The following is a 144,179-nucleotide window of genomic DNA, read 5'->3' as shown; positions in this document are numbered from 1 at the left end:
GTGTTTTGGAGTCCTTTTATAAATTTCGCTTGATTTTCTACTATTATTTAAAGATAAGAAGAAAAAAAAAGATTTCATTAATAATCAGAACAATTTACGTAAAAATCCATGAAGAGCTTTTTAAAAATGTTATGTTAAATGTTCTTTTGTTAAACTTACGTGAAATCTAGAAAGAGCTTAAGAGGTCTTTCTAGAAGAGCTCTGAAGCTCTTCTAGAAAGCGTAAGTTTAAAGCTAAGAAAACAAGATTCCATTAATAATTAGGACAATTTACGATAAAATCCAAAAAGAGCTTTTGTTAAAAATGTTGTTAAATTTATGTGAAATCCAGAAAGAGCTTTAGCTTCTTTAAGCTAAAAAGAAAGAAAAAAAAAGATTCCATTAATAATTAGAACAATTTACGAAAAAATCCAGAAAGAGAAGTCATATTACCGCCAAAGAACAGATTAATCGCGCAATTAAATTTTTAATGTTAGTATGTGAAATCGCCAAATATACCTAACCGTATTCTATGGTTGGCGAGTCTTCTACGGCTTGGCCCAATTCGCCAACGTTCGCGAAAATTCTATATTCAAAATTTTGCTTTTACAAGTTATTGCAAAACTGTTTTACAAATTACAAATTTAGCATTCTACTATTTTGTAATGATAGCATTTAATACAGCTTATAAAACACAATATATAGCAGAATGATCGCAACAGAACAGAATTGTTAGAATTTAAAGAATTTAGTATCTCAATTCGCCAAATTCGCCAACGTTCGCGAAAATTCTATATTCTAAATTTTGCTTTTACAAGTTATTGCAAAACTGTTTTACAAATTACAAATTTAGCATTCTAATGCTAATTTAGCATTTGTAATGATAGCATTTAATACAGCTTATAAAACACGATATATAGCAGAATGATCGCAACAGAACAGAATTGTTAGAATTTAAAGAATTTAGTATCTCAAAAGAGAAAGCTGATTGGAAATAGAAAAATTAATATTGAAAATAAACAGACAATTACTTTTCACTAAAAAAAACATATTTTGTGCATTTAAAGGTAAAGATATACTAAAATAAGTCATTAAGTTTTATTTATATTGCAATTATAAACACCTATATATGCCTTAAAAAATTTAGTTAAGTTAAATATAATTTTAGTTATAATTGAATAATAAAATACTACAATTATCAGAGTCCTCATTAATTGACATTAATAAGGAGATAAGTAAAAATAATATTTTATAGAAAAAACGAAAACGAATCATTTATTCCAAATAGTAAGAAATTCTTCTAACCAATCGTATCTTGAAAGCTGCCCCCTTGTTGTAAACCCTTATGACCTTTAAACTTGACCAATAAGAAGAAAGGTCAGTGTTTATGGGGGGGGGCTTCCCCAATTTGTATATAAGTGTCTAGTTTTTAACTTACCAACGCCATTTCGACATCACAGCAGCATATTTCGTCGTAGTAGTCCGACATGTCGCAAGAAGAACCGACCGTTACCTTTTCGGCTCACCATGGAAATAGCGTGCGTTTCGCACGATATGGCCAATGTGTGATGGAGTTGATGGATGACGAAAGGTTAGTTTTATTTTAAAACTTAAATAACTTTTTTATTCATTTAAAAGTATCTTTATTTTTATATTAATCATTTAATATAAAATTTATTAATATTAATTCTTTATTTTTAATTAATTTTTTTATTTATCTTTATAAAACTTATCCTGAATTCTATTAATTCCTATATTTTATATTTTCATCTTTAATTTGTGGCATCATTTTCTGTATTGTATTTTTGCGAAGCTCTCGGAAACTTCATCAAATATTAAAATACTAATCTTCCGACACAATTATTATTTTGAAATAGATTTGGCGAATTATCGTTTGAAGAGAATTGTAATTAAACGATCGTACTGAAATCTTAAATCTAACTGTGTTGATGTGTATTTGATTTTTTTTTTCGTAATTTTGTGTTTTAATTAATTTTTTCGATTTCTTATTTCTGGTCTGATTTTATATGTATGATTTGTGACATGGCCATCATTTGCATCTTAATTATTTTAATCTTTCACTTATTATAGTGTTTATCCAGTTTTTAGCTGCCATCAAGTTATTTTACATTTTAATTTAGCTTGATATGTTTAATATCTGTGAAAAGAATTTTTTAAATTAATTTTTCAATCTTTATTTGGTGTGCTAAAATTTTGAAATTTTAATACTTGTATGATCTTTGTGGGCGTGTATCTCTTTATTATTTTCATAATTTTATAAGCAGCTAATGGAATAATTTAATCAAATTTTGATTTCATATGAGATTTCATTTAGGCGTAGATCTGAGATGCCAAGCGGAATTTCTTAATATATTTCCAAAAACCTCAAATGGAGAGACGGAAACTTTTATAATTGTTATGAAATTCGGAACCATTTCAAGCTCAAACGTTTAGTGAAAATTTTCGAATAACTATTTAACTCAATGAGCCGGGCTAGCATGAGATATCGAGTGACCCAGGGTCCTGAACCGTTTTCCGAGGGCGAAAGCAGAATGGAATCAATCGTCTTTTACTTCAGAGAGATAACAAGAGGGGGACACCTACTGAGCTATAATTGAAACGCGGTGTCAGTTTTTACTCCCAGGTGGTTGTCGTTTGCGGTTTTGAAGGAAGGGTTCTTTTTTTGAGAAGCGTCTAGGGGCTGCTCCAAAAATTCTGCTCCGAGGGAAAAAGAAGGGGAAAATTTTCAGACTATTAGCTTATTATGCCTATCCTCAATGGTCGATATGGTTGTGTCCATTATTTATCGGCAGTTGAAAGATTCTTTTGAACGTATTTAAAATACTTTTATTTATAAATAAATGAAATTATAGTGTGCATATGAAAAAGTATTATCTTTCAATCATTTACGAATGTAATTATTTTGTGAAATAATGTTTAATATGGATGTAAGAATTGCAAGCTGTACACGATACAAATATTTTGAATCATGTACAACTCATCACACATTTCTGTTTCTGTACCTATTCATGTGAATTAAGAAGTTATAGGATTAGATGTTAGTTCTAGATATTTATCTTTGTTAAGAAAATAACTTTTTATGAAATCCTCTAAGTCATTTTTTTTTCAGATTATTAAGCATGTAAATTACGTTTAGAAAGTCATACTTTATTTACCTGAAACATTTTCTCCATATATTTTTACAAAGTTTACATATGTTGATAATAAATCTTCCTTTCAAGTCAAGAAAAAATATCTCTGCCCTTTCTGCCAGTGAATCTAAAGCAATAGCTTTAAATCTTTTAAGTCAGAATATTAATTCAGCAAGTCAGTAACAAAAGTAGTGCAATTATCCAGCATAATTTTATATTAATATTTTGTTAATGCATTAAACCCAGCATCATAAGCCATACTAAGCCATAATAAATAACTGATTGATTATTTATATAAATATTTTATCAGTTATTTATAAATAAAATTAGTGTGTTATTGAAAAACTATTATCTGTTTTCAGTCATTTACAAATGTAATTATTGTGTGAATTGAAAAAATTATGAACCTGTTTTCAATTATTTATAACCATTATTGTAGTACATACTCAAAATAATCTTAACTTATTTTTTAATTAATTTTAGATGTGATTGTAGTATGTATTTCAAATTTACTTTGGATTATTTCTAAATATAATAGTAGTGTGAATATATATATATATATATATATGATTAATATAAAATGTTTTTAACCTTAATTGTTTTAATAATCTTTCCAAATCTTAATTTTAGTTGCATTCCAGAATTAAATAAATATATATGTATGTTACAATTAAACTTCCAATTGTGTTCAACTTGTTACACAATTCTATTTTTGTAATTGCTCATGTCTAGTAAACAGGTATTAGATTAGATGCTAATTATAACTAATATTTATCTTTATTTACAAAACTTTCAATGAATTCCCCCATGTCACTAATTTTTTCAGATTATTAAGCATGCAAATCGCTTTCAAAAAGTTCACTTTATTTACTTGAAATATTTTATCCATATATCTTCAGAAGTTTATATATGTTGATAATACATCTAATGTATAGTAATTTTTATAATATAGATGAATATTTCATTGACAATTGATACAATAATAAATTATTTGTAGTTTTTTAAGCAGTTGGTAATCATGACATTGAATAGGAGCAAAAGATTATCTTCAAATGTAAATTTAAATCCTATATCAAACTGGGAATGAAATGCATGTCTTGCATTTAGTTATGTAAAAACATTTATTAAAATACAAAATCTTGTTTTTTTAAATTATTAAATTGTATTTTGTAATGAGATATGAAAATAATTCAATATTTTTATTATTACTGAAGACTAATACGATGTTTTGATCTAAAACAAGATTTTTTGTACATAAAAATGTTCATTTTCAATCAAATCTTTATAAAAATATGTTATGGTGAATGAGAATACATATTTAAAATTACATTTCTTTGTATTCTGAAAAAGAAATGATTTCATTGTATGCTGAAAAGAAGAGCACTGAAAACATTTTTATATTATAACATCTCAGCAAAAAAGAAAATATATATAATGATAAAATATCCTTTTAATTTGCATTATATCTAAGAATTTTTTTAAAACATAATTCTTACTTCTTAATGTCTTTTAAGGTGTATGTACACACTTGAAACTACGAAAATTGTTCAAAATATCGAATATTTTTTTTATTGCTTAATAATGTTGTCTGATCCTTTAGCTTTCAAACGATACCAAGATGTTGTCAATATTCGAAATATTTCTCGAGTTATAATTATTTTTCTTGAGGAGCTTTCATTAAAAACTCTAGTTACGGTGTTTTTAAAACTCATTTTATGAAGAATGGCATTTTTCCACTTTGTTGCTTCCTTCAAACAATCATAACTCAACAAGAAATGAACCAAATACAGTTATTTATATATCAAAATAATTTGTATGAAATAGCGGATGTTTTGTGCCTCAATCAAAGTTCTACTTATAGAAATACATTTTTTATAGCTATTTAAAAGTTAAAATGACAAAAAATCTCGCTTTTTCTATTCATTGTTGATAAAAAAATTGTTTAAAAAAAACTATACATTTTTATAACTTGATTGAGGCAGACAACATGAAGACTAATATTAGGCATCATTTCCAACTAGAATTATGTGTCTGCAAATTAGAATTTAAGATATCATGTTTCAAAAAATAGGCTAATTAGCTCATTAAATATTATTTAATTAATTAATAATTAGTATAATATGGTTTTTTTCTCACTGAAATGAGTTTACACATATATTAATGACCTACTGTAAAAAAACTGGACTTTTAAAGTCAAAATTAAAAAAAATCTTCAAGTGTGTACGTACACCTTAATATAGTATCATCATTTCATGTCATGAAGTCTTATTTGTATATATGCATAGTTAGTCATTTTCCAATAATAAAATTCCATTTCATTTTTTTATGTTTGATTGATTTGATTTTTAATTCAAATACCAGCTATTCTTGTACAGTGAAATTATTAAAAAGACCAGTTAAATATTCCTAATGTAATCATGTAATTCCTAATGTAATGCGCATGCACATAAAATGTTTAAATACAATTCTGTAGCTTAACACTTAACCCTTTCAGAATCAACTCTGCCATAAATAATAGTACTACCTTCAAGAATCAGAGGGTTGAATTTATTAAACTATTTACTTTCTTTACATTATATATTTATACTTTATTTACAATAGTGATATATATATAATAGTGATATATATTTTATTACAATATAAATATATATAGTGATATATATATAATAGTGATATATATTTTATTACAATATAAATATATATAGTGATATATAATAGTGACATATATTTTATTACAATATAAATATATATAGTGATATATATAAAATAGTGATATATATTTTATTACAATATAAATATATATAGTGATATATATATAATAGTGATATATATTTTATTGCAATATAAATATATATAGTGATATATATATAATAGTGATGTATATTTTATTACAATATAAATATATATAGTGATATATATATAATAGTGATATATATTTTATTACAATATAAATATATATAGTGATATATAATAGTGATATATATTTTATTGCAATATAAATATATATAGTGATATATAATAGTGATATATATATAATAGTGATATATATTTTATTACAATATAAATATATATAGTGAAGTTAATGTCCTACTTTATGTACCTGAAATATTTTCCCATATATTTTTAGAAAGTTTACATATGTTTACAATAAATTTAATACGCAATTATTTCTGTGATTTATAAAAAAGCATTTCATTTACAATTGATATAAAAGATTATCCTCAGTTGTGAAAATAAATTCTACATCAAACTGGCAATTGAATGTATGCCTTGCATTCAGTGAGTAAAAATCTTACTTTTGAGTTCTTAAGATTTTAAAACTGTATATGATTATGAAATATTATTATGGAACTTATCCAAGGATATTTGTTCTTGCTGAAGCCTAATACAATGCTTTTTATTATAGAATTTTTCCCTTCTAAAATTTTTTAAGAACATACTTTTTTTTTCATTTGAAAATAAAAATGTTTATTAAATAATCATTTATATTGAATGGCAATGCATGTTTAAAATTATGGATCTTTTCTGTAACAGTTATGATTTCTTAATATGCTGAAAACAAAAGCACTGAAAATGTTTTTATACATTCAGAAAAATATTCAGAGGATAAAATACCTTGTGTATTTCATTATATCTTACCGAGAATTTTAACATCTATAATATTCAGATACTTTAACATCTATAATATTCAGATACTTTAACATCTATAATATTCAGATACTTTAACATCTATAATATTCAGATACTTAAAAATGTTTTGTTATGGACATTAAGCATTATGTTATTATGCATTTTTTATTGGCTATATTTCTATACTAAACTTTAATGAAGAAAATCACAGCTTTGGGCCTTTATATTTTCTACTAACACTGGTTATTCAGATGTGCTTGATTTTACAATGATAAAATTCTAATAATATCTTAATATTTTAGAGTTTTAAAACATCATCATAAGATCCTGTGATTTACAAATGTTGTCAGCAAATAAAAAATATTAAAAATTAAAAACTAACATTTCAAATCATAAAATCTCAGTTATATATATTTCAATTATTAAATATTAATAAGTAAAAAAAAAAGCAAACCTCAAAAGGCATGGAGCTGACAATAACAAAAGTCTAGTAAAATATTATTGAAGAAAAAGGATAATTATTTGATCATGAATAATAAATGTTATCATTTCAAATTGTTAGTTTTTCACAATTTTTTTAAATATAGGTACATTTAACATTTTCAATAAGCTATTACATATATAGCATTTCCAATGGTTAAATCGTGCAAATTTAGATTACAATGTATAACATTTCCAATAGTTAAATCGTGCAAATTTAGATTATAATGCAATTATTAACTTTTGTTCTCATTGAGACATGAGTAAGGCTCTCAATTTAGTTTATTAAAAAACAAAATTCAAAACTTAAAATTAAAACGGGAAGGTAAAAAGGACCAACAAATTATGTTTGAACTAAAATACACTCTCTTAGCAGAATAAGCAGTTAACTCCTTCATAATCATCAGTTTATAATAACTGATTTAACACTAATTTAATAATTTGGTAGTCAAATGAAACATCAAATATTTCAATGACACAGATATCAAGGTTAAGTATGCGTGTACTCAAAACTGTAATATTAATTTACAGCAAAATAATAATATAAATAACTTTTAAAAATTTAAATGTCATTTCAATATAGTTTAATAATATTCACTTGAATTGTGAAACTGAAATGTATGCACTTTAACACATAAATTTATTTTTCATTTATGGGATCAAAATATTAGACTTGTATATATCCATATTTCTTCATAATTACATTTTCAGATCTATGTATTTAATACATATAACTATATGTGTTTGAAAATATTCCTTAAAAATGCATATTGGCGCTGAAATATATATATAACAGTAAATTGATCAAATCATAATTTTCTCAAATAAATACAAAAGCTTTCAATAGTTACTAATTGATAATATAAAACAAAAAAATACTTGTCTGTTGTCACAATAACTCCACCTAAACAAATAATATGACATTGCGTTTGGTATTCCGAAATACGTTTATAAGTAAACTAAGCTACTTTCAAATGAATTAAAGTATTTAAAAAGTAAAGGAATAAAAAATAAATCAATGATTTGGGTGTCATGGATGAGAAATCTGTAATGTATTCTTTATTTGAACAATAATTTCTTGCAGCATCTTACTTTTCATATAATGTCATAACTTCTATATAAAAAAAGCGTCGTTATATTTAGTTCAATAACACTATTCTAAAATCAAAGGCATCTATCTACATTTCAGAATTCCGAAGACAAATTTCGAAACATTTTTGAACATACAGAATTATACAGTTCAAGAATCTGACGGAGAAATCACGTGGGCTGAAAAACTCCGTTTTCCCTAAACATCAGAAAATCTCTGTTTTTCCCTAAGAGCAAAATTTTGGTGCTGTCCCTAGAGTTTAGTCTTTTTTCGTGTGCATTTTTGTGCTTTATTTTTTACTAGCCGCCTTTGGAGACCAGCCGATTCGCCAATCTTGATGTTCGTTTAAATTTTAGTAATTAAATAATAGTAATTAATAAGTTGAACCGGAGTTTAACCCCCTTCTTCGCCAAGTTGTGATAACGCGCCAAAGCTGGCAATCTTTATTATACACTATAATTAGACATCTTCTGTAATTAATATAATATTTTTTACTGAAACAAAGCATTTTTTTAATAATATGATTACTGATAACAGAGTCACTGAGCGTTTAAACTTTATGGGCACTAAAGAATATCTTTCTTAATTTATGTAATATCTCAAGAATTTGTCAACAAAATTTTCTCAGATTCATCATAAACAGATCGATGAACTAACAATGTTTAATTTTAAATGCATCTAACACTAAGAAAATAAAATGAATCGCTTAAAATAATCGGTCGAAAACAGGTTTAAAACAACTACTTAAAAAACAATGTACTTAAAACTATAAGCATATACAATATATATATATATATATATATATATATATATATATATATATATATATATATATATATATATATACATACCATAAATACAATTTAATTACAAAAGCATTCAACTAACCTAAAAATAATTTAAATCAAGAATCATCCATTGATAATACTGTCAACAATCAGAACACAATGCGCATGCGTGAATTTTCATCGCCAGTTACGGTAACGCAAATGCGTGAATTTTTCGACGCCAGTTGGGGTAACGCTATGCATATTAGACATTTTTAATTTCCTTTATTTTGTGTTATTTTAATTCAAAAGTACTTCAGAATGAATCTGAAACATGTTTAATTTTAAATGCATAAAACATTAAGAAAATAAACAGAATCGTTTGAAATAATCGGCCGAAAAATGTTAAGCCTAAGCCTCATTAGCGTGGGAAAAAAATGCTGAAGCCTTACTCATTTGGCGATGGGGAAATAAAGATTTTTTTTGGCGGGAAAGTTAGTTTTTAATTAATAGTTAAAATTCTAATTAAAAATTCAAAAAAAAGGGACCCCAGGTGCACATTCCCGACCTCTAAGGTATACATGTACCAAATTTGGTAGCTGTATGTCAAATGACCTGACCTGTAGAGCGCCAACACACTCACACACACATTGAGCTTTATTTATAGGTATAGATTTATTTATTTTATTTTATTTTGCATTTTATCGTTGTTACAGAATTAAAAGTAAATTTTGAAAATAAAACAAAGATAAATGAATTAAACATAAAACATTATTATCTTCGAATTTCCTTCAGATTTTTGTGTGTATTTTCTTACTTATGAAGTATGAAAACATATGATGATAAAAATGAAGCTGGGATTTTAAGTTTGTATTTTAGAATCAGTGTTTTTTAAATATTAGTGTGTATTTTAGAATGAGTGTGAATATTATTTTTTTAAACCTTTAAAAAGCATATGAAAATTATCATGAAGTCTTCAAAGAATAAGAAACTATTTTAGCAACAAAAATCTTGAAAATTCAAGCTTTTTTTTATTTTGTAATTATTAATAAAATAATTTAAATTTATTTATTAAAGTAAAACTAGGCATTCGTTTATTTGCTTTTTAACTTACCCAAAATATTTTTACAAACTTTGTAGATTTAGGAAGGTTAGAAAAAAATGTATCTTTAAAATTTGTTATTTTGCCACTATAAAATTTAAAACATCTCTAATTACCAAATATCAGCAGTAATATAGAATGCAATTTACAAAAATCTCTTCCTTTCTGCATTGTATATTTAATTCCCTGAAAAACTAATTCAGTAAAAATGGTCGCGAGGAGCAACTTAACACAATTCTACCTTCTTTTGCTTCTTCTTAAATATATATATATATATATTCATATTGATACATAAAAGTACATAATTGGTCAGGTGTGTGTGTGCTGACGATATTTCACAGAAGAAAAAACTTATCGTTTTCGGTTCCTCAAATGATCATTTTATTTAATCAATTGGGTGTTTCAAATATTTTGCTTGGTTTTAATTAAGTATTTAATTCGTTAATCAACTGAATGCTTTTAATATTTTGCTTGGTTTTAATTAAGTACTTAATTTGTTAATCAACTGAGTGCATTTAATATTTTGCCTGGTTTTAATTAAATACTTAATTCGTTAATCAACAGAAATTTTTTCATATTATGCTTGGTTTTAATTAAATACTTAATTTGTTAATCAACAGAATATTTTTCATATTATGCTTGGTTTTAATTAAATACTTAATTCGTTAATCAACAAAATACTTTTAATATTATGCTTGGTTTTAATTAAATAAGTTTGTTAATCAACTAAGTGCTTCTAATATTAATTTAATTTATTAAAAATATTTAAAGAAACATTACAATTTTTTATGAATAATAATAAAAAATTTAGAAATAATTTAAATTTAATTAACACCCTTTAAATTTATTAATTCAAAATTTGGAGTTCAATGATTTTAAAATTAATTACTGAAACAAAAGAAATTTCAATTTTTACGGAAGATAATCTCTTTGTGTCAATATGTCACAAAAGATAATTTTAATAGATAATAAAAATAAAAAAAATTATGGTTGTAGACCTAAATGCATAGTGAACTACAGAAAGAAAGAACATCGCGCTAACTAACACACACGTGCTGGTTTGCAGTCGTTAAGCTATCTCGCCCAAGTTCGTTAGGGCATGACGCAAGACTTTTAAGACGGCACAGTTACCACTGAGCTTCGCTTCACTAGTTTTCTAAAGTCGACCCGGACTTGACTATTAACCGACATTCGCAATGTCTGGTTTGTGTTGATTCGCTTATTTTGCCAACTCTTGTATACTCGTTTCTCAGGTTTGAGCTTACATTGTGTTTCTTTGGAATTAGTTAGATCGGTTTTTTCAAAAGACAATGAAAAGTGATTTAAATAAATTGATAAAATTTTTCTTTGTTTTCCATTGTGGTCTATATCAGAGATTCGATGACCTTAATAAGCATTAACTCGTTGTCAATAAGTATAGAATTTTACATTTGATATTATGAAAGATTCTCTTTTTTTTATTATTTACTTTGTTTAGTAAATAATAAATAAAGTGGTATTCATATGGAAATTGCGTCTAGTTAAAATAATTATACCTATTCATAACCATATCTATCTATCATACTTAAATCTTTTTTTTTTCTTTTTTTTTTTGCTGTCTCTTCCGCTTTTCAATTGCTAGATGAGAGATCATATCATAATTTAATTAAACTTAGATTAACGCAGTAATATAAAAATAAAATTAAAATTTTCAGTTAAAATATGAAAAAATATTAGTATTATTTATTTGAAATATTAATCAAAGATTTTTCTTTCGTAAATGTAGCTTTTTGGGGTTCAAATCTTGGCTGATTTTTTTAAAATGTATGCATTCATTTAATTAAAGGCAAATAGACAGTAAAAAGGGCCCTAGTAAGTATTTTTATAAATATCAAAATCCTACTTTTTTTATTTATACACTTTTATTGACTTATTTTATGTTTATAAAGATATAATTGAGTTGTGACTTGCCTTCTGATGCATTGAAGTTTAGAATCTTGATACACTTGTGTATTCTCGATGAAAATACACTTTAATTAGTACCTTTTTATCATCATTGAATAAATTAATTTAATTAAAAAATTTTATTAAGCAAATAAAGCCCTTAGTTTATTAGAAATTAATTTAATTTTCATAACAATAATATATATAATATCAATAATTGATATACTTGTGTATTCTTGATGAAAATACACTTTTACTATTTTACCGTCATTGAATAAATTAATTTAATTAAAAAAATTTTACTAAGCAAATGAAGCGATTTGGTAGCGAGCTTGTTAGAAATTAATTTAATTCCCATGACAATAATAATTAATTATAAATCAGATTAAAAGTCAAAATATATTAATATAAAAATTATTAATTACATAATAAAAATGCTAGAACAATTTTATTAAATATATTAGAATTTTATATTAGAAATGTTAGAATTTTATTAAATATATTAGAATTTTATATTAGAAATGTTAGAATTTTATTAAATATATTAGAATTTTATATTAGAAATGTTAGAATTTTATTAAATATATTAGAATTTTATATTAGAAATGTTAGAATTTTATTAAATATATTAGAATTTTAGATTAGAAATGTTAGAATTTTATTAAATATATTAGAATTTTATATTAGAAATGCTAGAATTTTTTTTAATATATTAGAATTTTACATTACTAATCTTAGAATTTTATTAAATATATTAATTTAGCATTTTTTAAAAATAGTTCTGCCATTTGAACTTTAGTACTGGCAAATGATTTATTTTTAGGGTATAGAAAATAAACCAGCTTGATTAAGTTAGCAGTGCTTATTTTATGCTTATAACAAGTCGCCTTTGAAGACTAGCTGGTTCTACGAAGATATTGGTAATATATAATAAGTAGTTAAATCGTTTAATGTATCTCTTGTTGCATGATTCCTTCAAATTGTCAGATTTAAAAGCCCTGTTATTTCATTAGTCTTACATAAGTTCTGCCCATTGTCTATATGAACTTTTATAAAGGAGACCATTTCTATAACATCATTACGCTATTATGTCTAATTCACCTAATTTATAAATTTAGAGATATTATAATGGTATCTTTCTTTAGTCTTGTAAATTAAAATATAATCTTTGTAGGTTAATTTTTCATTTTGTAAGTTAAATAGCTTTCAACAATAGAAGAAATTCACACAATCAAATATTTGATGAAATAAGGAAAATGGCTTTCAGTCACAACATTGAAAATATTGCTTTAAAAAATATTTTTAGAAATATGTTTAGTAAGACATGTTTAAATTTGTAATATATATATTTGAAAATATGTTATATGCTATCTTAAATCTAGACTAAAGCAATTGTACAGCAATTAAACTGGAACAGTTGAAAAACTAATTTTTTGAATTTTAAAAGGGAATAAAAATTATTTTTGTATAGGAATATTTTCGGAAGTTAGTTTGGAAATTATCACGGAAAAACATCAAAATTTAGCTTTATTAAAGTTTTAATTAAGTAAAATTTCAATTAAAATTTTTTTAAATTGCTCCGAGGTGAACATTTCCAACTTTCAAAACATACCTGAGTTAAATTTGGTAGTTCTATGTAGATTATCTGGCCTATAAAGCGATAATACACATAAACACATTTATCTTCACTATGTCTTAAAAATAATTGTTGAAAAGAAAACAAATTACTATTCTAAACTGTTCAATTCGACAAGTATTTTATATGCTGAATAAACATGATAATTGAGTGAATATAATAAATACTTTGCAACAGAATACACTAAAGTATATTGCCAATAGAAGGTATAAAATTAACTCACTTTACTGGCTTTGTTTATTACAGAAACCATGGAAAAAAAATAGATCCATCAAATTATTATTTTTCAGCCATATTACATAACATATAATTTACTTAAAAATTATTTAAAATCCCTTTTTTTTTCTCCTGTTTATAATAGATTTATGTTTTGGCAACAAAATTCGCAAAATGAATAATAATAAATTGTAAACAACCTATCGTCCTTTAATTTATTTTTTTATTTTCTTCGTATCAAGTAAAACAGAAATTACAATTAATGAACATTCAGATTGAATAGTATGAGGAAAAATATGTGACTTATCATCCCGCCTAGCTAAAAAGAAATTCTGAATTTAAAAATAATATTTAATAGTAATTTTTATATTTGCTGGAAATTTAATTTTAAATTTGTCTAATGAAATCTATATAATGTTTTGAACTTCATTTCATCTGATTGCTTTATTTACCTTCATATTACTTCCAATTCATTTGAAGCTTCCTAAAACGGTGTAACATGTATGATGCCATTTTGCGTCATGCGAACATTTTTATGAAATGTCATTTCGAATGGAGACAGTTTATATCAAAGTTATTTTCAGATACTTAACAGAAATTGCTTCAATATTAATCGAATGGCAATATGGGTGTTTTAAATAATCAAGGTATTTTCAAGGTCTAAAAACTAATTCATCGTAATGATGTAGATCTTTTTTTTTTTTCTAATACTTTATCGAAAAATAACAAAGCAAATCATTGATGGTGAAACTGCCGATTTGTGTAAAAATAATGTTGAACAAATCGAGATTTCACTTTAAAATAATATAAACCTAGTCTTTGTTAGCATAACATCTGCCCAAAATAAATGTTGACGAGACTATTATAAACATTTAGGAGACTTTTTTTTTTTTTACAAAGCTTATGTGAAAGATAAACTTTTCTCCTCTAAAAACCTCCTTCCATAGTGCAATATAGAAAGAAGCAAATGACGAAAAGTTTAAACGTAAACCACCTGTGTTTTCTAGCAGCTAGTTAAAGTGATGGAAAAGACAGTGATGTTCTTTTTTAGCCTCACTTCCGTCTTCATTTTCTCGAGTTGAGGTGAAAGAAAATGAAAATAAAAGGTGCTTCTGTCGTCATTTTGTACTTGATATATTCTTCATCGCTGGCCCACTTTTCTGTTCGTTGACAGAAACCAGTAGAATGAGAGACACTTAAAACATTCTTATGTTGTTCATAAAAGGTATGACAGTATTGTGTGACTTTGGAAAATTTTTCCAAGCATTCTGCATGTCGTTTAAAATCCTTACTGTTTCAGCGTTCTATTGTTTGTTGAATAGTAATTACAGAAATCAAATCTTAAAGCGGAAACGAATAATGCTAGACTTGCCTATGAATGAAAGATTTATCTTTGATTATATTCTAGAGAAAAAAAAAATAAAATGGTTGAGGTATTTTAATAAATCCCTTGAACTTATTAAATGGAATGTGAAAATGTCATATAAATCGTTGTGTTTGCATAGTGGTATCTACCCGTTTTAATTATCACTGACTTAGTTCTTATGTTGATGCTTGCTGTTATAGCCATTGTTATTTAGATATAAATATATTTTGATAATTAATCTTGGCATGATAACGCACAAAATTTTATTATCATTTGTTATTTTGCTTTCAATAAAAATGAAAATGATAGTTGCCCCAAGCAATTCTTTAATCTCTCTAAATTCTTTAAAAAATTATAGATGTACCAAACGATTTTTAAAAATTGCCATTTTAATTCTTAATATTTTTAAAGAAAGATACAAACTTTAAATAAGCATTGCAAGTGGTTATTAAATCAAACACTTTCATACATATTCAAGTCTCATCTGATTTCACTGTATGAATTTTCCATGATTGTTGTCTTATATATATATATATATATATATATATATATATATATATATATATAATCTTTTTTTGTTTATATGGTTGCTCTGAAAAATAAAGCGTTTGTAAAATCTGAAAATGCATTTTTTTTTATTTGACTAAAAATGTTTAATATTAATTTTATAATTTTTTTACTTCGATGGTTTAATTTCACCGAATTCATTCTTTCAAATCAAAAATTATCTTAGAGCACATTTAGGGAGAAAAAAAAAGTGCAAAATATCGGGAGAAAAAAAAAAAAGATAGACAAAAGAAAGAATGAAGAAAAAAAAGTGTAATTTTTTAAAAAACGTACTTTTTATTTCATCTATATCTACTAACAATTAATTTTTTTTGTTTTATTTGCATACCGTTTCGAACTGACACGTGGTTTGTTTTGGATTCTTACCGAATAATTTTGAATTACTTTAGGATGGCAACGTATCAAGTCATATGGCTTGATACTAATATTATATTAATATTCACAGAATTTGCATTAAAATAATTTAATAAATTTCTTTTATTTAAACTTGAGTAAAACATTCTGAATAAAAGTGTGTAGTAAAATAAGAGACCTCCCCTCGCCTCTTAAAAAAAAGCCTAGTGTAGAAAAATAAATAAATAAAAAACATTTGAGAAAAATTTTGAGTGACGTAAGCAAACTGTTAGAACAGAAAACGAAAACCCTCGTTCTAGAGCAGTATCCATACTTAGCAATGCCGAATTAGCAATAAAAATGCTTTTACACGACGAATAACGATTGTTTGAAAAACTGGACAGAGGTCAGTTACCCCCGACCTAATTTCGTACCGTCACTCTCTCTCCTCAGCCGTAAATCCGTCTGCTTTTCCCTTTTTCTCACTTTCCTCTTAAAAACAATACAGAGAGAAACAGAAGAAACGGATCCCAAGAAATGGAACAAAACCATTTGATATGTTTAAAATTGAGCTGGTGTCGTAGCTTCGGAGTCGAATTTACTTTCAGTTTCCTTTTCCATTGAGTAAAAATAATCTGGGATTTTTAAACAAAAGATATGCAGATTTTAATGAAATAATCCATTTTATATGCAATTTCATGACTTATTGTTTCTTTTTTAATGTTGTTATTTTTTTAGGAAGTTAATTAGAAATAATTTCTTCTTAACAGCGAATAAAGTAACATGTTATGAATATCCAGTACAATAATATGGTATTTTTAAACAAACAACTAACGGATTTAGAAGTCATGAATGTCTTTTAGGTCATAATGATTAATTTTATATGCAAATTCATGACTTATTGTTATTTTTGTGGGAGCTGTGATTCTTACCTTTTTTAGAGCAGAAATATGATATTTTTAAACAAACAGATAATGGATTTAGAAGTCATGAGTGTCATTTAGATCATAATGATTAATTTTATATGCAAATACATGACCTATTGTTATTTTTGTTGGGTGCTGTGATTCTTACCTTTTTTAGAGCAGAAATATGATATTTTTAAACAAACAGCTAAAGGATTTAGAAGTCATGAATGTCTTTTAGATCATAATGATTAATTTTATATGCAAATTCATGACTTATTGTTATTTTGTGGGGAGCTGTGATTCTTACCTTTTTTAGAGCAGAAATATGATATTTTTAAACAAACAGCTAATGGATTTAGAAGTCATGAATGTCATTTAGATCATAATGATTAATTTTATATGCAAATTCATGACTTATTGTTATTTTTGTGGGAGCTGTGATTCTTACCTTCTTTTAAAGTTAATAAGATAGAAATAATTTCTTCTTAACAGTGAATAAAGTAAGGAATTTAGAAATCATGAATGTCTTTCAAATCAAATGAGTTAATTTTATATGCAAATACATGACCTATTGTTATTTTTGTTGGGTGCTGTGATTCTTACCTTTTTTAGAGCAGAAATATGATATTTTTAAACAAACAGCTAAAGGATTTAGAAGTCATGAATGTCTTTTAGATCATAATGATTAATTTTATATGAAAATTCATGACTTATTGTTATTTTGTGGGGAGCTGTGATTCTTAGCTTTTTTTAGAGTAAATAAAATAGAAATAATTTCTTCTCGATTGTGAAAAAAGTAACATATATTATGGCTATCCAATACAAAAAAATATGATATTTTTAAACAAAAATGTTAGAAGATTGAGAAATTATGAATGCAAATACAAAATGAAATTCATTATTTTGCAAATATGAGATTGATCATTATTTTACACTATATATTTATTTTGTCCTCATGTTTATATTTGCAAATATATTAATAAAATTATTTTTGTTAATAGATAAGAAATAGCAAAATACTTAACACCTAAAAAATAATACTTGTTTTGTTTTCCCTCAGTTATTATTTTAGCATGTTATTAGAGAATTCATTTTTTTGACTATAATTAAAGAAATAATATTGAGCTAATGCTGTAATTTAGAACTGTATTAATTAATTGCTCTTCGATTTAAAAAATCAGAGACATTAAAGCATCTAACAGTCGTATTTAAATTTTTAATGAGACTAGTGATTTTATATGGAAATTTTTGATCAGGATAAGAGTAAGTTGATTCAACCTTTGATAAGAATATTATCTTTTCAACTTATGGTATTTTTAAACAAAAATACTGACTGATTTGAGAAGTCATGAATGCAAATATAAAATGGAATTTATTGTTTTGCAAACATGGAATTTATTACTATTTTATTTAACTATATATTTTTATCTTCATTTGTTTATATTTACAAATATATTGATAAGATTATTTTTGTTAAGAAGCAGCAAAATATTCTAAAAATAAAAATAATACCTGCTGTTTTTTCCTCAGTTACTCTTTTAGCATGTTAATAGAGATTTTATTTTTCGACTATAAATAAACAAATAATATCAAACAAATGTAGTGATTAAGAATTGTATAAGCAAATTATTCTTTGATTTAAAAAAAGGAGATTTTTATACTGATAGTCGAAATTAAATTTTCAATGAAACTATTGATTTTATATGCAAATCCTTGATCAAGATAAGGGCATGGTAAGGTGATTCAATGTTTGATAAGAATTATTATCTTTAGTACAGTATGGCTACGTGCATACATATTTTACTGGCTTTGATTTCTGAATGATCAATTAGAGAGAAAATTGGCATTTGGTAAGTACTTTTTTATTTTTCCTCTTAAAACATATCCTTTTTTTTAACCCTAAGACAAATACTTAATTATTTTGAAAGCTTCTCTTTTCGATCCAAGTTGGTTTTCAGTATGATTGTATTAAATTAACATTTTGAATAAGCCTCCTAATTTTGAACAGGGGTCAGTTGATGAGGACGGCAGCTAAGCTGGCTAAAATGAAAATAAGTTCATTGAACCCATACTTTCACAATTTTGGCGTAGTTTTATTAAGAATTTCTTTTATTTACTTTTCTATATATATAATCCTTTTATTTTTAAGCTATATCATATTCGATTTGCTATTAAAAATAATTTTATGCTGCTTTAGATTGAAAACAGCTCATTCTAAGTTTATTGTTATTATTGAACCTATATTTGCACATTTTGATAATTTTGATGTAGTATTATAAAGAATTCTTTTTATTCGCTTTTCTATTTATTCAATCTTTTTATTTTTAAGCTATATCATATTCGCTATTAAAAATAATTATATGCTGCTTTAGACTGAATACAGTTCATTCTAAGTTTATTTTTATTGTTGAATCTATACTTGCAATTTATGATAATTTTGAAGTAGTTTTATAAAGAATTCTTTTTATTCACTTTTCTATTTATTTATTCTTTTTAATTTTTAAGACCTATTTATGTTCGATTTGCTAATAAAAAATAATTTTATTCTGCCTTAGAATGAAAACGACTCAATCTAAGTTCATTGTTATTATTGAACCCATACTTATACATTATGTTAATTTTGGCGTAGTTTTATTAAGAATTCTTTTTATTCACTTTTCTATGTATATAATCTTTTTATTTTTAAGCTATATCATATTCGATTTGCTATTAAAAATAATTTTATGCTGATTTAGATTGAAAACAGCTCATTCTAAGTTTATTGTTATTATTGAACCTATATTTGCACATTTTGATAATTTTGATGTAGTATTATAAAGAATTCTTTTTATTCGCTTTTCTATTTATTTAATCTTTTTATTTTTAAGCTATATCATATTCGATTTGCTATTAAAAATAATTTTATGCTGATTTAGATTGAAAGCAGCTCATTCTAAGTTCATTGTTTTTATTGAACCCATACTTATACATTATGATAATTTTGACTTAGTTTTATAAAGAATTATTTTCATTCACTTTTTTTATTTATTTATTCTTTTTATTTTAAAACCTTATTCTATGTTCGATTTGCTATTAAAGAATAATTTTATGCTGCCTTAGAATGAAAACGACTCAATTTAAGTTCATTGTTATTATTGAACTCATACTTGATCAATTAGAGAGAAAATTGGCAGTTGGTAAGTACTTTTTTATTTTTCCTCTTAAGACATATCCTTTTTTTTTTTAACCCTAAGACAAATACTTAATTATTTTGAAAGCTTCTCTTTTCGATCCAAGTTGGTTTTCAGTATGATTGTATTAAATTAACATTTTGAATAAGCCTCCTAATTTTGAACAGGGGTCAGTTGATGAGGACGGCAGCTAAGCTGGCTAAAATGAATATAAGTTCATTGAACCTATGCTTTCACAATTTTGGCGTAGTTTTATTAAGAATTCTTTTTATTCACTTTTCTATTTATTTAATATTTTTATTTTTAAGTTATATCATATTCGATTTTTGATGTAGTTTTATAAAGAGTTCTTTTTATTCACTTTTCTATTTATTTATTCCTTTTACTTTTAAGCCTTATTCCAAGTTCTATTTCCTATTAAAAATAATTTTATGCTGTTTTCGATTGAAAACGGCTCATTCTAAGTTCATTGTTATTATTAAATCCATACTTACACATTATGATAATTTTGAGTTAGTCTTATAAAGAATTCTTTTCATTCACTTTTTTATTTTTATTTTTAAACCTTATTCCATGCTTGATTTGCTATTAAAACCTAATTTTATACTACTTTGGAATGAAAACGGCCCATTCTTTCTATATATACTAAATTTAATGTTGCATAGAATATATAATTGGAAAAAAAATTACTTACTGTTTAAGCTTCATCTGTTGTTTTTGTCGAGTTCTTCCCAATTTTCTTAGTTAAAACTAAATAAAAATAAAAAATAAAAATTAATTTCTTAGCAATAAAACCAATTCTTTTTATAACTACTCTTCAACTGAGGACTAATACTGCACAATATGGAAATTCTCCCTGACCCAGTTAAACGCCAAAGCGGCTGTTCTACGAATTCGATCTACAATACAAAGCAACGGTCAAACTATGAATCACGCCATCTCTCATCCGCTTCCTGCACATGGGGGGTCCTTCTGTACCCCTCCCCCCCTTCCATCACTTCGCTTCCTAGTCGTTGTTTGACAACAATGTTGAAGAAGCTAAGTAAACCTTCACTCGCACTTCCGGATTGGAGGGTTCGAAGAGTTGAGTGAAGGACTTGGTGGTTACCTAATTGTCAAGGAATATGATTTGCTTTGTACAAGGTGATTGGGGGACAAAGATTTTGAGTAATACAATCCATAGAAATTTTAATCTTGCAGTAAATTTTTACAGTACAATTTTTACCCTTTATTTACTGACGGTACTTAAAAGTACCATTTAAATTTGGCTTATATCTTCGTAATATGACTATTTTTGCTGAAGGTATTCAAAAGAACACGGTGAATGTAACCCAGATAGCAAGTAGTTAATATAAGCTGAAAGTAGAAATTAATAATGTTTAATTATTAATGAAATTAATCAAGATATTTCGATTAATTAAAATTTTTTCTTAGATTCCCTGGAATTATTCTGCAAGGAAACTTAACTACTGGTTCAAAAATAAAATTGAAAAAATGATGGTAAAATAATTCGGTAAATAAAGGGTTAAATTATCACAAAGTAAAGTAATTTTAGAATTCAATGGGAAAACTATATTACAAATGTGAACGATATTGAAAAGTGAATAATTGTGTGTTAACTTTCTGAGATATAGCTGCATCACAGTAATTAATCTAGAGATATCAATAAAATCCATCAGAGTATTTAAAAATCCGAACAACTAACTCAAGCACCACCTACAATAATTGTGACTACGTTCGGGATGAATTTTCAGAAAAACGTCCGGAAATTGACATATTTTTGAATATTTGCATAAAAAAAAGATTGATAAAACATCTAAGAAACCAAAATACACCAATGCCTAAAATAAAAAAAAAAAAAAAAAAAAAAAGGATGGGGGGCTTTTTGGGGGGGGGTGGCTGAAAAATTGTCATATTCTATATTTGAAAAATAGCGTTTAAAGATGTAAAATAGCATTAAAACATATGTAAATGAAATTATAAAACTCAGTGCAACCTCCCCCAAATAGACTAAGAAACAAAATTATGACAGTTTTATAAAGAAGCCTGTTCAAACATTTAAAATATTAAATATAAAAAAAATCACAGTTTCTCGAAGAATATACTTTTTACCTATCTATTTTTACTATTACATAGGGAACTTTCATCCTCTAATCACCTACCTTAAAGCGATATTTTCAAATTTCTTTCGAAATTCCTGCTTGGTAACGACATTTTTGTAATATTATCTTTATTTTTAAAAAAGTATAAGAAAGTATTAAGAAAGAAATAGGATGAAATATTAATTGGAGACTAAATATATTAATTGGATTTACGAGTATAAAAAATTTTAAAAATAAACTCAAGTGATAATAAAAGGTGAACTCTTGCATGGCGACCTTCTGAGATTCTTGCTAGAAATAATTAATCATCCAATATTTAATCAAAATTCTAGACAATACTTAAATATTTTTGATACAGGAATCCTCTCTTTTACATAGGGAAAATATTTGTAACCTATTTTGATATGAAAAAAAACCCCAAAAGTCAAAAACTGATAAGAAAATTAAACATTATTTAAATGCAGTTCTATCCGGATTTTTTGAATTACAATATACAAAAAGATTATAATCGTCAAAAATTTTGATCTCAAGTTTTTGACAAATTTCCATATTTCAGGTCCGAACAATATATTTTAAAATTAAATCTCCTTCCCTGTCTGTAAACAAGCGTAAACTCAAAAATTCTTTGAGCTAAACGGATGAAATTTGGTGAATGATTTTTGCACTAAATTTTTAAAATTTTGAACGAAATTCAATTGGAGAAGGTTTGTCTGCCCGGATATTTTCACTCAATCTTAAGAAACAGTTTGATTTAAGTAAATACGGACAAATTACGAAATTTTACATAGTTAATGTAACATGTTCAGGCATGATTATATATATATATATATATATATATATATATATATATATATATATATATATAATCGTTTTAGCATTTGAACTATTTTACTACTATCTTTTTTCTTTTATTTTAATACGTCTTTTGACAGAGTGTGTGATCATGATTTGAAATATTCATTTAACCACGCTTAAAAGTAAACTTTAGGTAATTACTCAAACGAAAAAGAATCCTAAAATATCATACTTCAATGTTTGTGAACAAAATTTACAGCTGCAATATTAATATAACAAATATTGATAAATTATAGTGAAAATTATCTGTCGATAGTTTTTTAAAAATCGTCTGGTTCAGCTGATATTTTCATTTTAATTGAAAGCAAGCGATAAATATTTTAGACGATAAAAGAATTTTGTTTATTTTGATATTTTATATAAAAATTGTTTTTATGTTATGCAAGAAAAGGTTTTTAATCCGATGCAATGTAAAGTATATCAACTAGAAAATCAAATCATAAAAGTGAAAATTTATATTCCTTAATAAATGTTACGAGCCATTAATTGCATATGCATCCGGGAAACGGATATTGACTTTCAGGTCATTGACTCGAGCATCTTAACTAGAAACTATCACAACCTAAGCAAGAAAACATCATATCATTTATCATTTCATTAGAGTTCTATTAGATTTTAACATTATCGTGGCATTCATTTTGAGATAAAATTACTTAGGATTTCCTAATGCCCTTCATGTCCAATCGGGGCAACTTCTTTAGAATGCGATTCCGTGCTTTGTTGATGACAAAAGCTTTCATTTTGTTCCGTTGGAATATAAATTGATTTCAGTGTCAGCACATTTTAATGATAATCTTACAAATCACAAAAAGTGCTGATGCTGTTTGCTATTGCAACACGCGTACATGTATACTGCAATCCTCATGTCTAGCATTGTTTCTAGAAAAGGAAAATGCCAATCAATGTAAGGCGTGGTGAATCTAAGCATTTTACGATTTGAAGAAGCGTATATTTTTAATAAATTTAAACAGAATTACAATTTTTTTAGCTCCTTTGCATTACAATGACGAGTCTGACTCGCGCATCTAATTACAGAATTTTTAATTTTTAATCTGCAATGAAGTAAAAATATTACGTAATTTAAAATGCAAAAATCACTTGAAAACGCATTATTATTTCAAGTGCTTTTATATTATTATAGAAATTTATATTATATATATTATTATAGAAAGTAATAATAATTCCCAAATAAGGTGTGTCATCTATTTAGAAAGTAAATTCATATGTCAAGGGGTTAATTCGATATTATGTTAATGATTCATTTAGGTTTGTACGCAGTGTTATTTAAACAGACCGGTACTTATAAATGTTTTAATGAATAATTGAATGTAATGAATCAGGTAGGAATCTGACAAATTATCCTTAATAAATTATTAATATTATTCCAATGTTTTATGATTCATAGAATTCATCTTTTTTTACAAATTTATTTATTTGACAACATTCCTCCTTCTTCAGCTTAACGGCATTTATATTCTTAATCAAAAATCAATTGCATTGAATGTGAGGATAAATTATGCTGCTAAAAGCGACTAAAAAGTATATACTGTAGCAGGAGACAACTTAGAGTTGCCGATGATTAAAAAAAATTAAGGTTAAGTGTTTTCTTCATATTTTTTTTTCACTGCAACTGTAAAAAGCTAATCTGCCCCTCTCGACGGCATTTGAAAAAATATGATTGATCCGAACGCCGTAATCGCATTGAGGGAGATATTGTTGAATCTTAAATGAGTAATCACCGGCCACGGTTCAACCCTTCCCATAAGAAGTAAGTCCTGTCATCGATGGGGAATAGCTAACCCTCCATCATTTCTGTACCCACCAGGGCTGTGATATCTAACCGCCTTCGCAATTTTGAGCGATGGATCAAAGCATGGGATTAATATCTTGATGAGAAATCGAAAATTTGTATAAAACTGAAGGAAACGCGATCTAATTTCCGAAAAATTTCCTCCCCCCTACTTTGATAAGCAAATTTTCAAGAAATGTGATCTGATTTCCGAAATTCCTTCATCCCCCCCCCTTCCACATTGATGAGAAATAAAAATAATATATTTTTATAAAACTGCAAAAAATATGCTCTAATTTCTCATTTTTTAAGGAAAAAAAACTTTCGAAGAAGGGCAAATTTTTGACATTGATGTCAGTACATTTTGAATGTAAAAAGATTTATTCCCTTCCCCAGAAAACAAAATAGTTAATGAATATTATTCATCAAGTTATGTACTAATTAAAATGATTAAATTTCAGTTATAATACATATATAAACTGTTATTTCCCTTCTACTCTCCTTCAACTATTCGTCGTTCATTTAACATGTAATTAAGCGTCAAAAGACCAGTTAAAGGGTTAACTGCAGGAATCGTATATTATATGATTTTAATAGCAGTTTTAAAATGCCTTTACAGCACAAATATTGATATGTGCAATTTTTGATTTTATGGGAATGATATTTTTCAATAACTTAAAGGCATCAACTCATTTTTTTTAACTTTTTGACTCTCCCTCTTCTAATAGTAAAGCAATAATTAATACCCCCCCCCCGATACCGACCGTTTCCGGAAGCAGGATAATCGGATTTTCCCAGATAATTGTGATCTGCGCAATAAAGACATCAGCTGTTCATGCGTAAAACACTTCACATGGAGGTGCTTCCCGTCATCGTCAATGTACTAGTTAACCAGGCATCATTTACTATTACTCCCTTTTAGTAATAACCAATGGCATTTTCAACTACAAATAAAATACATGAAAAAAAAACTTCTTTAAATACTCCAGAAAAAGATTCGCATGCAGATCTAAATACTATCCCTTATCAGTTGATGTATGCATATAGACTCTACAATTTTTTTTTTATCTGAGACATCTATCAACTTGTAGAAGAATTATTTACCAATATTTTTTACAAGCTAGGCACTCAAGAATATTTTTTATCAATTTTTTGCTGATATTACTTTCTTTTACCTATTCCTCATTGTTAACATTTTTATTTCTAGAAATTATTAAAAATTATTACCTATTCCTCATGGTTAGTAACTTTATTTAAAGAAATTATTCAAAATTATTACCTATCCTCATGGTTAATAACTTTATTTATAGAAATTATTAAAAATGATTACCTGTTCCTCATGGTTAATAACTTTATTTATAGAAATTATTAAAAATTATTACCTATTCCTCATGGTTAATATCTTTATTTCTTGAAATTATTAAAAATTATTATCTATTCCTCATGTTTAATACTTTTATTTCCTCAAATTATTAAAAATCGACACATTTTTACACTTTTGGATTGACCTGTTTCGGAAATTTTTTTTTTGCCCTATTTTCTAAGTTACTACTAAATTTAGTTCTTGCTGGATAAACTATAAGAAAAAGAGAACTGCCTGTTTAAATCAGAGCAAATGAATTAGTTTGCTGCTGTTTGGTAGTTTTAACTGCGTAACATTGCTATTTTGATCACTGTAAATCAGTCATATTCTTATTGCTTTCAAATGTCAGGAATAATTTATGTATGTCAAGAATAATACCAAAGAATACTTGACACTATAAAAAGATTTTTCAGGAAATGGGGATAGAAATACTCCAAAGTCACATTGTATCCTATCCTTTTGTTGTTATAATTGATTTAATTCAATTATTTCAATACTGCATGCTTGTTTTTTAATGTGTCAAACTTTTTTAACTAACTTTTTTTCAACAAAAGTTCCCTAAATTGAAATAAATGAATGTAAGGAATGCCGGGAAATTTGACCTTAATTTTAATTTTGTTTGTTTGTTTAGACAATTTTCGTCTTGAAGTTAAATGCTTTAAATAAATAATTTTATTTATAATTAATGACTAATAATTTTAATAATCACAACGAAAGATTAGAAGAAAGGTTAATTAACATGAATCACTGCAATGTTTAGGGTTATTTAGCGATTGATTATGGTTCACCGATTTTAGTCAATCGATGATTTGAAAAAGAACAAAAGTGCTTTTAACGGCAGAAATTGGGCCATGTCAAAATTTGTGCTTTTATTATTAACACATTGCTGTCCGCACGTCTGATCGGAATTCTTTTGGTTGGCGCCGGTAGGATTGTCCTGGTGGATTTTTTCCCCCTTTTCAGGAGATTACAGTTTTTATTTTTATAAAATAAAATAAGTAATTAGTTAAAATAATAATTTTTATAATACAATATAATAATTAATTAAAATAAATACGATAGTTTCCACATGACACCAACATACGGCATGGTGTTATTAATATTATTTCTTATTAAGTACATTTGTAGCTAACTCGCTTCTTTTCTTGGAAGTTTTTCAGATATCTTCAGGTTTAGTTTAGTTATATTAAAGCAACCGTTTTTATTTAGCCGTTTTAAAGGAACACTAGGTCTATTTTAGGACAGAACTCGTAATTTTGAACTGCGCTCAGATGACGAGGATACACATGAGCTGACAACCTCCACTCCAAACTTCCATCCCACACCAGCGGGAGGGCGTTTGGCTCTGACAGATTTGGCGTGTACCAGTCCCGCAACGAAGATTTTTCGGTGGAATCTGGTCATGAACCTGAAACCCTCTGGTTCTGAAGCCGAGGCCGTACCTCCAGGCCACTGCGACCCCAGATATCTTCAATATTTCTCATTAGGATACATATATGCTCATGTGATATACGTCAATTGTGCTTCCCCTATCAGTGGCATAATGATAAGTGAAAAAGGGCAAGATGCAGAAATTGGGTGGGTAATGCCATAAAGATGTTTATTTGGTTTTTAAAGAGAAATATGACAAAGGGTTTGAAAAAAGAACACGCCCTCTTGGGTAAAATTTATGATTCTCCATAGGTTCCAGCTAAGATGTGGAATCCACAATTAATCTTTCGGACATTGATCAATTAAATGTAAGATAATATGCAGAATTACATTTGTCTGTCATTTGTGAGTGCTAGGATGACCTCGTGGTCTGCTTCAAATCCTGATTCTATGAAAGAAAACTGGAATGTATAAACATTAGGACACCAGGACATAAAATCTGCATTTTGAATGTCCTTTTTCCCGGCCGATTGAAAATTATCATATGACATAGATTTTTCTGGATTCTATGAAGATACACATTAAGCTAGAGCTAGCTAGATAGACATTTATCAAATTTGGAATTAAATTTTTTTAAGGGGTTGATCGTCTTTCTGTCTGTACTTTTACAAGCATATAAAAAAGACAACTTAAAAAGCGCGATAATTTAAAATATATAAAATTTGGTTTTTGATTTTATGACAAAGGATAAAAATCTATGTCATATGATAATTTTCAATCGGCTGGAAAAAAGGACATCCAAAATACAGATTTTGTGTCCTGGTGCTTGTTTATACATGCCAGCGATTAATCGCCAAAGAAATACTCAAAAATCGCAGATAGGCTCTTTCGTAACTATTGATCATTAAAAGTATGCCGCTAATTGGCCATGCTCTGACAAATTAATGTCAATAATGAGTAGCAATTTGGAAATTTGGGAATTGAAAACAGGATTTTTGTCATAAATCCAGTTACGCTTCTTTTAATTCAAAAAATAAATTTGATATAGGTGGCCCGTCCAAAATTATTTTCGTAATAATTACAGAAATTGACACGACACCGTCTTGAAATGATTTCTTGGGCTCCACTTTGGTAGATGGAGGGTTCATTTGATTTCGCATTAATATTATAAAGATATATGGAATTATTGAATGCTAGAACATGTGATTGCAGTTTAGGATAATAAATTAACGTTGTACAGTTCCTAAATAAGATTTGTATCCATTAACGTTGGCTTGCAAAGTCTTGATTTGTAACCCTGATTCCATTAAAGACTCAAGGAATAGGTGGATCAACATTTAATTATGTTTATGCCTCGTTTCAAAGGAAGACGAGGGCTGTTTTGGATGTATTTCTTGCTTTTTAGCCGAGGTCATATCATTTCAGCTGGTAGCACCTCTTCAAAATACCGTATTATTTATTGAATATCCAATTTGAAGAAAGTTACCAGGGAGTAAAAATTTGGCTTCGAAGGATTTAACATCCTTCGTACACCAGATCCGCTAATACAACAGTTATTTGAAGGCATCGAGTTTCGAATCTATGAACCCTCCGTTTCTTGCAGATGAAACCTTATCGTTAGGCCAGTGAGGGTTTGAAGATAACTTAATCCATCGGAGCCGAATGCTTTATTTCTGGTGAGGTGTGAAAATTTCGAGAGGAAAGTGTTCTGGATTCTTCCTCATCCCTTGACAATGGTTCTAATCATAAGATTTATCCCAAAATAGTTGTGTTAAATGTACAATGATTTAACATGCCGTGTGCCCGAAAAATAAAATCTCTTTTTATGATTTTGGATTGGCATGCAGCAAGAAACAAATTTGGCCATGTTGCGCCAAATATAAATTTCAGTCATTTAGTAGACTGAGTGAGTTCTAATTTTGTAGTGCCGAAATGAGTGGTTTGATTTTATCCGTTTGTTTCGATTTTACCAATTTATTGTGTAATTTTTTTCGTTTTGATTTTATCAATTTATTGTTTAATTTTATCCGTTTTATTTGAGAAATTAATCTCAATTACTAAAACTAGAAAGACGTCTTTTGTATTTGAGACATGGCATATTATGCTGCAAAAGAAGAATATGTTAAAACAAGGTAAAAATCTTGATTATAATTTTAAGGAATTTTCTATAATTCCAATTTCTTGTAAATTATGTAAATTGGCATGACTTTTACTTCAATAATTTTTTTTTTCAAATGATCTTATTCTAACAAAAACAAGAACTTATTGAAATCATTGGTATAATTTGAAGAAAAATTGCATCCGATCTTGTTCATTCTTTTTAATCCTGCTTAAAACGGTAACTATGTGATGTATTTATTTGTTTAGAAATTTAATATTTTGAATTTAATTTTTTTAGATATTTGTAGATTTTCTGAAAAATAATTTTAGTGTGATCAAATTATATTCCTAATCATCCTGATGATTCGTTCTTTTAAATTATTATTAATTTGATTCTTAACAATTATTATATTAGATTAAATATTATTAATTTTATTCTTATTAATTTGAATATTTGAACCTGTTACGAGTTGAGGATTAATCAAGTAGTCAGCGTTAAAATGAGAATTAACTCGAATCTGCACTTAAATGAGACTATCGCAACATGTTTGTTCCTATATTTGCACAAATGTGATGTAAGGATTACACATTCAAAGAAATTCAAACTTTTTCACTCGCATAATTATTATTTATCAGAATATAAGAATTTTACAGTTAAAATTTTTTATTATAAATTAATAACTAATACGTTCAGAATAAGTTTTCTACGATTTAATGTTCCGTTTCATGAAAATATTGCTTGAAAAATTAAACCCGATTGAAAACAAAATGCACGATTTGAAATATTTCAAAAATTGGCATTTTTTTTAAAAACTTATCTAACGTTTATTATTTTACTGAAAAAGACTATCGCAACACGTTTGCTCCAATATTTTCACAAGTGTCATGTAGGCGTCACACATTCAAAGATGTTCAAACTTTTTCACTCGCTTAATTATTATTCATCATAATAAGAGAATTTTACAGTTAAATTTTTTTATCATCAATTTATAGCAACTAGTATATTGAATAAGTTTTTCGCAATTTTAATCTAATGTTCATTCTTTGAAAATATTGCTTGAAAAATTTGTCTGCTTAAAAATAAAATTCGCAGTTTGTAATATTTCAAAAACAGGCAGTAATTTTTAAGAACTATTTTAAATAGTTATTAAACTATTAACTATTTAATTATACTTCTTGTAACTATTTTATTAAACTACTTTAACTAATGATTTCACTAAGACGCCAAACTTCCAACTCAGCTGCTAAAGTTAAGACAACTTTAGCAAAATATCCTCCGCCATAATAAAATCAATCATTTTTTTACTGTGGGGATACTCCCCTTGTTACCACCAACCTAGGGCATTTGTCCATTTTTATTTTCCCTCCCCCTTTACAGTGATGTGAAGCTCATTTAAAATTACGAAAAAATTCGTGTCCCCCTCCAATCGGCCGGCCCGAAATAACACCCGCCCTTTGGGTATAGCCACTCTCTACTTGGAGAGGGGACTTTTTTCCTATCGGAACAGCATTGGTCAGCAGAGGAGAAGGCTTGCCATCGCAGGATAGGGTAACTAAAGGGTTATCAGAGGAAGGGGTGAAAAGTATGTCCGTCGGACCAGCTGTGCAATACCCCAAAGTCGCTTTTAGGTAAGGCGTATAGCAATGATTCTATGTCAAAATCGCTTTTGATTCGATTAAATGTCACAAGGTGGTGTTCATATCCCTTACTTGAAACTTTGTTTTATGTGACTTATTTATTTTAGCCTTCTAGTATAATAATTCTAAATCTGAAAAATTAACTTTTAAAATTAGTAAGCTATCATTTTTTTATTTGTATTTAAATCTTTAAATGGTTTGCTTTTTTTGATAATCTAATTTATTAGGTGCTTAGTAATTAATCTAGGTGCTTAGCCCGCGATTTCCGTGGACTTGGCAATCAGTCTATTTTCTACTGCGTCCCGCGTTTTTCAAAGTTTAGAGTGTTTATTTTTACGAATAAATATTTTTATTACATCATATTATCGTGTATCAGTTCACTTTGTTTGAAAAACATTTGAATTTATCTGCAAACGTCGCATCTAAATACCGATTTTTAAAAAATTACGCAGTCAGAGGGTTCAATGACTCTTTCAATAAGGTGTTTGAATGATTAAAAATCCATTGAATATTTAATCCTCTGAACTCCCACTGCTCCTCTCGAGCAACATTCAAGACGGTACATCATTTTCTTTTGTGTATTTATTTAAAATTTTGATTGTCAGTAATGCCTACAGGGTGGTAAAAAGATGTACATTTATTTTTTTGGAAGAATACCACTTAAAACAATTATATATATATTTATTTTTCGAAACGATGAACAAGTCTTTATATTAGTCGAATAATTATGCATCGAATTGCTTTTCGGAGTGCTAAGGTTTAAAATGATTGTGGATCGTATGATTTTTGTATCGAGTTATAGTGGAGTTTTATAGTTTGGAGGGGATTTTTCAAAGATTATAGTTTATTTGATGTTTTTAAATTAATATAAACTTAAAATGGTGGATGAAAGTGTAATTATTTAAATATGTATGTAGTTTTTCAAGAAAAAGCATATTTTAATGCAAATTTTTGTATTTACGAAAATTAAAATTGCTCCAGAGAAAGAAAAATTGTTAGTTTTTCATTTTTCTTTGTATCATTACATGTGTAACATAGTTTAGAATGTAACTAACTGATATCTAAAAATTATATTCAAAAAATATCTGTGTATTATAGGAAATTTTTTTCAATAATATTTGCATTAAACAATCATAAATCCACTTCTAGTGTATTCGACATGAAATCGACAGTTCATTACATTCTTACCACAATGAGCACTAATTACGAAATTTCAATAAGATGGCTTGATTATTTTTGAGATGGCGATACTAATACAGTAAAATTATGAAAAAACTCGTTCTTCAGAAAGTGCATTCCAAGTTTTTTAATGCTTGTAAATACTAAGTCTCACTTACATGGCAATAATTCGCTATAACTTAGCTTCTAATAATTGACATAAAGAAAAAATAAAGATATCACTGGACATAGAAACCATCTCTCTCTCTCTCTCTCTGTGTGTGTGCGTGTGTGTGTGTGCTTTCGCTTTAATCCATCCCAGGAAGGCAAAAGGATTTATTTACAAGAGGAGGTGCGGACAAGGCACGTCCGCTCACAGCAACAGATTAGGCAAGAAGTGAGGGAAGAGAAATTAACTATCCCTCGTCTTATAAATATTTTTCACAGTGCTAATATTAAGATTCTGATAGGGATTTTGATAAGGGAAACACAGGAATCTTTTTAAAAGAATGTGTTTGCTGGACAATTTTCTGACCCTTCACTCGGAGCGTGGGAACCACTGGCGAAAGTATTTTCACACAACTTTTGTTGTATTAATTAAATAGAAAAGTGGAACGGGATCAGGAAATAAGAGAATATTTTAGAATGACTTTGATATGGGCTAAATTACGATGAAGCTTTGGGAATTAATTTGGAATAGAAAGAGTTTTAAAATATCATTACATATATAAATTGTTTTAAACTTTCATTTTCAATTTTTCTAGCTGACAAAGTTTTGGTGATTGATTGATTTTGAGATGGGAAAAAACCCCCCAAAAAACACATCGTTTTTATAAATATCGACGAATGCGTGATCTGATAGCCCCGTTATTGTTCCAATCCGGTTTAAATTGGTAAATGAATTAAATTATTTGAGAATTCGTAAGAATTCAGAGAATGAATAATTTGGAAATCGAGTTGCAACTTTAATTGGCGATAAATTGTCAAATGGGACAACTTTCTGCATTATTTTCTAATAACCCTAAAAGCGAAAGTTGATGCCTCAAAATCGATAAATCGCCATTTTGTTGCCTATGCATTTTGAGGCTTCAAAAACCTCAAAGCAAAACAACATCATGTTCTCACATGATAAATTTTTTTCCAAATTCATGTTCAGAACACTGAATTTAATGTCATTTTCAAGTCAACAGAAATTAAAAATCGCTCTTGGAAATTAAGAGAATAAATCTTTTAAACTAAGGACATTAATAAGGATTATGACGAGATTTTAATTAAGATGTAAACTGTAAGTCTATAAATTATCAACGGATGCAAAGAAATTGCTTCTATTTACTTTAAATTAAAAAGGTTTCATCGTTTTAAATGTTAATAGTGGGAAACTATAGCACTATTAAAAGGATTTTACTGTTTTGAATATATATTGTAAAGCGAACTTCGTTTCTAAATTTACAATTGTAATAAATGATGAAACGATTTTTCTCCTTGTTTTTTATATATATAAAGCTCAATATTTTCTGTTCTTCATTAGCAGAAATAAATTAAAATTGAACATCTGTAAGTCATACAGATGTAAAACCAGTTACTTTCGGAAATGACAATATTCAAAATACTTGGATATTTCATGAATATATTACTCTGAAATTGACAAAATATTGATATAAAATATATTTCAATAATATATTAGCAGAATAAAATTGTAATTTAACTTCCTTTTTTTATAGGATCGACGAGGAGTCACTTGGCGATTATACCTCATTTAATTTGCCAGTTACGGTGTCCTTCAAAGACATCCATGTATCCAGCATTCTAAATGGGGTATTTGGGAGTGCAGGGCCTGGCGAGCTGCTATCTATTATGGGACCAAGTGGTAAGCTTAATATATATATTTACAAAAAGGGGGGGGGGTGACATATATGGCGTCTTCAGAATTTTTGGACGCATTACAAAATTATATCAAAGAATAATTTGTAGTAATGCCATGTATTATTAAAATGACTTATTAATTTCACAATATTTTTCTCAGAATTCGATAGATGGCACTGTGTATTGTCTGATGATGATTTAATGAGAAAATTTCACTTACTAATTATATCGTATGATTTTCAAAATTAATTCAATATTTTTTTGTGTCTGAGTTATGAAAATACTATGTACATCAGGTGTTTAGCAATATTTAAAACTACGTATCACAGATGATATTCAATTATAACTTTTCAAATACTTGCAAATGTATAGTGTGTAAATGAGTATTGCCTGGGTATATTGCGCCCAAATAAAGGATCTCAAAGGCGATTTATTAACTTCAGTAATCTTGATATAAATAATTAAAGACACTTTGTTTCTAAACCTTATAATTTTCACAATCCATCCAAGATTTCATGCAACCAATTAAATCATTGCTGCTAAATTTTTGCTTATTACATGCTTTTACTTATCAAGTAAAGAAATTCTGCACAGCTGTGCGTTACAATCAGAATTTGATTAGCAACTGATTGCTTTATTTTAATTGAATTTCGAATTCATACGAGTGGCTCCGTCTGGTTATGACATTGAGAAAATGATTGATTGCGTCATTCCATAACATTCATCTTACAACTTTAAACGAGCAATTCTTGCATATATAAAAATTATTTATCTCGTGCATCTCGGAAACATTTCTAACGATTTGAATAAAATTTTGCATTTAGAAAAAAGTTTTGCTTTTTAAATTTATCGAAACTGAAATCTTTTAAATTTTTGTAATTAAATATTTCAAATATATATTTGTATTTATCTTATTTCTTCAGTGTTGAAGAAGTATCCCCCATATTTCTTGTAAATTGTTGTTTTCAGAAAAATTTAAATTTTTTTTGGCCACTGTAAAACTAGAAAGTGTAATGTGGCGATTTCACATATTTCTCAATTCAAAAACAAGCTCCCCCACTGTACTAAAGTTGCGAGTTTATGTATCTGTGCGTGAAGTGAAAAGATTTAAAAAAATGAATTATACCATGTCGTTAAATAATAATTCCCTCACAGTTTATCTGGTAGTTTAGTTAAGAAAAAGAAATTAATAATATCCAGGCTTAAAAGCAATATTTTTAACTAAGTACAAACAAAATAACTATCGCATGATGGAGATGTTAGACCCCAGAGTCCAGGTGCTCCGTCCGAAACATTCATCACTAGCGCATACACTAAGAAAATTCAGTTATATTCATGCATAAATTAAAATGAGTAAAAGAATAAGTAAAGTGTACCAATCTAAAATGCCGGAATTATGAATTCTAGCCTTGATCGATGGATTCATATATTCACTTCGTCCTCAATAAAAAGCTCTACGATGATACTATGAAGAAGCTAAATATGGGCAAAACCGTTATAGTCTGGTTTTAAGAAATTACAATTCAATGGATGTCAAACCAGAGGATTTCCAGATGAGTGTTTTAAAAAAAAATCGTATTTTAATAATAAATTCTATATTTATATATTTAGTAAAACAAGCATTCAGGGTCACGATGGTTTGACGGGAAAATCTCGTTTTCGAGAGCGGAAGGTTCTAGATTCAAGACCCGCTTCCACCGGTGCTGAATCTTGGAAAGGGGGTGTCAGCTCAGGTGCCATCTTCGTCATCTGACCGCTGTGCAAAATTACGAGGTCCGTCCCAAAATAACTCTAGTGTGTTGCTTTAAAACGGGACGTTAATATCCTCCATTGATGTGGTATAGAAATTTGAAAAAGGAACGTTGATGACAAAAGCACATGATGCATTTATCGTCTTTTTTGTAACTTCAGTATTCATCAAACTAAAAGTTCCCGAATTCCTTGGGCCTCCGTGCCCCGGTGGTAAGGTCTTGGCTTAGGAATCGGAGGGTTTCAGGCTCGAGGCCCGTCGTGTAAGCGGGTCTGGTGCACTCTAAATCTGTCGGGGCCAAACGTCCTCCAGCTGTTGTGGTGTGGAAGTTTGCAGAGAGGGGTGCTAACTTAGATTTCGTCCTCGTCTTCTAAACCGTAGTTCAAAATGATGAGGTCCGTCCCAAAACAGTCCTAGTGTTGCTTTAAAAACGGGACATTCTAATAACTAAATAAAACATTCACTTCCTTAATTTTTTTTCTGCCATGTTTTTTGTATCATTTAAGGCAAAAATCTTTTTTAAAATCTTTCAGGTTCTGGAAAAACGACTCTACTCAATTGCCTTTTTGGGGCTCAGAAAACCGACAGCGGGGTGATTACCTTGAACGGTGAAGTTCTGAATAAGGATTTGAGACGCCGTATAGCTTACGTTCGGCAAGATGAATTGTTTTGTTCGGGTCTGACCGTCAGAGGCCTATTGGAGGTATTTTACTTTTAAAAGGATGTTTAAATACAATATTCTTGTTTTCCAAAGCATTCATTTCATGTTTAATACTTAATAACCATTCAATATAAAAGCATGAAGTAAATGTTGGGAATAAAATCGGGAAAAGAATGATTTATTATAGAGCCCAGTATAGAATTGTGTTTAATTGTGTATTATTTGAAATTACCAAAAATGAAATCTAATGAGAAATTATCTGAAGAAAAAAATGTGGATGTTGTCATCCAGTTGAATGGTTCTTGAGAATTTGCTAATATCATTAAAGAGCAACTCCAGTAATGGACAAAAATGTTTATTTGTCAGTAAATAAAAATAAGCCAGATGGATATTTTGCACTTGTATTAAAATGCGTTTGAAATGACGTTTAACCCCTTAACGGGCACAGCAGTTTTCTTTCAAAATTTACATTTTACGCTATAATTAGAGAAAATTGTGACCAAAAAATGACTCATTTATAATCAAGTAAGGTATATTTTTAATGTTTATAACAGGGGTGGTAACATATTTTCCACCTCCCAATCCAAGCAATGACATTTCAATGATTTATATTGAATAGAAAAAATTTGAAATACAAGTAACTTCACAAATAAATATGCATTTTTGTAAAACTATTTACTTATTTCAAAATTTAAAGTATATTAATTACACATGAAATAAGTGGTAAGAAAACATAACGCAATGTAAATTACCAAATGAAGTATTTTGAATTATTCTGGGGAAAAAAACATAAAACAAGGAACTGAACACAATGGAACATTACATGCTGAACATGATAAATTTGTCTGTTTCTTATTAATTTTAGTGCTACAATGTTTGCAAGATATTTTAAGACGGTGGTAAGATATTTATCGCCCCTTAAAAAAGGGTTAAGGGGCATTTCCATGCATATATTACAAGTAACATATCATTTTTTATTTAAAAAAAGCAAAATAAATAAATAAAATTAAAAATTAAAAAAAATCTATAAAAGCTCACCCCTCAATTTAAAAAATTTTATTAACGGTTTTAATTATTTTTCCGTGAAGAAAACCCTTTTGATCTTTTTTCTTATTGAAGATCTTTTATAACGATTTAAAGTTATAAAGTAGGTCGTGAGGCAGATGGTGGTTTATGGGACATGGGAATGTTCTGGAAAACTTATTGATAGAGTAGGCATTTATACTAACTGACATCTCTTTACTGTGAGATGTTTCGACATTACGCTGAAAATGCATTGGAAAAATCCAGCGATCCATGCACCTGGAAGTAAGTTTTATAATTCTGAAAGTATTTTTGTAATTTAAATTTATTTTTATATGCATGAATATTTCCATATTCTGCTGTGTATTAGAACAGCAAGATATTACATTATGCGTTTTGAACAACTGATGTAATTTAATTGGAAAGTATTTAATTAAAACCTTAGGCTACTGATTTACCATTTGATTAATAAGATCCCATTAGTATTTAAGCATTGTAGAGTGCATGACATTTTATCGTTCATTATTGTAATATTATCTAAAATTATACAAATAATTTATGATTAGTAATTAAAATAATTAGTAATCATAAAATAAGCTTAAATCTTACCAAAATACTACGATAATTAAATTTTGGCTGAAGCTTCTAATACAGAAAAAAATCAATATCAACTTTTATTCAATAGGCAATTCGAATTTTTTGTTGATAATATGAATTTAATATTTAAATGTATTCTATAAAATTATTTTGATTAATTTGAGACCAAAGCTTCTCTTGGTGAAAATTTTTTCGTTTGTTAAATCTACATTACTTGCGTTACTAATCATAGAAATAGAATTTCCTGTATAATACAATATTTTAATTATTATATTCCTGTATAATACAGGGGTGTTTGTGCTCCGAGGAAACCCCGGAATTCCGGGGATTTTGAACTTCGATACCCGGAAATTCCGGGGATCGTCGTTCAAAAGGAAGTAGGAATAATAATGAATTATTTATTTTGATCTGGGTAATTTTGTTTGCTTTGAAAGCAGAAAACGCAAGGTCAGTGTGTGTGGTGAAAACTTTTCCTTTCTTTCCCCAAAGTCAGTGATAATGCGTGAAAAGGGGGAAAAAACTTCTTTTTTGTTCTTTCCTTATTGCGAGTTATGACTCATTCCCCCGGTTCTCGGACATTCTCTTCTGGATTCTTTTCGGCAAGTAGGCGCGGTAGAAAAAAAAAAGGAGAGACTTCGTTCGACCAGATGTGCGATCACGTGACCTGGGTTCAAAGGTCTTAATTTTGCAAAAAAAGTAATTCATTGAACTTTTATAATTAGGTCATTCAATACTTCATAATCGTAATTTTTTATTTCCCCCCCCCCTTCTCGAAACTCCAAAATGTCGGTAGTAAGTCCGTAAAAGTTTCAGGGGATTTTTTGGGGTCCCACAAACACCCCTGAATAATATAATATTTAAATCTAATCTACAAAAATTATTTTAATTTTAAAAAAAGTTAATTTTGTTTTTGATTTTTTTCTATTAATTAAATCTGTATCTTGCATTACCAATAATAGAAATAGATTAGTTTTTTCCTGTACAATATAATATTTAAATTATTATAACTACTAGAATCATGTATAATATAATATTTAAATGTAATCTATAAAAAGATCACATTTGATTTAAAACAAGTAAATTTAAGTTTTTTTTCTATTAGTTAAATAAGCTGTACCTTGTATTACCAATAAAATAGACTAATTTTTTTTCTATATGACATAATATTTAAATTACCGTAGTCCTGTATAATATAATATTTTAAATATTATAAATCTATAATTATAAAATTATTTAAGTCTATAAAATTATTTTGATTTTTAAAAATTGAATTGTTTCTAATTTTTTCTAATTAGTTAAATAATCTGTACTTTGTATTACCAAAGATAGCAAAATTCCAAATTTAGCAAAAATTTGCATGTCTATTAAATTGATACAATTAAAAAGGCAATCGTATTAAATTTTAAAACGGTAAAAAAATTTTGTGCAATAGTATGGGAAAACACCGAAATCTGGCTTAACTTTTTTTATTTAACAAAATTTCAAAACAAATGGCGCTGAAGTGCATATTCCCACCCTCCAATGTACATATATGCCAAGTTTGAAGGTTCTACGACAAGCAATCGAGCTTGTAGAATGTCAGCAAACACACATATATCATCTTTATTATTAGTAGAAATAATCATTTTTAAAGTTTTTAGCAAATCAATTGTGATAATTATCACCACTCAAACCACAAAAATCACTATAAATATCAAATTTCTGTTGCCGTTTTTAATTCTAAAAATTATTTTATCATGTTCAAGCCCAATTTCTTCCCCGAATTTTTCAAAAAATAGAATAGACATGCTTTATTATACTGTGATCAAAATAAACAAACGCTTAAATGGCTCTGTTTAGGCATAAGCAAATAAAAAAGCAATCTTTTTTCGGAACACATTTGACATAACATATTGCGATAGTTATATTTGCTGTTGATAAAACCCATCTCTCGAACAATCCGATCAAGACGTGAGCAATCATTTTTTATTAAAGTGTCTTTATGCTGACAGGGGAGAATGTTTACTCATTTATCATGTTTTACGCTGAAAATAAACATTTATAAGAATTGTAAGGTTACTGACCTAGGCATATGATAGATATAAGATCGAAGGTTAACTATTGCATTTCATCTGAACGATGTAAGAAGCGATATTTATCACATAAACAGTATTTTTTTAATTTCTTAAATTATCTTAAAAGAATTTATTGTATATAAAATTGATAATAACATGAGTTTAGGCAAATAATATTGAATTCAAAATCAAGATATAGCATATTATCTTTATTTATTTTACTCGTGTATTGTGCTTTTTATTTCGACAAGAATTACTTAACTTAATATAAAATTACAAGTAAAGGGCTTAAGCAATTGACGTTGAAATTATTTTAAAAAATATTGTTTTGAATTAAATTTGCTTGTAAAATATGGTGAAAGAAAATAAATTGTTAAATGATTAAGATGCATAAAATGAATAGCAAATTAATTTATATCAAAAACGCCAATTATGTCCCACAGGCCATGTTAAATTCGGTTCTTTTTTGCAAGTATGTTAAATAAGAACTGAAAATAAACTGATCTGTTTGTTCTCAATATTTTTAAAAAAACACTCCATATTTAGTCCATATTATTTATAAATTTCTAAATATTCGGGTATCTTTAAAGGAATAAAATAAAGGCATTTTCAAATCTATGTTACTTAAGTTCTAAGAATTTAATTTCATAAGCTGTAAATTTTAACAAAGGATAAATTTTAAAAATAATAGTGTGATATTTTTTTCAGTTAAAATTAAATTCAATATTTTTCATTTAAAACATCAATATTTTTAAGATTATATGATTACATATTAATCAAGAGTAATATTTTTTACATATTTAAACTATACAAATAGTTCTTTAAAGTTGGTTGTAATATTTATAATCAAAGCCTTAAATTTATATACTTAATTTTATCTATCTAGCTCTCTTCGTTTTGTATTATCGTGTTAACTTATATTCAGACAGCCAAATTTCTTCTAAATATATTTAGTTAAAAATCCGTTAAAAATTTACAAGTGTTGCGTAAAAACCATATACTAAATTTAATCTGTATTGTATTACTTTGCATATTACCAATACAAGAAAGTAAAAAAAGCTACCTAACATATTTCTTAATCATGCTCTAAAGTTCACTTTCTATGTGATTAATAAATATTGAAACTTCAAAGTAGTTCCAATTTCCGATGAATGTTCATATAAATCAGTTGAAACCGGGTCAAGCTTTTGTTTGCCACAATGGCGAAAAATTATGGGCATGTTTTTAACAATTAAAAAAAATAATAAACCATTCATTTAGAAAACAAAGTATATCCAATTTGTTACCACGCCTTTTCATTATATTTGTTTCAACGGAGGACTGTTTATTTATGCGACACTATTAATAGACATTTCAGCTGATGTTGAAAGCCTTCCGTTTGTAATTTCATTCTTCGATAAGAATGGATTGTAGAGGAAATAATTTTAGAGTAACTCAGTACTTTAGTACTTTTTTTCCTGAACTTTGACCTGATTTGCTATAAAATTTGTTATCAAATTCTTGATTCAGATTTTTATCCTTTATTTTTATTCTTTAATATTCTTCAAAATTCTTTATTTTGAGGATTCAGCAGATTTTTTTCCTATTAGTTCCGAACGAGTGCGATAATTAGCTCTAGATATAACAAAATAACCAATAATTAAGGTTATTTTGTTATATTTAATATTATGGTTATTTTGTTATAATTAATAATATTATTAACGCTGAATTATAGATAGTGCGATCTCCTTATAATTACCGTGTATTTCGTAGATTATCATATATTGCTCAACGATGCCTGCCCTTCGGTGTATCTTAAATTATTTATTGAATAAGGCAAATCAAAATTTAATTATTAGTAAATAAAAAATAGATACTTTTGTGACGTAACGTTTTTATCGAAGAAATTTTTAAATTCATTTTAATTAAATTTTCTTTTTTTTTTTTCATTCTTTGCTCAAGTTTAAATAGATTTTTTCAACTGGCAGTTTCATATTTTTCTTGATCTGCAAGTTTAATATAAAAACACATGTTGGGATGTCATTTGTTTGTTTTATGTTTTGAAAAAAAAAATTATCTTTATATTGTTTGACAACGGATTCTGAAACCCTCCGCGCTTTTCGTATGCGTTAGGATGGATTTAATTAGTCAAAATAGGGGTGAAAGGAAAGATGAAATGAGATGCTTACATTTAACGATAAAATAAACTCGGATTACTAGAGGACTGAATTAAAATAATACAATTAGAAACGACGCGATATTGATATACACGCGAAAAAAAATTGAACAGAAAAGTATCTATAAAGTATATATACCTATTGAAAAAAGGAATGTACTAACAATCCAACTTTAAAGTATTAATTGCGAAAATGTTAAACCTCCATGAAAGAACTTGGTTTGTAAGAAAATTACGAATTAAAAAGCTTCGGTTAATAAAACTCTCTTCCTCTTCCTCCTTCATTTTTTTAAAAACTATGCTAAATTATCATCTAAAGTTAGAATTTCTTTTTAATTCTGTTTAATTTGGACTAAAAATTTTATTAATTTGCCAGGTTTTTTTAAATATATATTCTCATTGGTGAATTTCAGTCCCTTAATTCACTTGAGGTTATATAATGCACTCAATTAAACCTGCAAATTTTTTCTTAACTTTGAAAAGCGCATTACATGCAAGTTAGCACTTTAGTTTGAAATTTTATTGTATAACCAGCCACTTTTAGATGGCCAGGCTGATCCACCAGTATTAATGTTGGCCAAAATTTTCAATTAAATATTCCATGTAACTTGGACTCTTTTAATAGCTCCTTCAGCACAATATTTTTAAGCTTCAAATTTATGATTTCAAATTCCAGTGTGTGTGTGTGTATGATGTAGAACCACAAAACCTTATATATAGAACTTTATACTACGTGTCTTTCTAATTTTCTATCAGGTCCTGTAAATTTTGAACTTTTTAGTTTAAGCTGACGTGATAAAACTTCCAATTAATATTTGCTGAAATCAAAATTTAATAAGCGATTCAAAGTAATAAAATGTCGCTGCTTGGCCAAATATGGCTCTTTCGCCAAAAAAACCTCACAAATCAAAGTAATAAAATAAGTGAATTATGTAAGAGATTCTAAGTGATATAATAAGTGAATCATGTCAATGATTCAAAGTGGTTTGATGTTCATTTAAAATTTCTCTAAAATTACATTTTGAAATTATCTTTCCAATAATTTAAAAATTTTTTACTTTTAGGAGAGTATGTATTCAAATAATATAATACATCCAAAATAACTAATATATTTAAATTATTTTATGTATTATCCATTAAAATTTTTAATTATTAAAATATTTACTACCATTATTGTCACTTTTTTCTTCCCTATTCTCATGTGCAGAATCATTTTTCTTAACTTGAATTTAAAACTATACCCTCATTTCAAACAAGCCAAGTTATATATTAGTTATTATTGTTATAATAGTAATGAATTGTTGAATAATATCACGAATATATAATATCACTCCTGTTAATTTATATGTCCATTTCAGTTTCATGCTAATTTAAGACTACCAAGCAGGATGACGCATCAAGAAAAAATGAAATATGTGGATTTTATTGTGGAAAGTTTTAATATGAATAATCCGAAACTTTTAAAAACAAGTAAGTTTTTTTTTTTCTTTTTTTTTTGTCTGACGATTATATGGCTAAGTAGCAAAATAGAAGACACTTCTTTAAAAATATGCCCAGGTGTTTATTTTACTGCATATTTTTGCTAAATGCTTATTTCAAAAATTTATCAGTAATATACCCAGATGCTTTTTAACATCTACGTATACTACTGATACTAGGCATACTGAACATGGTCAATGAAATCATTTTTTAAGTAAATATTCGCACAAAAAATGAGTTATCTGACTTTGAGAATAGGAAGTTAGCTCTCGACATCTTAGAAGGTGTTAAAATCAGTTAATCTATTTTGCGACTGCAGAGAACACTTTTTTTTTTCTTTTAGGGAAAATTCGTTTCTTATCTGGAATGAAAATTTTAAAAATGAATTAATAAGTTCAGTTTTATTCATTTAAAAAAATTAACTTTCTAGATTCTTTATTTACATTGTTTTATGATAAAAATAATGAATTTTTATTGCCACCTTGATTGGGCTAAAGTTAAGTATTATATCATGATCTTGTCATTATAAGAGTGAAATTGGAAAAGCAAAAATGTCTCATCCCTGTACTTAAGTAAATAATAATAATAAAAAAAAATTCTGAGTACTCTAACTCAGTATACGACAGCCCATGTGGGCCAAGGCCTACAGTGCCCATATCTGCTTTCTTGACCGAGGGTCCTGGGGTGCAAGGCATACTGTCCCGGTTAGGTGGTAAGCATTCTTATTGTAATGGTCATGAGATATATATAGATAAATGTTTTAAAATCTTCTGATAAGTTAAAAAAATTATTGGGAAGTTGTAGTTTAAGAATCAATTACCTGAAAGTTTTACCATATACCATTATATATATGGTATAGCCTTTATATTATATGCTATTTTATAGAACCTCAGATATTGCATGTGTATAATTGGGTACTTACTCTAATATATTTTTTTTTCTAATTATAAAGGTCACTCCCTAGCTTCTAAATACATGTTAACGATTAAACCATTTAAAATATTTAATAGTAATAATAATTTTCAAACGCGTGCAATTAAGAAATTAGTTTAGTAACTTTCTTCGCTATAATTATGATGAGTGCTTATGTTAATAATATTTTCCCATTAATTTTTACTAATTTAATAACATAATTTCCGTTTCTTTATATTTACTTTTTTACACAACTACCACATCGCATCAATGCAATTAAAATTGATACATGAAAAAAATTTAAGTTATTCGCAATTTCACTTTACCTTAAACCTAATTAGATGCCACTTTTTGCATATGGACAGACTTAATTTCCTGATGGACAGAAATATATATAAAAGCAGGAGCAAATTAAATTCGTTTCATCTGCCACATGACGAGTTTCAGCTGTCAAATGTCTACGGGATTAAGTTTAAGAGTCGACATAAATTATTAAACAAAGTATTAATTGTTTGAGGATACAAAAAAATCATCACCTCCCTTAAAATTGGCACTTACAGCCAAAGCCACCAAAGTAGACCGCTGTCTTTTAAAGCGCCTGTTTACATTCGCTGAACTCGCATAGCTAGCTGAAGAGACAATTGCATCTTTTGCACTGGAATCGCATGTCGAATGTCAAACGTCGCTAAACAGCTGTTTTCTTGGATCAATGGCCTCCAAGATCCATGGAGTGTTGCCAAGAGCTTGTTTATGAGATCCATTATAGATCGAGGAAGTCGCCAGGCATATCTCTTTACCGCGGATTTTTTTCTTCTCTTGTTTGTGATCAATCATTCGCATTTTAGAAAGTGCGGTAGTTTCCCGAGTGTTTCTAACTCGGGAGTTAATTCCCGATATCACCTGTTCGCTGTCAGAGAAATGGCAACTAAGTTGCTGAATAGTAATAGATGCCGGAGGCTCCCTACATTCTTCAGCTGGTAGTGTGGTCTAATTATAATGCATACTTTCCAAGGTTGCTTATAAGCAGTGCTTTTCTTCCGATTTAAAATATATTCAATGTTTTTTAAGAAGTATTCTTCCAGCTGTTATTATGCTTAGAGTGGTGCAAGTGTCTGTATTAATATGAAGGATGAATGAAGGGTTGAATGAAATATAAAATGCGATATAATAAATAATACCTTATAGCTTAGTTAAAAATTCTTGGTTTAATTATAAAGTATACTTTCCAAGGTTGTTTATAAGCAATGCTTTTAGTTCGCTAAATAAGTGTCGATTAACACTTGTGAAAAGGATAATTTGATACTTCCGCTTAAAAAAAAAAAATTCAACTTTCTTTAAATAGTAAATTTCCAACTGTTACTATGATTATATTGACACTTGCGTTCACTCTAAATATGAATGAAGGGTTTAATGAAATATAAGATGTTATAATTAATAAATAACAAGCGATAGATTACAGCTTGGTTAATAATACTCAAACATTAATATCTGTATACTTTTAGCGAAGGCCAAGTTGTATTAATTATCAGGTCTTGGAGACTCTGTTGCCAATTTGGTGGATTAAAGTTGGGTTGGGTTGACAGGACGCCTAGCCCCTGCAGGGGCTTATCTCCGATAAGGAGAGACTTCACGGAGCTTTACTGTCAAGACTTTGCCGTGGCCGTCTTCGACGAGATTAGTTTTTCAAAATTATTTCTGTTTCGGCCTTAAATAGCTACAATGAGCTACACGCGTGAAATTTTCTGCATTTTTTTTCCAAACTAATCAAAACAGCTAATTAAATCAGTTCCCATAGTAAAAGGCGCATAATGCAATGCAATTCCATTCAAGTTCTCTATTTCCCCCATAAATAAACAAAACATTTTTATTAATAATATCATATCAATTAATTTAATAATTTATCAAATTTCCTGACTTTAGAGCTTTATGCGCTCATCTAAACTAATTTCAATTAATTTTAATATTTCCCTAAACTTACAAATTATAATTGCTATTTCAAATTATGATGTGGAGGTGCTCGTGTCCACTTTGTCACACCGTGGAATTATGTTGTTGCCGTGAGCAATTTTCAACCTTTTTTCTGTGAGTTATTTTGGGGTGAATTATTTAAATTTTTGATATAATTCTCACACAGACAGCATGTTGAATTTGTGAGTTTCAGATGTATCATTTAGATTAACAAGTTAAAAAGTTAATAAAAGCTGGACATTTTAAAATTATTTAAAAATTAGTTATAAATTTGAAAAAATATAGGGTAGATTTGTGTTTTGTCATATGATTAATAAAAAATATTTTTTGAAAGAGGTATTAGAGTCTTTATAGATTTTTTAACAAATAGAGAAAAAATACTCCAAAAATAATGCATCATTTTATTATAAAAAAATTAATTTACCAACAATTTTTGCTTATTTAGCAAGGAAAAAAAAAGAATTGGTATTTAACAAAGTATAAAAATTTAAAGGTACACGATTTCCCAAATCTGACATATTAACTTTAATCCTTTCTAAAAATTGATATGAATATTAAGGGTTACCTGACGAAATAAATTATTAATCTGAAATATTTTTTATTCATTAAACAATCATTCTTCCCAAGATGTTTTTCAATTTGTTTATTTAAACTTATTTAAAACATAATGGAAGGGAAAAACTTATTATCCCCTAAATCCCACCTTTTTATTCATTTAATTCATTTCATAGAGTAAATGACCATGTTGATATTATCAAGAATTTCGCCCTCTTGTTTCATTTTACTATATCATAAGAGCATTTTCTTGTAAATGTCATTCTTTTCGGTTTGTTCTTAAAATATATTTCGCGTCTCCCACGACACTATTTGTATATTTGATTTCCAAAAGCAGTTGGTGTCGACAAGTTCTTAAAAATTAAATCGGCTATTCTTCGAACTTGGAAGTGCGAGAATTGGAAAGGAGCTAGACTACTAGCCTTGACATTCTTTTTAAGAGATATATAAAATATCTACAAAAAATGTTTTGCTTTAGACTTTCTGGTTTATTGAAAGACATTTGATTATTTATACTTCATATGCAACTAAAATGTTCCGATTGGCATTCCTGGAAATCGGATAAAAATATTTAACATTGTCTTTTCTATTATCAGATTTTTCAATTTCATAATTTTGTAGTTAACCACCGATAGCTTTGGAACCCAATATTAGAAGAAATAAATTCTTATGTGACCCTTAAGTTAAAAAATAAATAATAAAATTCACCTATGCAGTGATGCGAATTTAATAACCGATTAATTTTACGGAAGTTCATTTTCAATTATTGTCACGAAATAATTGTATTTTATACCTCATCCGTTGAGTATGGTAATCTGTGTGTGGATAAACAAAACAGGCAAAAAAAAAAAAAAAATGTTACATGATTTTTATCTTTTGGACGTGACCGTCAACGAGCTGGAAAATATATGCACCGATTAAGGATATAAAAAAATACACTGTATCCAAATAAATGGCAGCGGTTCAAGTTAAAATAATCTTTTTGACGAAACAGCTGTTTTCTTTGTATATTGAGGGAAAATCAATTGAATAAAAATGCCTCTTTATTTAGATAGGAAAAAAAAAAAAAAATCATAACCTACAAATTGGGCAACATAAACATCTTCATTGAGCTTTTTTATTTAAATTTGTTATATGAACATTCATATAGACTTAATTCTAATAAGCAGGAGTTTTCTTGCGCAGTTCCAAAATATTGCACGTTTGTTGTTTAGTTTTGTCTCACTGTAGAGAAAGTCCAATTTGAATTTTGGAACAACCCTTTAAATGCGGATAGAAATATACAATTTTGATTCAACGACAAATAATGAATTTATATTCATTTAGCTTGGCTCTATTTTAAATTATTGTTCCCATGTGGACGGAATGAGATAAAAACCGATATTCAGTCCTTTAACTAATTTGATTTTAGTGATAAAAACATTAGCTAAAATATTAGAATTATTATTATAAGTATTTAACATAAAAATCTAAATTACGTCCATCTAATTCATTTTGTTTTTAAATTATCATATTTATACAGAAAAAAGATGGACCAACAGAAATTTATTGATGCATACCGATAATTTCGCCCAATGCTGCCAAAAGTAACGTTATACAGTACACTCCCGATTATCCGCGGATAACAAAAATCGCGGATAATCCGAAAAAAGCTAAAAACGGGTATAGCAAAAGAGAAAACAGGCATTCCAACTTTGAAAAATCGTTTTATGTACATTAAAACGTAAAATAAACAGCAGGAAATGTTTAATTAACGCTTAATATTTTAGTATATCACTCAAAACTAACTTAAAATGCATTTTGTTAATGAAAACAGAAAAGTGCTTTGGAGGCGTCAAGGATACACAGAAAAATTAATACATATGTACTATTTAATACTGTAATGTATTATGTAATTGCAAAAGCATAACTGTAAAACTGCACCTTTTTGAAGAAATCAAAGGAAAAAAGAAAACAACAGGCGCGGATAATCGGGAGTCTACTGTACTATTAGAACAGTAACAAAATCTAATCATCAAAAATATATGCAAGACCCCTTATTATTTCTCAAACCGAAACATATAAATCAATAGGCTCTCTCTCCTAAGTAACGGTTGAATAATTTCAATAAACTTAGGTTATAATACTTTTTGATTGATTTAATCATCAGTAAGGGTATGACATTGATTTGCCGCTTACTTTCCTTTTCAATGATGTGCAATATTAAATAAATTATATAAATGTTATGCTGCAATGTTTTCAGCGTTTATATTGCATATTGAAAAACTGTTACATTTTTGTATTAATAATCAGTCCTGAATTTTTGTAATGTTGCTCTATTTTACACTCTTGCATAATAATTTTAATTTTTTTTTTTTTTTTTTTTTAGGAGTAAAACCTGAGTGTGGATTATCCGGCGGTGAGAAAAAAAGAATCAACATAATGTGCGAGTTGATGAGTGATGCACCGATTCTGCTGATTGATGTAACTTGATTTTTAAGTTCTTTTAAAGTTATAAGGTTTTACGATGTTTAGCATCAATCGAAAACTTGGTAGCAATTCGGAATTTATTCAATATACCAGCCGTATATCATCCCTTCGGCTATGTATTCAGTAGTGGAAAAAGTACCAGATGCGCTAGTCAATAATTCTTAATATTTCTTGGGAGAAAAATAACATACTTTTTGAAAGTACACTCCGTATATAGTTATATTATAGTTAAATTTTTAATAAAATACATCTGCAATGAGAAAAATTGCATATATTTCACTCTGGGGGCTTGGGCATTATAAATTTAAACAAAAAAATTAAAAAGGCAGATATGAATTCGTTCGTTTAATTTACTTAAAATAGCGTACAATTTATTGTACAATTGCTGAATACAAAATGGTATTACCATGCATTTATTAAAACTAATTTTTATTGAAATTATATTTATTTTATTCAATAAAATTACAGATTCCAGTATTAATTATATATTCCTGTTCTTAATCATCCTAAATAAATTAAAATGTGGTGAAAAAATTATAATTAACATTTTAGTTTAAAAATTGTTTTTAAATGCTTTTACTTGATCTGAAATGTTTCATGAAATGTTTTTGTTTAACTTGAAATGTAGCATGAAATCTCGTTTCTCGCCCATTTCTAAATATCATAGAATTTTGAAATTTTGTATCATTATTTACTCTAGATTATATTACAATATTTTTAAAATGGAGCTTTTAATTTTCGATTAATTTAATTAAATTTACATTTAATACGTGTGGTGCCATCTATTAGTTACTTTGTGAAGTATTTAGATTTCACTAATATTTATTAGCATAGATTATAAGACTTAGAATATCAGATTATCACTTTTAGTGCAGTAGTAAAAAGTAATAAATATTTATAAGCCTAATATTTTATACTTGATCAGAAATCATGGTAATGAAATTAAAATACTATTAAAGCATGCACAAATAATACTTATGGGTAACGTTAAAAATTTACACGTCTCTTTGAAATTTCCTTTTACATAAAATATGCCTATTAGAAATGGTTCTGTTTTGATACTTATATTTTTGATGAATTAAGGTTAGGGATCTAAATTTCATCTGTCTACCTTTAAGACGTTTTTGAGCAATCGCGTTCACGGGAAATGTTACCTTTCAAAAATGTTACTTTGTTCAGTAACTGACAAAAGACAGACATAAGACCAAAACAAATCTGTTTTACGAACTCTTGTTAGTCCTGAAATCTCGGGTTCAAAACTTTTGGTGATTCGCTTTGTGTAAGAAAAATTAAGTAGTGATTAGTGCATGGCATACGTATTGTTATACATATTATTTATATTGCATATTGTTCTTACCACGCTTATAAGCTAAATAAATTATAAATGGCACGCGATTTCAGTCTTATTATCCGATTTTTCTTTTCAGGAGCCAACTACCGGCTTGGATTCTCATAATGCCTTAAACTTAATCAAATGTCTGAAAAGGATAGCTGTGAAGCATCATAAAACTATAATACTTACAGTGCACCAACCGTCTTCCCAGATTATGAAACATTTTGATAAGTTGCTTCTTGTGAGTGACGGAGAGGTAATTACATTAAAGATATTTTTTTTATTATTATATAGTCGCCTTTGGCGATTAGCTGTTTCATCGGGAATATTAGTTATATTTCCTTACAGTTAAATAGTTGATATATTTTCATATCTAGGATTCTGTCAAATTGTCCGCTTTTGTTTTTATTCTGCGCATGCTCTGTTCATTGAGTACAAGAACATTTTTAATGGAGATCAATTCATAGCTTCATAACTATTATTAAAAATGTAAATGTCCGCTTCAACCATCTTTTAACTTCCGCTTTCATTCATTTGGAAAACTGCACAGTTTATTAACAGAATCCTTCTTCTTCAGAGCAACAATGTAATCTTTAAAAATTTACATGACTATCAAATTCTTAATTATCATTAAAGAAACTTTTTTTTAGCATTTTAAGGGGATGTAAAAAATCATATTTGTGCTGTAATATTTTTGAAATTTATCGCTGAAAAACGGCTTGAATTTGACTTTTATTTTTTATTAACCAAAATTTCAAAAAAATGCAAGGTGCACATTTTCACCTTTACTAATTTGATTTACTTCTAAATGTCATTCATCAGGGATGCGATCAGCATTCAATAGAGCTGATAGTAAAACTTTCCTACGATGGAATTAACTGTGCTGGAAAGTAATATCACAGACTCGCAACACAATTTACCAACTCTACAATGTTGGTTTAATTTATAATCCAATTTAATGTGTAAATCTCTCCAAATTAAATACCGTCTGCTTGTTGGCTAACGTAATTACAATGGCATTTTGGGAATAAAATTAAGCAATTAAATAAATGAATAAGACAGCAAATACTGACTGAATCATTATCATACAAGGTAATCCTTGAACTAAATTTTTTTTAGGAAAAATAATGCTGTTATTTTTTTACGATAATGGAGACAATAATAATTACACCTCAAACGAATGAATTATTTATTTTATCTTAAAATGCTGAATATATCCCAATTTTCCTGTTGAATATTGGATGAATTTAAAAGTTAAATAACTGTATCAAATTTTGACTGTAATATTCTCATAGATTTATTACAATAAACTAGATGCACGCTTGTTAAAAAGCTGTTTTATTCACCTTTTTTATTTATTTTATTAGTGTATGAATGCATGCCTTTTTTCTTGATTGTATAAAAAATATTCCAGAATCTCCAATTAACGCTATTAGAGTATTTGACTTTTAATTTACATTTTTGTTTTATAGGTGGCCTATTTCGGGAGGGTCAACGACGTATTAGAAACGATGCGAAAGCTGGATTTGATAATGGAGTCGAATTATAATATAGGCGACTTTTTACGTAATTATCCTTGTTGACTTACATTACATTACATTTTTATTACATGAACATTTTTTTTTTTTTTGCTTATACTAGGCACTAATGCTATTTTATACTATTTATATTATTTATATGTTCTATGCTACTATTGCTTATTCAAATGTGGATAAAGTTAATGGGATCACGATAAATGTTCAATTTATCTTTGTTTGAAACTGAGAAAGTATCTTAAAAATGAGCATATGAAGAGAAAACAATTTTTAATCAAAAAATGGAAATAGTAAAATTTCAGTTTAAATATTTATCAGTTTTAATAAACACATAATTGATAAACAGTTCAATAAACATTATTTTTAATTTTTAAAAAATCATTTCAATTATTTTAATAAACAGAGTGCCGAGCTTTGAATAGGACAATGAATAGATTAAACATGAACAGTAAGTTTTTGTCAACTGCAACTTTTTTTATATTATTGATTATATTAAGGAATGAAAAGGCTTTCGAGTTATTTCCTTCTGAATAATCGAAACTCGTGTTGCGAATGTACTCAGCACAGGCCAAAAATTAGCAATAATCCAAAAAAGTACTAAAATTAGCAATAATCCAAAAAAGTAATAAAATTAGCAATAAAATCTCTATAGAAGTGAACTCATTGAAACATACGAGTTAATAATGCTAAAATAACTTACTTAGTATAAGTTGTGATTTCTGCAACCTTTTAAGGTTATCGACTTGATCAACCTTGTATAGGCCATACTATTATTGGCAACGAGAATTGCCCTCCCCCCACAACAAATCAAAACTCATTTACCTAAATATATTGTTTTCCCATATTGGAGCTTTTAATAATTTAAGTTATTTTATTGCTACACTATATTTTGGCCTTGATATTATAGCCCCTTTTGTTAACCCCCCGAGATTTCCAAACTGTGGATTGCGACCCACTGATGGAAGCGAATCAATTTTTCGAATACCTGATAAGATTTTGAATATATACCTTCCCGACACTGCAAATGGGGATATACTATGTGGTAGCATCACGACAAAAGGAAGCGCAATATGGAAAGAATCGACTCGTGTCAGCTTAGACCTCATCTATTTAATCAAACTTAATCAACACGTTCAAATCAGACAGAAGATGAAGTGTGTTGCGATGTTTAAAATGCTATTTTATGGGGACACCCTTTTACTGTGGTTTGGAATATAAAATTAATTTTCTATTAGAGCTAGCTTAGTCATATTTCAAATATATCTAAGTTATGGGGTTAATAAATGCAATAATTTAAGATATCTCTATAGTTTTATAGTAAAATTTTAATGTAAACAACAATATGGAACTTGTATTTCTTATAAAGAATTTACTGCAATATTCTTTTTACCTAAAATTATTATATTGTTAATATCCTTTTAGTTGAGTTGTTGTATACAGAAAACAAAAGCAAGATGATTGAAGCGGCAAGACGGTAAGTTTTTTTAATTTTAATTTTAAAATTAAATCATTAATATTTTCATTAATATTTTTAACTATTGAAAAAAGTTTCATTTATATTAAAATTATTTCATTGTTTTTGTACTAACATATCTCCATATGTGTAAATTTAGGAAAATTTTTGTAATGAAGATTATGTCTGTATCAATTGGTTATATAAAATTGTCTTATTAATATTTAAATTATGTCTGCATCAGTCATAATGGTTTTAACAAAATTGCAGAATATACTATATAATTTAGTGGATAGATTCAGTCAGTATTGCTTATTTTGTATAAATTCGTAATGAAGACTATTGAAAACGAAAACTTAATTCTTGAATGCAAATATAATTACATTTCTTTTTTGAACTTAAGAAAAATTTATATCTTGCCCGTCCGTGCGAAGAAGTCGAGATTTCTCAAGTCAGTGCGGTATATACAAAGGGAAATACTTGTTTAATCGACTAATTGTAGATTATTTCAATATCCCTCGCTGAATAAAGCTTTAAATCTCAAATTACTATCTCTGGACTTGAGCGCCAGTATTTTCAGAATAACTCTAAATCATAGCTATTCATTTAATTCATGCACATACTTTTATACTTGCAAAAATATACTCGATTTTGATGCAAGTAATTTTCACATTTCTGAAATCTTAACTGTTACTGAAGTACAACCGACTGTTTGAATGAAATGAAAGATTATACATTGGACGATGGGGTAATGTGATATTTTAAAGACGAATATCTTTTTATCTACAGCTCTAAACGGCCGGTGAAACAAAGGGTGCATGCCAGGTGCTTTTCTTTCTTTCTTGAGATTTATTGACTGTAGATGCATGCAACTGTTTGGTTTTCAGCTATTCAAGAGAACCATTGGCTTGCTCTTCATTCTGGGTTCTTTCCAATAATATCTAAAAATAGATCTAATTAGTTCATTCAGTAGTAGGCAGGAAAATTTTCCTCAAAGGTGTGATGCAACTTAAAAAAAATGTTTATAAATGTTTGTACATTTATTCCATTGATTTCCTTATTAAAAAAGGGGGAAATTAATTTAAAGGTTCATTTACTATTTCCTAAAATTTTAACCGTTGTATTTTTTTTTCCCTATGATATAAAATGAGAAGCATTATTATTATTTTTTTAATTTTACACCAAGGCTTGGTGTTTTTAAAAACCAAAAATATGGTATTGTTCTATCATCAATTTCATGACAATTTTGCTAGTCGTGTGATGACAGCCATACGAAGGCTTTAGTTCTTACCTTTGTAAGATTGCAAAGAAAATTACTTAATAGAAAGTCTGTGCAGGGAGAAATTGACTCTTTTCATCCTAGCCATGTTGGATCTTAATTGTTGTTACTTATATACAAATCAGATACAAAATTTATGGTCATGCTGAGCATCTACATTACTGTCAATATTTTCAAAAATGTTGTATCCATCTGATATTTTAATTTTAAGAAATGTTGAAAAAGCCCACAGTTCTTTATTGTTAATCTTTTAAAAATTGACTTAATTTTTTTTGGTTTACTAACTTTTTCATTTTAATCATTATTTCTATGCTTCTGTCAATTCCAAAAAGGTGTAATTTTATTATAGAAGATGTAGTGCAAATACAGAAAAAAAACATTTAAAATTTTGAAGGACTTTTTTTCAATAAAAACTTTATAAAACAGAAAAAAATACTGTGCTTAGAAAATACACAGCTTATGAGTGCGTACTTATACAAAGGTGCTTAATTTTTGGGGCTTGAATGCTTCAAAAGTGCTTAAAAGTACTTAATTTTTTGAATCAGTTTTCCACTACGCATCCTGCAAACTTTTTCAGTTGTTTTCAAGCTGAATGAAATTTTTAAAAGCAGTCCAAATATAATTTTTTTTTTATTATGGAGTGTGAATTTTAATGATGAATATTGTTGAATGAATGAAATGATAAATAAAACCATTTTTTTTAATTCTTATTTTTTAGGAAATATGAAGAGGAAGCAACTGCAAATGGGATCATCCCTAAAATAAATGGGAACAACATCTCTACTTTGAATATGAAAGTATTAGTTGCTGATGGCAACATAACTAAAGAACTCGTAAAAACTCAAGGTAATGAGAATATCAAAAAATGTAAACAAAGGCATTATGATCATAAACACTAATAACTCACAAAGATTAACTCGATCTTTGGTGAATAAATTAATTTCCAGATAGAACTACCCAAAGGCTATGTAACCCCCTGAGGGGCGCCTTGTAATTGAGGATGAAAAGTTTCCCGCATGGTGGTTGACTCTCGCCACCCTGGATGATACGTGAAAAGGTAGGAGTCTAGCTCCTTTCATCGATGATGGGATGTACTTCCTTAGGGAAGTGTTGTACCGTGGCCGGTGATGGTTCTTAAGACTCAACCACAGTTCCCCCAGCGTTGCTGTAGCGGTGGTCCGGTCATTCAGTGTTTTTTATCCCAGTGCCTTCGACGTGAGTAGGAGAGTCAATGATATGACTGACCCAAAGGCTATATCGTTAAGTGACAAAAAAAAGTTATGAATATTGTTAAAGAAACACTTAAATTTCATTTTTTTAGGTTTGTGATTTAAACTATATAAATTAGACGATTTTGACAGTCATAGTGATTAAGCAGACAGAATTCGCCTTATTAATAGATACGGAAATTAGGGATTCCAGATAGATTTGGGTGACAATTACCCCTGAGAACGATTAAAATATTGCTTCAGGATTTTTTTCAGATGAAGGTTGGTTTGATAACTGGTTTTTGCAGTCTCAATTATAGATTAATACTGACACTTGATTGTATCTGATGTAGACGATAATTTTGTTCCTTTGTCAGAATGAAATCTGGTACTCGATTGTGTCCGTTCTCATACTTGCGCCAAGATTGATGCGAATTGTGCCAAACTAGAATTTCCTTTTTTTGTGGAATGGTTTAATGATATCTTGGCAATGGTTAATAGATGGATAAGTAGAGGAAAGGAAATGCTTTGATATAATTAAGTATATAATAAAGTCGGGGACTCAATGGTATATGTACCAAATGACAGTGGAGTTAGGGACAATGGGCATGGATGAAATATATATATTTAATTAGAAAAATAACACAAAGCGTGTTCATAGTATTGCCATGGAATGACTCTGAATTTGGCTAAATCTATTTAAAAGTTTGTATCATATTGATGTAGTACTAAGCGTTTAAAAACGAATGATGTCAAGGAATTTATTAATCGATATCATATTCGAATCTTAAAATTAATACTTGGTACCCGATACTATTCGTGTGAATCGGTTTTGCGTATCTGGTACAAAGATATCTAATTATTACAGTATCAACCAACCCCATTTTAGTTGATTTAAGTACATTAAATTTGTAAAATTGCTACATAATAAAAGAATTGATTCATTTTTGAGATTATTGATGATCGCATACCACAGATATCAAGAGCACTCACTGACAAATCATAATCAAATGCTTAATCTTAGAAACTTGTACTTTTAAGGCTTATAAATCATTTCGTTATATCAAACTGATATTTACTGTCCATTGTTTAAGAAGATCATGACATCGCTTAATTTCCTGAAATGCCTGCGATTATCAAGCAGTGTTCACACGAGGCCAACTATTTCATGCAAAAGAACATCACGTGACCCCAATGGAACAGTGGCAAATGGTTGTTTTATCAGAACAGTCATTGTCCCATTTCGATCAAGTGATCTTCCTGAGGTAGGCGTGTCTCCCATTACATACAGTATTGGCCTCGTGTGAACGCTGCTTTAGAAAATAAACAATCTTAAAAATACTGTTTGTACTAATAACGAATTATTATTTGCAGACTCAGCAACAGAATCTGGCCAAGATTCAGGTAGGTCTTCCATGTTCTCCAGCACCGGTAATAGTTCCGTATCCAGCCATGAAGACAACTTGGACTACAACAGATGGCCAGTTCCGTTCTGGGAACAGGTTTCTATTCTGACGAGGCGGCAATTAATTTCTAGCGCAATAGGATATTTGACTACGTGGAACCTTGCTCATACACTTATATTAACTATTCTGCAGTGTGCCATTTGGTTCCAAATAGAAAGGACAGAAGAAAATATTCCCACCATAGATGGATATGTAAGGATCTTTTCTTTTCTTTTCAACATAATTTAAAATTTCTAGTGCATCGAACTACTTACATCTACATGCATATTACATCTACATACACATATCTGGATTTTTTTTTCTCAAAAAAGCCATCATTTCTATTCCTGAATAATTTATATTTTTCTAAATCAACTGAAATCCGGATCATTTGAAAGAGTTTCTAGATTTTCTTTTAGTCAATATTATGACCTTATCTTTTCACTAGAAGGCAATTGTTGGGATTGATATTCCGCCCCATAACAAATTAGTTCTCATTTAATGATGGTTTCTAAGGGGAAACTCTGACATTACCTGTCAATAAATAGCTTTATATTGTTTGCTAACGAATTTTAAAACCCTTCGTGCTTTTGCGTTTGTGTTGGAATGTGTTTAATTCGGTAAAATAAAGGTGAGAGTAAAGAGGAAAAGAGGAGTTTACACTTAATAATGGAGCAAATGGCGTACATCCTTTCGTGTGTCACCCCTTAGTGAAATAGAATTGCCAAAAAGTTGTCGTCTCGGAATACTATACTAGTAAAGGAAATGTGAATTAACACCTGAAAACTGATTACCTTTCTGAAGTGTCCAAAGAAAATAAAAAACATTTATCTGAGCGATTAGCTAGCAACATATGCATATGCCTGGTGTACACATCGATTTTTCAAACATATGTGGTAAATACGACCCCGCACCGATGCCATAGAAATTCAGCACATACATGTCCAAGAAATAACAAATTCGGATGTCGTTAAAGAATACATATTGGTGAAAGTGTATTGCATTTGCTTAGCTAATATACAAAGAAATGCAGAAGATACTGAGTACACGCGCTTACTGATTTAAGCTTTACCAGCGTTTGTCTTTATATAATTCCTTTTTGCATCTATGTATGATTAATTTGTTTCAATTACATACAATTGAATGTATCATCATTTGAGATTTCGGGAAAAAGTGTCACAAAATGTATAGAGGACCCAGTTTATCACTACCTGTAATTAGCCCCAATTATGAATTTAGTAATTTTTTTTTATTTGTAATCTTTTCTTATATAATTCTGTTCTACAAAAATTGAAATAAATAAATTCCAGTGCATTTAATAAATTCTTAAATTTTTCCTTAAGTTTTTCGTTTTAGCTTTTTTTTTTCATTTGATCAGTATATTTAAAAAAAAAAATTATAAAAACTAAAATATGAAACTCTTATTATTAATTTCATTATATTTCCAGATATTCTTCGAACTATTTATATGGACTTTATCTGCGACATTCGAAGCTTTATATTCTTGTAAGTATAATTTCAATTCTTCCTGGAATTTATAGTTCTTAACTAAAATACTGTTCGAATCAGTTGGGACAAATGGGGGGAGGCTACGATTTTTTCAAAAATCTTAGCTTTTAATTATTGCATATGTTAAGTAGACTGCTATATCTATATTAGTACGGAGTATGTCCTCCATTAGCAGAACGGACCTCTTCACGTCTTCGCATTGACTCCACTAGTATAACGAACATGTTCTTGACTGAAAAAACCCCCCAAAACATCTATTTAGAAGGGTATTTTACAATCTGTTGGATATGATCTGGTCGCAGAGTTAACATTTCAGAATCGTATTTTTGGCCCATGTATCGCCCAATCGTATTTTGGCCAAATTTTTCATCATTTTCTGAGTTGGAAATTTTTTCCTCTGTCTTTTGCAGTACGACTAACTTTCAGAAGCCTTTTCCGTACAGTTTTGAAGCACTCACTTTCATCACCATAATCCCATAAATTCGAAGGTCTGTGCTTTCTTTTTCGGGTTTATTTTGCTATTTCTTACCAGAATTTTATCGGTTCTTGGACTAGTTTTCCATTTGTGGCCACATTTTCCTTTTCTTTTTAGAGACGATGAAAAAAACATTGAAACGTTCTTAAAATTCTTGAAGCACTTGATTTTTCCCACAACGATTGCCGTGCTATATCTCTCGGTCATAGAAGTATGTTTACTGTGGGCAATTATTTTAAAACGCTTTCTCGGAGTAATTTGCATCTTTGAACAAGCGAAAGTAACACTTGTTACCCTGAAAGCAAAATTTTAACCACCATCTGCCATGCTGAAAGGCTTACGACTGAACTACTGATATACTAAAACCAGTCAAAAGTAACCAAGAACATTTCATAAGAAAGTATATTTCCACCACCTTTGAAAACTTTGCCCAAACATTTATGAAGAAAAGCCGATTCCAACAAAGTGGATAATAAGAATTCGGTAAAAGTGAAATGTAAAATTAATTGAATAAGAGCCTGTAGGCCAAAATCTGTCAGCTTAGTTTGAATCTTCTTATAAAAGGAACATTTGGATTCATACTTACATTTGGACTGGAATTAAAACTAGCTTAAGAAGGATTTGAATTCATAATATTCTTTTAAAATATAAAAATGTCTTCTTATAAATTAAATATATTTTTATTGGTAATATAATTCAAACCATGGTACTATACAATCCATCAAAAAACATGGATATTTCTAATTTTTCTGAAACTAATTATCGCATAGAAAACTTCCTGTCACTGAAGAAATGTTTCCCATAAATTGATGAAATATTTTTTTCAAGCAAGAAATCACAAGTTTTTAAAAAAAAACCCGCAACGTCTGAGTTTGAATTCATATTCAAATTCTCTAGATTAAAATAGTTCGAATACATACAAAATTTCTCGATTTTGAGTTAACGGTTGACGAAACAACTGAAATTTTGAATTCTTAATATCAAATGGAAGTTCCGTTTTTATGAAATATTTCAAGATATAATAAATCTTTGATAATAATTCTTATTTTACATGGAAATACTCAATGAACACGATAAAATTTTTCAGTTTTAAAATATGGAAGTTTATTTTAACTTATGTATTTTCAAATCTATAAGTTAAAAAAATTTTTAATAGAAACTCACAGAAATTTTGAAGGAATAATTATAGTCAAAGTGACACGAGCTCTATATAATGGCCTCGGCGATCCAGGTAGAAATGAATGTATAAATATAAAAATGAAATATAAATTTAGGGTATATTTAAGAAATGATGGAAATATAATGATGTAACCAGAGAAAAATGTAAATATGTATATGGGCGCCTTATCTCAATACAGTTATATTTTTATAAGGAAGTCCTCTCTTGTAATGGAATGAAATTTTTTAAAAATTTAGTTTTTATTCATTGTCAGGGTAGTTTTTGACGAACTTTACAAAACTTGCTGAGACCATGGGGATTCCAATATATGAAAGTTGTTTACATTTTAAGCAAATATTATAATGTTATTTTACATTTTATAAATTTATTCTTTTGAACATATATTTTTTTCCTTTCATATTTATGTATTTCATACAAGCACTTGCAGAATTCGAGGTATTTCTTTTATTTGTATATATGAATAGAGTTCGTAGAGAAGTCGCAAATGACTTTAGTTCCATAAAACTTACAGTGAAACTGAAATTCAAAACAAAACATTTAGCTAATCTAATAATTTTTTCAACAGTTTCCACCGAGCGTTCTGTCATTAATAGAGAAAGACAATCTGGGATGTATCGTCTGTCCGCCTATTATTTTTCCAAAATGATTTCAGAATTGCCAGTCATCATATCGCGACCCTTATTTTCCCATATCGTTACATCCTTATTTCTTGGAGAAAGAAATTGTACAGTCGTATTAGTCCAATTGGCATTGCTTCTGCTCTGTGCACTTACTTATCAGGTAAGTTGATGACAATTTCTGTTACTATTGATGTTCCATTTGCACAGATAATCATATAAATATTTTGCCCACTTTAATTACTAAACCAACACTACAACACTCAAGAGAACACTCGCTAAAGAAACAGGTTACTGTAGGAAGAGTTCATTTCGCATAGGTAGAAATTCATTCAAGTTTCTTACATTAGTACGTTTAGCGCCAAATTGGCGATATCTGGTGTTATTATATTTAATTTTTGAAAACAAATTCGAAAAATAATTCACTAAGTTGAAAATTATTTGAATACTCTGAATATGGAAAGTATCCGATATCCCTGTCATATGTATACAAAGAATAATGCAAATCAAATAGAAAAACTGATCAATTATTTGTATGTCTAACGAATTGCACAAGAAGAAAAATAATTAAGAAATCTGAAGTCGAATCATGCATGACAAAATCATATCATTTGTTTTCAATTTATTTAAGTAATTAATATAAACCTCCGGAGCAAACTCGAAGCAATGTTTAATTTAACATAAAAACAATAGAATAATTAATCGTAATTATTTAATTTTTATAAAAGATTATATTCTAATAGAAAGTAAAATGCTCATTGTTAAATATGACTGAATCTTTTCGAAATTTATATTTATTTTTTCTGAAGTATATGCTATTTGCCGAAACATAAAATTAACAATTACTATACTATCAATTTTTAGATTTAAAAAATCTAACTTTGATTTGTAACTCATTTTCAATATGCACAAGCTTTCTGCAACATGATTAATTTCGCAAAGTTTATGTATAAAAGTATTCTGAATTTTAGATTTTATAGCTTCAAATTGGCGCCAATGGGGAAAAAAATCCTCAGACTTCTGTCCGATTCCTTCTATTTGAAATGTATCTTCCCTACAGAAACCTGTGTCTGTAACGAACGCCATAAACATAGACATCAAGTGTTCTCGTGATGGACACGCAGTACATTTGAAATGTATCCAAATTCTTGATATATCGCCGTTATTATATCGAAATGCGAAATTTTGAGTTCAAACCGCTAGTGATCCATACAACGTTATGTGACAATAGGCAACAATCGCATTGCAAATACTAGAATTAGTTGACCTATGTGTTTTTGTACCAATAAATATCAAACTTGACAGATGGCGATTCAATGCAACACAAACAATATATTATTAGGAAGATCATAGATGTTAACTACTTTATTTACTGTTTCTCCTAGTATCTTTGTGAGCCGTGGTGGGCTGGTGGTAAAGTCTCGGTTTCGGAATCTGAGGGCTTCAGGTTCGAGACCCGATTCCGCCGAAGAACCGTCGTGTAAGCGGATCTGGTGCACGCTAAGTCCGTGGGGACCAAACGTCCTCGCCCTGATGTGGTGTGAAAGTTTGGAGAAGTGATGGTGTCAGCTGAGGTGTCGTCCTCATCTGACCGCGGTTTAGAATTACGAAGTCCGTCCTAAAATAGTCCTAATGTTGCTTTAAAACGGGACGTTAATATAACTGAACTCGTAAGCTTTGTTTATCCATATCGATATCTAAACACTTTAAACTGTGAGATTATTTAGCAATCTGAAATAAATGTCCAGAAAGTTACTGCCAATAAAAACCATCTAGGCAAAATGTCTATGTGGAGTATTTAATATATTTGGGGTATGTGATTTAACATTAAAAAAAAATTCCAATATTTCTCTTAATCGACGGTTTAATGGTGTCTTCACTCTGGGACAGGAAGATTTGGTATTCAAAATTCAGAGAGATTTTCAGATTTCACTGAAATCTGAAATTCAAAAATTGTCGTTGAAAAACAAATTCTCCTATTGTTATAGTGTGAAATCAGCTACATCACCGGGTTACGATTTTACAATAAAACTATTTGCCATCGTCCCATTACGGTCACATGACCTTCATGAAGTAGACGTAACTTACTATTGCCCACAATAGTTGGTCTTGTGTGAGCCTTGCACGACATATGCAGGTCTGGCACGTCCTGGCGCTGTTCAGTATCAATATGTGTGATATTCCCATTGTTGGTCCGAAATTGGAGCCCTGTACTATTTCAGCCTCAGTTACAAGTTCTGAAGAGAGGATGAATAAATTGCCCTTACATCACCGCAATTAAATGTATTGCAAGAATTCAACATTGTTTGACTGTACATGACCTCAATAAGATATACCTTGAAAATAGGATCTAATGCGTTTCTGGAGCAAAAATTAATACAGGAAAGAATTATATTTTCAGAGAAACACGGTGGCAAAGAGTACAGAAGGTCTACTTGTGCACATACATAAACAGGAATACATCTCTTGATTACATTTATTTGTATCTTTAGATTAGCTTAAAATAGCCTTTTAGTTATAAGCATGAGGTAACTAAAATGATATTTATAATTAAAATAAAGCAAAACAAAGTGGTAACAATTTCATCTCGTTGATCTTGAGAATGTATTGATTTTTCTCGGACAGCATTAATGTGTAGTAAAATTTATAATATCATTCCGTTAAACCTGCCCAATAGTTTATTAAAAAGAAAGCCAGATATTTTCTTTACTTCAGATGCTCTCATCAGCTGAATGAGCTATTTCTACGCCTGAATTTAAACAAAATAATGCATCTTTAAAAAAAAAATACTTTGACATTTTCTCAGATTAGTTACGGATTGCATTTTTTTTTCATTTTCAGGGTATTGGACTGCTTATTAGTAGTTTCGGTGTTGACACGAGGATATCGACAGTAATTTGCTCACTCATCTCCGTGCCCAGCCTTTTGTTTGCAAGTCACTTGGCTCAAAATCTACCTAAAGGGATTTCTTGGCTTCAATATTTATCTGTAGCGTATTACGGCTTCACAGGAATGAAAATTTCAGAATACCTGTATGGGTATCCAGTTATGTAAGTAAAGAATCGATCTTTCTTGCGACAAGGGAATTAAAAAAAAAAAAAAAAAAAAAAAAAAAACTTATTCCGATTTGCTTAATGTAGAAGATTTTTTTGATGTGTGGAAATTCTGAAATATATCGTTATAATTTCTCGATACAGAAGCAATTTCCAACATTTTCAGAGATTTATCATCAGGAAAATTTCATTGCAAGATTTATGAAACATAATAGAAATTAATAAATCATGTTTTTAAAATTATGGCTTTAGACATTGATATAAATAAATTGGATGGATATACCATTCCGACCATTTGCTTTTGACTGTATTTTAAAAAGGTCAAGTTTGGGGGGGGATATGGGTTTTCTCAAATATTTTTTTTTTTTAAAAGGAGTTAAAGTACCGCCTATATTCAAAAACAATTTTTGTCCAACAATCATTGTTTATACCTGAAACTTCATGAAATTAGTTTTTATATAAGTCTACAATAATTAGAATGAAATAGAAGAAATTTAATAGGACAACTAAAAAAAAGAACTTCAAAAAATAGTATAAATACAAACTTTCATTATAATTGAAGTCTTTGTATTTTTTTTAGGTAGGAAAATCGCTTGGAAGAATGTTATTCAAATTATTGGATAATTATTTCAATTTTGTTTTTTGTGCACATCCTTAATTTATATTTTATAATTTTGCAATTTTTTGGATTCCAACTAAAATTTCAAATTTTCCAATCAAAAAAAAAAATGAGGTTGTATTTTATCTTTTCCATTGATTCGCGCTGTCAGCAGAAAGCATTTTTTACAAATTGGGGTAGCTCATTACCTGTAACTTTTTGTAGGGAAAATTTGTTCAATAACTGAATTGTACATGACCAAAAAGGTGATACTATACAATAAGGCCTCGATAAAACTAATTTGAGGACAAATATGTCATAAAATCGAAAGACAGTTACATAATGAATTGTATTTTTAACAATAATAGTTAAAATAAGCTACTAATCAAGAAAATGTATTTTAAGTGAAAACCTATCTAAAATATCCTATCTATATCAGTATTAAAAAAAAAAACAAAGTACATCAGAAAAACAAGGAGAACCTGTCTAATTCAAGTTTCAGAATAATTTTAATTTGCAATAACTTTCGTTCATATCAAGAATTTAAAATTTAATATATGCTATCACTTTTAATTCAGTAAATTAGTTTTGAAATTTTGGCTAGATTTATTATCTAATACTTTTTTTTTTTTTTTTTATGTTTGCAGGTGTGCTGTCGGAAATTCCATTTATGATGCTTGCAGAAACGGGAATGGTACCATTCCTCCTAGTGACTTATTAAGTGGAGTAGATTCTGTTTTATCCCCTGGTTCTGCGATTTTAATACTTTCCCTTGCGCTCCTATTTTTAAGTTGGCTTACCTATCTAAGTCTGAGGTTCTACAAATCCCCTACTAGAACAAATTAAGAGATCTGTTTTAGATCGACTGCTTTGAGCAAATGTCAAAAACTTTACTTATAACATCATAATGTATTTTATATTTGACCAATTTGCTGGCTACTGCAATGAACAAATCGCCTTTCAAGGTGTTATTTTGGACTGAATATTTGAAACATAATTCAATGCCTCTTAGCCTCTGTTAGGTGTTACATAAGGAACACCGTAAATGTATTTTTCCTTAATGGCTAAGTCATGTACATATGTTTATTAATGTATTTTATTCAATTCAATTTGTTTTTAATAAACTTTAATTTTTCTGAAACGTATTTTAATTTTGAAGATTGTGATCCATTTGAAAAAAAATACTTTGCGCATAATATTCTAGTCAAGTTTAGCACACTATACGAATTCCTCTCCATGTTTCAAATGCTAAACTAATATGAATTAATATCTAAAACATTCAGTTGTTTTGAGCATCTGCATTCAAACCAGTCTCGTTCCAGTTCATGAGAAGAAAAATACCAAATTATGTATGGGGAGGATATATTCTTAACACAAATTCCACTTCATTTTGAATTCCTTTAATTTATAAGCTGATGATTTATCATTTTGCATTGCTTTTCATTCTGAATCGTAATAAGAATATATATATAAGGTCTACTGTGATACAAAATATTGTTACCAGTCACATGTAATTGGTAAATTATTATAAATATCAACAAAAGAGTATTTTTTTTTTTTCTATAAAGTCTTAAACTGAATTTACAAATTACTGACCCGCTGGAAAATGGAATCACTTGATTTCATTGAGATCTACTGATGAACTTCAAAGTTTAGTAACGTTTAAGGATTCCAAGTTGTGACGAAGGGCATAATGAAAGGTGGAGGATGGGGGGGAGTGTTTATTGACGATTATGGTCAACATTCCAGAGGGACGTTGTTAAAAATTATTTACGTATATTTAAAATTTTTAAAGATGGAAGTTAAAGAATGAAAGTAATAACTTTTTTTCGTCCTACTATTATAAGTCGAGGATACTATTGATTCTCGTTATGTCACTAGCTACAATTCAGTTTTTCTAATTTCTAAAGAACTGGCTGTTTTGAGCATTATTCAGAAGAATTAATTTAAAAAAATATTTCAGAATGTGAAATTAAAGGATGTTAAATTGTTATTGTATAAATGATGGATAGAGCTTCATTGTTCAGTCAGTTTTGCAGACTGATGATAATCAGAATAGCGCACACTGGTAAGCTAAGATTCGAGCTCAGACTTATGAATGTATTCGTATATTGTTTATTTATAAAGCGTACTGGCTATACAAAATAGTTCTTAGTGTCCTAATAGGAATACTAGATCACATTTAATTGTCTGTAAATTTATACTTTGAATTTGTACATAAATTTCTTAGGAAATGTATATTTAACTGCTTGAAGTTACAACTGTAAGGCTAACTTATCACTGCCGTTGGTTTTCTTTCTTACAGTTGACGAGGTGAAAGCAACAATCGATTGACTTTCAGTCATGCTACAGATATTTTAAAAACATTCCTGCTACTCTAATAGTTATGTCTAACTGTACTCATTGACATAGCACGATTCATCTTTTTCGTTAGATTTTTCTTAACCATCTCAATAAAATTGCAAAACAAAACAAAAACTTGCATTTGCATAGTAGTTACATTTTATTTTTTACCTCTGATATGGGTCATTGGTACCTCCGCGCCTAGTATTTGCTGGAAGTTATATTGCAGTTGCATTTACCTCCTGTAATTTAAGTGTGCATAAATAATCTAAGCGTGTTCTGAAAATGTAATGAAATGTATATTTGTAAAGTTAATGAATGTATACATATTGTCCATTGTATATTTACTGGATATCATAGAGAATATTCTTTATATTTGTCATGTATCTGATGTGTAAAGATTTAATCTCCATCTGGAGGTTATAAAGAAATCATTTCAGCCGTTATGGAATGAAGTGTGTATTAAATGTGTGTATTATTAATTTATATCCAAATGGTGCTTATAAAAATCGCTTCAGCATTTTTCAAATTCTATCTTCAAACAAAAATAGATGTGTATAAAGTTATTGCAACAGATTATATTAAATCTTGAACATTGAAGCGGGTGTTAAAAATTCTCAAATTCTATGAGGAGGAGGGGGTGTTATTTTTGTAAGGTATTATCACACAGTTTCTTCGAAAATAAATAATCGTTTTTAGTCAAAAATTATCTGCACTCAAATTTTTATCTCCTGTTAAAATAAAAAAAGGTAGAGTTAAAAGAAGATTTTAAAGCTAGGGTTTGATTAAAGGATTAATTTTCACGCATTCTGTGCCGATTCATAGCCGATGTAATGTATTTTTGAAGGATAATGTTCGGTCCTCGTATTGTATTGAAAGCTCAGACTAGTGTGATACCTTCCAATTTAACAAACGGATATTAACTTGCCATTTCTTTTTGGTGCATACTGCTAGCGACGCAGACATGTTTACTCTTTAACAGAACGAATGCAATTGATGTTTCGTTGATTTGAAAACAATATTACATGCCACGCATATGTGGTTATCGAATTGCTAATGTGAGCTATTTTACTTTTTATGTGTGAATATTCTGATGTTAAGTTGTCCTTTTACACATTCAGTAAATACAATAATTTTTATGTCCACCATGATAATTACAGAAATTCACCAATTCAGCCATTTTGGGAACATGAGGGAGATGATACATTCAAGCGTTTGGATGAATATGGCTGAATTGTAGATTGCCAAATACAAGTTACAAAACATAGCAAAAAAACAAAAAAAACTTAACTACTGTATTTATAAATTACCAATTTGTTCAAATACTCATTGCGTGCCCATTCAACTGGGGGCTAGAGGAGCCAAATGAGGTTGACGCCCACAAATGTGAAGGGATTCTATTAATTTTTTTCCGCAAGAAAAGAACAGAACGTTTTTAATTGACAAAGAAAGTAGCAAAAATAATTAACTTTTTTTCAAATAGTATTTTAATATTTTTGTATGTACTGGCATAGCCAGCATTTTCAAGCTTATTACTAAAGAAACATTTGAATTCCACATAACTTACAAGTACTTTGTGGTAATTTTTATTCAAATATAGAATTTCAAATCAGTGGCCGACCAACTCAGTAATATTTCACATATAAAATAGTCTATTGCTTGGATTCGATAACAATATTTAGTATCAATAATTCCAACAATATTTTGAATTGAATTTATTTGAATCATAATTATATGTTGCAATAACTTTCCAAACGCGTGAAAATTTAATACCGTAAGCAAGGCTCTTTTCTGATTGGAGATATATTTATTACAGTGGAATGTAGTCATAATATGTTTATAACACTGCCATGACGCTGAAACTTAGCTGTGAAACATGCTGAATATTTTCGGGATATTTATCGCTTGTGTGCAGGGGCATAGCACTGGAATATAAGGGACACATTAATGCCCTAGCACAGAAAGTGTAAGGGTTAATACATTTATTTCATATTCTTATATATCTAGCATTGTTAGGGATGAAAATATTTTTGTCTTAATTTTAACTTGATAATGCCCTAACATTAATAATATAATTAATATTAACTCTCAACAAAATGTCAATCCATACTAAAATGTTTTTTTTAAATAATGTAATAATAATATGTAAATATACTTTTATACAAAATATTGAAATACACTAAGTCCTTTCATTTTCTGTATACTTATAATTAAATGAAAATATCTGGTAGCTTCTCATAATGTACCAAACGACTTTTAAGAACTATTTATTATTATTATTATTATTAATTTATTTATTATTTTAATAACTACTGAAGACTAATTTTGTTCTGCAAATTTTCAAATATTGCAAAATTCAACATTGCGAATGGATCTCAATGAATAAGATGGCTTAAAATATTCACAGGATTTTCATTCTAAAATAATGGCAGTATTTAAGATAAAATCTTTTCTAATACATGAAGACATTGTTTTTAAGGAAAAATTAACTATTAAATTAATTATCACGAAATATAATTAAACATTTCTTTATATTCCACAGTAAAATTTGAAGGAAATTTATAGAGTAGTTTGGATTTCTGCAGCATAAAACTACTTACAAATTTTCTTCATTACTTATATTAATGTACGAATATGAAAGAAATGTGGAAAAAAACCTTATGATTCCGGTACCATTAATCTATGCTACGCCACTGCTTGGTTGAAAAATCAAAAACTACTTATTCAATGTTCCTCACTTGAATATAATAACACATGAAAAAGAAATATCTTATATTTTAATATTATATAAAATAATTTAAATATAATGTATATTTCCTTGAATATTTATTATATATAAGTGGAAATCTAAAACACAATTATCTTGGAAAAAAAGAGGGATTTTATATTGCATTTGAATGAAATGTAAAATAAATATTATATGCATTATTTGACTGAAGCTGTAGGAAGTGCTGTAAATAAGAAAGTCTTTCATTAGCATTAGTTATATATTAAATATCGATAAATAATTTGTGTATAATTCTTAATTATTCCTGTAAATGCGTAGAACTCGTACATGTATATAATATAATGGTTGTGATCAATACTGTAAGTTTCGTAAGGTTTGAAAATGTACCTGAAAATGGAGCAATCCGAAAAAAAAAATGTTACTGATTTCCTAATACTGTTTGTCATTTTTGAAGTAAATGTTGTAATACCATTCATGATGATAAACCATTTTTTGTCATGAAGCTTGCTTTTTTTTATTGAATAATAAAGTTTCATACATTATTGATTTGTTGAGTTGCATCATTTTTTCCAGTTTACATTTTATACTAAAACTAGTTGGATCAGTCTGGTCAAATGGAAAAGAAAGAAAAGAGAAAGCGTACGTTTTTAATATGATGAATTTTATAATGCTTGTGGGTATACAATATTTTTTGTTCTATTGTCTATACGCATATAGAAATTGTCTGATTTGCCGCCTCTAGAACATGCACATATAATTGTCTACAGAACAGAAAGCACTCTCATAGCCCCATATCCGTGACCATTCTGGTCACTGAACGGTTTGGTGGGCACGTTACGGGAATTTTATTTAACAAAATATTTACAATAGAAAAAGGAAACAAAAATAACTATATAAGGAACTTACAATTATATAAGAAATTATATTAAGATGAGACCGTTTACAAAATTTTTCAACTTAGAAATATAATTTGTAATAATGAACTTAGAAATATAATGCTGGGAGATAAAATGTGTGAAAATATACATATATTCTGTGTTCACTTGTTTTTATGATATAGTAGATCAGGATGCAGTTAAAAAAATCAGATGGAAAATAATTTGAGAAATGGGAATGAAGAGAATCTGTTTGATTGAAATGTATGACAGGAGACTACTGCGCTTGTTTTTTTCCCCTTAGTCTTTTTTTTTTTTTTTTTGTATTAAACTTGATGTTGAGAGCTATAGAGGCAAGAATAGGTCTCTATTTTCACTTATAAATTTGATTATACTGTGGATTTTTTGCCTGAAAAGGAAGTTGCTGGCGACGCTAATTTTCAATTTGCAGTACGTGGTGTGGCATCCCTGACTGATGGAGTGAATTCAAAAATTTGGTTGGATAATTAACCGTTTTATATGCTCCCACAACACTGTCGACAAACTTGCATGCGATTGCCTCGCTTTGAATGTTAGACTGAATAATACTGATAAGTTCGTAAATGTTTTTGTTCTTAGCCGTAAGAATAGCCTGTTCATTAAACCAATCGATATGCTTAAGATTGGCTTGAATATTCTGAAATATTTTTCAATCAATTCTTTGATTTTTTTTAACATCGTTAATTTGTAGAAGTTCGTCCTGATGTCAGATCAACGGCAACGTTACGCTCCCACTTTCCATCAATTGATGTGAAAATATTTCGGCTGATCAGTCGTTTAGTAAATGGACACGCATATTTGTAGCTATTAGTGTTTAGTATTTTGTAGATATTAGGAATTATTTTGTTTATAAATCCCAAATTTGTTTAAATCACAATAAGTTATTCTAAGCTTTTCTTTTCTACTTTCTCATACACAAAGTGTAAAAATATTGCAATATTCAAAAAGAAAGAAATCGACCTCGAGACTAAATTCTAAAATTCTTAATAACCGTAAAGATAAATTAATGCATATTATCGAGCAGAAATAGACACTTTCGTATCAAACTGCTTCAGTTTGAAAAGATTCATTTTGAGAATTGCGTTTGTCTTTCAGTCTTGTAAATACAAATCAAAAGTCCAACGAGATAGACAAAAAAAATTTGGATCTTAACCTCAAAATTATAGATTTCTGCCAAATTTTGGACGAATCTGCCAAAGGAATATCAGTTAATTCATGTGAAAATAATAACTGAAATACGAAGAAAGAAATTTGATATATTGCTTTATCACCAGAAAAATATATTGATATATTTTTTCCAGTGGATCCCATCTCATGGGGATCTACTTGGTAATGAAATAGCAGACAGGCTTGCAAAGAAAGGAAGCAGCCTGACGACTTCATCTTCTGCTGAGCTCACATACTTAGAACTGTTCTCTCAAGCGAAATTCCTAAATAAGAAGAATTGGATGGTACCCCCTACTCATGATTGGTATAGGGCCAATAAGCCGGGCCAGTCCTAAATTCTTTCTTGTGATAGAAAAACCAACACTTGCCTGTCGTGCTATGCCAGGCCACCTTAAATGTCTTTTCTTTTCTCAGGGTGAAAAATCTTACCCACTTTGGCCGAAATTGCTTCAGTGCTAGATTCCAAGACTCAGTGCATGGCTCAGTTCTCAATTCACTAACAGCCTGAGCTCAATTCAACGTATGCACTTCGTTGAATTGACTCGTCGTTGATTATCTAAATATATACGATTCAAAACACACCGACTCCAGCTCAGTCTGCGACCTTTTATAGGTTCCGAAGCAGGACTCAGAAGGTTCTCGAAGAATCAGCATAATTCGCTTTATATTGGTCCTATTGCCAAAAGATTCTAGATTCCTGAAAATTCTAGTATCATTCATCTTGTCGCCAAATTCGGCGCCAGGTCCGAGGGCAATTGATCATTGATCCCACATCTATTGAACATCCAACAGAGCTATACGTATAACTATTTTTTTTTTTTTTTTTTTTTTTTTAACGATGGAACTTTTTTTTACGAACAGTGCTGGAAAACAACATTATAGACTCATAGCAATGTATTATAAGGTTAAAAACTAAATTAATTCTAATACTCCAACAATTTTTAAATTTGTTAGGTTACTATTTAGAATTATTTTTCAGACATTTCTTTCACGTAATGTTATCCTGTATTTTCACAAAAAAAGAATTTAAACAACTTGAAAACATTCAGATTTTGCATTATGAACACAATTTCAAATCAGTTTCTATGTTAAGTATCGACATATTTCCATCCAATAGAAAGGGAGCTGTAAAAGTATCTATCTATTTTTCAGGAAAATTAATCAGATGTAGATTTTTTTTGTATTTAATGATAAAATATAATATTTTTTTTAATTTAAAACAATTAAATAATTCACTTTAAATTATACCATTACAGTTTATTTAAAAATTATTATGTATTACGCAGAATTGTCCAATCATATAATCACAACTCAAAAACATAATAACATAACAAAATTCGACAAATAATAACGTGTTTTTTTAAAGAAAAAGAAGGAAAAAAAAAAGATTTAAAAAAAGTCAGATAAATATTTGTTTATGACATGAAACTTCACATTATTAAACAATTTTTTAGCCTTTTTAATTGAAAATGATCAGCAAACGAACTGATATTTTTTTGCACGAGCATTTTTATAAATTACTTTATGGCAACAGAAAATATTCTTTTTTATTTGGTAAATGAAACAGCTAGAATAAAACAACTAAAGGCAAAACGAATTGTGGTAAGATATTTTTTAAAAATTTTAAATTACTCCATACTTATTTTTTTACTTATAATTTAATGTATTTTTTTCATTAGCCATTCTACTTTTAATTTTTTTTAAAAAACTGCATTTTTTAAACGCGTTTAGATTTGATTTAAATTCAAAAAGAAATTTAACAGAAACAATAGAAGTTTTAATCATTAAGGAAGGATTAAATATATTTTAAACAATTTTATTACGATAATTTTTCTTTTAAATATAAATACTACAATTTCATATAAAATTATGCGATTCTGTTTCATATTTAACAAGGTAATTTAGATTTAATATAACTCAGATGATGAATAGCGACTTTCTCAAAGCAATAAAATTTCTCATTCAGTAATTCTAAAATTACGAAATCATTTCATTTTTGAAAATAAAAGCGTTTATTAGAAACTTCAGTTTTCAGAATTCTAATTTTATTATAATTCATTATTTTTGATATTATGTTAAATAGAGTCCTTATTATGAAATTTGTTAGTTCATAGATTCTGATAATTTAAGTTTTACAATTTTATATTTGTTTACCATATGGCGAAATTCCGTTTATTTTGGTTCCAAATCTTGCCACTCTGCATTAGCCAAGACCAATGTTTCATTTCATCAAATTATTAACATTAAAAATATCAAAGAGTGCCCAATATAATTTTTTGATATGGAAGCAACTTTAATTATTATTACCAGTTATTCAAATATAGACATTAATATTACCATTTTTAACATATAATAGGATTTTGCATTTCAATCGTGAAATATAATATACAATCTGCTATGATTTTTTCCTTTTATCTAGAAGCTAAAAAAGTAAATTCACAACAAAAATAAAACTATCAAATATTTTTAAATGCGTTAAATGTTCCATTTTCTATATGAATCCTGTGAAATAATCACAATAATATACAGTGGCTCAAAATATTGAGAGTACAGGTTACTTTTACTTCATAAATCCGACTTTCAATATAAATAACACATTACCGGGAAGTGCAAACTTGTTTTTATTTTTACAGATAACAAATGGTTTAATTTAGAGTAAAAATAAAGAAAAATCAACGAAAAATTTCTAAATTGAAAATTTTTAGAAGCGTTTTAAATAAACTTACGCAGAATTTTGCCTCAAAAAATTGAGAATACACCAATGAAATTTTTACAATATCACGCATAGAAATAAAGTGTCACTATTAAATTGCATGTCTTTTGGCTCTTATAATGGCCTCTAAACGTCATGGTACCGATTTGACCAATTTTTGGTGGTATTTGATGATATTTTACCCCATTCTTCTTGTACCACTTGTTTTAAATGGGTTTTGTTTCTAATTTTGTGTTTTTGAACCACTTTTTCGAATATGGCCCACGAATATTCAATGGCATTGATGTCGGGGTACTGTGGTGGTGTGTGTAACTGCTATTTACGATGAAAAAGACACCATATTTTGAAATTACGTGTATTCTGTTTGGGGTCGTTGTCTTACTGGAAAATGAAATTTCCGTCTAAACCCAAATTTTTAGCACTTTCCTTTAGATTGCTGCGAAGTATATCCAAGTCAACCGTATCATTTATAATGTCATCTATAAAAATTAAATTTCCTACCCCGGATGAAGCCATGTAATCTCAAATCATCACGGAGTCACCATCACGTTTAACTGTAGGACGTAAATGTTTTGGATACAAAGCAGTATTAGGCTTTCTCCATACAGTAAGATGGTTGTCGCTGCCAAAAATGTTGAGGTTTCTTTCATTACTAAATATAGATTTCTTCTAAAGGTTATTGGTCTTCAATTGATGGGTTTTTGCAAACTTCCAATGCTTTTTCTGAATTTACAGGTTGATGAACGGTTTCTCTCTAACAATGCTACTTTTATATCCAGCTTGTCTAATGGCATTTAGCACAGTTTCAGCACTTACACTTCTGACTATGATTTGAAAAGTTTCTGCAACAAGTTGGATGAACCATATGGTAGCAGCAATCTAAAGGAAAGTGTTAAAAATTTGGGTTTAGATGGAAATTCCATTTTCCAGCAGGACAACGACCCCAAACAGAATGCACGTAACGTCAAAATATGATGTCTTTTTCATTGTAAACAACAGTTACACACACCACCACAGTACCCTGACATCAATGCCATAGAATATTCGTAGGCCATACTCAAAAAAGTGATTCAAAAATACAAAATTAGAAACAAAACCCATTTAAAACAAGTGGTACAAGAAGAATGGGGGAAAATATCTTCAGACACCACCAAAAATGGGTCGAATCGGTACCATGACATTTAGAGACCATTATAAGAGCCAAAAGACATGCCATTTAATAGTGACACTTTGTTTCTATGCGTGATATTGCAAAAATTTTATTGGTGTATTCTCAATTTTTGAGGCAAAATTCTGCGTATGTTTATTTAAAATGCTTCTGAAAATTTTCAATTTAGAAGTTTTTCCTTGGTTTTTCTTTATTTTTACTCTAAATTAATCCATTTGTTATGTATAAAAATAAAAACAAGTTTGCACTTTCCGGTAATGTGTTATTTATATTGAAAGTCGCATTTATCAAGTAAACGTAAGGTGTACTCTCAATTTTTTGAGTCACTGTATATACCAATAAAAAGACCAAAGTTTTCCAATAACATAGCTATTGCATACTTGATTGAATAATGTTTATTAAGGATGACGGCTACCCACAAAAAAATTATATAATTTGTTATAGTGCATTTCTTGAAAATATAAATCACTTTCAGATTCATAAATGCATCATCTTTTCACTCGTGAAGAATTAGATTTCAACTGAAAAATTATCTGTTATATAACATATAATAGTAATTCAGAATATCGAAACTTACCTAATGTCGTTATTTTAAGATAAAAATCTATCTAACCTTAAAAGAGCACGAACGTCACATGAAATAGAAATTTACTTGGAAAATATCAAGATTAATTAATCTTCTAATATAATTTTTACAAATTAACTTTACATAAATGAATGCCTTCATAAAATTAGAATTCTGGAACTCACACGAAAGAAAAAGAGCAAACGATTTTTACATTAAAAAATGAAAATAATAATTACGAATGTTGCCAAACTCAAAAATAGCAAATACTAGAATCAAATGTTTAAAAAATTCGCAGACGATATCTTTCCTGAACTAAATAAATGTTTTAAATACAATCATCATTATCAAACACTTCATTTAGCTACTGAAAAAATTATTATTTGGGATATTAATAGCACAGGTGTAAACATTACATTAAAATTAAATTGAACATTGCGTCTTCAAAAGATTTAAGAAATAATAAAAAGTATCGTAAAATCTTTTATTACTATACATATTTACAGCTGATCTTTAAAATGTTAAATTACAATAAATTAAAAGTAATCAATAAGAAAACATTGCACAAAACTAAGGGGGGAAAATACTTGCTTAAAACAGAGTTCCTTAAATTGTGATTTTTCTTCATAATTTTGGAATAATCAATTATTTGTTAGTTCTTCAACATAAGATAATGAATAAAAGTAATTCAAAATAAGAATTTAACTGAAATTAATATACAAAGACGTTCTAGAAATAATACTTGCATTTGAATTCCTGTCTAAATTTTTTCAGTCATTTTCATTTTGAAGAACAAAAAATTCTTAACAAAAATGCATTACGAAAGATTTCTATATCCTCCAATATTCTAACCGAGACATTTTTCTTTCTTTTCTTCAATAGTTAATATTTTTATTTTAAGCATTATGCTCCTTCAATGGAAATTAATATGGTATAAAATTATAAATATATCAAAACAGAGCTTAAACTAATTTGAATTCTTAATTAATATTTAAAGAGAATAATATTTAATTTAAGTTTTTACACATGTTTTAAAACAGGAATATTAAAAAAAAGTTTGTTGGAGATAATGTAAATATTTTTTTTCTTCGAAAAGGGATTGAACTTCAGAAATCTTGATTTAATTTATCGGAGACTTATTAAAATAATATTATAAAGGAATCGAGTAGAAAATTATACAGGCTACGAACTTTCTCCCATTCTCTCTCTCTCTTTTTTTTCCTTGAGCCCAATGATGATTGGTAAAAGTAGATACGACGGTCTTGACTTCTATTTTAAAAATAGTGATTTTTATTGAATTTTAATTTATCATGATTAATTAATGCATCTTTTTTTTCATACTTATTCCAACCCTGAAAGAAGAGCAAATTTTATCAAATTAGAATACGGTTGCGAATGGTAAATTTTTATTAAGTCTATATCTAAACTGAAAATATATATATGCGTGTGTTTAAATTTTTTCGCTAACCCAAAATAACAAGACCACAACACATGTACGCCCTCTGAAGGAGTGATTGTTCTTTCAAAGGGCGGGCAAACCAAGACTGTTTCAAGTGCAAGTCAAGCAAGACTGTTCAAGTCAATATTTTTCCCAAGTGCACTAAGACTGTTTCACAGAAATTGTTTTTGAATATATTCTTTTATCTGCCTGCCTATAGTTTATTGCATCCAGGATAAGATATTCTTCGGGAGTAGTTCAAATGGTAGTAGAGAAGAGATACGAAGTGGCAGAAAGAAAACATTCAGCTTTTTTATTGTTCTTACTCTTTTCTGTTATATGATGTTTTTAAAATTAATGTATAGTTCCCATAAAATTATTATATATTATTTATTTGGACTATGCTGGCATTTGAAACTGACAAACAGAATTAAAGCCATTCCATACTTTGTTAGGAAAAATGTCCAATCCTTTGGGGGACAAAAAAATCTCTTTTTAGAAGATAATGGAGATTCAAGCGAAAAAGTGTTCTCGTTCATATTAAACATAGAATTAAAAAATAACTTTTGTTTAACCCTTTCTAGAGTTATAGAAGATACACTTACCGTCAAATTCATTAATCTTTGTATGCAATGATATAGGTTGGCATAAATTCTTTCAAATTTTTTAAAACAGAAATCTAAAAGTTTCAGTTTCTTATCTCACCCAAAATAATGTGTCTTGATTTTTTACTAAGTTATTGATTAATTAATTATCCAAATTAAATTTATCTAATAAGCTAAATGAATAACTTTTATTAAGTCTATCTCAGTCCTAAAAATATTTTAATACACCATTACATGAAAAAAGTAACCTTTTAAAAGGTTCAACTAGTCCTAATATTTCTTGGAACATTTCGCCATTCAAAACAAACGTTCTTTTCCTGAAGGTCTGATCTAATAATGTGGGACACCGGAGCTGCTGGTGATTACAGTGCACTGAATTCTGAAGACACCGATTCTCAAGAAGGTATGTTTTTATTTAAAACGATTTTTAAATTAAATCAGCGGGAGTAGTCTCTCTAATACTTATGGCATACTCTCTATTAATGCCAGAGAATGCCTTGCATGGCATTGGAGTACAATAACTACGAAATACTATCTTTTGGCGTGGATTTAGCATTTTTCTGACTCTACCAGGTCATCCTTGGCGAGTTTTTAGGCGGTTAATAGCAACTGAAAATAAGTTTGCGCTTTTGATAGGATTTCCTCAATCGATTGAAACAAACTCAGCACAAAATTGCACTTGTAGACACAAAATCCCATATCTAATTCGATATCATATTTGCATATTTGAGTTATTCCATTTACATGTTTCTGAAAGTACAAACCTACAGCCAGTCACCCGTAGTTGGTTTTCGCTCAAATTTTGACTGATGTCTACACTACAAATATGAAATCTCTGTACCGAATTTTATGTATCTAGCTCTCATGTTAACTTATATTCGAACAGAAGAACTTCCTCTGAATATATTTTACTCAAAATTTGATAGAAATCAGAAAATGTGGCGTAAAGATATACCATCATATACCAAATTTCAAGGGTCTAACTCAAAGTATTTTTGAGTTATCCTTGTCACAAAAAGTAAAACGGATATTTTCCAAAAATGTATTTTTCAAGCGAAGGAAGATCTGAAACGTGGAGATTCATTATTAAGACGAATTCGAGTTTTCTGATGATTGCTGTACTTTCTCTAAACTGTATACGAGAAAATAATAATCTTGGTTAGCACGAGAATTGAACAAACAGAAATTGATAAATAAAATTTAATAATTTTAGTACTGTTTACGATTCATTCAAAACTTTGTCATTTTTATGAAACTGCTGTATTAGTCTTTACTCGCCAAGTAGAGCAAAACCCATCATATTGCTAGCTTAATATTTCTTTGGTAGAGAATATGGCTGAACATTTCCATGTAAATAAATCAATGCGTAATTTTTTCTAAACTAGAATCTGTACATGTTCATAATTTGGGACATTTAACTCGGACTTCTTATAACAACTGGGTCCAAAATTTAATATTGAATGTCTATTTGATGTCAAAAATTAATTAAGATTTATTTTTTTTATTGATTTAGCTCGCTACAATTGAGTCTTCTCGCACATATTTGCATGAACAGATAAATCAGACATATATGCATGACAAACAATCAAATCAATCAGGAATCGTGTCAAAATTCTAAATACGACTCCTGTAATAAATCGCAAAAAAATGCAAATTGTCGCCAAACTCGCCGTTAGTGACTTTAGCGTAATTTGAAAATCCCCGAATGAACCCAGGAACGCAATATCTTGACATCTTATGTATAATGGAGCTTGGCAGTCTTGGCGTAATCTAAAAATCACCAAGTAAAACCGGGAGCCGTAAAATCTGATAAGCAGATCGATTCTTTTCATGGATCTCTTCCAACATTAAACAAATATTTAAGATTTTGATATACTAAAAATTTTTTTCAAACTGCTTGCGGCTTTGAGTTTTATACAGTCTCGACTTTCAAAGAAAAACGTTGCTTTAAAAATGTGTTTTCATTATCAATTACGCATTAGAACAATAGTGCTGAAGAATATTTATAATTATAAAGAATTTCCAACATTTAAATATCTTTCATAGCATAATCTCGCAATATACATACCCAGATATAGTTGTTTAACAAAAATATCAGGTCAGGAAAATAATGACATCTAAAAACAACATGAACGACATCTCTCCTCAATTATCTCAAACAATATCATAAGAAATGATTTCAGCTTCGCAATATAATGAACAGAAACAAATATACATTATAAAATTCTACCCCTTTAACAAATTACATCCAAAACTTGCCAAAGATGTATGATCTTGATGATGAAATTCATAGTGAATTTCCTTTATTTAGTTTATTATGAATTAGTTACTGCGTTCATTGGTAAACCAATAAATAAAATTCCATTCCCTACTCCTCCAACCGGACTAAGGGGTCTGAAATGGGTAATTAATTAACGGTGAAGGATTGGCGATTCGTTGGACATAATTTTGACTTCTTTTTTTTTTCATTCATAACATTAGACATCTTTTAATATCAATTGCGTAAACAGAAGCTTGTTTTCTTCTCGTAAGTTAGAAGCGCGTTTATAAAACTGCAATGACAATTTGGTTTTGGTACTACATTTGGCGAGTTTTGGCTTTTTCACCGTTAGTTAATAAGTATCCCGAAACGTACAGATTTATTAAAATCTCAAATTCGATTTTTTTTTCATATTAACAATATTTTTTTAGTACAAAATAAAGTAAGAAAGCGTTTATAAAAGCACATAAAATTTAGAAGCTATGGCAGCGATTTTAAATGACCTATAACAAATGTCATTAGTAAGATGCATATTTAGAAATATCGCCCTTACTACGACATTTTTTCACCTGAAATAGGAGAAATTATTGTTGATTATTTATTTATCGATACGTCCTATTTCCAGATGTGCAGTATAACTTGGAATCTCCCTTTAAACTGAGATCACAATAAACAATACAATAAATTAAATGTGCAACAAATGTTTTGTTGGCTTGAACTAGATATATGCTAAAGCTAGAATGCATGACTTTTTTTTTTTTTTTTTTTTTTTTTTTTGCAAAGGAAATGTGCGTTTTGAATAGTTGCATATAATTTAAGAAAATTATTATAAAAAAAAATTTTCTCCCCCCGCAACATTAAAAAAAAAAATGAAAATAATACTTTCTGACTAAAACTCTATCCAAGTAACACAAATCACATTTTAACAATTCTGCAATAAAAAATATCTTTTTGCCAATATGGTATGGTGCCTTTTTGCAATTTGTATAATGCAAAAAAAAAAAAAAAAAATGATAGTATTTTTAATGGCAGTATTATTTATACAACTACAATTTTGATACTTTTCTTCCTAGTATAATTCTAATTCTAGTACCGTTGTTGCCAATATATAGGTCTTTTCAACAAATGTTTATAAAAAGTTTAAAAGAAGATTTCCAAATACTCATTGTTTCCCGTTGGAACAGTCATGCGAAGCTTGTATAACCAATATAAATCAAAACGTATAGCCAAATGGCTATATGATTCATTGTAGCATTAAATCTAGTGCATAAATAAATTTTATACATGCAATGTATAAACTTTATATTATTTTAGTTCAGTACCAATTAAAATAGTAAATTGCACATAAAATATTAATAATACTTTTTTAATTGTACTCTTTCTTAACTATACTTCTCTCAAAATACATGAAATCATAAACAAGTCATTTTGATTTTAGTATTATTATGGGTACTTATCTGATATAAAGGCGGCCAAAAAGCACCAAGAAATTTTTTTTCCAAATTATAAAAATATACTCAAGTGCATATATATATATAATCATGTGCGAATCACATGTTGCCAATAGAAATCGCCAAATTGCGAAATGTTTTCTTGGCGGATTTTGGTCGCCGTTATAACCGACAAGCATCTAATTCTGTTTCATGCAAGTAAATAATAACCTAACCTTTTTTAATTTAACAACTTATTTTTCTTTTGAAGAACCCGGCGAACATGATGAAAGTGAAGGCGAAGAATTTTGCACAGATCCACAAGAGCAGTCTCAAAATGAACCTATTCACAAATCATTTCACTTTCTGGAAGAATGCAGTTTTATAGATTTCGTAGATACCAACGGTGAATTTATAATCACTGCTGGGTAAGTTTGAAATCGAAGTTTCTTTTTGTACGAAAAGCAGTTATGAAGTGATGATTTTTTCCAATAAGCAGCTAGCAAATTTCTTACAATTCAACAGTTGATTCGCTCGCCATTGCTCAAAATCCAAATTTTTCATTTGTCCGTCTTTCCTACAAATATTTTCACTAATTTTTGACAACATTTTTACATTTTCTTAGAATTTTTTTTTTTTTTTTTTTTTTATCATGTCAGAATATGATGTTGTTTCGGTTTGAGGTTTCTGAAGCCACAAAATGCACGGACAAAAAATTGGCGATTTATTGGTTTCAAGGCACGAATTTTTCGCTTTTAGGGTTGTTAAAAAATGATAAAGAACACATTTGGTTACTTATCGCCAACAAAAAGTTACAAATTGGCGCGAATGCCCGTCATGTACCCGATTCTCCTGTCCGGCTAATAAAGGGCAGGATTGTAAGCAGTTATCACTCAAAGAATAAATGTACATAATTTTCATTCAATTTTTTTAAGCTGTCAAAAAAGTTTTGGATCTCGAACGATTTTGAGATGCAGGGGGAACCCTTCCCCCTCCATCATTTTCAAAATATCGAAGTATGTGTAATCTGATAATCACGTGATTGTTTAAAATAGGATTAAATGGTTTTATACGAAAAAAAAAATTAGAATTCGATTGATTTTGAGATGGTCAAAAACCATCGTTTTTGTAATTGTTGGTGATTGCGAAATATAAGACATGTGAGAATATGATTTTTTTCTGTCGGATTGATACCAAGTGACTTAAAAAAAATAACGTTCTCACACGATAACTCGAAATTTGTGATAGCAGATTTCAATTTTTTAAAAATAAACCTTTCAAATTTTGTTTTTAATTTGAATTTTCAAAGGAGATGTATCGATTTTCAGGGGGCAAATTTTATTCCGGGGGTTCAAGCAGAAGCCGTCATGATACCATTACACTTATTTAATTTTTACTTGTAATAATTTGCTGTATTATATGTTTAGTCAATTTAAAAAAGGATATTTTTAGCATATTTTGCAACAAGAATCGTAAGAATTATGAGTAAATATTAAAGGTGTCACAAGCGATTGATAATACAAAAGCTCAAGAATTTGGAAGAAAATCAAAACCCTTGATAAAAATCACTATTAAAGTTGTAGTTTTTTTGTTTGTTTTGTTTTAAAATTTGAATTACAACCCTATTCTGAACACAAATTATAGCTGTCAAAGAAGATTACAGAAAAAGCAAGCGGCATATTTTCTTAAATTTTAGAATAATTTGTAAGATTTAAATTTATATTTAAAATACTGCAAATGTAAAAAAAAGGGCCAGATTTTACACTGTTTTTGGTTAGAAAATTGATTGCATTGCTACGGTGTATCCTTTTTTTTTACAAACTTTAGGGGAGCTAGCAAATAAATAAATAAAAATAAAAAATGTATAGTAAAATGAATAGAATATCATAAAACTTCAAAGTATGAATTATATATCTACCAAAATTTGAAGCTTAGAAATACCTTGCTGAAGAAGTCATTACGAACAAGTTAGATATAATACTTACTTAAAAATTTTAACTTATCCTAGTGAACCAACTGATCGCCAAATGGGATTAGCGTTAAATATGGACGAAAAATGCAAATTACTATGACGCCATTTCTTCTTACTATCCCAATGAATGATCCAGGAATAATGTATGTAGGGGATTCGTGATATTTATAATGCCATATAATGATTGTATAACTTTTGTAATGGGTTATACGCGTACAAATCATAAAATTAACAATCAATAATCATTCGACAACCGACTGTGATATCAATAAGAACAAATTCTTGAAGCATTTACATCATTTTAAAAGTCAGCTGTAATTATCAGATTTGGGAGACAAATCTAAGACTAAAAGCATTAATAACAATTAATTTAATTGATTTGTGTGTTTTAAGCAAACATTCCATTTATTAACTTAGTTATTTGAGTGCATTCGCAATTTCGTTGTTTAAATTTTGAAACTTAATTCGTCCAAAAAGTGCCAAGAAAAAATTTCGTCAGTTTATAAAGGGGAGAAAAAAAAAAAAAAAAAAAAAGCCAAACTGCCAAAATCTTTTTTTTTTTTTTTTTTTTTTTTTTTTTGGCGTTTTTTAGTCACGGTTAAAACCGACAATTTGCCTTAATTCAAATACCAAAGTATTTTCTTTCTGTATTTACTTGGTAAAATTATAACAGTTAACGAACATGCACTAATTATTCCAGCCGATGAACAATGGATGATTCATTGAATGTTTAAAACCTGTATGCAAATCTCCTGTACACAAGATAAGGGCATTCAAAGCTGTCGGATAGTGCACACATATTTTGGCTGTATTTTGATATCCCTCTGACCTACGATTAAAATATTGACCATAAGTGCCTCTAATAACCTGATTGGCACCTCAGCGGGCACTAACAAACTTCAAATCAGACGAATACATTAGGTCTCAGAAAAGTTAATTTCTCAAGGCAACTCAAGACAGCATTATAATGAAATTGAAATATGTACTCAATTTAACACAATCCATATCCAGGATTAAATATACACGCCATAACGATCATAAAGAGTAAATGATAAAAGTAAAACTAATTAGATCTTCCCCCTTTCTAAGGCGAGACCATGATATAAAGGTCTGGGATGCAACAAAAGAGGTGGTCATTCGAAGATTCGTCGGCCATACTGCTCCTGTCACAGGGATAAAACTTCAAGGCGCCGATCCTTCAGAGCCTTGTTCAGCTGAATTAACAGTCATTAGTTCATCTGAAGATGGAAGCATACGGGAATGGTCTCTCCGGAAAGGTTTCCGAAATTTACTTAAATTGTTGTTTTTCAAATATAGTTCTTTTAGAATTTTTCAACAAGGCAAATTACAACACGTGATTTGTTTTTCAGGCACAGAAATTAGAAAAATAGAAACAGAGAACGTCATAACGTGCATGGGCATTATGTCGAACAAACTTGCAGCGATTGGAAATCGTAAGCATTCAATATTATATTCAAGTATAATTTTTTTTTCCAAGAAAAATTGCGATTTCTTTATTGCCATTGGAAATAGGTTTTAGGAAATTTCGATCAGATACAAAAAGAATAAAAATTTTCAATAAGTTCTTCCATATCATTTACAAATTCATTTGCTTTTAATTTTGGCATGAACTTGAATATCGCGAAAGCACATTTCAGTGATATTTTGAAATTCAAACAAAGTCACTGGACACGCCGTTTAGAATTATTGTAATTGAATCAGAAATTAATTTTTACTTTTCTTCTTATAATTGAAACAATCATAATATAAAAATCCGACTTAAATTAAATTTCAATTTAACAGCATTTGGGTAAGTAAAAGAATGATCTGCATCGTAAACACATATTGTTTTCAGACTTAATCAAGAGAGGACCTGCAATTTTGATCATGATCTAATCGGTAATCCTACAAGGCACCATACATCTAACTTTTAAAACAGCGAATTGAATGCGCTTTTAATTCCAATCACAATAATCCCTGTTTATACGGCTTAGTTCTGTGGTAATGGGGTGACTGACTGTAATTATATATATATAAAGTAGATTTACTTTGTCATATTTGTGCATCGATTTATCGCTTCTCATACTTATAAGCTTATGTTAACGCTAAACCTACGATGAACGGTTAAATGACCGTTTTCTAATGGCGATAGGTTTAATGTTAAAATATCCGAAGACACTTATATGATAAATATCACAAAATTACAAGTATTCGATGAATTTTCACTTGAATCAGTAGGGCAACATATCCCAAAAACGGAACAGCCATCTAATTAAATACTAAAAAAAAAGCAAAACATCTAAGTGCTTAACGTACATTAGGTCCACATACTCAGCATATAAGGTGGTGAAAAGGAGATTATAGTTGTATGATTTTTTTTTTAAAGAACATAATAATTACAGTTCATGTGAAGCAGTACAACTCGTTGTTGATATTGAAACATTGTTCTCAGCATGTAAAAAGGGAGTGGATGCGGCAGTATATGGATTCCAGGGTTGCTGAAGGCCATAGATGCTTGGGCACCCATTATACACAAACTTTAACATAACCAAGTTTTTTGTTGGTTTATGCGATACATAGTTCCTTTGCTTATCAACAACGCAACAGCAATTTCATGTGTAGTGATTAAATGATTCTGCTGTATGAAATTTTATTATTTGATATTATAATTACAAATATTTAAAATGGTTGACAACAGAAAATTGCATGGTTAGTGGTTTATAACAGGAGCAAATTCTTAATTCTTCATAAACAGCATTCAAACAAAATAAAAATGAAGTAAATCGTTATTCTTAAGCATAAATTATGATCACACAGTATTTAAGTTTTATGAAAAAGTTCGCCGAGTTTATTCTATAAAGATTATTAATAAATAAAATAAAAGACATTCCATAGTCAATTAGTTCCTAATTTTGGCACATATCTATAATTTTTATAGTAATGCTTAATAGATAAAAATATAAACATTATATATAATTTATTCTCTATTTTTCAGATAAAGGCCACTTAGATGTTCATCATGTATCGACTGGACAGTTATACTGCAGCATTGTAGCACATAACGATCCTATAGACGCTTTAATGGTAAGTACATCTAGCCCTGAGTTTAATTTAGTTATATTAACGCCCCGTTTGAACAGCGGTCAGATGACGAGGACGACACCTGAGCTGGCACCTCCCTCTCTACACCACACCAGCGGGAGGTCGTTTGGTCAGGACGAATTTAACGTGCAACAGACCCCCTTAAACGACGGTTCTTCAATGGAATCGGGTCTCGAACCTGAAACCCTCCGGTTCCGAAGCCGAGACCTTATCAACAGGCCACCGCGGCCTCACATCTGGCCCTGAAGTCAGGATCTTACAACTACTTCAGGTCCCACCTCTGATTACTCAGATCTACATCTTACAATACTCCTTTGATTGACTTTTCAATTTTATTCTTGGTCACACTTAAAAATGATACATACATTATTGTAAGAATAAAAAGCTCAAAATAAATTACAACATTGTTGAAAAGTTAATCTTAAAATATACTGATAGTAATCACAAAGGTGAATTGAAGAGGACTTTTATAAATTTTTTTTATCTGCAATATCTTTTATTTGCTCCACATTGAATGTATCTCATTTGATGTCTCTTCAGAACATAAACCCGAATTTCAGAAAAATAGCACACTTCATCAGAATTTGGATTAAGAAATCAACGATAACAATAGACTTATTACCAAACAGTAATATTTTTTCAGTCTGAACTAAAATGGTATTATTCAATGGAAACATTGTTTTACAAGTACAGATAAAATGCTGTTAACACTTCAAATTAAAAATGAATTTGGAACTTTAATAAGACCTTTTCATTTTGAAAGCATAGCCTATAAAGCTCACAATTTTATTCAGCTTGAAAGTGCAAGATTGTTCAATGCTTACGAATGAAAATGAAAGATCTTTCAGTACTCACATGCCAAGGTTTATAGGCAAATAGTGCCAATAACTCTCAGCATACGAACTTTGGTTCAGCTGATTTCAGCCAAATGGAGAAATGCACTCACCAAATATTCACAGTTCAGAGCTTGATAGTTCAAGGCTTGGAAACATAACAAAATCATACTGACAAGCATTCCAAAAATTTCATTCTAGTCATAAATATGAGTCATTTAACAATGTTTGTTAATATTCAGCAATATCTTCAGCTCCATAACAGTTGTTTAGCAACACACAATATATTTAAATGCAATGCTTGGAGAATATAAAGCTTCTGTTAGTAAATTTAACATAGAACTTTTACCTAGCCTTATTGATCAATCAATGTATCTTAAGTATTTTTTTAATTATTATCTTTGTTGATGAGTAATTTTAATGGTATAAAAATTATCCAATTAAAGATTAGTACATGATGGAAGAAAAGGCATACAAGACTTTAAAAATAATAATAATAGAAATATGATATGTCAAATTAATATTTTCCAATTCAGCAGAATGTATAATCACTAACTTTTTCTTGTAACTTGTTTTATGCATTATAGATTTTTTTTTTTTTTTTGAAAAACTCAGTTATGAATGAAATAGTATTATAATGATAATTTTAATGGTAAAGTATGAGCAAATAATGATTGAAATCAGTTGTAATGATATTCAAAACATTTATATTCAGTTCCTTTTTAAACAGGAAAAACCTAAATAATAATAAAGAATTTATATAACTTGAAATTTTTTTCTATTTCTTTTTTTTAATATGATATCTAGGTCTAAAAATGTTAAGATTTAATCCATTCTTAGATTTATTTTATAATTTCCAAACAAAATATCATACACTATAATAAATTGTATTCTGTTAAATCAATTTTAAAATGAAATAATGCTTTATCCCTTTATTTACTGACAGTACTTAAAAGTACCATTTAAATCTGGCTTATATCTTCGTAATATGACAATTTTTGCTGATGGTATTCTAAAGAATATGGAGAATGTAACCCAAATAGCAAGGTTAATATAAGCTAAAAGTAGGAAGTAAAAATATTTAATTAATAATTAAATTAATCAAGATATTTCTATTAATTAAAATATTTTTCTTGGGTTCCCTGGAATTATTCTGCAAGAAAACTTAACTACTGGTACAAAAATGAAGTTAAAAAATTGATGGCAACATAATTTGGAAAATAAAGGGTTAATACTTCATAAATCAAAGATTTCATAAAACTATTAATCACTGTAATCAAGTCTAATTTTCACCCAATACACCTTGAATGAAAACAATTTAATCTTAGCTAAAAAGCATCTATCTATTGAATCAGTTACTCCTTTTTTTTAAAGCATTAAATTATTTCTAAACTGATTGTGTTTTTTTATAGCAAAAGGGCTAGTATTAGCTAAGCTGTGCCAAAAATTATTTAAAAAGAAAATAAAAATGCAGCAATCCAAGGATATTTTCTACTTCTTATTAATGATGTTCTCTTTATTTAATAAGCATTTGTTGTGGATTTTATTGCACAATAAAAAAATTATGCTCAACCGCACCAGAACTTCTCTAAGACCAAAAATGGTAAAAAAAATAACCTTTTTTCCCTAATCTGTTAAAATTTTGCAATATATCTTTGGACAATGAAATATTTGCAAATGTGCTTTAACAGTTATAATCATCTGATAATTATTCCTGCTTATATTCACAAAGCATTATTGAAAGAATTTAACAATTAATTTAGTTTGTTCAGATACATTTTTTACAAATAATACTCTAAACAATCGATCATTGCAGGAATATATAGCTATGTAATAATATATACATAGTAATGTAATAATATATAACAATATGATGCAACAAACTTAACTGATATTTATATTGCTTTAGGTTAATGATGTGCACATTTGTACAGCAGTATATGATAGACCAGGAAGTTTGAGAGTATGGCAACTGAAATGGGGTAAAGTGATTTGTATGTACAGTCTAGAGGAAATATTTTCCATTGAATTTGCAACATTTACAATGTATGGAGATCTCCTCATTTTGGGTGACGGTACTGAACAGAAACTCCACATACTGAGTTATATGACAGAAGATACTACAGACACCCTGCAGCTGAGTGAAAATGCTGGTCATGTACAGCATGTTGCAGTGATGGATGGTCTCGTTTTGGCTTCAACAGTGGATAGTAACAAAATGGTACATTTGCATGGTGAGTATAGATACAGATTGTCATATTAATAGAAAATTAATAGTTAGATAATTATATTTGCAGAATGGTAGATAATGAAATAGAAAATATTATATTAAAAGATAAAAAATCTACATATAATTTATAATAATTATTATTACTTTTGCTTAACTCAAGACTAATTTACAGGAAAGGGCATTGCGATTTTTACTTTAATAAATGGCAAAAACAATTAAAATAAAATTATTATGTTTTCCCACCTTTATCCCTCCCCCTTTATCGGCAAGGCAGCAGCTACTGCAAAAAATAAATATTAATGTGTTTAGTTTCGTTATATTAACGTTCCGTTTTAAAGCAACACTAGGGCTATTTTGGGACGGATCTCGTAATTTTGAACCATGGTCAGATGACACCTGAACTAGCACCCCCCTCTTCACACCAGCAGGAGGACGTTTAACGTGCACCAGACCCGCTTACACGATGGTTCTTCGGTGAAATTGGGTCTCAAACGTGAAACTCTCCGGTTCTGAAGCAGGGACCTTACCACCAGGCAACCGCGGCCCTAAATATTAATGAGAAATGTAGACTGAAGAAAATGGCAGGGAAAAATAAAATTTAAAATATTTTAATAAACTTAAAATAGAGATTCAACACAATCAACACAACGCATTTTAAAAAATCCAAAGAAATATTTATTTTCAAGTACAAAATTCATTAATTTATTGGCTCATTTTTAAATAAGTGTTACAGCATACATTAGCATTTGAAATGAATATATTTATGAAACACAGGAATTTCCATTATATTGTATATATGAAATTATAAAATTATTCTTAAATTTCTAAAATAGTGTTGGTGAAAATTTAGCTTCAAAAGGTTATGCAGAATCAACTTGCATTATATAACAGATTTGGAATACCATAGAAATAAAAACTCACATGAAATTGAGAAATACTTACATTATAGTCAAATAAGACATTTTTTTAATTCAAAATTATAAATCAATGAAAGCCTGTATAAGCTAGTAAAAGCAAGTCCATATCATTTTTTTTTTTTATGTTACAAGTCATGTGTTAGACCAAAAAAGTTTATGCTCTTCTAAAAGAAGTGCATTTGAGGTTGTTTCATCATCATAAGATTAGGATCACACTGAAAGTTCTTTGTAGTGAAAACACATGAGTAGAGAACAAGGTCCTAGCTGACTTGACTATAGCCCGCTATGGCATAACCCAAGCTGAAAAAGAGGGAGGATAAAAGAAATAAATAAAATACAATTTTAAAAAAAGTACTTTTCGTCTAACTCAATAACCAAAATCTTAGATTCGTCACTTTTCCATCAGTAAGAATTAGCAAAATGTAAGCCAAATATAGTTATCTTCCATCATTAAACGTGTCTATACTTGACATACTTTTCCATGTTTGCTTAAAGATACACTGATAGAAAAGTGAAATGTAACACTAATTTTTGTTTGGCATTAAATGATGCTGGGTTTTTGGAAAAGTACCAAGAAATGTTATGCATAATTGAAGATTTAAGATGAAAATATAAGATACAATGAAGATTATATGATATTTAGGAGAAGTTATAAAATTATCAAATACTGTATAAAAATAAAGAAAAAATTGCAGGTAATATATGAGTTAATACAGAATAATATATGAAAAGTTATCCAATTTTTGGAATAGTTTAGTTCATAAGTCATGAATGTAAATCTTTATTAAAAATAAAGATGAATATGAGTGTGCAATAAAGATGAAGGAATGTGTTTTGAGAGCTGGCACTCTATAAGTCAGGCAGTTTGACTTACACCTGCCAAATTTGGAACGTTTATACCTTGGAGGCTGGAAATGTGCACTACAGAATAATTTTAAAAAAAAATTAGAATTTCACTTAAATGAATACTAAGTTGAATTTTGGTGTTTACCTTTAGTGATTTTCTGAAATATAATCAAACAAAAATAAACTTTAACCTATTTTAAAGTTTAAAAAAAAACTGTCTTTTCCATGATATCAATTATTTCCAACAATATCTAATACTATTGGCCAGAAATTCAAATTGTTTTCATTGTTTCATCAAATATTTAATAATAATTCATCAAATAATTTTTCCCACTGTTGAAAGCTCAAAAAGGAAAAGGTGTACAAAACAAGAAGAGTTGGAGTTATAATATCATTTAAATTAGCAGACAGATGAACCAGACATTTACATTTTTATTAGGGCTATGCTATAATGAGACTGGTCTCCATTATAAAGGTTCGTTTTCACAATGAATAGAACACATACAAGATAATTAAAATAACACAACTCTAATATCTGACAATTTTATAAATCATGGAAATGAAGTTGAATCTAAACAATTTAACTGAGTTTCAAAATAAACATTTTCATTAGCAGGCCTGCTGGTTGCCAAACAGGATTGGAATAAAATAAAATCTTTTTTATAATACACAACTAAATGATGACTCTCCTGTAAATCATGCCACATCCTTCAATCATGGTAAATCATGACATTTCATGAGTAACAATACTATGTTCATTGTAAGAACCAAGCAGGCATATTAAATGATAAATGAAGTAAAGAAGCTGTGGCAATTACTTACTGCTTAATATAATTCTGCTCTTTCTTGAAATAAAAATTGTGTAGAAGAATCAATGGGCACAATGCTAGCAAAATGAATCATAAAATAAATCTGAATAAAAACATTTTTGACCCTGCCCAAACTATTACTGAGCTTGCTTCATCATAAACTAATTGGTTGAACCACACACCTATATTGTTATTGAGTAATCAGATAGTATTATCTGGTAAAACACACACCAATATTTATTTTGAGATAATATATGTCATTTATTAACCAGTTTTGGAATTCGATAAATATTTAAAGACTCAGTAATTTTTTAAAAAAAAAATCTTTTATGCACTTTTCAAAATGTAACATGCTTGTACATAACAGATGACATAACTTTAATCTTGTGCTTCACTTTTTTTTTTTTTTCTCAGTTAATATTAGATTTCTTATTTCAAAAATTGATTTTCCCCAACCAAAGGAATTTTAATAAATACTAAATAAGTTAATTTTACTAAGTGTTACTTATCTAGAATATTAAAAGAAACCAATTGTGAAATAATAGTAGTATACATCTTAGATTTAACTGGCCCATAGAGAAAAGGTTTAGGTTTATTCTCACTAAAAAGCAGTAAATAATATATAAGACATTAGTACTATATATAAGATATTAGTACTATATATAAGATATTAGTACTATATATTAGTATATTCTAAGTTTAAACTATATTATATTATATTATATTATTTATATATATATATATATATATATATATATATATATATATATATATATATATATATATATATATATATATATATATATATATTCCAATAATATGTGATTTACTTTAGAATTTGTTTATATATATACATCATTGTTTTAGAATAAACAAAATAATTTTGAAATATTACAGATTAAATTTATGCAATAACAAAAATGTTTCATTTTAATGAATGCATCCCAACACTTATTAAACCAGATAGACACATTAGTATTTTTGAAAAGGCAGGGGGGGGGGATTGTTGTAAAAGCAGTTATCACATTATCTTTCAGCACTTATTAATAACTGCTGAAGCAAAACTGAGTGGTTTTTAAAAGTATTTAGCTTTATAAAATTTGAAAAACAATTGGAATAGAAAAAAATATACATTTGACATGAACTAAGAAATATTAACCAATTAAAATGCTTCGGAATTAATCTGCATACCTTTCCTTTCTTCCCTTTCACTTTATATTTTCATCATCATCATATATATATATATATAAAGTGTAATACTAAGTTTCATTTCATTAAAACATTTTTTATCTTTATTCTCATTTTCACTGAAGTTTTAATCTGTCTCCCCCCCTTTCTTTTTTTAAACATGCTCAAATGTGCAATATTTTCCAGAGGTATAAATATTAAATTAATATCAGGAACTCTTTTTATAATTTTCTAATTACTGAATACCAATATCTCCAATAGTAGTATATATATTTTAATTCCTCAAATTGTAAATTTGGTGTTATATTACAGTTGCAGTTATCTTTTATTTATTTTGGTAATATTTTAATTAAATTCAAGTAATGGAATTGTCACTATTTATTTAACCATTATCTCGATTAGATATCACTGTTTCATGTTTCAACAGGCAATAAAATAACTGATATTTAAAATTAAAAACTAATCATTTCTAAATAATTCCAAGAATTATGTATTTCTTGTTTCACATTTTCAAGAGTATACACATAACAGAAAGAACAAAATAACCCAGCAAATTGCCAAAGATAAGATTTGAATTATGAAAAATTTTGGAGACTGAGCCATATGATCTGCATTTCAAGTGACAACTGAAATAAATACGAGATTAAATTGAACAGACAGACAGCATGGGGTCCATTGCCCATTCAATTATACTAAGGTTTCATTACTCTTCTTTTACTCTTTTCATTTCACTGCACTGAGACAGGTTCAGCAATCATCTCAGTTTTAAGTTTCAATATTTGCACCAAATCCTCACACTACATCTGTAAATACAGACTTGGTTGTTGATCAATAATGTATTTTAATGCTCTTCTGCTTTCATTTCTTTAAATGCCAGAAGAAAATGAAATGTATCAGCAATATGGGAATTTTTCACAAATTAAAACTAGAAGAACAATAAGCAAATTTGTCCACTAAATCAAGAAAACTAGATCACAAAAGGCTTAAGAATATTCTCACGAAAAAATATCAAACATATCATTTCCTTGCAATATTTGTTAATGACTTATGTCAAATTTTAACAGATGTATAGCCAATCCAAACTTAAGAAAATTTCTGTAGAATCACTGAATTCAAGTTATGGCCCATAACAGTTGGCTGTCAAATTCTAAAAAGCAATTCCTCATTGATCTAGGAATCCTAATTTTGTGTTGATAATAGATATTCTATAATATTAAATCCGGATTTCACAATTACGTTTTAAAAACTAGACCACCTATTTCCCCCTAACACAGAGAAAGGTAGCAGTCATTTATCTCAAACAATCCAAATACAATAAAATTAAATCTCAAGCATTAACAGTAAAATAAATTAGAACAAATAACTCAAAACAATTAAAAGATAATCAAACAGAATAAACTAGATCATTAATAATAAAAGATAAACTAGATCATCAATTAGCCATGTTCCAAAAATTAATAAATCTCAGATAAAAAAAATAAATGCTAGTAACATATAACATTTGACTTCTACAGCTATTGATATTTATTTACATTTAAGTTGATTACATTAATTAAAAAAAATAACATTATAAAAATACAGTGACTAAAGTTCTGGAATATAATTAAAAAAATCAATACAAAACGATTCCCACAATAAATTGTTGAACGCATGTAATTTATGCTAATTTTTAAAATAATTCATTAATTTTTTTTCAAATATGGTGTTCGGGTTTAATACAAAATCCATTATAGCTTTCATATAATCCAATGTAGTTGTCCTATAAGAGAGTGCAAGATATTATAAAACATACACATATGCACACAAAAAATTCTGAATTCCTTTAATATATACTAGAAATAAAAATTACTGTTCTAAGTTAAAATTATTACTATTACAACTATTATATCATTAGAGAGAAGATCTAATATGATAGACATTATGCAATTAATAATTAGGCCTATTTAATTATAAAGTGCCTATGGATGAACTAAAAGTATATACACAGTATATTAGCAATAGTTTTTGAGCAAAAATATGAATGAAAATAGCAATAAAAATAAAACACAATAATTTAAATACAAATAAAAAGAACTTTTTTGTTATATAAATTTTGACTATTAGATATAATTTCTAATAAATTAATTGTTTTCAATAAACTATCTATATTTTTGGTAAATATATAATCAAACACCATCATAGAGTCAAATTAACCTTTCACTGAAAAGATGTGTAATAATATAATATATATATATATATTGTATTGCACAGTAAATTATTTGTTACAATAATTCTAACTTAAATATTAAAAATGAAACAATTCAGAATTTGTTAATTTCCTAATATTATTATTATACGTTTTATTTTCATATTAAGATAAATTTTTCAAAGTAAATCATAATAAATAAAATTACAATCTTATCTACAATAAAATAAATGAGATGTATTTATATTTTTTCCTAAGTTTTGTTTTGCATTTATTTTTGAAGTTGTGAATATTGCCTATTGGATATAAAAATAACTTATTTTATCTTTCATAATCATTAGTAAATTTGGTATGAAAAAGTTTTCAACAAAATAAAAATTTATAATAAAAATCTCATTTAAAATATTCTTTAAATGAGATAATGTTTTATTACCCCCAAACTAGAAATTTTAAAGGCAATAAAACAAAAGCTATTTCTTAAGCTAGAGGAGAAAAAGAAATTAGTTTTGGTAATAATCTAGTTCAATAAGATTAATGATTGCTAAAATTTGCAATTAAATATTTTATGTGGTTTTTAAACGGCTTCCTCATCTAAATATTTTAAAACTTTTAATTTTAATAGGCAGGTAATGCCTACTATTTTTATTTATTTACTGCTCTATTTATTGTGCCAGATATCTTCCTAATTATTGGTCATTTCATATAAAATTTCAATCTGAAATGGAAGTGTTGAAACTTTAATAAACGAATTTTCTTGCTGAAATTAAAAATGCTTATAAAATTTATGTGAATAAAATAAAATCATTCAGGATTGAAGTTTCAGATGAACTATACATTTTTATATATATTTTATGCATCTTAAAATACTATTCAATACAATTTTTTTCTGAATTAACAAAAAATTTAGTGTATTTGCAATAAGAAAGCAATTTTCAAGTAATAAGAACAAAAATATATTTTTATAATCTAATTACATAGCAGCAAAGAACAGCAATCTTTAAAGATTAAAGGTGCCTTTTTTTCTTCTTGTCTATTCATGAAGTTAAACATTAGTTGTAAGTACAGCAAAATTTCAAAAAATATTAGGAAAGTACTCTTAAATTAAAATCTGTTATAGAAAATAATAGTAATTTCACATTTTCACCAGTAACAATGTAAATGAAGGGAGTTTCATGTCAACAACATTGTTGCAAAAAATATTTTTAAAAGTATTTTAAAATAGATTTTATAAAAATTGCTTCATTGAAAAGATAATATTTTGAAATTTAAAATGATATAAAAAATCATTTTTCAGCCATTAATTTTGAAAAATATGGTAAAAAATGCTTAATTTTTAATTAACATTTTTAAAAAAATGCATCAGGGTGTGCATTATCACTTTCCAAAGTATATGCTAGACAAATTTCATAGCTCTTGAGCTAACAGTCAATAGAGAGACAAGACATACCCTTCCATCTTTACTGTTAGTAAAGATGACCAAAAAGATAAAATTGTTTTGAACTGAAATTTACTAAATTATTATGGAAATTAAAACCATATAAACTAACAAAAAGTACTGATAATATGGGCAAAATTTATTTTCTATATGTTATATATGTTAATATTTTTTCAGGAATATAAAAAAATATCTGTCAAATAAAATCGGATTAATATATTACGCTTAAATAATCATGTTAATTTATCTAACATGCATTTATCTTACAAAATACTAGATATATGGCTGTCTATGTTTTATCAATTAATTTACTGACATATATGAATAGCATTGCTTTTCAAGAAACAGCAGAAAAGCCTTAGTTGGTAAGATAAAATTATTATTTTAAGACAATTCTGCAAGAATATATTTAAAAAGTTAGCTTAGTAAATAATAACAATTATGCATTTTATTATAGACTTTATAAGTTCCTTTTAAGATTACCTATTAAATTTTAATCATCATTACTTTGCTGTAATAAGATATTTTGTTACAGAAGTTATTTTAAATATACTTAAAAGTTAAGCAAGATTATTTTTTAAATAATTGTCAAAATTTTTGCATGAAGTATTTTAAGGATTTGTTTCACATTTTTCTCCATCTAGAGTGGAGGATGAAAAAAAAAAAAAAGCATTTTAATCAGAATTTAAGTTATTTTAAAGTTTATTTCAGCAAACTTAAAATCAAAATACACATTATTTATTTTTCAAAGCCTGAAAGAATATGTTAAACAGAAACGGAAATTATTTATTTTGCCCCCATTGTAATTTATATTCAATATTAATTGATTTTGTGAACAATACCAGGCAAATTTATTTATCCAGGAGAAAAGTTTTGAAGAGGAAAATTCTCTTAGCCCACTTCTTTAACATTGTAGTTGATTCCGTGTTACAGAGACGATTATTTAACGGAATAAGATTAGAAGAGAGGAAATAACTATAAATCAGAGTTCAAAAAACAAATATTCTATTTAAATTAATTTTCATATGCTAAAATAATAACTGTTAATATGAATCTGATAGTCCATTTTCTCTAAAGACAACTCATCTCAGCAGAAATGATAGACATGAAAAAGATTTATCTACACATAATAATTCAACTTTTTCCTAATAAGCGATATATATGCTGCAGAATTAAATGTCAGATTTTATTGACAATGTGAAACTAATCTGTGGGAGTTTTAATCACCTTAAATATAATGTTATTTCTTTGCATTACTGTATTACAACCAATGTACGATGAATATATTTATTATTGATGTTATTGGAAGATTACACGGAAGATAAGGTTAATTCTACAAACATTTTAAATGAATCAACAAATGTTATCTGGTGACTTAAAATGAAGGGGAACCTTCCTAATTTCTCAATTTTAAACTCTTATCATAAAAGAGCCAAGTATTAAATTTTGAATTATTTTTTTCAGTTTATCAACTTCAAGATTTTGATCATCTTGGAACCATCTACTGTAAAAATATGGACAGAATATCTGCAATTACGTTAATTAAAAATCATGCACTGAAATTCATTTTGGGAGGATCAGCACTGGCAGTTTTAAAACTTGAAACTTCCCCAAGAAAAGATGCCTCTAGTACAGATTCCAACAGGTAAATATTTACTAAAATTTCCATGAAATGGTTTTGGCAATATAAATCAGTATACCTAGTTATTAAGAATTATTATTTATTTGCTTATTCTTAAGCAAATAACAAAAGAAGTTTTGACATTTCAAAACAAAGTTTAATCAAAATAAGAATTACAGTTTAATCCACTTATGAATCTTGCACTTTAATTACTACATTATATAGTTCATGTTTCAATACACTGCATAAAATTTGATCCATTAGCTCCTAATGTTCAACTCTAGGGACAAACACCAGTTATATCCAGGTTGTAAGACTGGAACCACAGAAACAAGTAGCAGAAATAGAGGACAGGCGACATTATTTCTATGATGTGTGTGTGAGAGCCAGCTATAACAAGTGCCTGAACACTATTGCATGATTTTTTTTTTTTAAATCTTAACACCCCTTGTACATAGATGGCATATGCCATCATTCCACAATTGTTTTACTCAATGAAATAAAAACACTCTAGAAAATGAAACTGACATTTAAGCATTCAACTAATATTTAAACCAGCATACAATATGCACAGCACTGCCCCATTCAATAAAGTTACTCTAGTGGAGCTGACTGCCATAATAAACAAGTAAGAAAACTTTCAAATGAGATTTAATTATAAATGCTTTTTGATTCAAATTTTTATTTACTAAAATATAGATAGAATTAAAACAACAACAACATTATAATCATTATCGGAACAATATGGTTCAAACAAAGGCCAGCGAATTTTTCAAAAAAAAGTTTTGATTAAAGATAAAACAATTTTGAACAGTGTGGGATGATTTAATTCCTCCATACCAGATACAGTCAGATGTTAAACTATCGGTCCTGGACAAATAAATGATTCTGACTTTATAATCAGTCAGACAGTTAAAAAGTTTAATAAAAAATTTTGAAGTAAAATTTTAAAAAATACTGCCATTTACTTAACACATTCGATCCCATAGCATACTCTGCAGATACTTCAAGTCAATATATGCATAAATGTTAATATGATCACTAAATTTATTTTTTATTTATTTATTTTTTGCTAGTAAATCCCTGAAAGAGAAAAATATGAATTTAAAGAATATTCATGAAAATATGGATGAAAATAACCTCCAATATCCAAAAAATGATTCATCAGAAGAGAAAAGCGTGGATGAAATTACAAAATGCCAAATCTCAAAGAGCAATACAACTCGCACTCATCAAAAACCACCTCCATTTGAAAACTTTTCACAATTACCTCCAATCCTGAAATCAAAAGAATTAAAGTTGCAGCAAAAGAAAGGAGATATGAAATGCAAGCACCCTGATAGTGAATATTATTGGACAGAAAATGCACATTTGAATAATTTAAGTAAACAAGGAGGATTGCTTCCCCACCTTAATTTAAAAACAAATTCTCAACAAAACATAAACACAGAAAGCACAGTTTCTACAGATGAATTAAACAAATCAGATTTAGATCAAAGCATGGATCAAGGCGATATCCAACAATCAAATGAACCAATACAAGAAAAACAGCAAAAAGGCGATTTTAGCGAACAGCACATTTCTCAACATGACAAAGATTTTATAGGCGAAACAAATGGAAATAATGGTACAGATGAACATTTACCACAGAGAATTCCCCGAACATTAACTCAGAAGCAAAAGTATGAATCAGAAAAAGTTAGAATAATAAAAATTAACAAGGAACAAAGGGGCGGTAAAAAGCATAACTGGTTTAATTTCACTAAGAAAAAGCAACAAAAATGTACAGAAGAAGAACAAGAAAAGAAGAGTAAAGAAAAAGATTGTAAGATTATGTGAATGATAAGGTTTATTATAGAAATAGTAATTAAATTACATTAAGAAGATAATCACATAATCACAAATTAATGTGCATCAGATGAATGTTTTAGAGTTAATAAATAATCAGAAAGTGATACACAAATGTGAAACATAATTTTAATAAGGTAAAGAAATATGTATACAGAGCAAACTGGAAGAAAGAATATATTTTATGGTTTGAATTCACAGGAACAGAAGAGAAGTGAAATGTGCCTGATACAGTATTTACCACAGTATGACGACCCTATAAGAAACACAGTTTTACTAAACAGAAGGAACAAAATTTAATTTTTAAAATTAACAATTTTTTTTTTACAACTGATGCATGTCAAATATCTACATTACAAATTTTTATTAAAATTCTAACAAGAAAAGAGAATTTCTAAGATTAGTATATAATATTAACTTGTGTTAAATTAGATTTTAAAAAATGTTAAAAAGATGAAATTTATGTTCTGTTGAAATAAAGTATTTTAAGAAATACTGTGTTTGATTTTTTTTTTTTTTAATTCTGCTCTATAAAAAGCTACGAAATGTACAATCCAAATAAATGAGCATACCTTTCAATAGTAATGGTGTTCATGATTTTGACCAAAATTTACTACTCCCTTTGATTCTGAAACCATAAAAAAATAACAAAATTTGCAGCTTGATCAAAATGTTTGAATATGTTGACTACTACTCCATTCATAGGCCAACCCATTATGAAGCACATATGAGAAGCTGCACTTTAATAGCTTCAGAGCCGAATTAATATTTTGGAAAAGGAGATTTTAGTATTTAAAAGCAAGGAACTGAAACAAGAGTGATTTTAGTTTGAGTCAGCTTACATAAAAAACAAAACACACCTAAAAATAATAATCATTTAAAAGCAAAACAATAAATAAGCAACCTTTTTCTTGAAACACTTTGCATACAGACACAATATGAATAAATGATTTTTTTACCCCTTAGTGTTAGGCTTCTTTTTGGATGGTTTATCATTTTGCATAACTTCACGCATCTCTTCAACAGAATCGCTATCTTGAGATTGAGCTTTAAGATTTTTCTTGATATTAGATACCTGAAAAATCAATCTCATATAAACATAAGATATAAAAAAGCATAAATTCTGAAAAGAACTCATGATGACCATGAACCCAAATTTAAACATCACTCAAAAATAGAAACTTGCAGTTAATGATTCCACATTCATTCCATTTGAAATACTGTCTTTGCATCTCTTTCTAATCTAATTTACATAAATGCTTTGTGAAATACACAGTATACATGTACAGTCAATTATTCTCAGTTTAATAGTTTTTTTTTTTTTAATCCCTGTGAGTTAAACTGAACCACAGGAGAAGATTAATAGGTCATCAGCTATGTTTCAACAATAACTTAATTACCTATATTTTCTTACTATTTTTTAAGATGGAACCTTCTGTTTCAAAAATTTTAACTGTTTACAGGACTAAAGTTTAATTTAAAGAAAATTTAAAAGCATTCCACCATTCAATATTGAGCTATAATATAGATAGATAGATAGCTAGATAGATATAATAGATCTTTCTCAACATTTCTTTTACTCTTCTTCATAATTAGTCTTGGAATTTAGATCATGTAATTATTTGATCATGTCATCATTTGGTAATTCTGATCATGATTGACAAATGACAGAATAAGGCATTATTGTTTTAGCATATTAAATACCAACACTAAAGTTTGCCAAGAAGCAGATGTCTGTTTTGAGAAATTTGTCGCATCAGCTTTAAAAATAAATAATATTACTGCAACTTTTCCAAAATCCAGAAATCAAGATCCAGTGCAGTAAATTTCAGTGTCTCTTGAAACCAAATAATATCTCTTTATTCAACATAAACACAGATATGGCAAAACACAGCTGAAGTGTACAAATGAACAGCACCAAACCAGTGGAAAATTACCATAACAGCACAAAGTGCCCAAAGAGACTTCACTCAACTATTCGTGTCTCTTGATAGTGTGCTATTTTTAACTGACTACTTGATTGATTTGAACTTGACTACCGACTCATTACTGACAGATTTCAGCTTTATTTCCTACCTTTTTATAGTTTCAATGGTAAAATAAAAAAGATCCTAGTAAGATGCCATAACTCGCATTGTAATGAACTTATCACCAAAATTCTTATAGATTCTGGAATCTTCGATTTCATGACCAAGTTGTCAAATGATCACCAAGGGCAGAGATAATTTATCTGGCATACATCAGACCTATCTGTAAAACGGTTTTCCTTACCATAACACTAACTACGTTGGAAAACAACATTAAAAATTCATAACTATAAGTATTCTATAACAGCAAAAACTCAATCATATCCACACATACTATTAATAAATTTTTTTCACAAAATAATTTTATATTTTTATAAATGTTCATACCAAAATTGAATTTGATGTATCATTAGCAATTAAAATTTGAATGCATCAAAATGTTAAAAAAATGTAAATCAATTTTTACATATAGTTTATAGGCTGAGGATTATAAATATTCTATAACAATCAATAGCATTTAATTTTAATACTTCATAAAATTACATCGTCTTAACCGGCGAGTTAGTTTTGAGTGTATCTGAAGTTCACATTTTTCTTAATGAGAAATATTTACTCAATTATTAAAAGGCCAAAATATTAATCAGCAAGAGTGTTCTATCCTTGAATTTATCATACATTTCAATATGGCGAGTTTCAAGTTAATCACTTTTGTTTAGTAAGGAGAATCAATTATGCATTTTGAACATTTTCCTGTTAATTGATAAGTACAGAATTTGCAATATTTTGGTTTTCAAGGTATATTATCAAGATCACACATCATATTCCATTTGTTCAGCTTATTGTGTTTTTTAGTTATAGCGTCTCCATATACATAAATAAACAGACTGGCAGACAATTAATAGATTTGTAAAATTTGATACAAATTTAAAATTCTGATGATAACAAATATACCACGATTCATCAAACAAGTTCTAAGCAGTTTTCTGTTATGGTATTCCCACATGAATTAGCATACAGGTTGTCTATAGAATTTGTTGAAAATTTGATAAATATGCAATTATGATATAAATTTTATTTGTAAGTCTCATTTTGTTTTATTTTGCAATACAAAGATAACACAGATGTGAAACAAAAAAGCTGAGCTTTTTAATAATGAATCACACCACTATAAGCATCAAGAAGTAAATAAGTTTGATCAATTGAACAATAAAATAAGCAGATAAAAGGAGAATTACTTAAAAAGTTTTATTAAATTAAAAGCGATGATAAAAATAACAAAAGATTAAATATTGTATTTACGGCAAAACCTTTATAAATCTTTTGGAACCTTTCATTTTAAATTGCTTTAGTGAAAGAAAAAAAAAGTTCTTTTTGCTTCCTTCCATTTGCAAATTTGTTTTATTACTTTTCTTTCTTTGCTGAACTGAGATGAGGCTCTTCTTCCCCCCCCCCTTTCCATTATTGTTTTCTTACCAACAAGGTCTTCCAGGTAGCATTTACTAGGTGATTTTAAATTCTTGACAAGCTACTATCAATAGAATCATGCACCCCCCTTCTCTCCTCAAATATTCAACAACATTTTACTGTCTGAATTGAAGAAATTGCTTCAATATTTTTCCATATACCTATCAGGCATGGTATTAAGTTAAATGTGCTTTCAACTTGAGGTTCATGAAAACAATCATAGCTTTTAGCATTTTACCAAGATTAGTATATTTTTCCAAACAAATAATTCAAACCCTCAAATATTTATGGAAATAAGTTTACCTGAATCATCAACCGGAGATAGCAGTTTACTTGGTGCTAGTGAATTCCCTATTTATAAACCTTTTTATTCAGTATTATAAAAAATGGTAGCTTTTGTAGTCCCATAAATATAACTGCTTACTCTCAAGTAGTTGGGTCAATCAAGCAGATGCAGTTTAGTAAAGGCTAGAGATTTCTTACAAATAATTTTTAATCATATTGTTTGAGATAATTTATTCCCTAGCTCTTGAATCAATCTTTCTCTGCTTATACATATAGCATACTGTAGAAAGATACAGTTTGATAACTCTTACTAAGGAATGTATTACACAAAAGCATCAGAATTTGAATAAGATGTAACATCAAAGTGCAGCATCATAAGATAATAACCAAGAATGAGAAATGACTTTTAACAAAAAAAAAAAAAAAAATCAAATTTAAAATGAAACATATGTCAAAGAGTTATTCTGTAATGTCAACTGACCATTTTATATGATTAAAAAATATTTCTCACTAAGACACAGGGAGAACAAAATTTTTTGCTGGCATTGTCAATATCCAGCAAATGAGGATCTGTTTCTTTCTTAACTTTTGTTTCAATGACACTCTTTGTTTCTCGCATAACTCTGCAAAAGTTGATTAAAATGACTAGATGAATTATTAAAATGATTAATTAAGTGATTATATTAACTTTATTACTTATAAAAAACTTTAGAAATTTTCTTTAAAAATCTTATTTTTATTTACTGTTACAATATTTACAGAAACCAGCTGCTTCATCACAACTCTATTTACAGAAAGAGAAAAATAGCTTGCTAATATTGACAGCATTTTCATTTTATCACTGTCTGCAGCTTCATCTAAATTCAATGAAAATCTTATAGTTTATAATAAAATTTTTCAGTATATTGTAAAAATGTGTTTGCAGCTTCCAATTTCATTTTGAATGATGCAAAATTTCAACCTAAATTTTTATTAAGACATAAATTATTATTTAGAGCCTTTTTATTTTCATCTAAAGACTGGACAAAATTCACCAGAACGGCAGCCACTGAAAATGACGAATAATGTTCTGCAATAACACCTAAAATTTTAGATTCAACATTCTAAATTCTAAGATAAAGAGGGACATTAATTGGCTCAATGTCCCAGAAGTAAGTTTTTTTTGTTGCTGCTGTTGAAGATGATCAGATTGGAAACAAAATTGCTTGGTAACGAATAGCTTGCATCCTTTTTAAATACCTGCACCAAGTGTCTCTTACAAAATCTATTGCATCGTCCACTTTTATCGTAATAAAGTCATTGGAAAGAATGCCAATTGATGTCAATGCTTTTAATCTTTCCCCTGAAGATACATCAGTTTCTTTTCACCAAATTTTAAACTAATTTTTTTCACCTAAATAATCACATGGAGAATAATTTTTTAAAAATTATTTTTATCCATACCCTTTAATTTTGAATCACTGGAAATGATAATAGCCATCCTAATGTAAGGAAATACAGATGAACAAAAATGAAATTGAAAAGAATAACAAAGGAATGTTTATTAGCACACACAGATTTGTCGAAGAACAATAAAATTCAATTATAAAAATAATGAAATTTATGATTGTGCAGTAAAAGTGTCCTGTCTTAGACAGGACACTGCAATTCATGCAATTCTAAATATGTTTTAAAATGAGGCCATTTATTAAAACTTCAAGGTAAAATTTTTTGACAACTACAATACTTTCACTCTGCGTGTTTTTATAAATTATAGCTAATGTTAATCAGATAACAGCTTGGAAAAGAAATTAATATAGAAATAACAGATTAGTAAAGCAAGAAATAAATGTAAATGGGATTAATAATACAAAAAACAAAATAAATACTACAAAAAAAAAAGAAATTACCTCAGTTTCAATTTGTTGCTTAAGCTTAAGGTGATTATCTTTCATGTTATTTGCCTTGATTATTTGATTTTCAATGTTATTCAAAACAGTTTCACAGCTGTCTGACCTAAAAGAATTTAATCATTTTTTTAAGCACATTAATAAAAAGAAAACACCTCACTGCTGAACAAATTTAAATGCTAAGAGAAAAAAGAAAGCATATATTTATAAGAGTAAATATAAAGGAAAAATAAAAATAAAAATTAGACTCTACCATTACTGAAGCGTTTTATCTGAATGTATTTCTGTAAGATTTAATTCACATTTTGACATCTAGCAATATAGTACAATATTATGACAGTTGAATTGGGTAAGCAAAGCTTTGAGATGCTATAGTTGATATATTTAAACAAAAGGCCAGTTTTCAAACATTAATATTTCATATTCAGCGTAATAAAACTACTTTTAAAACACAAGTTTAATACCAACACATTTTATTTAAAAAAAATACAAACATATAAATTCTATGTAATATTAATTTGAGCTTTTATTGATAGTAGTAAATATAAAGGAAAAATAAAAATAAAAATTAGACTCTACCATTACTGAAGCTTTTTATCTGAATGTATTTCTGTAAGATTTAATTCACATTTTGACATCTAGCAATATAGTACACTATTATGACAGTTGAATTGGGTAAGCAAAGCTTTGAGATGCTATAGTTGATATATTTAAACAAAAGGTCAGTTTTCAAACATTAATATTTAATATTCAGCATAATAAAACTAGTTTTAAAACACAAGTTTAATACCAACACATTTTATTTAAAAAAAAAAAATACAAACATATAAATTCTATGTAATGTTAATTTGAGCTTTTATTGATAGTTTATAAATAACCAGAAGCACTGCTGAAATTTATAAAAAAGGATAAGGTGTATAGAATACATTATATGGGGGAAAAGCATAATGTAGAAATGTTTAACTCTCCAAAAGTACAACATTTTATTGATTGAATTCTGATCTAAATATGAATCACAACTTAGGCCATTCTCACAAAAAATATAAGAATTCAGTTTACTCTGAGTTAGCAAGATTCTTTTTCACAAGAAAATGAATTATAATAACTATATCTAACATAAAAAATTAAAATCATTTTAGATGCAATACAGATATACAAACCATTCTTGAAGAACATGTAAAATAATATCAATATCAGCAGGTTTAATATCTCTTCCTAATGTATATTCTACTTCCAACCGGCTATTTCTTTGATCCAGCTTCCCCCGAACTATATCAGCATAAATCACATCAATTATAAGGTCTTCCAACTCACGTAAATTTTTCATATCCAATTCTTTAAGGAGTTTAGAATATGGAATGCACTGAAATAAAATAAATATGATTTAACATCTGAATGATGAAAAGTGATAAATAAGAGTATCAACAATAGGAGTTTTGACATAAATAATAAAAATTATAGTTTAACATAACAAAAACAACTGGTATATCATACTGGAATATGAACAAAATTAAAAAAATACAAGAAAAGGCATCTATAAATAAGACAATGAATTTTTTCTTATATAAAGAAATATTTATCTGTGTGTCTGATGCACAGATAAATATTTCTTTATATTGTTCGTATATTTTTTTATTTTTACTGTGAAATTTACTACACTCACAGCCATGAAATTTGACATACAGGTAGTCATAATGGTAAGTGAAAGTACATAGAATCTGATTTAAAATTTTTAATATAATGATTTGTGTTGTTTTGAATGATTTTTTTCCATGTAACTGTGCACAATATTGTTACACATGACTATAGGTGGGGAAAAATATGAGAAAAATTATTGAAGGGAGCAAACATTTATTGTTCTAAATACATTTGTTTTATTCTGTTGATTTATTTTTCTGAATCATAAGATAGTTTTTTTTTTATTTGTAACTTTTCTTGAGCAATTGTAAGAACTGAAACTGAGATTCTACCAGCTGGCAATATAGTTCCATTTTTTTTTTTTTTTTAGCTAATTATTCAAACATTTCTTTCTAATTAAAAAATCTTGATTGGCGAGTTTTTAATTAAATGTTTCCCAAATGAGTTCAAAGATTTTCTTGGCCTATGTAAAACAAGGCCAAGAATCTGGCTAGGATCCAAATTAGGAATCCAAAAACAACAACAACAAAAAAATCTATTATCATAGGCTAGGTAGATCAATTTATTTGTTGTATAAGATTCAGTTTTGAAGTCACAGGATTCCATCAAACTAATGATGTCAGATTTGGAATGGATAAGGTTCATTGAAATAAAAAAATAAATTTGTTTCAATTCAGGATCCAATATTATGATGAGTCAATCACAATACTATTAACATTATGATTGACTATCAAAAGACAGAAATAAATTGTAAATCTGCATAACAGTAGGATTTCAAATAAATTTTCATTATCAAATATTTTTCAATTTTTAACAGTACATGACATCATTGTTAAAAGAAATGCAAACATATAAAATTAATAGTACATTTCAATATTATTTTCATAATTTCATGTTCTAATAGTTTTGCTTTCTCTGACATGCATTATGCTACAGGTTTGCCTATAATTAATTCAAATCTCAAGAGAAAAATAACTTGCAACATGCATGCGAAACTTTAAAAGTATAGAGGAAAATGTTACCAATGTTTATATTAAGATTTATATCCTAACTAAAAAATTTTTACTTTGTGTGTAGTAATAATATTAATTTGCTTTTAAAATCCACATAAAATAGATTATCCTCTGTGATATACAATGTGAGATATGAATACTTTAAGAAAAAAATCTCCAGATGTTATTATTCCTGTTTTATCAGATCTTTTACAAAAGTGATTATTTCAAAGTGTGGAAAGAGTAAACATAATTTCATTTGCGAGTCAATTTTGATAACATTGCCCCTTCTTCGTTGAAACTTGAATTTTTAATCACAAGGCGATTTCATTTATTTTGTCTTTTTTACAATTGAATGTACATATCAGCAAAATATATTGGAAAATTGGATTGAGAGCAAGACTTATTGCTATTTGAAATTCAAAATATTACAACAGCAATGAAAGAATAGAAAAATGAAAGGAAATAACCAACTGTAATCTAGATTTTGCTGGCATGTAATAGGAAGCATTGTGTGGTTTGATTAACATTTGGTTTTCACAAATCTTAAGAAAATTAAAAACTCTTTCCATACAAGATTTTTGTTCCCTTTTTTTAAATAAACAGCCTGGTTTTAGTTGAATACAGTACTATTAAGCATATATATAATCATGAAGCAATTATAAGAAATAATTGAAAAAAAAATGTAAAATGCCCTACATTACACAATATTCATTATAAAATTTATCACACAAATATTACCTTATTATATATTGAAATACGATTTTGCATTAAAACAATTTTAAAAAATTAATAAAAGCTATAGTACTAGACTGTAATATGCAAAAGTTAAAAAATATTTTTACCTTTTCTTTTGTTGCTAATGAGACAATTGTCAGATGCCTCAACTTATTAATCATCGCAGGTGTTAATTCTGGAAATGATGACTTGTTTTCTACAAAAATAAATAAATAAAAATTTCCCCTCGTTTTATTTAAATTTAGGAATGCAAGAAACGGCTGAATAATAATGATGGAAGTTACACATGGCAAATAAACACAGAATGTGAATTGCATTGAGTAAACTATTATGGGTTTCAGAAGCAATTTTATATTAAATACATTCATTTCATCATATGCAATACTTAATTTACAAAAATTCTTCCCACAGAAATTTTTTTTTAAAAAAGAAAAGAAATATATAATTAATAATAATAAAAAAAATCATACAAAATGGAATAGAAAAAAAAAATGCAGACTTTAGATACAGCTGTCCAATAGTATATATAACTTTCCTAAAAGCAATTCTAAACTGTTGAATATTTACAAAACAAACGAGGTAAAAATTTAACAATCTTAATAGAAACTAACAAATAAATTACAGAATGTTTCAAAGCCAAGTATGGCTACATGCAGAAATGTTGAAGTCATGATAATATTTAAAATACACATGTCCATTATTAAGCAATCTAACTATTTTATTGATATCATATATTAATTATAATTAATTTTGAAAAATGTACTCACCCATATAATTGCTGAAAGTACCAAAAGCAAACAAGTGTAAGAGTTGATAATATGGGGAATATTGAGTTGAGTTATTCAGCTGAAAGAAGAGTATTGTCAATAATAAAATTACTAGTATGAAACATCATAAAATCAATTATAAAGCTGAATATAATAATACCAAGAAACAAATTAATCTACAATGCACTATTATGAGCAAGAGTTACTGAAAATTATTGCATTTCATGATTACAGTAATTTATTTGATGTGTCCTGGGTGAAATGACTTGAAACACATGTTGTCTTTTATGTGATTTTTTGGTAACATGAACAACATAAGGCCCATGATTACGCCATAGTGTAGTAGACCTAGAGAACCACACATAAAACTTCTTGGGTGAGAGAGAGAGCCAAGATCACACTTCCCCTAGTACAAGAGTTAAGTTCACTTCTGTTCGAAAAAAAATATATATACTAACAACAAAGAGACCAGGTGATATTTATATGACTGGCAGCTAGCTCTGCCCAGGAAGATCACGTGGTTAACTGAATTCTTAACAGTTATAAAGACCAAAACTGTACTAATACTGATACAAAAAATTTAATATTATATAGTAAGGAAAAAAAATTATATTATTTAGCATTATATAAACAATAGACATAATGTTATTAATTACAGTTTGGCAAATCAAAATAATTTGAAAAGTAAGTATTTTCTCATATTTTCAATATTTTTTAAATCTTAATTTAGGGCTATATTCCAAATGTTCAGTTAAAGGGAGGTTATGTGTTTGCTATTTAGGAAAAATTGGATTTTAAACTGTGCTGCACACTTCCTCTTGCACAGTAATAAAAAACATAAGATAGACCATACTGTTCCAATAAATAAAACAGCAAATATTTCTAATATTTAATTAACTACAATCCCTCCTCCCTTTCTTTGTACATTTCAGGATTGGTTGCATAATAATAATAATGTTAGTTTTCAATTAATTAAAACATTTTACAGATAATAAAATTTATCTTTACAAGAAAATTATGTCAGATATAACCTTAAATCAACTTTTAATAACATCTATCTTTTTTTAAACTCCCTTAACCACGTCTTCCCTACAATAAAGAGAATTTTAAGATTTTCATTTCAGAAATGTTTAACCAAGATTTTAAAAATTTATAAATTTTAGTTAAAAAATATAAATAAGTCTTGGTCAATAATAGAACTAAATTTTTATACTATTTCACTTAATTACAATGAGCCCACTAGCTAAGTGTAAATTTGATGAGAAATAGCCTTTTTCTATTAGTGTGTGCACAAATTTGTTATATGTAGCAATTTCTGTATTAAAAAATATGCATTTTTTCTTTGATAAGAAAATCTGTTGCTGCCAGGATAATAAAAAATTATATTTCTTATTTAATGTTCCAAAATTCTATGCTACACGAGACAATGGCTAAAGATAGTAAAACATCAATATAGATAATTGTCCAATGTCATCTAGTAGGAATTAAAAATATCCCCACCCTTTTAGTCTGTGTCACTATCAGATACAAAATTCCAGTTCCTGTTTTGGTATCTAGCAACTGAGAATTATTTTTTTTTTTAAATATTTAAATTGACTGATTTTTCGATATATGAATAAAAATTAAATATTCATTATATTCTTCCTTTATGGACTAAATTGAAGATTATAGTTAATATTTTCTTTCTTTTCTTTTTAAAATTTTTTTGTTCAAAATTATATATTTTTTATTAATGGATCACTAATTGTTTTAATCTCATTTTAAAAATTAATTTTGAGTATTCTTTTTTGAGTGGTTGCTTCCAGGTATTATTAAATCACTACTTTGAAAGAAATTTAAGACAATAGTAGTAAAATAATTCAAAATTAACATTAAATTTAATACATTTAATTTTTTGAAATTAGTAACTTAAAGAAATATTGTGTAGAAATGAAATTAATTTCATTGAAATGTCAAAATGTTGAATTTTTTAGATGGTTTAAAATATTTATTCTGGAATAATTACCCTTGAAGTTACTACAGGGGAAGGGGAGGGGGTAAAATATCAGATAATTCATTTATTAATTTTTGCACTTTAAAAATTTGTCAGTAATCTTTATCTTGACTTAAATAATAGTAGTGCAAATTGAAAGTGATCCAGTTGTTAGAAAGATGTAGACTATACATATATACAATGACTTTTATTTATAGTAAAATACATACCTCTTGTATATTTGGCATGTCAAGAAGTTCACCAAACACATAGATTCCTGGAGCAACAAGGACTTGTTTTATCAATTCAACTGCAGCAGCTCCTTTAGCAGATTTGGCTAAAAGCAAATACTGCTCAAGAAGAGCTTGTTGGTTGATAGTTGGAAGATTCTTATCACTCATTTTCTAAAATAGAATTACATTTGAAAATTAATATGCATCATCACATAGATGATAATCACAACACTAATAAATCTTTAAGTATTAAGATAATTAACTTAATGTCAAATGAATCAGTACAAACGACATTTTTACATTTATTGTTATGGAAAATTCATAAAATATTATTAATTAAGGCTTCAAAGTTTTGCAGAACACATTTAGAAAAGGTAAAAAAAAAAAATTAAAAAAAAAAAGCAATCTGAAATAGAAATGAGTGATGAATTTTTTTTCCAATCATTTAAGCTAATGTTATCCATTCTTTCTAAGGAAAATATTAGAATGTTTAGTGTTGGAGGACTAAAGTTTCAAGGCAATTTCATAAAAAATCTGCCATTGTATTTAGGACTAGTAAACTTTAAATCTATAATTCTATGTCATAACAGTACAGATGGAAGCTTCATAAGATAAATATTGTTTTAACTGTAATGCTGTTTATTTTTATAATGGTTAAAAAATTACAATGTTTCGAAATATAGCCCTAGCATGTCTTCAAGAGATATTAATCTTTCCGAATCAACACATGATATAATCCGTTATTTTTTTATTATTTTTTTTATCAACTTCCTTTTAAAGTAATGCTCAATTCTTATCTCAAACTAACCATCAAAATTAGACTATCCTAAGTCAAGATGCCATTATCAATTTAAATAAAACCTTGGTAATAGATTTGAGTTAATCTAAAGTTATAGTTTAAATAATGCTCACAATGCCTTTTCTTTGAATACAATTAAGATCAGAATTAATATCAGGATACCAATCTCAAAATCTTAAATTACGTTTATATAAAGAGAATGACACCAATATCATTGTAGAAAGATACTGATATAGAAAATTTTTATCACTAAAATGAGACTTATAGTAACAAGTCTAGAGATTGCATTTTTACTTTTAGATAACTGAATTTATAACAATAATATTAATCAAAACTTCTATAGGGTGGCCACTCAAATCTAGGAAAACAATTTCCTGTGTTTTCCCTGTATGTATATTTAAGATACAAGGAAACACGAGAATAGCACTCATGTGCTAATTATAATCAAATATGGTTTTAAGGCATTTTAAGATCTTTAAAATGTAGCACAATACTGATATAGAAAATCTTTATCATTGAAATGAGACATATAGTAACAAGTCTAGAGATTGTATTTAATTTTTAGATAACTGAATTTATAACAATAATATTAATCAAAGCTTCTACAGGGTGGTCACTCAAATCTGGTGAAACAATTTCCTGCGTTTTCCCTGTATGTATATTCAAGATACAAGGAAATACGAGAATAGCACTCATGTGCTAATTATAGTCAAACATGGTTTTAAGATCTTTAAAATATAGAACAATACTATATAGAAAATTTTTATCACTGAAATGAGACATATAGTAACAAGTCTAGAGATTGTATTTTTATTTTTAGATAACTGAATTTATAATAATATTAGTCAAAACTTCTACCGGATGGCCACGCAAATCTGGGAAAACAATTCCCTGTACATATATTCAAGATACAAGGAAACACGAGAATAGCACTCATGTGCTAATTATAACCAAATATAGTTTTAAGGCGTAGAAAAAGCAAGAAATGTAAGCAGCAATTTAACATTACTCAGAATAATAGCATATTAAAAGAAGGTTAATATACATATATAAATTTTCTCTTTATCTATTATTCAGAATTTAGCGAGACAAAATGTATAAATTATATACAAATTTTATAAGGGATATATTGTCTGTCATGCTCTTTAATTGCCAATAAACAAAATTAAAGACTTGGATCAAATAAAATACGAAAAAAATCTTATCATGATACAAATCATTTAATGATTACATTACAAAGCAAGATTACATTTTTATTTTTTATTTTTCAGTTTTGCTAATTCAAGTATTTGGGCATCAATTTCTATAGATTTTTAAGCCATCAGTTTCATGCAGTTAATGGACCTAATCTTTAAGAAATAAGCATACGATATTCTTGTATAGCCTAACAATAACTAATAGCAATTTTTAGTTATTTTCTTTCAGTGAACACAGATGAAACTTCTCAAACCCATTCGGCAAATTCAGGATTGATTTTTTTTATCCATCTAATTCATATTAAATAAGGATTTTGACCAACTAATCATTTTAAAAAAAATTCTCTAATCTGAATAAGCTAAAATTCCTCTAATAATAATCAAATAATTCAATAAATCCATATATGGTAGATTAAACACTACCGCGCTGCTTCTGCTGATTGAATGATGCTTATCCCACTATATTCCATTTTTTCATGGAGTTACAAAAGTCTCGCGCATGTTCATTAGTTACAATTAGGGAATCCCATAGAAAAAGAACAAGTGTCATACAAATCAAAACTGGAATGATTTATATGCATAAAAAGAAAGGAAAGAAAAAAGAGGAGAGTTTCTGTATTACACAATTGCAAATGGTATTGTTTTGTTTTTGGAAGCTATACAACAATCTTTTATTCTTGTAATCTTTAGAGAGTGGCATTTTTTAGATAGGAAAAAATAACTAAGAAACTTAAAATTTCCTGTTTTCATGAAAATTTTCAAATTCTCCTGGATTTTCCTAGTTTTTTTTTTTTTTTTTTTTTTCAGATAATTTTTAAATTCTCTGTGTATTTCCTGTTTTCCCAGTGGTATGGCAACCTGTTCTATTAACACAAAATGTTACTTTTAATAGTTAGAAAATATACAAATAAAACACAATAAACGTATAATTGGCAAAACAAAAATTTGGATGTATAAAAATCAGTAATAATTTTTATACATACTAATACTAATTTGACACTTTTAATATTAATTTCATAAGCAATGCATATGAAGTAACACTATGAACATTATACATTGCATCAAATCAAGAAATCAATATGTGTCAAGAAATATTACAAACATACTGTTTGTCATAAAACTAAGGTTTAATATTATTAACGTATATGCATTAATCACTTATTAGATATTTTTATAAGACATTACAGATATCATTTATGAATCAAATTTTCATATATTTAATACAGTCTATTCCTGCTAATATAAATAATACTGTAGGTGATGGGAAAGATCTTTAATCATAAAGTTAGTATCCTAATCCTACCGAGAATAATTAGCAACCTTTGGTCTAGCATGTAAATTTAATATTTAAAGTGGTTGAGAAAAGAAAGATCTAGGTTTAAATGAGCTTAATCCCTTATCCTTTTCTGAACAATAAATTTCAAAAATTACAATAAAAAAAAACAAGTATTGCAATAAATACATCCCCCTAAACACTTGATCTTGTCCCGATTATTATTTTTCCTACAAGGGAGATTTTTGTTAGCACTGACAGTTTTTAGAATATAGTCTAAGTGGATGTTAATTATTATCTACAGAAGTTAAACAATTATTTAAGCTAGAATTAATTTACAGCAGATTTCTCATTTTATAATTTCAATTATTGATTGTGATATAAGGGAAATTATAAAAGCTTCCCAAACAAAATTTGTATATGAACATAAATACTTTCATTTACAGATCTCTTCATTTTATTAAAATTGTACATGGATTTATCATTTCTATTTGTACATGAATAAATAAATTTCTATTTATACATAAATAGATAATATCACTACATTTTATAGCATCACAACTTATCTTCATTTTATATTCCCTCTCATCACTCAGAAATTTTCCCAGGTATTTGCAATATAATGTAATTTTTAACAAAATTTTCATTATTACCTAATCTAACTAACACATTTAAAAATCAGATTGAATATATTTTCAATCAATAAATTTTGACCATGTCATATTTATTCAAATGCTTGAAGAATCAAATACACAATTAGATCCGAAATTAATGAAATTGATCTTGCATCATATTTCTTGTAATCAATCTAAATAAGTGATGTTATTTTGAATCGTTGAATAATCATTTACAATCTATAATACATACAACTCAAATCAGAAATTTCTAATAAAATGGTTAAAACATATACATACATTCGAAAAAATTGAAATTAGATAAAAAAAATTATTTAAAAAAATACTAATTCCAAAAATTTAAAATAAAAAAAAATATTATTGTTTTTTAAAAACAAATTAAGTATATCACAAGGAAATTCTTTGATAGGAAAGATAATAGAGCGAGGAAAGCAAGTATTTCTGTCCAATTTCTTATTATTTCAAGAAAAGTATAAAAAAATTATCAGAAAATTTGAAAAGGTATAATTTGTCAATTTATAGGCTATTATTTTTTTGCTTTTCAGGGATTTGGGATTACAATTGCATTTTAATTGACACTGCGGAATTAAGATAGTTATAATAATTTTTTTAAAGAAATCATATTATATTTTAATTAATTTAATTTTTTATGAATTCGGATACAAGGGAACTCTTATGATTAGTTTAATGAAGTAGTGTGAGTTGGTACATAACACAAATACACAGAATCGCGCCATGAGAAAAATATATAGATAGTAAGTAATAGTATAAATAACAAATGAAATAAAATTTACTAGAATAATATAATACGAAAATGTAAATAAAAGCAATATTAAAATACATTTTAGTAAAGAAAGTGAAACCATGCCAATATGACATAGAGCGGGATTACGGTACCTATAATTCTCTGGTACGTTTTTTACACACAGCGGCACAGTTCAGAACAAAATTGCGATAAAAGTAGCTTTGATTATCACAATTGTGAAAGTTTAATAACTATTTTCGCTCTCTGATTAACACTACAGATGCAAAAATATACCCATTTCTATTCTCTTCTTGTTTACGAATATAAATAAGCTGCAGTTAGACAAAACGGAATTTATTGCCAAATTCTATTTAATAAACTTTTTACTTGTCATCTTTTCTCAATTTGATACAATTTGAATAGCTTTTTATATATTTAACAGATTGAATCTGAATAAAATTTTCTTCAAACTACATTTTAAGCATAATTTTATTATTTGTTTGAATTTAAATTAATTTTGTTTGAATATCCTGAAACTATGTTTTTTCCAGAAATGTCCAACTAATTGCCAGGATATATACATCTTAACTCCTAGTGAACTAATGAGACACAAATTTGTAAACAAATAAGAAATTTCGTTTCGTATTACTGATCAGTTTTCGTCCCTTCGTTTCCTATTAACCATGGCCTTGAAACAGTTGAAAAATGCAACATTTTTTAAAAGACTAACAAATATCGATAAAGCAAGCTTTTTGAAAAGCAGAACACAGTTTAAATTATCCTATAGATTGTCTCACTTTACGTATGTACCCGATACAGTTTCTGCATCAGATGGTAATTGAAGGATATTTTCTCTCCAGAAAATGACCTGAATGCTATTTTTATTACACCCCAGAATTTATTACATACATGAATACATTTTCTTTATAACTTTGTGATGATTTGAATCTTATTATGGAGAAATGTAAAATTACATGCTTTTCATACTATTTTTATAGCTGACTGATTTAATTTTTTTCTATGAAATATGTTTTTGAAACACCCTTAGATCTCATTAGTATATTTTTTAGTTGTTATGATATATTTTGTTTTAGCATCACCATAATTATAACAATCTTTGTATGTTGCTATCAAAATTTTACACATACGTGATAAAAATGTGAAGCATATTATAAGGTGTCATTAGTAATAATCATTTATCTATTTAGTTTTATTTGCTTTTTAAGTGAATAGTTAGCTTATATTGAAGGCATACAGATGCCTCAAATGTCCGTCAGTTAATTTTGTAGAAGTAAAGCATTTTATGTCTGTTTTTGAACTCGATTACTCAGAAGAGATGAAAAAATAATACCATGCTTATTCATACTGATGACAGCATGAGAATAAAAAGTTATATTATGCTCTGTGCATCATTTATTCAATAGTTATGTGTTTACCACTTGGTAGCGATTTACTATCAAAGATCAATCATTTCGAGAATTTAACTACTTTTTCTAATGAGATACTTAAGTCTAAAGTTTGACAATGAGTTGCTGTTACTACACAGGTACCTTTTATTCTTACTATGCTATAATAATTAGATGACAACTTTTGTTTGACAAAATCATACCTAGCAATAAGCTAACATGAGTTGTAATGTTAACAAGTAGCATAGTTTTATAGCTTTAAATATATATACAAAAAAAAGAATGGCATCTTCCTAGGATCTTATTGAAATTGACCTGCTGAAACGATGTAAATAATGTCACATATTTCAATTTATATGTTGGTGAGAGGACTCAAATAAAATTTTTTAAGGATATTCTATAACATAGGTGCATTGCTAAAAATTATTAAAAATATGCTTAACTGTTAATGCTAGTAAAAATTTTCAAGTATGTTTTGATTAAATGCTTTTAGTTCAACAATTTTCTGACAAAATTATATAAGAAATACTGAAAAAAAAATCATTGTATTATAATGAAATATATTTTTTAAGTTTTATACTTTCCTAACTAAAATCTAAAGAATCCAATTAAATAAAGAAAACCTTGTAAAAGAATTCTTCCAAAAATCAATTGCCTCATTGATATCTATCCCTTTAATATACAAGAAAGTAAAAATTTCAAATAATATAAAAAAAAGTATTAATATCATAAAAATTATGTGTGGTTAACCCTTTAAAGGACCATTTTTTTCTAGTCATATTATGTTAAAATATTTTTAATCTTGAAATTAGAATAAGAAAAAGGATTTATTTAGCTTTTTAGATAAAGTTAATTTGATTAATTAATTATTTTGGTTAATTAATAATTAAGTAACAAAACAAGACACATCATTTTGTCTGAGATAAAGAACTGAAGCATCTAAGTTTCTGACTTACTAAAAAAATTTGTTAGAACTTATGCCAACCTACATAATTTCATACAAAGATTGATAAATTTTGTATGAAGCATACTTCCCACGGGCCAAGAAAGGGTTAAATAAGGCTAATGAAATGCTCTTTCATTCTAAAAAGGTTATGTAAAATTTTTTTATTAAGATAATAACAGTATTAAAATACATTTTAAAATCTTAATATTTCGTGTAATAGATGAGACACTTTTTAAATATAATAGTATTTTATTTCAATAATTTTTAAGTATTTTGCTCTTCTCATATATTACTTAGATAACAGAAGGAATTTTTTTTGTGTGTGGAAAGAAAGAGGGTATAAATTAAATTCTTTAAATTGTATAAACAGTACAAGTTTTGAGAACACCTTTCAGCCTCTCCAAATTTCAAAAATAGATATTTTTCATTCATTCTAACTTAATCTTTGTTTTAGTAGCTTGAAGTAATAAATATTATGATACATAGAAATAACAAAACAGTTCATTATTAAGATTTAAACATCAATGTAAAGATTGTCACAACAGTTGGTTTTTATGCTTATTAGCCAACACAAAATGAATTGCATTAGTCTGCAAATAAATTTGGAAACATGAAACAAATTCTAAGAATTATTATCTCTATTTTAAATAACACTTGATTTAATTATACTTGGCTCTTGTGAATCATATGAAGACATAAAATTAAATTAGCTTGGAAAGTATACAAATAAATTTCTGAGGATATAGTGGCCTTCGAAATTGTGGGATCCTAGATATTTTATTTTGAATATGTGATAATTTCATCCATTAGGGAGGAAAACCGAAAATAGATCTGCAACATTCATTTCTTTACAGGTATGGGGATGAGCAACTTCTGTAATGATTATTTTTTTCTTGCTGCCTTAGTAGGTATAGAAATAGTGAGTGGTGACTACCACCTAATGATGACAAAACATGCCTTCTATGGGAGAGATACTGTGGTCATTTTTTTGCTGAGTTCAACATTAACATATTCATATGGTTGAGCTTTTTAATAATCTGTTATTTTTGATATTGATTGTTTTATTAATTTCTCAGTTCGTATATCCTTTTTAGTAATAAGTATCATATTTAAAATATGTTCATATAGTAATGACAGATATAATAATTTTTTTAAAAGTGGAATGAACGTGTCTTAGTAATAAAAATTACCATATGTAATTTTTCACCAACCATTGTTTACCAGATTTAAGCTAATATCTTATGATTTGGTGTCAGTACTAGAAATATTTTTGTATGAGTAGTAAAATGGTAAAATATTTAGGTATCTGAAATATGAAATGTATTCTTCTGGTCTGATGTTATTTATTTTATCTAGGAGAAACAACTCGAATGAATCTTTTTCAAGCTGTGACTAATGCATTAGACTTGGCTCTTGCAGCAGATCCATCAGCAGGTTTGTATTTTTGAATTTTTTTAAAAAACATATCAATTTGAACAGTAAGATCAACTGTCTCTTTGCAAGATTGTTGTAGTTTGTTACAATCTGAGCCGCAGACAGTAACTGCTTTACAGAACAGACATTAAACTTATTTCATTACCATTACCTCTTTTAGCATAATGTGCAAGGAGGAAAATAAAAACCTCTTCAAATCAAACCACTTTTCAGTTGCTAACTTTATAGAGACAAAATTATAGAATACTGCATATTCAAATGTTTATGACTACTTATTTTCTGCGTACATTTGATAAGGATCAGTATCTTGTATGCTCATTGTGGTGGATTTATGATTCCCATTTGTCACCACTCCTTTATTTGGGGCTTTTTAGCCTCTTAACAGAATCTGAGATTCTGGACCAGACAGTTGTAGGTGGAAGATTTAATTCCATTGAATGCAAATTCATAGCATTTTTATTGCAAAAAGTAGTCTGCATCTTTATCAATTAGAACTCTAAGACTTAAGGCATTTGTGTGGAATTAGAAAAATAAAATTAACATTAGCACTAAAAAAAAATCTTAGTATCCATTCATTTCAATATTCAAATTGAACTTTGGAAGAATGTGTCTGTCCAGTTTCTGCTTGCAAACGGGTCTGACTATTTTCTGCCCATTAGGTGCAGGTTATATTCAGATTTGCCTTTTTATTAAATGAGCATTTCTTCTCAGTTTGGGCACCATTGTTATTGTTTATCATTTAATTATAGTAATTTTATTTTATTGAGGTTAGTAGAAATTAAATGTTTAATGAATAGCAACTGAATTGGACTATACAACAAAAGAATTGTAAGAAAATTATCTTTATTTAAAATCCTTTTTTTTTTTTTTTTTGGAAAAAGCATATTCAGTACATGTTTGATGTATAATTTCTTTAAATTACAGTAAGAATTCCAATAAATGTTGATAGATTTGTGATTTTTTTCCAGTCATTTTTGGTGAAGATGTTGCTTTTGGAGGTGTATTCCGATGTACAGTTGGTTTACAAGATAAATATGGTAAGGAAAATAATTATATAACATTTTAAAACTTCTTATAATATTTAAAATATTTTGGAATTTATTTTATTATACATGAATTAATATTGATAAAATTTGCTAATTTGTTGTGCACAGTAACTAACCTTGCACATTATTGTCATCATTCTTGTAAAATTATAAATATTGATTACTTTACCGGTTTTTTCATTGCCTTCTACATTACATTTCTGTGGAATTTGCAAATCGTTCCTTGTTAGCAGACGTAGCATCAATTTAGTAAAATGTCACATAGAGAAGTTGATTGTGTAAATATAAGAATTTTATATATTTTGTTTGGTAATTTGATACCAGAAAAGTGTAAAACATAATTGTGATACTATAACTTTTCCTCAGTGAGAAGTCTTCAATCTTTACCACATGAACTATGAAGATGTATTTGAATCAATTGAAACCCGTTCTGCCTAATCATTCAGGTTACATGATACTCTTCATTCTCATTTTATGAGAAATGCTATTATTCATTTATATTTAGAACTTTTTAACTCATTACTACCTAACTGCTTTTTAATCTCGTACTTAATGCAATGTCCTTTTAAAAATTTGCATTACTGCTAGAGTATTCAAATTGCTAAGTGTAAAATAATTAGAATTAGATAGAAAAAAATTGCAGGAAAGAGATATGTTTATGATGCAATATTTTTATACATGATTGTCAAAATTATAGAAACATACTTTCAATATTAGAAACAGTTTGATAACTTCATCTGTGAACAATAGCAGATTTCCATTTTAGAAACTGCCTAAGACTGCAGGCCAGTCAATTAAAAAACTCTTTTCATAGTTTGTCATATAAATTAGTTTGTAAAAAAGATTCAGATTCTAGGAATGATTAAATATTAGAAGGATATTAACACTATCAAATATAATTGGTCAATTTCTCTTATATTTCTCTATGGAGTTTATACTTAGAGAACAAAAAAAAAAAAAAAAAAAAAAAAAAAAAAAAAATCAGTTAGTTAGTAGAATATTTATTAAATCGTACCTCTGCTTCAATAATATTATGTGCAAATGTGTATGCTGGGCAGTTTGGAGTTACAATAGATAAATAAAAACAAATGTGTATTCACAAAATAAATAAAAATAAGAAATATTAACCTAAACCATTAACATGTTAAAAATGTGCTGAATTATGAAGTTAAATTGGCCATCTTAATAAAAGAATGGCCTCATAATGTGCACTGCATAGGATTGCAAATCACCTAAATCTGCCACTGTCTCTAAACGTAATAAAAGTAGGAAATGTACTAAAAATGCATAATTATTCATTAATAATTTACCAGATTATTTTTGAAGTAAATTGGAATTCTTTTTAAAAATATTTCAAAATTATATATATATATATATATATATATATATTATCATATATATATATTATCATATAATATGGATACTGGAAGGAATGGAACATGGATTAATATGTTTGACTACACTTTCTGTTATTCATATGCTTGTAAATTATTGGAAGCTGACATTTTAAAGCATAGCTTTTTAATGAGATTTATTTAGAGCTTATGTACTAGAACTATTTAATAACATCTTAACAACTAGAACTACTTTGAAAAATGAACAATTATTTAACAGTTTTTCTTTCTTCAAAATTCCTCTTAAAACAATATGTAAATGGAAAGAAAAACATTGTTGTAGATAGGTCTTCAAAAAAATTTACTTAAATAGTTTTTTTTATAAATATTTAATTCATTTTAAAGCACTATCATTTTTTTAAGGCCGTGATCGAGTATTCAATTCTCCGTTATGTGAACAAGGCATTGTAGGATTTGGAATAGGCATGGCAATTGCTGGTGCTACACCCATTGCTGAAATACAGTTTGCTGATTACATCTATCCAGCATTTGATCAAGTAACTTATGGAATTTATTCTTAAATGATTTATACATATATCTATTTTAATCATGGCTTAATAACTAATTTTTAAATATTTAAAGATAGATGTATACTTGCTGTAAGAAAAGTGCTTTAAATGAAATTTAAAACCATGATTATGAAATTGCTGAAAGGAAATATGGAAACAGAGGGGTTTTTATAAAATCCCTCAGTTTTATTAGCCATATTTAAAAAAATAATATTGACACTCTTTGATACTTTTTTTTTAAGACAAAGTGTTTCTCTTCTATGTCTAAACCTGACTGAACTATGAAGCTTTGAATATCATTATTTTAGACCATTTTAATGGCTACTTTAAAAAAGATTCCACAATCCAGCATAACATTTCTCCATTTTCTTTGTTGATTACTTAAAATAATGAAATTAAAGCTTCATAACTTAGTTTCTTTTTCAGAAGAGTGAGACTTCTTTCTTTTTTTAAATTTAAAAATATTAGTGTGTCAAAAAGGTTTTGCTAAATATATCTAATAAGACTGGAGATCTCTATAAGAATTTAGACTTGATTTAAAATATAATTCTTTACTTTCTGTAATGGGTTTTTCTAATTGAAAGTATTTGTGTACCTATAATTAGAAATTAGTTATTAAACAATGATATAAATGTTACTTCGTAATTTAAAATCACATATAATATTTATGCATGTTATTTATCATCAGATCACAAATGAAGCTGCAAAATTAAGATTTAGATCTGGAAATGAATTCAATTGTGGAGGTTTGACTATAAGAACACCCTATGGAGCAGTTGGTCATGGAGCTCTTTATCATTCTCAAAGTCCAGAAGCATTTTTTGCTCACATTCCTGGAATAAAGGTAAAATAATTTTTCTTTATGAAATTATTTATTTATGCATATCAGAAATTTCAAAATAATTAACATATTATTTATAAATCTATATATAACACTGATATTAATGAATAGAGAACACATAACAAATATGAAGAACAAGTTATTTATTCTATAAAAATTTCGTTTTTTAGAAATTATAGGTAATTTTTTTATATTACTTAAAAATTACTTTATGTGATTTGTTATTTAATTAGTATTTTGCTTAATTATCATAATTGTATCCCTTCTTACTAAATACTTTAGCAGAAAATATTTTGGATATGAAATTTTGTTATTTAAAATGATGCCAGTTAAATTAGAAATAGAGTTAAATGATAATTAAAAAAATTAAATTTTGTAAACATGTTTTCTATCATATCATCATTATAAATAATTTTAGAATTTTTGTTTATGCTATTAAACAGAATAAATGTTGTGTTTTTTGGTAATGACATATCTTTGTTTTTCTAATGCTCACATCATTGTATTTTATTCCTAATTGTAATTTAATCAATGCATCACTGTATTTTATTAGTATCTGTAAATCAGTTATGTATATAAAACAAGACTTTTTAAAATTTTAGTGCACAGTTCTACATCAGGTGAAAAAGATTTTGATTGTTTCCTTTTCTCCCTAAAAATTTAATTTGTAACCAAGCCCAGATTATCAAATAAGTAAAATAGGCAAATATTTAGTGACCTCGCAACTTTAGTGTTAAGACCTTTTTTCTTTTTTTGGGGCTGGTGGTGGTCCAGAAATGAAATTTTTAAGACATTTAAATTTTGTTCTTTCTTTTATTAATTCTTACTACTATGTTTATTTTTTCAAATTCATCTACAAGTTTTAGTGGGGCTTTTTTGCTATTGCTGATTTGAAATTCAAGTCAACAAAAAATGTGTATTAGAATTTTTAAATTATGATTAAAAAGTTAATAATTATTTTACTATATTGTAAAATATTTTTGCTGCACATGATGAAAAAACTTTTGTATGAGGAATGAATTAAAAATGTGCTTTTAAAAGTTTGAGAGAATAGCTTTAAGACCCAAGAGCTTGCATTGCTTTAAGACCCAGTCTATTGCAATTTGCATTGCAATCCAATCCCTACAAAATCGGAAAACAACTAAGAAAATACTTACTTAATTCATTTAATCTAAAAGATGTTAATTTGCAATAATTATCAGCCAAATTTTGATTGAATATTTTGTCAGTGAATTTCTCAAGTATTTTCCCTAACAAATATTAAAGAATCTGAATTATGATGTTATTTTGGAAATTTTTACTACATCATTCTTTTTGAAATTCCAAATCTAAACTATTTCAGATGTTTACGAACTGAAACTTGTTTTTACTTTTCTTTTAGGTAGTTATTCCTCGAGGTCCTTTACAAGCAAAAGGTCTTTTGTTGAGCTGCATAAGAGATAAAAACCCTTGTATTTTCTTTGAACCCAAAATTCTGTACAGAATGGCTGTTGAACAAGTACCATTGAAAGATTATGAATTGCCTTTATCAAAAGCTGAAATTCTTATGGAAGGTATTGTTCTTTGTTTTTCGTGTATCCCACAAAATGTATTTTATATTTTATAAATGCGTAAATACTTGTGAATATGTTTTTAACTCTTTATTAAAATCTTAATTTCAAAAGTATGTCAAATATAATATCAAATTATTAACTTTCTACTTTCCTCTTTTGTAAAAGATTTGGAATCTGAACATTTAGAAAAAAAAAATTCTCTTTTCCTTGCAGATTTTAACCTTGCCATTTTATCCCTAAGTCTGAAATACATTACTACTAGTTGATACTTTATTTGCTGAAAGTTCCTTTAAATCTGTGTTTCATTAAATTATATCATTTGAGGAATTTTCACTTTTGGAAATGTTGAGAATTCTTCCTATATATCTGTTTATGTATATAATGATGTTTTAAAAATGATGTAATGTATCTTGTAGTATCATAACTTTATATCATGAGTACTTATTTAAAATTTCTAAAATCATCAACAAAAGTGTTTTTAATATTTACCTAAGTAATGTATTTTTATTCTTCATTAAAATTTTATCATATGCAGAACGGTCACTATGGTGTCTTGTTAGTAAGATCTCAGCTTCATAATCAGAATGGTACCAGGTTTGAAACCCAATTTCACCAAAGAATATGGGTTTGACCATGTTAAATCCATCAAATCCAAATCTTCCCACTGGTATGGTGCAGAAATTTGGAGAGGGAGTGCCTGCTTAGGGTGTTTTTGTTATTTGACCACAGTTTAAAATTATGAGGTTCGTTCTAAAGTAGCCCTCGTGTTATTTCAAAACCGAGTATTTATATAACTTAATTAAATTAAAAATAATCATGGGCAGTTTTCTCTTAAGTAATAATTTTGTTAAGCATACTTTTTGACAAGACCAAGCACTGAAATCTCAAGTGCAAAAATAAAACTGCAATTGATTGGGAAAAAATCTCCAGAAATGTATTTAAATTATTAATACTATTTTTGGCATTTGTATTTAACAGGAAATGTTTAAGTTTAAATGTTCTGTTGTCCTAAATGTTTATTAATTTGTAAAATTTTATTAATGATTATTATTAATGTTTTATTTGTTTATTTAAGAAATAATATAATTCCTGGATGTGTTTTCATCTGAAACAAAGAAAAAAATTATTTACAAAATTTATAAAAAAAATTTGGTTTTTGACATTTAACTATATGAAGCAGAGTGACAATATCCTTCTATTATTGAAAAGACTATTAAATTGCTGCTTTTTCCAATTATTTGCCTATGGCAGATGTTTCATTTTTCTTAACATTTGTTCTAGCTTTGTTTGAAATTATGCATGTGGCATTTTACATAGAAATAAATTATCATAAATTTCAGATGTAAATCATGCTATTATATAATATTTATATTATTAAAAATGTATGTTTTATGTTGTATTTTGTATTATTAAGTATTTGTTTTCTCATATTTTCTGCAGGTGATGATGTCACTGTCATTGGATGGGGAACACAAGTTCATGTGCTCCGAGAAGTTTGCCAGTTAGCTCAAGATAAATTAAATATTTCTTGTGAACTTATAGATTTAGTAACAATTCTTCCATGGGATAAAGAAACAATTATTAATGTAAGTAATCTTTTTCCAGATATAATTTATTACTTTTTCTTTTGTTTATTATTTTTGGAACTGAAGCGGTATGCAATGCGCAAGGATAGAACCTGGAACCTTGTGGTTTGCAGTCCAGTAACTAAACCAGGATACAAAAGCATACGCTCGTGTAGGTTGTTGTTAACTGGCTTATATGCTGTTCACCACAGTACTCTCCCTCCAGTGAGTCAGAAGTGAGACGAACGATATGGCTGTTGAGTGGTGATGTATTGAGTTATTAGCTGTTGTATAATGGGCCTGTACCCTATTTGAGTAACGCTAAGCGTTATGGCGAGTGTGTGTGAATGAGTGGTAGCTGCGTCAAGTGAGTCTGACGACTTTGGTTGCAGGTAGATGGCGCCTCAACAGCTGTATGAAGGTTCATTGTTCGAGGTCACCAATTTAGGTGATTGAGATGCGCGAAGGATAGAACCCGGGACCTTGTGATTCGCAGTCCAGTAACTAAACCATGATACAAAAGCGTACGCTCGTGTAGTGTAGTTGTTAACTGGATTATATGCCATTCACCACAGTAAACTGGCTTGTACGCTACTCACCACAGAACTAATTATTTTTTATTAACATTTTTTTTTTTATATAACATCATAATTAATAAAAACATACTGTGCCAGATTATTTTGTATGCTATTTAGATGAAATTTTTGCATAATCATTTAAAAATGAAGTTATTTATCTTTTACCTGATTGTAAATAAACATATTAATTCATAAAGATTTTTCATAATGTTTAAAATTATTCTAATATAAAATTGATTTTTTTTTTAATGTGAAACATAAATATATGTTTTGAACATATTTTATAGTCTGTGAAAAAAACTGGCCGATTGCTTGTTGCTCATGAAGCTCCACTAACTGGAGGGTTTGCAGCTGAAATTGCAGCTACAGTACAAGTAATCATTTTTATTATATTAGCTTTTTTTCTGTTTATCATTGCTTGTGAAATATATTGGTTATTTATTAATGATGTAACCTTTTTTTAAAATGTAATAATTAAATTTTTTTAAATTTTTAAAAATTTGCAGCTGACAGTTAAAAATCTTTTTTTTCCCCTTTTAATCATATAACATAATTCTTCAATAATATTAATATATTTTATAGAAGTTATTATTTGTAATGCAATAAAGCTCAAATATTGTGAAGGAATGGACAAAAGAAGCTGTCAGTTTGGTAGAAGTTTTCTTGAAAAAGATGCAAATAATTGCCATATATCTTTTATATGTTAAATATTTGAAATCCAAGTTGGCCTGAAACAGATTTAATGAAATAAAACTGAACAAAATTATATCAATAGGAAACGAGCATATATATGTAAACATAATTTGCAGATGTGTGGCCAAGAAGATAGAACTTCTGAAATTTTAACTTCAATTTATTTCATCTCTGGAAGGCATATTGGTACAGAGAAAAAGTGATAATTGATATGTGAGACCACATCACAACACAAAAGCAAGAGACAGAAATTTTCCCCTTCAGTGATATTAGTATGAGATTTTTTAGGGATTTCTTTGGCACATGCTGTCTTAGGAAAGGAAATCTTAGGTATCTGTAAAAGAATGTTGTAAATATTAGGAATTTTTTTATCTTTTTGCTTGAAGAAATATTGAAGTCATCAGTTTTCTAGAGTATGTGTAAAATTAATTAAATAAAAAGATGAGAATTGGATCAGAAAATAAGAAACCATTTTAGAATGAAGTTATCATAATCTAATGTAAGATAAAAATTTGAAAATTAATTAAGATATGAATTAGTTTTTAAAATATCGTTACATATATATGTATATATATAATTTTAAAATATTTCTTTTTTTCAAAACTTTTCAGATGCATATCAAATAGTTTTTCTATTTTCATATTTTGTTTGATTTTGATTTTCACATATAGTATTCCCATTAGTTTCAATATTTTATCTTATTTGTGTGGAATTTAACTGCACTCAAATAAATTAGACACATTCAATATGCTTAGATTAATAAGTTATCTCAATATAACTAATGTGTTAGGGCTAAAATGAAATGAGGAATTTTATATTCAAGTCAGATTTAAAAAAAGAAAGCCTATGTGTGTGCAATTCTGGTTCTATAATGTAATTCTTTTGAAATTTCAAAAATTCATTGCACTTTAAAATTATGAATTGATGAGAAGATGTAGCCACTGAGTCCAGCTGCAATGAGGTGAAAGTAACTAGAAATGAATGCTGCCTGATAAAAGAGTGAAACAATACTAGTATTTTTATATACTATATATACGCTTGTATTTAGGCCAGGTTTCAAAAAGAAAGCATATGTGCAAGTCTAGTTCTTCAGTGTAATTCTGTTGAAATTTCAAATGTATGTTACACTTTAAAATAGTGTAACAAATTTTAAAGCTGAAGTGATATAGATGTAACTCGAAGTTGATGCTCTGGGATAGGATAGTGAAATAACACTAGTATTTTTATATAGCATATTATAATGCTTGATCCTATGTTGTAAATTTGGATTTCTTTTTAAAAAGGTATTTTTTAGATTGTGAAATGATTTTTATATAATATTCAGAATGCAACCCTGATTCTTCAAATAATAATAATCATAATAATTGTTGGTTGAATATGGGTTTTCATAAATTTCTTGTTAATTTGTCATTAAATGTAAATTCTTTTAATCAGTTACCAACATAATTGCTGCTTATTCATATTTTTTATGGTCTTGATAAAATGAAATTATCATATGTTTATATATATGAGAAGTTCTACCTAAAGCATAGTATGTAGCTTGTTTCCTCATTGTCATAGATTTTCCATACCTTTTTCATTCTCATATTCAGTGTCTTATAATGAATATACTCAATTTTACTCTTCCTTCAAGAGTTGTTTCCCATTGTTGTGGTTGTTGTATTATTCCATTCCTCTTCATGTAAAATGATGAAGGTGTAATAAATAGATGAATCATAGAATTTTACATTTTATCAACTACAGCATTTGCTCCAAAAAGTTCAATGATTCAAAGTGAGAGTTTATAAAACACAGTAGTATTTATTGAAAATACATGCGACAGATTAATGGTTTTCATAAATGTGGGAATATATTATTTAAAATTCTGATTCAGAGCACTAGGAATATATATGTTGAAAGAAGGAATTGAAACATCAATTTGCTGTTGGCTTTAAAATACAAATTCTGCTATTATATTGATTTAAAAAATAATAAATCATGTACATTTAATTCTCAAAAATATTACTTTGACTACTTTAATACTTACCTTAATGATCTTTCTTGGCAGATTGCCTTCCAAGATTGCTGATTGCTATCACTGCAAGTTTGACCATGCTTTGATGCTCTACAGAACTAGTTCTGCAACTTTTTGAGGCATCTGCATATCTGAAAGATTAATCTGACCTTTAATATTTATTGTATGCTACATATTTCAATTTAGGGTTAATTTAAGATGCAAATGATTAATTAAATAAAAATTTCTTTGCATTTATGAGCTCCTAATTGATTTTTTTTTCTTCCAGAATGAATGTTTCTTGAATTTGGAAGCTCCTATTCAACGAGTAACTGGCCATGATGCTCCTTTTTCTCATGTATTTGAACCTTTTTATATCCCTTCAAAATGGAGGTGTTTTGATGCCATCAAAAAATTAATCAATTTCTAAGCAAATTTTGTTATGTTATATGTCAAATGGCAGCATACAGCTGTTTCTTCCTGCATTTGAGTGCCATGCATTTTTTAATGCCGACAAACATATGATAAAGATTATTGCATTTAAAATTATTTTTATATCAAAAGTTTTAATTTTTTTTTTGTTGTGTAAATAAAGTTTAATATGTTGCATTATAGTTTTGTGTTCATAAATTTATAATGAAATATCCATCCTGAAAAATTAGTACTTCCCAACATTTAACATAACACTTAATTCTTCCTGAAGGTAGATTCGAGCCTGCTGTCATAGGTACATATTATTTTAGGGTCAATTATGATCAAGTCATAAATATCTTTGTAAGATTTTTATTATTTACTAACAACCTTTGATGAATATTGATAATATTTAATTTTAATTAAGTTAGGGGGTTACACCTCCTGCTTGCTACATTCACTAACCACTAAGAATCATGTTATGATATTTTTGGGATCATCATATAATTCCAGCTAACTTCCCATGCTCTCCGTATAGTTAAGCATTTCTGCTAGTAATAAAAAATTATAATTCAATTTCTAAATAAAAATTTAAATTATTTCAAATTTCATGAGCTGCTAACATTGATTTTACATAAATTATAAGGTTAAAATTTAAAAATTTTTTTGTAAGTTTATCTTTGTGGTAACTTCAAAGCCAAAAATCACAAGGGATTAGGTCAGGTGAACGTGACATTGTAGCAATTGTTGAACCACACGTGCTATGTGAGGAGGAGCTTCGACTCGTTGGAATATTGTTGTAGTGAGGCATCCACGCTGCTGTATTCTGGAATGACAAAAGTTTGCAGCATAATCCTGATAACGTGCTGCTTACGGAACAGGTTGTTGATCCCTGCAGAGTGATTTCTTCAAAGAAAAATGACTTAATCAATAAGGTCTCTGTGAAGCCGATCCAAACAGTACCGTGCGGTGAATGCAAGTGCATTTGTTGAACCTGGTGAGGATTCACAGTGAACCAGATACGGTAGTTTTGGGTGTTCACAGTTCCGCACATGTGAAAGTGAGCCTCATTGGTTCATAGGATGTTCCACCTCCATCCGTGCTAAGAAAGTTACAATGAACGTTTCACGCACATTGTTATCGGCTGTTTTAACTCTTGCAAACGATGGCTCTTATACGGATAGGCTTCTATTGCTATCCGCATGCAATTCCAAACTGTAGTGTATGGTAACTCCATTGTCATGATACGGCGCGAGCAATAGGTGTCCTTGCTGTATTCGAATTGGCTTTCTCAACGACTGTGGTTGCGATGTCTTCAGTAACCTGTATTGTCCGTGTTTTATGACCACTGCCTGCTTTAACAACTAAGCTAATTGTTTCCTCGAATCGTTTGACATTCGCCTCAGAGCGCAAGGTGTTATTGGACCTGAACAGAAAGATTTCTGCCTTCGGTATAAGCGAAGCGCTCTGGAAGCGTTATTGCTGTTTTGGTAAAATAATTTAGTAGCAACGCACGTTCCAGCAAAAAGAGAATCATCGTCGTGGCCTAAGAATATTCGGAACTTGTACGCCCAACTTTTATCTATTACGAACGACCTTTTGTTCATCTATTATGTAAATTTTGTTCTCCACGCAATGTCGAATATTCGAATTTTCATCTAGCTAGCGAAATTTCTGCAATAATGGAGTTTTCTGTCCTTTATGGTTGGTGTCACGTTTCATATTCATTACTTTAAACCGATTGCAACGCCACATTTCACCTAGTGACCCTTTTTTGAACTTTTTTTTATTGCACTAATTAATTTCCCATAGCCTGAAATGTATATCCTCCAAATATGAAGTCATTTCGTTGACTGGATCTCCCACCAAGGCGTCCCAAACAGGGGTATATTAATTTGCATATTTGAAAGTATCGTGTACGCTTGTATTTGGACAGCTGGAATTCGTGAATTTGGTCAAAATTTGATAGAAATCTATAAAATTGTTGTAAAAACCTCATGCTAAATTTCATTTATCTAGCTCGAACCGTTTTTGAGTTATCGTGTTAGTAGTTGAGCACAATTCCGAAAATACGTTTTTCGAACTTCGACAGATCTGAAACGTGGCGATTCGTCAAAATCTCGATGTGATATATATATTTGATGATTACAATATCATCACTTTGTGTACCTCGTATATGTGGAATTAAAAGATAATATTTACAATTTTATATGTAAAAATATTCCCATTCTCAAAATAAGTCATTTCATTTCGCGCTCAGTAGTGAAATTGATGGATTTCAGTTGGATGTTAGAGTGCTTATGACATAATATTTAAAACATATGTTAAAAATTGTATCACAAAAACAAACAGACGTAATTATGCATATTTAAAAATACATCTGATATTGATCATCATGAATTCATTCCTCTATAAAAGAATTTCGTTTCTTAGAACAAACACTAATGAAATAATTATGTTAATTTATACTGCCCGATTTTTAATTTTTCTACAAAAAATATGGTAATCTAAAACGACAAATATGAGGAGAAAAATCAACATTAGAAATTCAATTTTTATTTTTTTCGTATACGTTGTATAGAAAAAGTATAGTAATCGTCAAAAAATTCGAACTTGAATTCTTGACGAATCTCCGCATTTCAGACCTCTCTGAGTTCGGGAAAAAAAAAAAAAAAAAAAAAAAAAAAAAAAAACATTATTGGAAAAAAAAACCCGTCCGTTTGTCTGTCTTTACTCAAAAATTACCAAAAACGGTTTAAGCTATAAGGCTGAAATTCGGTATACGGTCATTACATGAAATTTTCAGATTTCTATCAACTTTGAATAAAATCTGTTCAGAGGAAGTTCACGTCCGAATATAAGTTCAGACGATAATTACAAAACGAAAAGAGCTAGATAAATAAAATTCGGTTCACAGACTTAACATCTATTGAGTGGACACCTATCAAATTTTGAATCAAATCTAACTACGGGTTGACAGTCTGTCGGTCTTTACTTTCAGAAACATGTAAACTCAATAATTCAAAACCACGACTTGAATATATCAAATTTGGTATGGGATTTTGTGACTACAAGTGCAGTTTTGTATCAAATCTTTGTTTCAATCTGTTGAGAAAAACGCATCTAAAGCTTAAATTCGATTTTTGTATACTATTAACAAAATACCGAGGATTAATCGCCAAAGATGGCACTATAGATTTAATAAATATGCCAAATTCACGCCAAAAGTTATTTTTTCTTGATAATTGTACGCCAATGACATGCAAGACTTTCTCTGTGATAACAAGTTTATTAGCGAGTAGGCCAGAAAATTTTGGGAAATCACTTCTGGTTAAATCAATATTTTAATAAAAATGGTTTATGTTATTAAGTTTTTTTTTTTTTATTGAAAATATATTCTTCTTCCCTTAAAAATTGTAATAATTAAATGTTCTTAACAATCAATAATTAAGCGATTCAAACTTAACTAAGTAAAGCTGAAAATAGCAGCATTCCATATGCAAATCATTGTGCCTTTTGCATTTGATGCTGAATGATTAGATTTACAAAAGAAAAAATCTCCTTCAATCCATTAATGGCACAATTTTCCATAAAATAACCATCTCTGTTTAATGGAATAAACTACCAAAAATTGTACTTTAGGAGATTTTTCCATCAGTATTAACCGTCGACAAGATGGATAATCGCTATCATTTACCCAACGAAATGAATGGCCATATTACAAAAACTTTTCGGACAAAAAGGATTTTCGCATTATTCTAAAGCTAAAAAAATAAATAATAATAAAATGTAATTATATCAATTTTGTTTCTGTACAGTTTTTTTTTCTGTATTTTTAATATTTTTTAAATTTAATTTAATTCATTATCAGTAATGTTAAGATAAAATTCAAACTTATCCTTCAAAACATTCAAGCGCGAGTTTTTGCTAATGTTAAAATTAAGATAAAATTATTGTTTCCTTTGGGCAGTAACTCTGAATTGGGACTTTCACTTCCACTTTATTTCATAATGTGCACCCTTTTTAAATACTCATCAATTTTATCAAATAACAAAGTGAAATTAAAATAAATTTATTCTGCATTAGTAGTTTAACCCTTTCTAGGGCCATGGGTATGATTCCCACCAAATTCATCCATCTTTGTATGGAATTATGTAGTTTTGTGTAAGTTCTGACAAATTTTTCAATCAGACGGACACTTAGATGCTTCATTTCTTTATCTCACACAAAATGGTGTGTCTTGATTTTTCACTTAATTATTAATTAACCAAATTAATTAATTAATCAAAAGAAATTTATTTAATTAGTTAAATGAGTCACTTTTCTTAAGCCAATCACAATCCTAAAAATATTTTAATATATCATGACTAGAAAAAAATAGCCCTTTAAAGGGTTAACAGCTTAGAAAGTCAGGAATCTAGACGAACTACCTGGTCGCCAATGACGACTGGTATGTATTAATCACTAAGAATAAAAATTTAATATCTGGAAAACAGAGATTCGCTTGGCAGTTTTTTTTTTTTTTTTTTTTTTTCCCTTTAAAGAAATAATTAGATACGAACCATACATTGATTGCATATGAATATTTTTTTAATCCTACTTGCATATGAACTGGTCATTTAAATAAAAAAATAAATCAGGAATGCTCTTAGTTTAACATATTATTCGAAACAATCTACTATATTTACATTTGTCATTTTACAGTTTATCTGTCATTACTTATATATTTTGAACCTTCACTCAGTTTTAACAAGGTGAAATCGGGTCCGAGATGGCGCTGTATTATACTGTCAGCCTGAGAGCAGATAGAAAATGGCTCTAATAGCTATAAAGAAATGTTGTTTTTTTTTTTTAAATGTGAAATCGCGTTTTTTTCAGGAAAGACATCTGTATAGATAAACTTAAAAATAAAAAATCTTATTTAACCCTTTCTAGGGCCGTGGGAAGTATGCTTCCCACCAAATTTATCAATCTTTGTATGAAATTATGTAGGCTGGCATAAGTTCGGACAAATTTTTTTAGTAAGTCAGAAACTTAGATGCTTCAGTTCTTTATCTTACATAAAATGATGTGTCTTGATTTGTTACTTAATTATTAATTAACCAAATTAAATTTATCTAATAAGTTAAATGAAACCCTTTTCTTATTCTAATGTCAAGCCTAAAAATATTTTAACATAATATGACTAGAAAAAAAATGGCCCTTTAAAGGGTTAAATATAAAACTTGATCCAAATCGTTAGAGCCCAAGTTATTAGATACTTCAGAACGTTGCTACAACAAATCTTAATGAGTTTGTATTTAAAATATAATTTTAAAAAGTGAGTGGACAGTAGAAAAAAATGCTTTAGGTCATCGAGAATTTTTATAAAAGAACTCTTACAATAATAAAATAATATATACTTATTTAAATCATTGAACTTCGAAAGTTTTATTCAAAATGTTTATTTATTTAATTTTTATTTTATTCGCCAAACACGTTTCGTTCTTCATGTCAACGTAGTTGAAGTTTCACGATGTGTGAAATAAGTTCTTTAATCATTAAAATGAATGGTTCAGCGACGCTAATAGATCTACCTCGAAGAGATGCTGATGTCATCTCACCTAACCTAACTTAACCGAAGCTGGGTGTCAACCGGTCATTATAGTCACGAAAAGAGAATATAGATTTTGTAAGTCACGAATTGCTTTCATTTTTGACTTACATCTTTGAAAGCATTCTTATTTGACTTTTGGATTATCAATTCTAGATTACTTGAGAATTTAAGAATAAAATCATGATGTAGGTATCCGATTTCAAATATATTATTCATTTTTTTTATCAAGTAATAGTCGTTCCAATTTTTAATTCTGAATATCAATTTTCCTATTTTATTCTTGTGGTTGAGTATTTAGTATAAGTCTGATATACAGAATGACTTTTGGTTCAAAAATCGCTTGCAAATTTCAAATTATTCGAAAGTGTGTTTTAAAAAAATATTGAATAATAGAAATAAAAAAAAATATTTTCAGAAGCAATTTTTTTTTTTTTTTTTTTTGTTAAAGTATTAAAATTTTGAAAATAATTTTGTGAAATGAGATTATGGAGAAACGAAAGTCGTTCTTGCATAATTAGGGGGAAATAAATGAAATTTTAACAGTGGTCAAGATATATTTTAATTTACCATGAATATTTAAGAGTATTACCCTTTTAGAATTCACTATGGCTTAATTTTCTTATTTTATTGATTACGCTGCATAGACATTTCACAATTTTTTGCTTTAATTTCCAGATGTTAGTTTAAAAATTATTTTCTGCATTTTAATATAATATTAAAAGCTGCTTTTAAAACCTTTATTTTTATTTTTATTATTATCAAGTGAAAATATCATGTTATTTTATTTCGGGGTTTCCGAAGCCTCAAAATGCACGGGCAGAAATTTGGTGATTTATCGCTTTTGAGACATTCATTTTTCGCTTTTAGGGTTAGTAGAAAATGGTAAAAAAAAGGTTGTCACATTTGGCGACTTATTACCAACATAAAGTTACAAGTTGGCGCAAATGTCCGCCATGTACCCGATTCCCCTGCCTGGCCAATAAATGGCAGGAGGATCGTAAGAAATTATCGCCTGAAGAAACACAGAGAAGAAAATGGGAATCAACATAAAACAGCGAGAAGAGTTAACAAAAGTTATATATATATATATTCGAACTTTCGTTTCTTTATTAAAATCTGTTTATCTCTGTCTTGTTTATGTTTTTTTTTCTTTTTGTTTGAAACAAATCATTTAAAAACGTAAAAATTCAATCATAGCCATAGCAACTATGGTTTGGGATGCGTGATTTCATGGTTAACCATATTACAGTTTATAAGTTTTTTTTCTTTCTTTCTACCCCCCCCCCCCCCCTTTTTTTTTTAAAGCATTCCAATTTTCAGACCGATTGATAAAAAATTATACGTAATGTTAAAAGTTCCAATCTCGGGAAAAAATTATTTAAGTGATAAAAAAAATATTTTTATCGCATGTTTCTGCTTTTTATTCACGTCGTAAAATGAAGAAAATTGAGTTTACATTTTCGATCTCCTTCTTTTGATTGATTGATCAAAAATTTGCTACAGATATACTGTTTTGTTAACAGAGTTAAACAAAAGAGAGAGTTTAACCGTTACAGAGTTTGCAAACAGAGTTAACATACTGAACTTCATCTATGTATCTTATGCGAGTGGTAAGATTGATGTATTCACATCAAGCGAATAGTTAGAAATACATATAGTCTGCCCTTTGGAGGATTTGTTTAGCAAGAAATATATAAGAATATATAACCCAAATTTCAGTCATCTAGATCTTTGCATTGAATAATAACATTCAGAAACAATTTGTTTTTTACATGTTGGAAGATTTGCATGCTCTGATTGTAAGGTTTTTCCTGAAAAAAATTGTAATAATTTGAGTTGTTTTCATAGTTTTATTTTTGCTTAATTTTTATTTTAATTTATCTTGGATGATTCGCTTTCAAAATTATAATTCCGTGTGTGTGTGTGTGTGTGTGTGTGTGTGTGTGTGTGTGTGTGTGTGTGTGTGTGTGTGTGTGTGTGTGCGCGCGTGCGTGCGTGCGTGTGTGCGTGCGTGTGCGTGTGTTTTTGGCAGATGCGTGACCGAAAAAGAAGCAACTTTTGAAATTTAACTTCAGTTTATTTTTCACGAGAGCATAAAGAAGCGATGATAAATTGACGTCGGTTTACACCGCAACAGAATAGCAAATTTATAGAAATTTTACCCTTCAGTGATTTTACTATGAGATTCTGATAGGGATTTCTTTACCACCTGTCAATTTAGACCAGGGAATCTTAGGTATCTACACGCCATGTATAGCTTTATTAGACTGACGGCATTGCCTAATTGTTGCATAAAAGCGTTATGGGAAGTAAAGCTCGTCACTTTTTATAGTTGTCAATAAAACTTCATGACGAATATCACTTAGATAGTCATTAAAAGCTTATGACGAGTGCAACTCATCACTACTCAGTTTATCATTAAAAGTTCATGACGAGTATAGCTCGTGACTGCGTAATTAGCATTAAAATTTCATGAGGATTAAAGCACTCCTCGCTTCACAGTTGATAGTTAATTTGATCGTCATCATCGGAAGACTCTCTATCTTTACCTTCAGTTCGTCCACTGTAGTACTCAAATGATGTATTCAGACTCTCACTTTATCGCAGTGAAAAGGTTAAAGAAATTTTGGATTATACAGGACTATTTAAAATAAGATTACAAATGTTTATAACTTTCTTGTCAGCAACGAAAGGAAGGAAAAAATTATTACAATACAGAAAAGTACTTAACATTTTATTTGCGTATGTAATAATTGTCTTAAGTGATTTCTCTTAGTCACAAATAGTTGGTCATTGTAGGATTTAAAGGAAGCGTTCAGACACAGTTTAAGACACATCCCAATGAAATAAGGTCCTTAGAAATAATTTCAGAAAATTTAAATGACTATATGCTGAATTTGCATCATAATATCAGACGTGGAATGATTTACAACAAGGATGTTGCCAATGTGACCAAGAGAGATCATATAGGACAGTCATTACATTTGAAAGCAAAAATCTAAGTGTGCATCTGTCTTGAGTTCTATTTGTTTTTTCCTTTCGTTGTTGACAAAAAAGGTATTACTATTTGTTATTTCCGCAATTGTCTATAACTGCATAAAACCCACAGTGTTTAAATGGTTCAACAAAGAAGTGGAAATAACGATAACGAGCCGCCTTCGACGACTAGCGTCTCGTCCATTATAAAAACAGTATTAGTTTAATCATATAATTTCAAGTTAGTTATATTATGACCCTTTTAAAAGCAATATTAAGGCTATTTTGGCTCGAACCTCCTAATTTTGGACAGTGGTCAGAAAACGATGACGGCATCTGAGCTGCCCTTCTTTCTCTCCAATCTTCCGCATCACATCAGCGAAAGGACATTCGGTCCTGGCGGATTTAGCGTAGATCAGATCAGTGTGGAAACTAGAACCCTTCGATGCAAAACCTAAATCTTACCAAAAGGTTATAAGCAATTCTTATGAGTTATTAATGATATATTGATACTGCTGCATTCTGATTGTTGTTTCCAAAGATGAGCAATAAAATGATGATTAAAATTGGTGAAATTTGTCAACTGTCAGTGTCAAATTTTCTTGTTAGAATGTCTTTAGAAAATAGTGGACAATGGGCGCATGCAAACATTAATAATGTTTTTAAGGGATATGAACTTTCATGTAAAATAAAACTGGAGAAATCGATTCAATGATGGAGGTTGTCAAGATCTCTCCCTCTCCCTTACCCCTAGAAAATACTGTGAAACAATGTTTTTAACCCATTCACTGCCATTTACCAGATATCTCGTAAGAAACTGCTGTAAATTTAAACGTTTATAAATTTCGCTGGAAGTGAAGGGGTTAAATTTTCTCTCACAAATGAGGGTAAATGGTAATGGGAATACTAATGATATATCTGAATGTTATAAGATGAAAAGTGACAGTATTTGAAGCTGAGCCTTTGGTTCTTTGGGTAAGCCGATTATTTTAAATACCCAGATATTGCAGGGAAAAATAATCGATGAGCAATAATTCTCACTAATATTTTTATACTATTTCAGCTGCAAGATAAATGCGTATTCAAATGGGAACAGCATTTCGATATCATTATTGAGTTATGAAACTAAAGGAAAAAGTAAAGTTCACTCCTAACGCAGCAATTTTCATTAATTGAGAAATAAAGTTACCATTTCCTTGCTTGTCACATGATGTGAATCATAATTCTTTTGGTTTGCTTCCTCTGAAAAAAAAAAGGTACTTGTTTCGTGATGCTGAAATTACTCACACAAAATTTGTGACGTCACAGAAAAATTGCACTGTGCTTTATGATGTCATGATATTGTGACGTATGTGAGACGTCACAACAACGCACGATCCTCCATTTCTTGATGGTCTCTTTATTGCTGAGACTTCATTGAGATATTTTTACACATTCTTTTTTTCTTTATCTAATTTAATATGAATCTTAGCCTAGCAGCTTAATCAGCTGGAGGGTTCGAGTTTTTAAGACTGAATATAAAATGTTTTGTATTTAACTTCGTTGCAGTGTGAAGAATTTGCATTTTGGATCTCTTCCAGAAGACCGTTTGTGTTTAATTTCCTCAAATAGATTTATAATTTAGTTCTATTCAAAAGTTATGTTAAGTTCTTTGTTAGCATATGAATTATTTCAAATTAATAAACATCAACTGGTTCTCCAGAAATATTTATTGCGTTTAGTTTCATTTGAATTTTCTATGAATAAATTCATGATTTATTCAACGAAGTATTTTTAAGCATCATACTGTGATAGGCAATAGTGTTGAAACATAATGAAAGTCGTGTTTATTTAACAATCTTACACCTGTTTTGTTTATTGAGTACATAAACCTATCTAATGGGATCAAATCTCATGGCAACATAGTCTCTTACACCTTTTATGTTTATTGAGTACATGAACCTATCTAATGGAATCAAATCTCATAGCAACATAATCTCTTACACCTGTTTTATTTATTGAGTACATGAACCTATCTATTGGGTCAAATCTCATGGCAACACAGTCTCTTACACCTTTTATGTTTATTGAGTACATGAATCTGTCTAATGGAATCAAATTTCGCAGCAACATAGTCTCTTACACCTTTTATGTTTATTAAGTACATGAACCTTCTAATGGGATCAAATCTCATGTCAACATAGTTTCCTACACCTTTTATGTTTATTGAGTACATCAACCTATCTAGTGGGATCAAATTTCATAGCAACATAGTATCTTACACCTTTTATGTTTATTGTGTACATGAGCCTATCTAATGGGATCAAATCTCACATAGTCTCTTACATTTTTTTTTTGTTTATTATATACATTTACCTCCCAAACGGGATCAAATTTCATAGCAACATAGTCTCTTACACCTTT

At 28.1% G+C, this 144,179-nt stretch overlaps 4 protein-coding genes across 5 annotated transcripts; 3 read left to right on the top strand and 1 right to left on the bottom strand.

The window, feature by feature from the left end:
* The first annotated feature begins 29,712 nt into the window (after positions 1-29,712).
* On the top strand, positions 29,713-67,010 carry LOC129985122 (uncharacterized). Its single transcript, XM_056095040.1, has 14 exons — positions 29,713-29,930; positions 34,416-34,561; positions 36,841-37,010; positions 44,156-44,267; positions 50,080-50,174; positions 51,608-51,769; positions 52,986-53,079; positions 54,471-54,522; positions 56,499-56,626; positions 58,363-58,646; positions 59,882-59,939; positions 62,163-62,377; positions 65,056-65,264; positions 66,513-67,010. Exons 1-14 carry the CDS (start codon positions 29,890-29,892, stop codon positions 66,709-66,711), a joined length of 1,965 nt encoding a protein of 654 aa, XP_055951015.1. The 5' UTR covers positions 29,713-29,889; the 3' UTR covers positions 66,712-67,010.
* A 12,832-nt stretch (positions 67,011-79,842) lies between these two features.
* On the top strand, positions 79,843-91,366 carry LOC129984919 (uncharacterized). Its single transcript, XM_056094868.1, has 6 exons — positions 79,843-79,909; positions 83,468-83,624; positions 86,258-86,445; positions 86,539-86,622; positions 88,164-88,252; positions 91,013-91,366. Exons 1-6 carry the CDS (start codon positions 79,843-79,845, stop codon positions 91,364-91,366), a joined length of 939 nt encoding a protein of 312 aa, XP_055950843.1.
* Positions 91,367-92,055: 689 nt separating this feature from the next.
* On the bottom strand, positions 92,056-119,171 carry LOC129984597 (COP9 signalosome complex subunit 7b-like). 2 transcript variants are annotated; one of them, XM_056094523.1, is made up of 8 exons: positions 118,988-119,171; positions 114,185-114,358; positions 111,983-112,061; positions 111,323-111,411; positions 109,008-109,210; positions 107,848-107,953; positions 103,142-103,257; positions 92,056-92,550 (listed from the first exon to the last, which is right to left on the bottom strand). In XM_056094523.1, the coding sequence occupies exons 2-8, from the start codon at positions 114,353-114,355 to the stop codon at positions 92,511-92,513; spliced, it is 804 nt and encodes a 267-aa protein (XP_055950498.1). In that variant the 5' UTR covers positions 114,356-114,358; positions 118,988-119,171; the 3' UTR covers positions 92,056-92,510. The 2 variants fall into 2 exon arrangements, with proteins under 2 accessions (XP_055950498.1, XP_055950499.1); XM_056094524.1 differs by lacking the exon at positions 92,056-92,550 and adding an exon at positions 102,340-102,438.
* A 256-nt stretch (positions 119,172-119,427) lies between these two features.
* On the top strand, positions 119,428-133,407 carry LOC129984744 (2-oxoisovalerate dehydrogenase subunit beta, mitochondrial-like). Its single transcript, XM_056094694.1, has 9 exons — positions 119,428-119,669; positions 122,544-122,621; positions 123,590-123,658; positions 125,425-125,558; positions 126,259-126,414; positions 127,793-127,964; positions 129,405-129,550; positions 130,395-130,481; positions 133,083-133,407. The coding sequence occupies exons 1-9, from the start codon at positions 119,519-119,521 to the stop codon at positions 133,221-133,223; spliced, it is 1,134 nt and encodes a 377-aa protein (XP_055950669.1). The 5' UTR covers positions 119,428-119,518; the 3' UTR covers positions 133,224-133,407.
* The last annotated feature ends 10,772 nt before the right edge of the window (positions 133,408-144,179 follow it).

Source organism: Argiope bruennichi, chromosome 9, assembly GCF_947563725.1.
Source record: "Argiope bruennichi chromosome 9, qqArgBrue1.1, whole genome shotgun sequence".
NCBI classification, from domain to species: Eukaryota; Metazoa; Arthropoda; class Arachnida; order Araneae; family Araneidae; genus Argiope; species Argiope bruennichi.
Note: the sequence above shows the minus strand (reverse complement) of the source record. Positions and strands in the feature narration are given on the sequence as shown.

Bases quoted from the DNA above. Each gene is read 5' to 3' on its own strand.
- LOC129985122 (XM_056095040.1), top strand. From the start codon at position 29,890: ATGGCATATTATGCTGCAAAAGAAGAATATGTTAAAACAAG. The intron at 44,268-50,079 runs GTAAGTTTTTTT...TTTTTTTTTTAG, and splicing joins TCCGAAACTTTTAAAAACAA to GAGTAAAACCTGAGTGTGGA. The intron at 62,378-65,055 runs GTAAGTTGATGA...TTTCATTTTCAG, and splicing joins TCTGTGCACTTACTTATCAG to GGTATTGGACTGCTTATTAG.
- LOC129984919 (XM_056094868.1), top strand. From the start codon at position 79,843: ATGTGGGACACCGGAGCTGCTGGTGATTACAGTGCACTGAATTCTGAA. The intron at 86,446-86,538 runs GTTTCCGAAATT...TTTGTTTTTCAG, and splicing joins GGAATGGTCTCTCCGGAAAG to GCACAGAAATTAGAAAAATA. The intron at 88,253-91,012 runs GTAAGTACATCT...ATATTGCTTTAG, and splicing joins ATCCTATAGACGCTTTAATG to GTTAATGATGTGCACATTTG.
- LOC129984597 (XM_056094523.1), bottom strand. From the start codon at position 114,355: ATGAGTGATAAGAATCTTCCAACTATCAACCAACAAGCTCTTCTTGAG. The intron at 111,412-111,982 runs GTGAGTACATTT...TTATTTTTGTAG, and splicing joins TACTTTCAGCAATTATATGG to AAAACAAGTCATCATTTCCA. The intron at 107,954-109,007 runs GTTTGTATATCT...AAATTCTTTTAG, and splicing joins TTACATGTTCTTCAAGAATG to GTCAGACAGCTGTGAAACTG.
- LOC129984744 (XM_056094694.1), top strand. From the start codon at position 119,519: ATGGCCTTGAAACAGTTGAAAAATGCAACATTTTTTAAAAGACTAACA. The intron at 123,659-125,424 runs GTAAGGAAAATA...CATTTTTTTAAG, and splicing joins TGGTTTACAAGATAAATATG to GCCGTGATCGAGTATTCAAT. The intron at 127,965-129,404 runs GTATTGTTCTTT...TATTTTCTGCAG, and splicing joins AGCTGAAATTCTTATGGAAG to GTGATGATGTCACTGTCATT.